General features: G+C 40.6%; 3 protein-coding genes across 9 annotated transcripts; 1 reads left to right on the forward strand and 2 right to left on the reverse strand.

Annotated features, from left to right (window-relative positions):
• The first annotated feature begins 6,294 nt into the window (after positions 1 to 6,294).
• Positions 6,295 to 8,498, forward strand: TMEM252 (transmembrane protein 252). The gene is made up of 2 exons (XM_005440808.4): positions 6,295 to 6,948; positions 8,040 to 8,498. The coding sequence occupies exons 1-2, from the start codon at positions 6,593 to 6,595 to the stop codon at positions 8,392 to 8,394; spliced, it is 711 nt and encodes a 236-aa protein (XP_005440865.4). The 5' UTR covers positions 6,295 to 6,592; the 3' UTR covers positions 8,395 to 8,498.
• Positions 8,499 to 12,900: 4,402 nt separating this feature from the next.
• PGM5 (phosphoglucomutase 5) lies at positions 12,901 to 91,162 on the reverse strand. Its single transcript, XM_055699694.1, has 11 exons — positions 90,724 to 91,162; positions 83,176 to 83,338; positions 80,503 to 80,649; positions 78,007 to 78,132; positions 75,312 to 75,502; positions 74,266 to 74,420; positions 43,037 to 43,152; positions 34,386 to 34,521; positions 33,227 to 33,410; positions 26,156 to 26,290; positions 12,901 to 14,481 (listed from the first exon to the last, which is right to left on the reverse strand). The coding sequence occupies exons 1-11, from the start codon at positions 90,982 to 90,984 to the stop codon at positions 14,392 to 14,394; spliced, it is 1,704 nt and encodes a 567-aa protein (XP_055555669.1). The 5' UTR covers positions 90,985 to 91,162; the 3' UTR covers positions 12,901 to 14,391.
• A 23,680-nt stretch (positions 91,163 to 114,842) lies between these two features.
• ZNG1A (Zn regulated GTPase metalloprotein activator 1A) lies at positions 114,843 to 143,880 on the reverse strand. 7 transcript variants are annotated; one of them, XM_055698948.1, is made up of 16 exons: positions 143,782 to 143,880; positions 143,488 to 143,644; positions 142,256 to 142,342; positions 141,292 to 141,388; positions 139,997 to 140,088; positions 136,778 to 136,837; positions 135,710 to 135,747; positions 132,379 to 132,425; positions 131,486 to 131,572; positions 130,620 to 130,664; positions 126,475 to 126,531; positions 123,726 to 123,777; positions 118,176 to 118,244; positions 118,023 to 118,088; positions 116,052 to 116,181; positions 114,843 to 115,373 (listed from the first exon to the last, which is right to left on the reverse strand). In XM_055698948.1, exons 2-16 carry the CDS (start codon positions 143,597 to 143,599, stop codon positions 115,300 to 115,302), a joined length of 1,113 nt encoding a protein of 370 aa, XP_055554923.1. In that variant the 5' UTR covers positions 143,600 to 143,644; positions 143,782 to 143,880; the 3' UTR covers positions 114,843 to 115,299. The 7 variants fall into 7 exon arrangements, 6 of the variants coding, with proteins under 6 accessions (XP_055554923.1, XP_055554928.1, XP_055554929.1 ...); XR_008730215.1 differs by lacking the exon at positions 143,782 to 143,880 and having other exon boundaries at positions 116,052 to 116,162; positions 143,488 to 143,763; XM_055698953.1 differs by lacking the exon at positions 143,488 to 143,644 and having other exon boundaries at positions 141,292 to 141,441; positions 143,782 to 143,878.
• Between the last annotated feature and the right edge of the window lie 299 nt (positions 143,881 to 144,179).

The following is a 144,179-nucleotide window of genomic DNA, read 5'->3' on the forward strand; positions in this document are numbered from 1 at the left end:
CTCACTGCCAATAGAACAGTCTAGCTGCACAGTGTTAGGGGAGTTGAAAAAGGCCAAGAACAACATTACAGAATATCTTAGGTGACAGAAAATAAGAAAAATAATGGAGCCCTGAAAATCAAACAGCATTATGGGGCTATTTCAGCTTCTCATCTCCTCTTGTTTTCCTTTATATACCTGCTATGAGAGAAGCAGTTATCTGAAGCGCTGTTCTCAAGGGTAAGATACCCATAGTCTGTTGTCAGACTTAACTAACCCCTTACAGAAAACACAAAACTTCTGTGACTTGCAAAACCGGGAAGACCTGCAAATGTGAAACAACTGGCAGATATACAGCTTCCCATAAAAGCAGCTCCTTTACCTCTTCTTCTCCCACAGCACCACACAGGACTAATGCCTCATTCCCCAGTCAGCTCTCCATCCACAGCTTTCATGCAGTGTTGAGCAGCCCTCTGTTCACTCCACACCCTGCAGTCGCACTGTAAGCCTGCTCCCTCCCAAGAGGTGCACGTTCTGTCTTCACCATGCTGTGGAGCCAGTGGCTGCCACTGACAGCTCTTACTTGCTCCTCCAGTTTTTTTAGAGTTACTAAAGAGCCCTCTGGGATAGAAAATGAATTTATTTTTCCAAAGATGAAGTTTATCGTGCAAGCCAGGTCTTCCCCCCATTGTGAGGGGTAGCCTAGTCACTGGCTTTTGATTCTTCTGAGCGATATAAAGATTATTTAATCTTTGTAAATTATTCATTAAAGATTTTTCAGAATCTCTCTTTTTATGTTTTTTCCTAGTATAGAAAGCAAATGTGTCTGAATCCTTCCTTTTTTTCTCATAGCCAGAATATAATTTCCTGTCCAGCTTTTCCTGTAGCAATTAACTCAGCCTGCAACACCACAGATGTGATGCTGATATGTTACAGCTATAAAATTAAAAACACAGTTCAATGAGTACAGATTGATAAACAGAAAATGGGAAGTAAAAGGTGTTTTCATCGACATAATAACTTCAGTAAATAGTGTGGTAGCAGAAGGACAAGTACTACAGAAGGAGTGAATAACAATAATTACCTGGATAGTAGTCATGAATAACTCAATATTTCTATTTATGTCTGTGGGTAGCCTGTAAGACATGAAAGATGAAAAAAGCAGAAATAAAAAAAAATATTTTGTAAGGTAGACTGTGTTTAACTGATAGGGAGAAAGTACAAATTACACAGGAAACAAGTTGTTGTAGATTGAGTTGGATCTGTTAGCCTATGGAGAAAACAAATTGCAGGAAGAGCATTTATGAATATTTGGAACAACAAAGCACAAAGCAAAGGCAATTTGGGAGACAGTTCTGCAGTAGCAGGGAGATGAACTGGTCGACTTCATATTAGGCAAGACAGATGTGAATTATATACCTGTTTAAAGAGTTCATTTTACTGTGCTTCTGTCACGTGCTTACACCTTTGTAGTTACTTTTCTGGAAGAGCAGCTGTTGCTGGTGAGCAGGCACCCAGCTTCGCTGACTTGGCAGTGGCTCTGAGGGGTTCTGCTGGGCCCCCCCTGTTTCTTGTGCCCCCAGCCTCCACTCCCATCCTCCCTGCACAAACTCCTAGCCTCCACACATGGCTTTACCCCTCCTGGTCACTGCTTTTTTCTGTCACAGCTGGGACACTTCCTTTAAAAACTTGAATTTTGTGAAACCATTGGCTAAGGCAACAGTCTTCTATGATCCCCCAGTCCCTGACAAACCTGCTTCTGCACATGTGCTAAATGCTTTCTCATCATAGTGGGAATTTGCTCCACTTTATGCCTTCTCCAGTGGAGCAGTTCTTTTAAGGGAAGGCATCTGTTTGCTGTAGACATCCAATGCTTTTGCAGCTGAATTTTTGGTGTATTTTGCAGCTTGAACCATACTAAGCAGTATAGGGAGGTGTGAGCTGCACGTTGTAATACCCATCGGCCCCAGGTTAAGCAGCTGGGGAGAAACCTGTGAGCAGTATTCAGAACCCAGCATAGCTTTGTGGTAGCCTTACATCTAGGAAACTTGCTTGCTAAGAGATGTATGGCCTCCCACTGCCTCTTCTGGGAGCTCAAGGACACACTTTGGGGCCACCCTGGGTCCCAGTCAGAGGTGCTGATCTCCTGGACTGCACAGAGCATGCAGATGCTTAATGTCAGCTTCCTATGCTCGCTGCCCCAGGGTTATGGATGGAAACACCTAGTGCCTAGACATGTAAAACCTTTGTTGAATCTATCCTGACACCTGTCTGACACTGATCTTCTTCAGTGTTGCCTTATCTTGGCGAGACAGAGGGAATAAGTGAGATGATAGACCTCAGAGAGCAGCAGTTATTATTAGGATAAGGGCTAATGGTTTTAAACTAGAAGGCAGATTTAGATTAGATACTAGGGATAAATTCTTTACTGTGAGAGTGGCGAGTCACTGGAACAGGCTGCCCAGGGAAGCTGTGGATGCCCCATCCCTGGAAGTGCTCAAGGCCAGGCTGGATGGGGCTTTGAGAAACCTGGGCTAGTGGAAGGTGTCCCTGCACTTGGCAGGGGGAGCTGGGACTAGATGATCATTAAGGTATCTTCCAACCCAAACCATTTTATGATTCTGTGATTCTATGATCTACGTATGCCTATTTCCCTTCTGTGTAAATGCCTGTATGTATGCATATGTAATGTATAGATACAAATTTATCATACATACCTCTGTATATCCATCCTGGCTCATCCTCAAGGGCTACTGGAACACATCCTCCAGAAAATGTGCACACTTACACCGTGGAGGGTTATCCCTATGGTAGGCATCCCTATGAAAGCAGCCCAAAACCTGCCTGCAGTGTAGACACATGAACGGAGAGCACATGGCAAATGAACTTGTCACACTTACAGCCATGCTTCAAAGCAGTACTGCCGTCACATGGAGCTGAGTCTTTACTGTGGGATGGCAAGAGCAGAATTCATCTTCTCTGTAGGGAGCCTTCATTATAAAAAAACCTAAAACCGATTAAACGTACCGATACACAACATTCACTCCCATTTTTCTAAGAAGGAAACATAGTACAGGAGAGCTCACTGTGAACAAGATGGACTGTAAACTTGCATGCCACAAAGATAAAAATTTTATAGCTCATTACAAAATATGCATGTACAAGATTCAGAGTACATGAATGTACATCATGTACAGAGGAGTTTTTTCTTATAATAAGGACCAGAAAATTAACTTGGCATTCAGTTAAGATGCATTCTATAGTCCAAATTTCAAGATAATCTTTTTTTATTATTATTCCATAAGAAATAGTACAGACCACACTAGCACACAATGCTGAATTCCTTAGACAAATAAACAGGTTCAGTTCCTCTGTGTATCTATACTCTGCTAAAATGCTGAACGATGCAGCAGTCTTACCTGCAGCATTAACTCAACATGAAGTTTCACTGGGTTATCCGCCCTCAACCTCCTCTGTGAAGGGTGCAGTAAAATTGGTCACACTGAGAAATAACACCCTGCTCTGCACCCACGCCAGACTCCTGTGCAGCAGCTGGGCTGCTGGGGAAGCACCCTGTGCCGTCAGTGCTGCAGCCGCCTGAGCCTCTCTGCAAACGGCTTCACTGCAGGGTGGAGGATAGTCAAATTGCCCTTTCCCAGGCAAAAAGTGTGGTAGTCCAGGAATGTGTTAAACTTACCTGATACGCAGCCTGGGGTGAATGCTGAAGCCTTTCTTCCATGGTGACAGAGGCCAGATACAGCCTGGAAGTGCACAGTCACTGTAGGCATCAATCAAAGTATTGCTTTGTCAACAGGAGAAGATGCAGGGCTCAGGATCCAGTGACAAGCTTTTCAGCTGTAGCTCTGTGTGAGGGGAAGTCAGCACAGTGCTTTGCATGGCTGATGCAGGTTTTTACATGCAGATGACACCCCTGTTGAGCAGGCCAGCAGATACATAGCAGGAGGAGAGGTCCTGACCAGTGCTGTTACACAGTCCTAGACCTGTGATGGCTAGATGGGAAAAGTACATTCCTGGAGTGAAAACGGGAACTTGCCTTGGCCTTCCAGGGACATGGAGGAGTGGAACATGCAGCACTGAGAATCAGGTTGCTATGACTATCCAAAATGCGCTATCCAGGACTGGAACCTTGTAGCAGTCCCACTGAACAAGCCAGGGGCTCCCAAGGGGAACGCTGCTGAGCAATTTTGTTTCTCTTAATTCATGAGCAGGAAAGACAATGTATTTCCCAAAAGTATTAGCACATTTTCTGTGAGCAGGTAGCCCAAACCATAGAGGTAAGCGTGTAACTATCAGCTGCTTCCCCAGCTACAATATACAAAAATTTATTGAGGAGAGATTTGCCATTGTACAGGCTGTGAGGGTTGAAGTGTTCGAGACATCTAAGTGGAACATGCGTGACAGTTTTGTGCATCCAATGCACCTGGAGATTTGGTATATTTAAGTATGTCTGTGAATTGCTATTGTGTATAATGACCCTGAGACAGCAGTCTGTGATGTCCTCATGCCAGAGAATCACAAGAGTATTGACAGCCTAGTAAGTTACTGGTAAGATGATTTCCTTCTTGTAATCAAACAGGGCAAATACAGCACAGGAAACTACATGTGAACGTGAGTTTCAAATACTGAGATCAGAATAAATAAATAGGTGACTTTTGATAAATGAAAAGGTGGATTGCAGGAAATATGACCTGAAGGAATTGCAAGAAGGAATTGCAGAGTGGCAAGCACTTGACTTTTATCACCTAGTTTATTGTATCAGCCACAGATCAGCCGTCGCTCACTCCCACTCTTACCTCCACATGAAGTGGTGCCAGGCTTTCTCGGTGCTGCCTAGGTGGCTGTGACCGAGGGCTAAGAGAACAGTACTATTTCAACTTTGGCAGGGTTTTTCTCTGAAATGAAGACTACCCCAAATCACTTCTTACCTGAATGCCTTCCTTAGGAAGGGCAGCAGCTGGTCTTGCTGTATTTTCACTTTTGCTATGAAAAAAAATTGGCCCACCTTAGAAAAATTATATCTAATGATTATATTGTTTTACAAGACACACAGCTCACACAGGTACAGCCCAGGACAGGGTAAGACAGGAGACCCAGTACTTTCAGGAATCCTGTCCAGTCAGACATCAGAACTGTCTCCTCTAAGCTGAAGATACAAGGCTCAAGTGCTCTATTGAAAATGCCTGCAAAGAGCTTCCCCCTCCAGCCCAGCAGAGAAGGCTTACTGCAGGAAGAGCTAGAACCATCCTCGTCCCATCACATGTGATTCCCTTTCTCAGGATTTGCATAAATGACCTAAGCATCTAGACTGAAGCAGTATATTAGAAGGTTTTATCGCACTGACTGCAGAAGTCCTACAGCTCCCCCAGACTGTGTGTAGTGAAATAGAGTCCACAGTAGGTAGGAAGAAAACTTCTGATAAGACATGGCAGAAAATTCTCATAATCATTTGTTATGTGTGGTTACCCATACGTAACCAACCTCATTAAATATCACCCAATTTTTTGCATACCTGCAATAAAGTCATTATTACATCAAAGATTTGAGCCTGAGCCTATTTTTTTAACAGTCTCCTGTTCTGATTTGCTCACTGTGCAACAGAAATTTTACACCAAACTTAGGCAAGGGCTAATTAATTACTCCATTACTGAAAATATTAAGAGGTATAATCAGTAATGTTCCAAATAAGGTAGCATTTATAGACAAGTTCTGATTATGAAGTTTGCTACATTCTATAGAAAACTAGTGGGTATACTCTTCAAGAGAAGATCCATAGGCTAATTCTAAAGATTATTTTTTGTATCAAAGGTAGCAATATTTAGGCCTAAAATCTATTGGCAGCAAGCATCTCTGAATTTCAGATGTCTTAAGTATATTTGGAAAACTGAGTATAGGTGAGTATAGGTGAGTATAGGCTCAAGGTGCTAGCCTTGAGCACTGACCCTTTTGAAAATCACTCAATAAAAATTGCTGGAAGAGAGAAGAGAGTATCACTAAAGGAGTCGGAGTACAACTGAACCTGCAAACAAAGTAAGAGATTTCTTGTATGCCTATGTCCTTTTCGACATTCTGCAATCTTGAGTTCTTTCATTTTATATACTAAATTCATTGATTGCACACATAGCAAGCTAGAAGTCTATCCTTTTTCAAAGGATGATTAAAAATATCAAGGCAGTTTAATAATGTGTCAGAAACAGGAGACCAAAATCCAATAATAAATGAAAATTCATGATTAAGAAAGAAGTACATTTTCCCTTCAAATTTTTAATAGGGAGTTATGAATAGTGGTTTTGTTATTTGTTTTTTTTTTAAAGACAAACAAATACAGGTCTCATTCATAAACTAGTACTGTGTAAACCATTGCAAATTGTAACATGCAGCAAATGCAGCAGTTCAGTATGTACTCCAGAGATTACGGTGGCAAAGGAATGACGCAGGAAGTCTCTGCTTCCTTCCTTAAAGTAAGTTTAAGATTACAAATTAATCTCAAAAGAGATTATGAGTATCTCAAAGAGTTAATGAGTATCTTAAAACTGCCTGCTTCTCTTAATTGTCCAAAGGCCAATTGATCCTCAAGTGTATAAAGTACCAATGCATGAAGATGAGCAGCAGAGCTGAGAGAGCCAGCAAACAAACAGCAGACAGGAACCAAGTGCTGTGTCTGCTTGGAAAGATGCCGAAAATTGGTTTTACCTTCATTCGGCTTTTTATGCTCTTACTTGGTTTCTCCAATATTTGTCTGGGAGTCCTTTGCATTTCCACGAGTTCCTATACATGCAGATGTGGAAATAGCGAGCTGGTGTTCTATTGCCTGTTAACTTTGGGTTTCTTTCTCATTTTGACTGGCATTTTCTGGAGCACTTTCCATGAAGCCTTGAAATTCAGATGCCTCAGCAGTATCTTTATTCGAAACCCCAGCCATGGAGAGCTACATGTCAGCACTATAGACAGGTATGTGTTGCAGACTGCTGCTGACGAACTGGGAGGGAGGGATGCTGTTTTGTAAATATGCTGTGAGAAGAAAGTAATACAAGGTCTTTAGAAAATAAAAAAATACGTAGCCGTTCTATTATATTTCTATGGAGAGAACTGTAATCTGAAATTTGATTTTCTAAAGCAAGCAGCAATGTCCGAACAGCAATTTGTGCAAACAGTACATAAGGCAAGGTATAGTACAGGAAATGTAGCATGTTGCACAGAGCGGTCCAAAGTCATGCATGGAGGCAGCAGGTACAGCAACACCGACTTCAAGGAGCTCCTGCAGGAGCATCATTAGTTCCATCCCAAAAGACAATTCCAGATGTGCTGCTGTGGGATAGATGCCCATATTATTAACAATGAGGTATGTAAGGAGCTTCAGCTAGCTATATGGTTCCTGCTAAAGTTTTCTTGTGTAATCGTACCTTCTATGTCTGAGCAAACTCTGACACTTTGAGAGAAAGAGTTTCTTAAACTGATTGGCACTAGGCCTGACAAAAGTCTTTAACAGGGTCACTGGATATGAATTACTTTTCCCAGACTGTTGTGGAAACCACACCAGAAACACTGATACTGGGTGCTCTAAAGATACTGTAACAATAACACTTAGCAAATTTTGGTTAGATGAGCAGAAACATGCAAAATGTATTTCAAAACTGTGGAAAACAATGATTATTGTAATAACAAACAACTCACTAATTTAACCTACTTTGAACAGTGATGTCTTTCTTCTTCCAAATCAAACTTCTCTTGGGCTCTTGTTGAAATACTCACAAGCACAAGTGTTTGTATGCCATGGGTGGAACCTCTCATGGGGAAAACTCACCTTTTTAGAATGCAGTGTTTTAATAAAACATTTTGTAGAAAGACACAGGTAATCATCCCAGATATGCTAGCTGTTTCATACTAATATATTCCATTGATCTAAACCTAGTTAAGTTTCCATTTGCAGTTTAGGCCTGATCTAGACTTTGGAAACGTAACAGACAAAGCACCTAACCAAGCTCTCTTGAGATAAATCACATTTCACCAGGATGTGTTTCTTTTTGGTTTGCTTTTTTCAGGTCTGACTTCTATCCCCCCTCCTATGAAGACAGCACAGATCCTGAAAAACAGACCTCCTCACTGCCAGTTGCCTCCACACTAAAACAGCAAGAAGTCATCAACATCCCTCCACCTCCGTATAGTGAAAGCAGTGCTGAGTTCATCAGTGAAACTGACCAGGAACAGGCACCACCATACGAATCATCTGCGCAGCAGCTACTGCAGCAGCAAACAGGTGACCAAGACGCAGACCCCAGAGAGGAGTCTAATTCTCAGCCATCCACACAAGAAAACAGTTACCAACAGGATACAGACTGCCAAGGAACCCCAGAAAGAGCAATATCTGTCAGAACATCTGAGACAGGCAGTGGGTAAGCCCCTGCATCTGTAAAGTGGGGAAAGCTGGAAGAAGATGTATGTCAGTGATCCCTAATAGTACACCACTTAGGCTGAAATTGCCCAGGAAAAGCATTGACCATTTGTTTGAAGGGGAGATATAGATATGTATGTATGTATGTATGTACGTACGTATGTATGTATATACATATATACATATATACATATATACATTTATACATATATAAGGTGCTCAGTATTTCAAAGCAGAAGGAATCTCCATAGAGACAGAAAGGACCAGGCTGTATCTTGCAAAACTCAACATCACTGGCAACAGGAGTTTCTTACGCTGCAAGGTAAATGAAGCATCATGCTGTTATCAATCTTAAATGTCTTGGCCTCATAAGGAGTTTCGGCTGAGAGCCCTCATTTGTGGCTTTGTAACGTAACATTAGCTAACTTGGGAAACCTATTAACTCAGCTTTAGTTTGGAATTTGTAAATTATTTGTTGTAAATGCTTATTTTTGTATCATATGCCTTTCAAGTTACTTGTTTTATTTTGGGGTACTAATAGCTGGTATTTTACTATTGAATTCATTAATAAATTTTGTATTTAAAACAAATGCCTTGTACTTGCTTATATGATACGTGGCCTCCATGATTCAGGATAAGCACACAATACAAGACACTGAATACACTTCCTGGCTGCTAAACAGATGACCCTGGCTGTGCTCACAGCTCCTTGGAGGGAACTAGCAACTGCAGGAGGAAAAACCTTCTCTGACTCCTCTGAGCTGTCTCTATAAGCATTTCCTTCCACTGCAGCTTACCTGAGACTACAGGAACTAAAAAAAAAAGGGTCCCAGGCCCTCAAGACCACAGGAAAAGTCTGGTGCAAGGAAAACTTACCCTGGGTGGAGCAGGATCAGGTTAGGGAGCACTTAAAGGGCATGGGATGACTCGGGGTACCTGCATGGTGCTGAGGAAGCTGGGTCGTGCCATTGCAAGGACACCCTCCATTACCTTTAAAAGATTGTGGTGTCTGGGAGAGGTTCCTGAGGACTGGAAGAGAGCAATTATCACTCCTGTCTTTTAAGAGGAGGATCTGGGGAGTTACAGGCTGGTCAGCCTCACCTCAGTCCCTGGGGAGGTGATGGGGCAACCAGTCCTGGAAACCTTTGTGAAACCCATGCTCAATAAGGTGACTGGGAGTAGTCAGCATGGATTTATGCAGGGCAAATGATGCTTAACCAACCTGATGACCTTCTACAATGAGATGACTGCCTTGGCGGATGAGGGGAGAGAAGCGGATGTTGCTTGCCTCGACATTAGTAAGGCTTTTGACACCACCTCCAAAACATCATCATAGACAAACTGACAAAATATGGTTTAACTAAGTGGACAGTAAGGTGGATTGAAAAGTGGATGAACAGCCAGGCCCAGGGAGTTGTGATCACTGTCACAAAGTCCAGCCGGAGACCCAGCAGTGTCACCCAGGGTCAATATTGGATCCAATATTGTTTACCATCCTTTTTAATTATCTGGACAACAGATGATAGATGACAGAACACTGGAACAAGCAGCTGACACAACAGAAGGTTTTACTGCCATTTCAGAGAGACCTGGATGGGCTGGAGAGATGGGCCAACAAGAACCTTACAGAGCTCAGCAAAAGGAAATGCAAAGTTCTGCCCCTGGGGAGCCAGTGGGCTGGAAAGCAGCTCCACAGAGAAAGACCTGGGGGTCACATACTGGAAAACAAGTTGCCAGCAACTCACCTTCATGCCATTGGCCACCCTGGGTTGCATTAGGAAAAGCATCACCAGCAGGTGGAGGGAGGTGAACTTTCTCCTCTGCTCAGTGCTGCTGAGATGCATCTGGACTGCTGGGTCCAGGTCTGGGCTCCCCAGTACAAAAGGGATGTGGACATACTGGACTACCTTCAGCAAAGGGCCACAAAGATCAAGGGACTGGAGCATTTGTCATACAATAAGAGGCTGAGAGAACTGGGAGTGTTTAGCCTGGAGAAGAGAAGGCTCAGGAAGGATCTTACTGATTTCTGCAAGTACCTGATGGGAGAGAGAGGTGGAAGAGGATGAAGAAGAGGGTGGAGCCAGGCTTCTCTCAGTGGTACCCAGTGAAAGGACAAGAGGTGATGGGCACAAACTGAAACACATGAAATTCCACTTGAACACTCAAGAAAGTTGGGTGGGTTTTTTTTTTGCTGTGGGAGTAGTCAAACTATTGAACAGTTTGCCCAGACAGATTGTAAAGTCTCCAGTCTTGGAGATAATCAAAACTTGACTGAACATGGTCCTGGGCAATCTCCTTCTACCTGACCCTGCTCTGAGCTGGTAGATTGACTAGATGATTCTAGTCCTGTTTGACTAGATGGTCCCTTGTAATCTCAAGGATTCTGTGATCCCGTGGTTCAGGTGAGTACTGCTGCCTTCCAAATGGTCTCTTTGAACACAATGTGCTTCTCATCCTGCCACTAACTTTTACAGAAGGGCACTTGTCCCAACGGAAAATGTAATTTAGCTGTGCTGGCAGGTGAATTTGCTGGTATTTTATGGCATAGCTCAAACGACATGATGCTGAAGAGCAGATGCTAGAAGCCTGTATGGTAAAAAGCCACAACCATGCTCCCCAGTGAGACTACACCAAACAATTTGTTGCTTCTAGTCACATTGGCACTATATCCTACTACCATTTTCAGTAATTCAGCCTGAACTACTGTGGTTTTGTAAACTGTTAAAGTTATGTCAGTCACCAATCAATACTGCTCCAAATTTGCCTTTATTTCCCCCTAGTGTAGACTACTATTTATCTTAGATCATAAGACCAGTTACTACAATACACTGTCATTAAACAGGTAAGATTATAGACAGTTTTCTTTCATGTTGGACATTATTAAATCATTGTTAGACTATGCTCCCTTCCCATCTTTACTTCCTTTTTCTCTCTTCCCCTCTCTCAAATCCGTTGTTACGCTATTAATATTCTTTTACCACACCTCTCTCTTTCCAGCTGAACCCAGCAACTTGTCCTCTCCTAATCCTCTCTGCCACCTGCGACCTCTTTCTCTGTTCCTGGGACCCACTCAAGCCCTGTCTTGGCCAGCCCTCTACTGACGTACCCTGAAATTGTTCTCTCTCTCACTGGTCTCCCCAAATCCCTCTTGCTCCTTTTCCTCCAGCGTGCTGGCACTATATCTCATATATGCTGGGTACAGAAAAATCTGAGGTCTTAGGAAACAAAATTACTGTCCAAGTAAATGTCAGCGCAATCACAGCTGAATAACACAGGAATCTTGCAGTTTCCAGACTTGATGAAACTCCTAATCCAGCAATAGCCACAGAATGGTCTGGGTCTCTGTCATAGTGCCTAGACACTGTAATAAGACAAACAATTTTAACAGTAGTTTTCCCTCTGCTAGATGCATGGTCCATTTTTAGGAGCCTTACATCTTTGTGTAAGTTCATGTATGTTGCTCTTTTCCAAGCATTCATCTCTCATGTTAGTAAGTACAAGACTTCAGGAAATGCAGCCCACTTTATGAGATTATGGCTGCAGTTTTTCTCCAGCACATCATATATATAGATACACACTGTACTTCAGCCTTAGAAAGTTTTCTTCAACTCCTTGCAGAGAAAAGCAATTAACTGGTGGAAAATACCAGTTGTTATATTTTATTAGTATCACCAGTTGCCATAAGAAAGAGATGGCACGTGGAATTTGGGTTAGGCTAGTTATGGAAATGTGCTGTTTGATAGCTATTAAAAACCATACAAACAGCCCTTTTCTCCATTTCAGTACAGAGACATGACTATTGTTGCTGAAGCCCAGGACAAAGTCAGTACTGAGATTTTAAAACGTATCCTTTCTTCATGAAGACTGTCTTCATGAAAGCAGACTGCCATCTACTGCAGCTAGTGCTCTAGTGACTTTCTGATAAAAGCACAAGTATGCTTCTTCACAGTCCCAATGTGTTACGCATGAGTCTTCCCACTACATCTTGAAAGACATGTAGCTTCAGCACATCTTACTTGTCAAAAGTGCGAGTCCCAGTCCCAGAAGCTTGGCTAAAGGGATACTTGATAGAATAACTAGCTAGTTCACCATGTGATCAAAAATCCTTTCATTGTCAGAGAATGTGTAAGAGATTTTAGAGGTGTGTGGACTGCCTTTCAGAAAGTTTTGCATGCAGCCCAGCAATTTGAACCAAGTGTCATAATCCTGAGAGTGTCTGTGCTTGACTATGTGTGATCCACTAGTTAGGAGCTTACTATCCTGCACCTAGAGGAGTTTGATATATAAGAAAAATGAAAGAATAGATAAACAAGGTCTCTGTAAAAATTAATATCATTACATTTAAAAGTAGATGTGAGGATACTGTGTTTATCTTCAAAAAAATCCTTATAAAAAGAATAAAGTCTTAAAATCTTTCTTTTTTTTTGGTTTATCAGAATACTTAATGGTAAGGTAGAACACTATGTGAGAACATTAATACCTTATTTGTTTAGAGACAATTAACTAGATAATGTAATTGTATTAAAGGCAGTTTTATTAGGATGCTTGGAAGTGCAGTGTGTCTTGTCCACAATTACGTATTAAGACAGAAATACAGCATTACTCTTTATTGTGTACTAAGTGCCATAGCAATTCTTTGACAGAAGTGTTGAAAGAAATCAAAACAATTTCCTCTGCTGCAATATTATATAAATTGCACTAAAATTTGACAACCACAATGAATTGAAACACACTGCAAAGAGGCAAGTTGCACAAAGCCACCCTGATGAACAATACAAGTGACCACACTGTTCCCAAGGAAGCAAAACTTTCAAACAAGTCACATGCATAAAGTGTTTGTGTTCTTCAGAGAACAGTATTGTAGCTAGAACTGCAGTATCATTTCATAAGCAGAAAAACGCTGCCCATATCCCCAATATCCTTCTCAGATCTATGCCAGGACGTATCTTCCCCCAGATTTTTATTCCATGATCCACTGATACAAAGAATCTAACAGAAACTGTGTCCAGCTGGTGAATCAGACAAGTATTTCTATTTAATTCATTAGCATTTGTCTTCATTTCCTCTTCACTACATGCTTCACTTACCATAAGTAAGCAGAGCAGAAGTACTCCAAAGACTAAAAAAACTTCCCTAATAACTCCTCCACGAAAAATTGCTGAACTTGCAGTGATTACCTTTCAAACACAGTAAGCACCAATATCATCTCCTGACATGAGGAATATTGCAAAAGATAGCCAGGTTACACACCCGACATATCACTGGAAGGACACAATCAGCTTCTACAGCACACATACCTCCCTTTGGAGGAAAAAAAAGAATCAAAAAATCAGAAAAATCTAAAGGCACAAGTCACATTGATATGCTTTAAAAGCAGGGGTAAAAAAAATATGGGATAACCCCTTCTTTGGAAGCATGTGCAAGTATGTATACAGCACTGCTGCCAGCATGCATGTATGAGCAACAGGAGACAGGAGAGGAGGAGCGGTGTCAGAAGAGGCAATACACTCTTTGCAAAGCTTAGTGTAAGCATACAGCCCTTATGCCTCAGACATGCTCTGTATACCTCCTTGTAAACCAACAAGAAGATGACAGGATCCCAAACAATATCCACCAAGCATGTCTTTGCTTTGCAACTCCTCCCCACCTCTCCCTAACCGAAATTTTCCCAACTTTTATCACAGCATTCAAAAACAAGCAGTTTTCCATTTCTGTCACATTGCTGACAACACTTGAAGTTTAAGGCCTCTTTCTTTGGTTATATTGTTATCTGAAATTAAGATATTGCAGGTAAAACAAAGAAGTCAATACACTACTGTATTTGGAGATCAATGCAAATGAATATGCTCAATATTATACTGAATTTTTCTTCCTACCCTACCTCTATTCCCAAGAAAACTTTTAAAATCATACAAGGCACAAATGGCTAACAAATTTCAGCAAGGTCCTGTCTCTTCCTTGCTGTTCCTCTTTTGGCCCTGGTTTAACAATCTTCCGTGGCTTCAGGTGATGACAGTGGGTCCCTTTCGCCCTGTCCTCTCGTGAATCTGAGATATTTTCAGTGCAATTGCTATAAGAGGACTCAGCACAGCCTAAAGAGGAAGAAATACATTGAATTACATAAAATATAAATATCAACAAACCCATTTATAAATCCCCCTTTTAACTGTAGCATTATATAATAATAGTAAATAATTTAATAATAAACACTGACACAACTACAGTATCTATATCGTCATACTTGACAAAATGAAGTACCACGCTAACCATATGTTTTGTGAAGCACTACAATAAGTGTACCTAGGCTACACAGAAAAGAGAAACCAGTAAAAATACTATACTGATCATGTCTCTCTATGTAACAGGAATTGCAGAGCTTTGGCAAAATTTGCTGTCCAAAACAACCTAGAAATCACAGAAGTAAAATTATTTATATTCTGATGAGTGGAAGCTATGTAGATGAGATTTTTCTTCCTATATGTACTTAATCTGTGAAGTTTAGGGTCAGAACGTAATCCAACAATTACCTTAACAGAAATCACAGAAGTGTGTTTTTAATACCACCTGCAATTGTATTAAATAGCATAAATTCCAACAGAAGCAGCCTGAACTCTCAAGTTCCAGGCTACAGACCTTATTAAATGTCTGCATGTATGGGACTGCCCAGATGGGTGAATGCAGGTAACAACAATAACAGTACCTCATGAAACCCAAGTAAAACACAATTTTTCACATGGCAACTGAATCTTTTCTCAGTTGATTAAATGATACGTAAAGATAAACCAGCAGACCAGAGTTTTGTGCAAAAACCTTCTTTTCAGAGAATCATATATTTGAATACCAGACTAGTAAGGTAATTTTTTGATGCTCAAAGATTTCCCGCTGCTGCCCCTTTCAAATAGACTACATTCTGGCTTTAAACCTGTCAGGTTTAAAAATCAAATCAAACACAACAGTAATTCTGAAGAACTTAAATTTACAGTTATCTTTTGTATATTCTTAATATAATAAATACTTTGAATCCGTTTCAGCCACCTAACAGTTTCTGACAGTATGAGGCGTTTGCTTTATTTATACAAATGGTCAGACGTTTAAATCAAGGGTGAGGAGACAACCTTACTGTGCAAGCAGCCATGGAATAACACCATGACTGCCACTGGTGTCAAGTGAGTTTACGATCAAACTTAGTTATGTATGGGTGTGAGCAGTCTGACATGTTATTGTTCAAAAAGTTCCATTTTTGTAGATATCTACCTACTGAATAATCACTGAAGCAGAATAAAAGCCCACTAAAGTCAAACATGCTTAGATAAAAGATTAATATGCAAAGTACAAATTCGTAATTGTGGGCAAATTCTGCAAAAAAAAAAATTAAAATGTGCCAATTTGTAAGATCTTTCATATATCATTCCCTCCCTCCAGCAACATGGATTAAGGAGAACTGAAGTAAGACCAAAGCACATGAAGTCCCTCTGGGCACTCCCTTAAGAAACCTCTTCCTTATTTAATTTAAAAAGCACAAGAAAATTTAAAGAGCAACTCTGCTAACCAGCTTTACTTGACCCTGCTTTCTTAAGCACCAAATGCACTCTGAAGAAAAAAACTCAAACCAAACAAACTTGACACAATGCTTTGAACAACGCACAAAATCAAATGAGTTTATATGACACCCATTTACATAAACAATTTAGCTGCTGCTGTTTTGCCAGGTCACTCCAATTACTACTAAATATCCTGCTTGCTACAATCATGCTTCTCAACTGAGAAAGTCCTGGTTTAGTTCTGTCCTCTCACATTTCAATTTAATGACAGTTTCTTTATCCTACAGATGTAAAAAAGCCAAAAGTGCATTCTCTTCAGAATGGCAAGAGCCGGGCAGAACAGCAAGGAACTGGAGCTGTATATGCCTTTTAAAAGCTCCTTTATCTCTGTAATAAATAGTTTACATTTCAGTTGCAAAAGAGAAATCCCAGCCAGCAATCATCTACAGTTAATATGATTCTACAAAGACTTCTATATCTTAAAGAGATCTTGATTTTAAAATATTTTTCAAATGTTTCTTTCTACTTAAGAAATTACTATTGGTATGTTGACTCGAAATGGCAATTACAATCACACTGTACGTTAGCATATTTAGCTCTTGGAAACAGTTTGGGAGATATGGTATGTTATCCTTTAGACAAAATTTAAGAACTGAAAATTAAAAGAACTTACTTAAATCAGAGTTTTGCTTTAGTTAACAACAGATAGAAGTGATATCTCTAAAGAAATAACTGGTAGGAATGATTATTCATACTAGCAAATACATCAAAGAAGCAGATATCTAACATAAAGCAAACAAAGAGCAAAAGCCCTTTGCTTGGGAATAATCTGTACCAAAGCTGTCAGAGGTGTATCATTCCTGCTTGGCTCATATAGCTTTTTTTTTTTCTCTCTGTATCTTGCAAGAAAATTCTGTATAACTGTCTTTCCTCTAGTCAAGTTCTCAGACAAGATTTGCCCTGTGATGCATCGATTTTACCAAAGGCTCAAGCAGGGCTGAAATGTACCTGCTTGCAGGTTAAAGGCTCAGCATGTGTCTGGAGTTTGGCTTTAGAAAATACTTTTCTAAATAATTTTCTCAAATCAGGTGGACAAATGCCATCTATATGTCAAGAAACACTTTGTGAAAACCTACTATGTGTAGCACTTGCAGTAAGACTTGCCAACTTCCATAAAAAATCAATGCAGTTCTGATGCAAAATGATCTGTCCAGTCTTTGCCTGGAAAGTTCGTGAATCTTTTCTCTTCAGTCTCTCCTCCAGCCTGCACTGAATTTCAGTCTTTTTAGGAAAACTAAATGTAGGTGAGTTTTACACAGTCTAGGCACAGACATTTTCCATAGGTCTCAAATTCACCTTTCCCAGTTCAATGTAAGCCTCAAAACCAAGTTGCTCCATCAGTCTCATAAGTAATAAGAATTCTGCAGAATTTATCTGGGAAAAATAGAACAAAAGAAGGCTAACAGAATGGTAATGCCCTCAAATAGGATCCAAACATTTTACTGAACACCAGCTAACTACAGCTCTCTTCTGCACTTCTCGAGTTTTGCTCTGTCTTCTCTTACTGTACTGATCTGCATTTTGCATTCAGCATCATGCCCACCCAGTGTTATTTTGAGGTCTCTCAGCTTTACTTATACCCAAGTGAATGTACAGGGTGGAAGACTAGGAACATGGTCAATTATTTGTATATATGTCACTATTTGTAAAACATTAAAGGCTAAACCATTTGCTCTCTGTATTCTGGGATCACCAGGACAGCTAATGGAAGGCCATTCAAATTGATCAGTCTTAAGAGAATGTCCTACTGGCGATAAAGATCCAGCATCAATCGGCTAAACCTTGTGTGACTGTTACGCAGGCATTTAGTCACCTGAATTACTAATAATCAAAATGGCACTTTGGACAGTAATTATTTCAGAACAAATGTTCAGACCTTGCAACAGATTTCTAAGCAGAGCTGGCATAATACTACCTGTTCCAGAAGAATTAATTTCCATAGAACAATTGTTAATGCCTCAGAATTAAAGAGAGATAAACAAGTGGGTTAGTACAGCATGAAGTTCTCAAAGAAAGGCTATAGTTTAACTTCTGGAGCTTTGTAAAGACAGAAGATGTGCCAAGTGTTTTCCATCTCTCTCTAAAAACTGCTGTCCATTCTACTTCATCAGCTGCTTGCCTGTCAGCAACAATTAAAGTAGTTTTCCCATTCGTAAAGGCAGCCTTGAAAAAAGCATGCTTGCAGAATGCTTCAAAGTCACCAAAAGCTGTAATTGCTAGGTGTTGTTGGTATTATTTTATAAATTACGATAAACCTTGATGTTTCAGGCCTGGGCTAGAAATCTTTTTCTCTCCTAAAACTTAAATTCCTTTCCATTCCTTCTCTTTTTATCATTTAAACATTACACAGAAGTTTGTTTAGAGAGGTCAGGGTAACTGAGACAGCTCTATGCCCTGGAACAAGGACACAGAGGAATCAAGAAATAACTCCTTCCTTTCTTACCTCTTCCTGCTCCCCTGTCATTTCCCCTTGCTTCGTGTGACTGCTCAAAGCTGCTGATAGCCCTCTGTAACCTGGGCAACAGAATCACTATCACATGAACTAAGGGAAAGAAGAAAGGCAGAAGAGAGGGGCAGATCCCCAAAACATTTTTTGATGGCCTTACCTATGAGAAGGAGCTTTTCCTTTGGCTGTAACGTACTTTCAAAGTCAAAAAAATACACTTACAAAGCAACACTAAAGTGATGGAAGAGATACAAAGCATGGACTGAAACAACTAGACGGTGATCTCGGCATTAAGATCACATAGTCTGGCACCACAGTTGTACCTTCTGCAGGGCTTCTGCCATAAGGGTTCAACACACAGCTCAGCTCAGTGTGCCTGCTTGGGTCTTGCATTCCAAAAAACCAGAAGTCTTTGGACAGGTTTATGCTACAGCTACCCATCCCAGAAGATCTAAACAATGTGGATAGCCTGGCTCTTCGTGGAACAAACTGGACTGGCTCTGTAACATACACAGCACTGGTAATGATAATTTTATTACCATGAAGCAGCACACTCGCTGTAGGAAAAAGGGAACTAATCTCTCTACTCTTGTGCATGGTCTGCCTGCTAACTCAAATAAAAATACAATAAAGGTCAGGAGGCCAGCTGTTCTGCCCCTAGCAATAGAGGAGGGCAGGCAGGAGGGGTGAAAAAGACAGGAGGAAAATGTAAACTGAGTGGTGCCCGGAAACATCTACATTTGCAACAGAATAGTTATTTTCTAGTACATCCAAAGAGCTTTGAGGGAAGATCAGGTTTAATGAAATAATTTCCTGGATTCATGAAATATTTTATAATTACTGTCACATGAAGTAGTTTTCCTATATTCCTTTCCAGTTCCAGCTGATTTAAAATTTGTCATTGTATGGCTTTGGGCAGAATCAGAAGCTAAATTACCTGAACAGTACAAACATGCTGCGCTACCTAAAAGTGTGAACAAACAGATGGAAATCTCTATATCCCATGTCCCCTCAAAGCAAGTATTATTACTTTTAATAGTAAAGGCAAAACCTCATATGATTTCTCTGGACATACTGTATGATTTAATAGTCAACCAGAGCCATGCTAGAAGATGCAATGCTTCAAAAGTAAAGAGAGGCAATCATTTTACAGCAAACTGCACTTGTGCTTAGGGTTGTAGGAGCGTCTTGACAGGACCATATACAGAAACCTTTAATTTTATACCTCATAAGTCACATTGGACACAAGGATTTCTGGGTTACTGATTTCAGCTCCCTGCTTTTGGATATAGTCACACTATAAACTAACGCTTTATTTAATCACTACATATATACAATCATACATACTCATTATCCTTTCATATGCCAACCAAGGTCCACCTGAGAATCAGGTTTTTCTTCCATTATTTGCCATTCAAAAATTGTTTCAGAAATTGAGTCTTTGAAGATCAAGACACAGTTTATTCCAATGATTCTTCTTTTATTTGCCTTGCCTTTCTGGACAAAAACACAAAGAAACAACTCCTGCCCCAAAATCTTTGCTTGGCTGCTGCTAGTCTAATTATTCTGTAGCTAACTAGCACTTAGCTCATTAGTCTTTTGCAAAAATAATTCACTGCATCCCGTTTTAAGAGTACCTGATATAGACTGCATAGGTCTATGACAACACCTATTTATTGCTGTTGCAATTCACTTAATGAATAATAACATACTGCAAACACAGCTAGTTAGCCCATATTCAGAACAATCCAGATTACTCACTACATTATTCCCAGGGCACTTATCCTGCAACAGCAGCACAACCATGCTGTTGAAGGACATGTTGGATTTACAAGTTAAGCAATTCAAAGCAATTCTGCATAATGGGTCACTTCTTTCTTGGTACTTATATATGAAACTTCCTGTTTGAATCTTATCCAATTTTGATAATGTATCCAGGTGGCTAGACAAAGGACAAGAAGATATTAGCCATGTGCTGAGATCTGCAAATAACAAATAATGAGCTGATCTATAAAATTTGGCTATAAATGAGCCTAAAGATCAATAAATTCTTATTTTAATATTTCATGCCCATTCAATGTATCTCTAGATTTTCCATTTGTGTTACAATTAGCACAGCTATTAACTCTGTTAATTTTAGAAAAATATACATGCCAATGCATAAAGGTCCAAGATTACAGATAGAAGTCTGTGGTTTGTAATAATGAACTGCACTTCCTGAAAGTGTGAGTTGGATGCCTACTGGACTGGTTAAAACCAAAGAGATTGTCTTTTTAAGGAAATCTTCCCTGTTATCTGGAAAGCGATTTTCTCAGGTATAAAGAGTGATGAGGGACATCACTAGTGCCAAGGAGCATCACCAGAGTGGTCTTCCACTCTAAGGAAAATATTCCAGTTTCAGAAAAGCATTTGGCATTGTTTTCAAGGCTTTGTTTTAGAATTAGATTGCATCACCACTATAAATCATGTAATTTTAAAATGCTTACATGGAATTGGTTGTAATATACTCTGCACACAGCATGATAGCCATTTCTCTTTATTGCTCCTGATTTTCACTCCTGTTGATACTGGCTTATAGGAAGAATTCAACTAGTAATGGAAAAAGTAGCCATTCTTTATCTCCCAGCTGACCATGAAGCTGCTTCTGCCAATTTCCTTCAACGGATCATTCAACAGCTAGAAGTCACTGCCATTCACATTTATCTATGACCTCAGACTTCTAATTATTGGCATATTTTACTACTTTCCCTTGGACTCATGTTGATCAGGCAGTTGCTATGCTTAATTTATTCTAGGTGGAAAGTATTACCAATTAACTGTATGAAAGACACTACTAAAACAAGATTTGTGTGACCCTTATGTTCATTAACAGCTACTGTTTGGCCAACATATACATTGGAAAAAAAGATGCTTATAATCCTTGCTTCTGTTTGGTTACAAGAATGCTCTTATGGAAGCTCTAATGATTCTGAAGGAAAACATACACTTAAAGGCCATAAGGCCTGAAAATCAGCTCTTCCTGTAAGACTCATGAAGCGTTACACAGTACTGAAGCACAACAAAGCATGAGGAGACCTTCACTTGAGCATCACTCACTTTGATGGCTCACTCTGGCCAAAGTTAAGAGGCACAGCTTTGAGCAGCCCCCATAGTCCTTCAAAGTATGTCAGGCTTTCTGTTGGGTATCAAACCAAAGTAGCTAGCACTCTCACTGTAGTTGAACCTGGATGATACTGAGCATCGTTACAGATCTTTGTCCAAATTTTGCTCTGGACAAAGGTTCATCGTAGAACAGCCCAGGCTGGAAGGGTCCTTGAAAGATCATCTGGTCCAGCCTTTTGTGGGAAAGGTACTATGGTCATCCACAGAAGTACAGCACCTCTAAGGCAAACAATTAATTCTGTCCACCTCAAGTGAACAGTTGTTTTTAAAAGAAATGTACTTGCATATATTACTTTTACAATACCTCCCAATCAATATTTCACTCCAGAAGTGCCATAATGTCATGTTGGTGTTTCAGGACAATATGCAAGTCTCAGCATGCATATTGGAAGGTGTGGTTTAGATTTCTGTGTATCTGTTCAAGATTCACCAACAGCAGTTACACTGCCAAAGGGAACAGAAGCAAACTAGAAAAACTTGAAAACTGCTGAAAAGCTGTGTGAATAATTTTGGAAGAGGCTTTGTCTGAAAGGAAAGGGGGAAAAAAAGGATGCTGTTATGAGACAAAATCAAGCTACTTACCACAATGATTCCACAAAATCAGACTGTAACTTCCAATATAGATGAGTTGTCTATCAAGACAGAGAGATTTATTTCTTGCAAAAAAAGGGCAAAAAGATGTCTCAAGGTATTTTTACCTTTTGTTTCAGGTATTCACTGGAATTACCCTAGTGAATGGTGATACATGGAAAAAAACACAGAGCAATGCAAAGCATTCCTCTTCCACTTATTTATGTAAAAAATGAAAAGAAGGTATTGGAAGGAGGTGGTCTAGTAAGGAGAAGCAGCCAAGTATTTACTTAAGCAGCCAATCATCAATTAATTCTATGTCTTGGTTTATAATATAAGAAGTATGCAAGAGAGTTTCTCCTGAACAGCTGTTCCAGGCAGAGTGCAATGATACAGAAGCTACATGTAGTCATCTACCCAATTATGAAGATCACCTACACTTAAAGAAAAATAAGCATTTATCCCAAATGTAACAATTTTCTTAAATACTACATATAAGGTATATACTTTACATACTTTACATCAGTGCTCTTTGAGTAACGTGAATATGTTGTTTATGGCCCCATTACTGAAAGTGAATAGGAAACAAAGTACTTAAAATTTCAAATCTCTTAGAGCTCTTCCTGATGTACATGTATCAGTATGAATCTCAAAGCAAACTAAACAACAAAGAAATTACAGTATAAGGAAAACTATGCTGCCTCTCCCCAGCAATGTTGAAAAGGAGTTTGCTATTCACTGTCTTCCACATATTCCATTGAAGATTATCAAAGGACCTCCTGAGAAATTTTCAGTTAATTTTTTACTAACATGAGGATCTTCTGAAATCAAATTTATGTACTGCCTTGAAATCCACCATTTGCTTACGGGATACAATCTATGACCTTGCAGGTCCTAATGCCCTCACATTGTTGGCAAGGTATCCAGCCAGGGCAAGGAAAGAGGAGCAGTGGGAACTGTGCAATACTATAAAATGAGAAACCAGAAAAAGAATTTATTGCGTTAATTGTGATGAAACTGCTGTTTGTCCTAGATTTGGTGCACATGGCAAGAGATGAGGAGAGTGTATGTATTTCCTGAGCCAGCCTGGATGTTAAAATGTCTGTCTGCACCGCATGAATGCAGGAAAGTCCCTGCAATGAGTTTCAAGGCAATGACGTTTCTACCCCTGGGATTATCTGTTCACTAGGGAATATCCTTCATAAACAGCCAAAAGTGTAACAATCTGACAGGCTCTGGTACACATACAGGAAAAAAACTTTCAGCCTATTTCTGTCTCTAAGAATAACAGACCCTTTTGGTATCTAGAATAAAAGACCAGACTCTGAAAGCCTTGAGAGCAGTGACAAGCCCTACTGCCCTGCCCAGTCTCCCCCGAGGACTCTCCCCTGCACCCTGCCCATGGGCTCACGGCTGTTTCAGCCTGCCCAGGGGTGTCAGCCCCTGCCTGAGCTGTGCCACAGGAGTGCTTGTCTCCAGACTCTGGCTCTGCTGCCTGGGCAGACCTCAGACCTGTGCTATAGGTAGCTCTTCTCCCTGACATAACCCTCGGATGTACGTTGTAGCTTGTGTCCAGTCCTGACTTTGACCCTGCTGTCTCCTGGCCGGACTCACACAGTAGCCTTTTCTCCAGCCCTGTCTCTGATCCCATCTCCTGCTCCAGACGGACCCTGAACCTGACTCATCAATTGCCTTGTCTGGGATGGTCGACAGAGCTTGTTACCAGAGCCCTGCTCTGCTCTGCCTGCTCCACTTGCCAGCTGTGGGACTGTCCCCTGGACAATGATGGCACCGCCTGTGCCATAGCTGCTCTGGGTGCCTGGCTCCTACCACCTTGAGCAGCAGTCCCTTTCTGGCTGCTCCCTGGACGCAATGTGAGTTGCTGGTGAGGTCACTAGACCTTGCAGTGGACTTTATTGGGTCTCTCAAGCAAACCCAGGCAGAACAGAGATTCAATGTAACAGCAGGGCAGCACATTTCTCATTTTCTAAGGATAACCTCTGCTCCCTCAACCTAGTGTCTTTACAAGTTGAAGATTTACTGAGAACATTTGCTGTTTTCCACTCATTTACAAAGAAAAAAAAAAAAGTTGTTAAAAAAAGAAGAGCATTGATTGCAGGTTACATTAGGAGACACACAAACTTAAACTCTGCCAGCATGTCGCTTCTTTCATATTGCATACCTTGTAACAACTAGAACAATCTGTTGATGCAAAAAACATTCCATCTTAAAAGGCACATCAGAAGTTTAGCTAGACGAATGCTGCAAGTACATGCTCCATTGTTTTCTAGTATTTTTTGTTGGGATTTGTTAGGCAGGAAATGTGTTCAGGTAACACTTTTTGTGTCACATATCACAAGGTTACTCCAAGTCCACTGCAAATGTCTAAAACGAATGTCTTAGTCTGTTTCTTCCCATGAGTTATTTTCATTTCATCTATGCCTTACCTACATAGCACAAAGAACCATATTTACAATGGTCAGCTTAATGCAGCTGATAAACAATTTGCGCTGTGGCAAAATTTCACATAGGTGCATTGGCCTTGGCTGGCCACCAGGTGCCCACCAAGCCGCTCTGTCACTCCCCCTCCATTCTTCACTGACCTTAGTGTCTCCGTAGTTGTTGCTCCCACATGTTCTCACTCTTCCCTCCCTGCTACTGTTGCACAACGGTTTTTACCCTTCTTAAATATGTTATCCAAGAGGGGTTACCAACATCGCTGATTGGCCCAGCTTTGGCCAGTGGTGGGTCCACCTAGCAGCCATCTGGAACTGGTTCTGTTTGACATGGAGACAGCTTCTGGTGCTTTTCACAGAAGCCACCCTTGCAGCCCTCCCCCACTATCAAAACTTTGCTACATAAACCCAATACAGTAGCAAGTGCGAATGTCCTCGGCCAAAATATATTTATAACCCTGCTCACTGGCTAAACCTAGGTGCACAGAAAAACAAAAGAACTGCTGAAAAATGGTCCTTTACTCTGTTGGAGGCTTAAAATGGTAAGTATTCTGTCAGAGGAGTTACTGAGGATGCAAACTGCTCTTTAAGAAGCAGATAAAATAAATAGATAGTATCTGCAACATTTCTGGAAAAAACTGCAGCACTTTTCATGACTGATAGACAATTGTTTAATAGCATAAGAAGAAACTCACTAAATTTATGGTGAAAATCCAGTGAAAAAACAATGTCTAACATTTGCCTAGGGTTCAAATCCATTTGACAGCTTTTATGTTTTGGGAAATTTGCATTTGCATTACAGTCAGGAATACATAACTAAATGGGACTTCAAACTACAGGTTTTTGATTTACTACCAACCAAATGTTTATCCTCTCTTCCATGAAACATCTTTAGTTCTCTTGTTGCATTAAGGTGTTTTACTGGGAAAAATCTGGAAATCAAAATGTGATTTGTATAACAAAAAGGTTTAGGCATCTGCTGGACTATACTGCAACCTGCTCTCAACCTTCACTCTTCTTAGGAAAGTTGTGATATCAGATAATTCTCAGACAGCTGCACGTCTTTCCCTTACAAGGAATCCCTGCACTGTTTAGACTCTGGCATAACTGTTACTGTAAGGAATCTCTGGGATGTTGTAACTAAGTGGTCCCCAGATAACCTGCTTGAAAAATTATTATATTTTTTAAAAATATTGTTCTATAATTCAGATTACAACACTTGCAAAAAAATGAGAGAAAAACTAAAACTAGCTCAGCTTCACTTAATAGACTAAGAGTCATTGCCCAGCATTTATCACCAGGTATCTCAGCCCCTGACATTCCTGTTTTGTTAGATATTACACAAACATACTAAAATTGTTGGTCCTGCCTCAAAATGTTTACAGTCACATGATCAGGAAAATCATCCACTAACAGTAAACAGGGGTCAAATTGCTGAGTGTTCCTTCTGATTAAAGATGAAAACCTGTAGCCATTGTTATTACAACGAAATTGCATTACTCATCAACTTATTACAATATTATTGCATTACCTGTGGTTCCTTATTGTGTTGGCTAGGATCCTTTTCATAACTCTCTGCATAGATACGGAGAGTAGCTCTCACATGGCTAGAAGCACTCATTCTGAAGATCAGCCTGGAAGCATCTGAAAAAACAATCCGCAGCCCCTATGGGAGAAGAAGGAGCAGCATATAAGTAACGCGGCAGTACCTTTGCAAATCACAGTTCACTGCTTTAAAATGAAAAGTGAAAGGAATGGTAATTTGGATGCAATTCCTTACTTTGGACAAATGATTTATTACTCTTTTTTTTTCTCCTTCTAAAGACTAGAAATGATCTTGTGTATTCCTTCCCACTTCTCATAGCAAGGACCCTCTTACTGCTGTTTTTACTTTCTTTAGCTGATTTGTTCTTGCTCTGTGTGGCAGAGCACAAAATCAATGGCCTGAGAAATAGTTACAAGATCAACAAGGATCAGTGGCCTAATAAACAGCTACAGGATCCCAGGACCAAAACCCAGTTGTCAGTAGTGAATACAAAAGACGGCATCAGTTGCTACCCCTCACATACCATGCATCAATATCAGAGTACAAGAATTTCAATGAAAGTCTGTAGTACAACTTGGGAAACTTAATTTAAGATGTTAATTAATTTCAACTACTCTAATTAATGCATATTAACTGTGTATTGAACAAAAAGGATTTGTTATTAATTAACTGTGAATTTGCTCTTTACTTCCATCTTCACCTCTTTTTTTTCTTTCCTCCTCCTCCGTTTTGTGTTGCATACATGAATACAGGTTTCCACAGAACACAGACCATATACTTGGATCCACAGTCAACAGACTTTCCATACAGGAAGGCTATTAATGTTAAAGGACTAAATTGCACAGTTAAATAGTTGTGGTGTTTCAATAATCTACCAATTCTGCACTAACACACAGTCTAATTACCTTTCTGTAAATGGTGCCCTTACGCTAAGCAAGGCTCCGTGCCGGGTCCTGCACCTGGGTCACACCAGCCCCACACAGCGCTACAGGCTGGGGCAGAGCGGCTGGAAAGGGCCTGGTGGGAAAGGGCCTGGGGGTGCTGGTCGGCAGCCGGCTGGGCATGAGCCAGCAGTGTGCCCAGGTGGCCAAGGAGGCCAGCAGCACCCTGGCTGGTGTCCCCAGCAGTGTGGCCAGCAGGGCAAGGGAAGGGACTGTCCCCCTGCACTGGGCACTGGTGAGGCTGCACCTCGAACCCTGTGTTCAGGTTTGGGCCCCTCACTGCAGGAGGGACGTAGAGGGGCTGCAGCGTGTCCAGGGAAGGGCCACGGGGCTGGGGAAGGGTCTGGAGCACAAGTCCTATGGGGAGCAGTTGGGGGAACTGGGGCTGTTTAGCCTGGAGAAAAGGAGGCTCAGGGAAGACCTCATCACTCTCTACAACTACCTGACAGCAGGTTGTAGACAGGTGGAGGTAAGTCTCTTCATCTCACTTCTGCCAGGATGCTGTTGGCCTCCCTGGCCACACTGCTGGAAAGAAAGGGGTAAATCTTTCTCCCTCTTGTCCTTGAAAGCAACAGGACAAGAGGAAACAACCTCAAATTATACCAGGAGAGGTTTAGATTGAATATTAGAAAATATTGAAGTGTAGTCAAGCACTGGAACAGGCTGCCCAGGGAGGTGGTGGAATCACCATCCCTGGAGGTATTTAAAAAATGTGTAGATGTGGTGCATGGTTTAGTGGTAGACTTGGCAGTCCTGGGTTAATGGTTGGACTTGATCATCTCAAAGGTCTTTTCCAACCTAAATGATTCTATGATTCTATGATTTTAAGTGCCACCTCCGCTATGCAGTCACTGAACCTTATTTGCCCGTTTTAGTTCTGCTGTTGTCAAATGCCTAGTGCATAAACTGAGATCCTCGTTACTTTTAATGGGCAGTAAACCATTAAAAAATGGGAGAAGGGAATTAAGAGAGAAGCATTTTATTCTTCCAGTTTCTTCAGCAGCTTGAGAAGACACTGACCTTAGCAACACAGTGCTCCTATATTCTAAACTATAAGTAGAAACTTTTGTTTCCGTAGGTATATGCCAAAACATCTTCAACACCACATAAAGCATTGTTTCATTGATAATCACAGAATCTTAGAATGGGTTGGTTGGATGGGACCCTTACAAACCTAGTCCAACCCCCCTGCAATGGATTAGGTTGCTCAAAGCCCAGTCCAACCTGACCTTGAATGTTTCCAGGGATGGGGCATCTACCACCACTCTGAGCAACCTGTTGTGTTTCACTGTCCTCGTCGTAAAAAAATTTCCTTCTTATATCTAGTCTGAATCTACCCTCCTTTAGTTTAAAACCATTACCCCTTGCCCTATCACCATAGGCCTTACTAAAAAGTTTGTCCTCATCTTACTTACAAGCCCCCTTTAAGTACTAAAAGGCTGCAATAATGTCTTCCTGGAGCCTTGTCTTCTCCAGGCTGAACAACCCCAGCTCCCTCAGCCTGTCCTCATAGGAGAGCTGTCCCATCTCTCTGATCATTTTTGTGGGCCTCCTCTGGATCTGCTCCAACAGGTCCACTTATTTCCTGTGAAATGCTCATTAACACTAGAAAATATACAACAGGAAAACGGATAAAGGGTTGGATTAGATGGCTTAAGAGATATTTTCCATCTCTTAACTGGTGACACCCTAAAACTCTTTTCAGGTACTAGTATGGTATTATATATTAATTTTAACATGTTTCGGCAACATAAGTTTATCTAGAAGCCTCAAAATGTACGGCATAAGTGACAAACATAGAAAAGCTTACATTTGGAAGATTGAGCCTTAGAGCTTGTTTTTGTAATATTTGCTATTAAGCCAACTTCGCAATGAGATGGTTCAAGTGATGCTAATGGGAGTTTTGCCATTGATTTCAAAAGAATCAAGATTTCACCTTGGACACCTAGAATTATATAGAAAGTTTTTTATGATCCGATCCTGTGCACAAGGGGCTGTATCTTGCTGAATGCTCATTACACTTAACTTTATGGCAGTGAAAAGAAAGAAGATAAAAGGAAGTTTCACAGTTCTGGGTACCGTTTGTTTTGAATGGTTGTCAAACCCAGGACCAGCAGCACAAAGTACAGAACATTAACATCAATCAGCTTTAGGAGAGAAAGAAGGGAGTCTGACATATCTGCACAAAATTAAAGTGTGAACATAACAGCATGTGAGTCTTCCTCTCCAAAGACTGAACAAGCATTTTACATACTCCTAGCAACTCCCACAATGACATGACTAGCAAGATGACTTGAATACTTTTCCATATACTCCCTGTTTACCTGGCAACAATAACACTAACATATTGTTACTTGGTTTAGCACATCTGAAGTCTCACCACTCATTAAATTACAGTCTTCAGAATAAAAAGGATTTATAAACACTCCCCATAACTCTTCCCATAATTCCATGACACAAAAATGCTCCACCAAACTACAGCACCTGTGGCCAGTCTGATGTTACAGTTAATAGCACTTGGGTTGTTTATGCAATATAAATAGACACAAGACCAGCATTCAGACAGTTGACTGTACTATTTCTGACATTATTTTATTCATTTTGCATTTCTTAGGGACACAGGACTGACAGTATTGATCTTTACACATGCATCATGACAGCTAATATTTGTCTGTAAGACTAGGACTCCTGCCATACTGCAGAAGATACTCTGTACAAGGGAATTAGAGACACAATGGCTGTACTCCTTAAAAAACCCCCAGTTATTTAAGCACTAGCAAAGTTTTTCACTCAGGAAGGCCACAGAAATCAATGAGAGCTATTAAATTTTTACATTCCTCACTGTTTTCTGGAAATTATACCTAAAAGCTGTGAATTACAAACATTTGGTAAAACCAAAAAGAAAATCAGCCAAAAGCACTGTTACCAAATAAATATAAAAAAGTATTGCCTGGAGAATAACCTGTCACTCTGGATCTTGTGTAAAGACAAAACTAAACAGGGTTTCCCAGCCTGTTACAGAATATCCAGTCTACTACATGAAAATTTTCCTTTTTGACATTTCTGAGCTTTTGTGGTCAGCAAGGTCAAAGCAAGCTGGTGAAATTGCAAGCAGCCTACTCACTGTTTGTCATTATGGTATTTTTTCACCTCACATAAATTTCATTAATTTAAAGCTAGATATTTGCCATTTTTTATATAGAAGGTGTCAGCTCAATGAGACATGAAATTTTAAATGCAGAAGTTACAAACCAATGCAAGAGGAAAAGAAAGAAGAGTAACACACTGAAAAGCCCACAGGACAGAGTAACTTCCAGTTTTAATAAAATAGGGCACACTATTTGTCACCAAGAATGTTTTCTTCTGGGGACAGATAGTTTTTCCCTGGGAGGAAGTCGATGAAAAGGTTCAGTACAGCTCTGAACATCTGCAGATATTTAGTTTAGGCAAATTGGGCCTGCTAATGGATATTAATGAGCTGTGTGGAAGCTCCGAAACAAAATTATGTTCCATGGTTAATCCAGTGGCTTTGAAGCTGATGTGATGAAGATGGAGCTTCACAGGGATTTCTCTGTCTTACATGACAATCAAGTTAAACACCCTGATGTACTAGTATCTATGAAGCACTCAGACACTAAACCTACTACATACTGTACTATGTAGTTTGATTTCCAGTAGTCTGGGATTTTTTCCAGTTACCAATTTAATAATTAAGCAAATAATAATACATTAGCATAGATCAAGTTAGTATGAACAAGACTAAGCAGCAAACTTAAAGCAAAATATCTTAGGATTTGGAAAAACATTATTAAAATATAATGGCAGGGAGTACACCAGTAAAAAATCTACCCTAGCAGCAATACGTAAGACACAGAGATACCTACATAAATTAGGAGCATGCAAAACGGCTATACTTTTAATTCAAAATACTGTGATTATAACAATTTTTATTTGCTCCTCTGTGGACCCTTCAGTGTCCTCTACAAGCCACATTCAATACTCTGACAGGAAAATACTTATTGAAATGTCATTCTGAATAGAGAAGAATTTTTGCCTTATCTCTGGAGAGTTAACTGAAATAGCTTTTTTCCAACCTTTCCAATGCCTGATTCCTGACTCTTGCTCAAACTGAAACACAAAACCCGCAAGACTACATGCAGAGACATTTACACCCCCAAATCTAACAAAGGAGTGAGAAAATACTAATGAACTTCTAATGACAAAGCCCCAGAGTTTTATTATGTGAATCTTAGAATATACGAACGCTTCATTAAAGAGCTCAAAGTTAACCATTATAGTAAGAAACTTGTAATTCTCATCCTTCTAATTCAGATTTCACACAAAAATGCAACTGGTATCATTTCTGCTTGGAGGATCCTCAGGAACAGCACTATTACATGCTCATGTGTGCAAAGGCTAGCACAGTAAGACTTTAAAAATTAAAACAGTCTTCAGGAACAGCAGAACATTTAATTTTATGCCTTATTATTGCACTGTGATAAACAATATTCATGGGTTTCAACAGTCAGTATGAATCAGAAGCTAGAGTCTGAGTGTATTGTTTGCTGCCTATTTTGTTGTTGTGCTGAACCTGCTGTTTATTAACACCAATTAATTATCATGTAGCCAGCCTCTCATTCATGAGACATAGTGCAGTTACACTGAATATAAATCTCTTTCCCCTGCCTACTGGGGAACAAAATTTTTAACAAGTTCCTGAAAACACAGCTGCATGAAGCTCATGACAGTCAGAAAGGGGCATCTGCATTTACATGAAGAGCCAGCTACCCGAGGAAAATGGTAGCAGTGAACTGTTGTTTCATTGTACATGCAGAATCCCACCAAGGCTGCAGACACATGAAGCCAGGAATGTGTCCTTGCCAAAAGACAAACTGCTTGAACTGTGCTCTCAATAAATACGTGTTTCTCCTATGTAAAGACATGCTTTCTGGTTTTTGGGCTCATTTCTGGAGTCCATTTGAAAACAGGCCAAGTCATGTTTCTCTGTTTGTGTAACATGGTGATATGATTAGCAATTATATTCCAATTTAGGACAATGGCTTTGGCTGAAAAATGAGGGAAAGAAAAGTGCACTGAAAATTCACAAGCTGTTTTTTAAAAGTACAAGGGGCACAAGTCTGCCACGCCTGTAATTTTCCAGTGGATTTGAATATGACAATATCCTCCAATCTTGTTTCATCAGTAATACGCACAGACAGTAGCTCAGTGGCAGGTGGTCTGCTTATGTTTTCTGGATGCAATGATGAATGGAAACTATAAAGACTCTGAGTAGAATGGCACGACAATAGTTTTAACGGCTTGTAATATCATTTACTAGGGTCTGATCAGGTCAAGTAATTTACAAACCAGAGAAAGTAAGACAATAAAAATAAACAGCATTAAATCAGAAAACATTTTAATATGAGTCATAGCTCATATTTAAGATGTTTGAATATACATTTACACCTGGCAAAGTACATGGTTAGTTTTGAGCACACAACGACATTCTAAACACTGAAGGCTCAGTTTGAACTGCAGTTCTTGATAGTAAAGAATCTCATTATGGATACAGCCCAGAAGGAACAGAGAACCAGTTATTTGGTCTAGAGAAGTCAAACGTGCCCCCATATGGTACAATCCACTGAAGTCTTCTGCATGCTATTGGCTACAACAGATACTGTGCTTTAATTTTGCAGATCCTGTGGATCATAAAAAGCAATAAAATTTAGCTTTTTTTGTCATGTATAGCAAGTGGAGATTTCAGACAGAAAACAGAAAAAGCAAGATTATCTTTCTACGTAACACTTTGCATTGTTCAGGAAAGGGAACCCTTCCTATATGTGCATTGCTGGCAACAGGGACTCCTGCATATGCCCCTCCTACATTCTGTTACACTAGTGCCTCCAGTTTTGCACAGTAAGTGCAAGCGAAACCAGAGGTGGATTATCTTACCCAGAAAAGCTAATCTTAAGTAGGAAATGTGGTATCTATCAGAGCAAAGAAAACACCATCCTATAAATAAATGGAGAGGTTTGCCAGCCAAACGTTAGAAACAACACTGTTAGAGACATTATGACAGCCACAAAACTTCGTTACTCCATCACTACAACCATACCTGTCTTTTGGTCACAGTGCCATCCACAGGATCTATGTACTCAAAGCTGTCTGTTCTTTCCACACTGTAGATATTGTTACCCACAGCAAACTGCTGATGACTGAATGATTTGTCAGTGGTCAAAGCTTCCAGGTCTCTCATTATGAAGTATGCTGTTCTGGGTTCCAGTGCTTCATAATCAAACCTTGCAAATATATAAAAAAAGTAGAACCAAGAAGTAAGTCCCTTGCAGCTGAGGAAACATTTCTGCTTTCAGAGAACTCAATATACTCACAGTCAGCAATTTACTGCTCACTTCAAAAATCAGAGGTGGTCCACTGAAGTACTGATTGAGAATTAAACCAGCACATGCATGCAATGTGCAATGAGACAATTATGTGTGGGCATCACAGCTCTACATTGGCCACCTGACTTTGAGTCAACAGAAATCATTTAGAAAATGCACAGTTTCTGAAGTAGCATAGAAAATGCCATTGATGCACAGCTAGCTTTCCAGGACTAAGGACAGAATCTGTGCAGTGCTCAACAGTCATGTGAAAATGAGAAAACTTCGCTACAAGTTTTGAGGAACTGGTGTGTGAAAAGGACCTTATGGATATGTAAACTCTTATGTGTTAAGTCTATTCTGAGAGAAAGAGAGGGGCAGAAGCTAAGATGTAAATGACAGAATTCATCCTTTTGAGACCTTAATAAAGATAAGTAGATGTTTGGAACTTTGGAGTTCTCCTGATTTAACAGTAGGCATAGTTCAAGTTCTCATTAAAACTGTCACATGGAAGCATGTACAGAAACAAATGCAGGAGTAAATCTTGCTGGGATTTTAATTTTTTTTCAACACCATGTAACATGCCATGCCTACAGATTCCACAAGTAAGTAATTCAAATCCTTCTGCCATTCAATATCAGAAAATTTAATTACTGAGATACTGTAAGTGACATACATACTTTGCTCCTTCAGTAAGTAAATAACTTCTGCTGCCACTTACTCATCATAAAAAACCTCCCCACAGAACAGTGGTAATTTGTGGCAGATTTTCATTCTGCGGACACAGTAAATGCACACCTAAATGCAGCTGAGCACAGCTAAACAAGCCATGGTTGCAGCAGAATTGTCCTATCAACTGCAGAAGTTCCTGCGCCTTTTCCTCATTTTTCTCACCTGCAGTAGTAGTGCCGGCCAAATTTTGTCCAGTGATCCCTGACAATCTCCTCCACGCTCTGCCTTCTAGCTGCTAGGATTGAAAGCCAGACTAGCACAGCCCACAGTCCATCTTTCTCTCGAAGGTGATCAGACCCTGAAGAGGCATACATAAAGCACATTATTTGGTATCATTGCAAATCAGAAAACAAAGTAAGAAGGCTGGGCATATGTCTTGCTTAACTTTGTATGTCACATAACAGTAATCAACCATACTCTGGTATGTTCCAGAAAGCCAACGAGAACTAATGTTTAAAATGTGATTTACTTATATATGCAAAGTCCATACTTCTAAGCTTACATACAAAGATGTACAAGTACTTGAATAGAAATGGTAGTAGCAGGTAAACATTTTTTAGTCATGATTTCTGCTCACTGACATACAGGGTGTTTTCACACCTCTGGTACTATTTCCCAGAACTGGGCCAGATATGCAAACCCCTGGCCATAAGCCAGAATGTTCTAAGTTATGTGAGTCGAGTTCAACAGCATCTCCTTATCTCTGCTCATCCGCCATGCTGAAGAGAAAGAATTTTCCTATTTAATCAAAAATGAAGATTTCCAGAATGTTCATGACCTCCCATCAGGATAAAAAACAAAAGCCTAAAAAAAATGTTTCTGGGGAAAAAAACCACACAACAGAACCAAGAGAATAGTACTTTTTCCCCTTTCTGTATTTCTCCATACCTCTCAGTGGTAAAGATGTTTGGATGCTCAATTCTAAATCACTTCCTAGGTTTAGAAGAAAGAGATTGATCCAACAATGGAGACTAGGAACAATTTTGGAATACCTCACAGGATTTAGCACATACTCTCAGATACAGGAGGCACAAGTTCACGTCTATTATCTGAAATCAAAAGAGCACAGACTTGATCTTGCACTTCCCATGTCCAAAGTCAAAATGCCAACTTGAAGTAATAGGTTGCTCTGCAACAGACATGTAATGTATCTTAACCAGAAATATTTCTATGAGGCTAACCTCTGCCTGTTAAAACTGGAATGTATCAATCAGCAAAAAGTTTCAATACAATCAGTATTTTCTAACAAAAGACCTTCATGGGAAGATTCTTGGTCATCTCAGCAAGTGCCCCCTCCTTTTGGATAATTTAGAACAAACTTCTGTGGCAATATGTATCTAACCCAGATTACCAAAAAACCACAAGAAAGCATGAATAAGAATTAACACAAAGTTAAGATCGAAGACACCTGACACTCAGTAGATACTGATGACCACTACATAAGCTAAGACACTCAAGAAACTTGAAGAGACATCAATTATGTGGTCATTGCACTGGCATAACAGTACTAGATTTGGTTGAAGTTTGTTATCTGCAACCTTATAATTTTCTGTCTAGTCACACGTTACTGCAACCCTGAGTAGAAAGCAAATGCAGTAATTCAGAAGTTTTGTTTCCTCCATGAATTACCTACTAGTCACGGAGGCAACCAATTTAACTATCTGTGCCTTTAGAAGATACGTAGCAAAATCCTCCAGAGGAATCTAAAGTCTTTGGTTGAAAAGCTGTTCTATGAAATATCCTCCTTCCTCAAACAAAGTAATCCTGTGGCAGCAAGACTGCTTTGCAGTGCTGTAGTTTTACCTAACAGCCTGCAGGGTTCTTCAGAGTCATCTGTCAAAATAGCTGCATTTTGCAACTGGCAGAGGACATGGTTCCCATAACATAAACTGATGCACTGAAGCTGTTAATCCTGTGAAAAACTCTCAACAGAAAATTAAAGGCATATAAGGAAAAAAAATGAAATGGGCAGAGAGCAACCATGATCCCTAGGGTTTCAGTCTTGACATACATCTTCCAGTCACTGCTGCTGCCTTGGACTTGCAGTTCCTCTTCTTGGGAGAGAGCAACAGTCACGGTAGTACCTGCTACTCACAGATTTACTAAGAACCCATCATCCTGAGCCTGCCGCAGCTCTGCCTGCCACTTCTTGTGTCATGTTCAACCCTGGGGGTGTAGACCACCAACACCCTGAATCTAGCAAGTTAACCATCACAGAGTTAATTACACACAAACTGCTACTTCAGCACAATACCTGAGTTGTGTAGGAAAGGTTACTGAACACTTGGGAAGAGGAAAAAAGACTTACACAAAGATTGTTTGTATCTATGAGTTAGGTAATGCAGAGAACAAGGACATTGATACTGTAGATGGATGTAAGAGCTGAGACAGATGGTAACGTTCCTTTGCATTTGCAAAGCAGCTGTCATGATGGTAAGTATACCTCCTTTCCGCCACTTTGTGTCTGCCTTGATCTGCAATCTGCCAGCTCTCTGCAACAAGGGCAGTCCCCTGCTACATCAGCCAGAGATATGGGCTGGTCCTCAAGTTGCTGCTGTAGGAAGAGCAACAGCTCGCTCTGTTCCCTGCTCCGGAGTCCCGGGTGCTGTGAAAGAATGGAGTGCCAGCTAATCAGGAGAAAAAGGGCAGGGTTATTTATAAGCTCTCATAGCTTTGCAAATAGCTTCAGATAAGGAGCTACTGGAAAGGAAAGCAAATGTCCCTCCGCAGGAAGACAGCCCTTCGGACAATCGGGTGTTCATCTTTTCTGCTCCCTCGAAGCGACAACACCCTAGATCAGTTGAAGGATGCCCTCCACAGAAACACCAACAATATGCCCTATGGATAATAAAGCCAGCTTACTTGTAGGCAAAGCAGATGGCACAGTCAAGATTATTGTTACTGTAGCCAATAGTCTGTTCCTAGATAATGGTGCAGGTTTCTGACATTGCCACCAAAAGAGAGCTCTAGAGACGTGCCTGGGGACCTGGGGACAGGGGTGGGCTGAGGCCAGGCCCGGGTGTGGGACCACGGGCAGGCCTGGTGCAGGGGGCCCACGGGCAGGCAGGGCAGTGCTGTGAGGAGCTGGGCAGTGGCCCTGCTGCAGCATCACTGGGGCAGGGGCTGGTGGCCCCAGGCACTGACACGGGGTCCTGGACAGTAGGCAGGGTGGGGCAGGGCCCTGGTAAGAGCAAGATCACCCCACCATGGCTGTTCCTTCCCTTCTTAACCTGCCTGCCTCTGCCATTCATCCTTAGCACTGAAAAACTCAATTGCACCTAAAAAGTCATCTCTGTTGCTGATATTACCAGCAACTTAAAAGGCTAAGTGTCTCAACAGACACCAGCAAGAACTGGACACATGGTATTGAGCTAAACACCTCAGCAATTTGTCCCAATGTAAATGATCATTTACTCTCGTTGTGTAACACTCCACCAACTGCAGGCTAACAAATGGCGCAGGGGAAGGCACAGCATCTGTTCAGCAAAATGGTCTATACGTCATGACAACTGTGAAATGGTCTGAAATGAACACCAAGGAAGAGATGTATTTCAATTTAACAAACACTTCAAGTATGTTTTATTGAACCAAAATGGTCCAGTGAAACATGGACAGACGAATTTCTGGAAAGCGTTTCGCTGTGCTCTGAGCCTTGAGTTCATAAATCTATATGAAGAGGGATGAGTGCATACATGTTTCATTCTTATGATCCATTTAGCAGCATTGGCATGTGTCTGCTGTGTCCTTGTGTGTCCTTCAGGACATACAGATTGTTGCTTTTCCAGGAGAACGCACTGGAGGAAAGTAATCCAGAGGCAAAAGTCTGGGTGGAAAAGATGGAAAAAACCCAACTGTTCAAGAATCGAAAGTCACCAATTAAAAACTCTAGGCTGGTGTGAGTACAGGGACAATAATCCCCTGTGCCCAAGAAGTGTCCCTGTTCATTATTCTTAGCAGGCGGAGAACTGACAACTGGGATTTCTCAGAACTTGTTTATTCCCCCTCTTTTATTTCACCAGCACATCCATCAACCAGGTTACTATATGCACATATGTTGTCCTATTTATTTCCCTTCTTTCTTTTAGCAAATCAAAATCTATTGCTACAGCTCTGTTAGCCAACTCTGGTTTTCACCTACTGTACCACTGTCTGTAGGTGTCTTTGCTCTCTCTCACGTATTCCTACCGCTCAGCTCACACAGCAGAAACTCCAGGGAGGGAGCTCGTTCTGCTGCCTCAGTTCATTCTCCTTTGCTTTACAGATCCAGTATCTGCTGCTGTGCACCTGCAGAGGCAGAGCTGCCCTATGCAAAGGAATCAAGTAAAAGGTGCCTTGCAACTACAGATTCCTGAGACTGCAATACTAGTAGTCTCCTGACTTCCCAAAGGCTCTCAGCAACCTCAGCATAATACTCAGCAATACTTTTAATTGAAACATTCAAGGCTTTAATCAATTCCAGGCTCTGTTTAAGGAGCTGAAGCAGAAAGAGACAACAGAACCGAGAAGTCAACAAGTATTTTTCTGATTATCCCATTGTATTTAATTTGCCATTGGTAAGGGAAATTGTAATAACTGCAACTACTTTGCCAACTTATTTTTAAGTTAATTTGTCACATATTTCTCCATGTAACAGTAGCAAAAGTTATTTTTTACTACTGCAACAGTCAATTGCTAAGGCTAGACTCAGAAAAAACAATCTGGGGAAAACTCTGAAAGCATTTTCCTATTCATAAAGAAATGCTCTGCTTAAACAGGCGTAAAGTGAAGTCTTGAGAGGCAGTAGCCTGAGAAACCAAATATGATCATGCAACAACGTTCATATTAATGATTTTTCTGATACTGGAAAGCTGTTGGACATACAGGCTGTCTTTTACATGTCTAACTTATTCTGTATCGGAGATCTCCATTTCTGATAGAGAAGTAAGAAGACATGTTCATGAAGAAAATGCAACTGCTTTTCCCTAAATTAGTCACCTCTGTCTAGCATACCACATTCTGTAAATGTGATTTTACAGTAAAAATCTGACTGACACAACTATTACAAACTCATGGTAAACCATTTTGTTTGTACACACTTCGAGTCTTACAAATTTATCATCCAGCAATCTGAAACTTGACAATATTTTAGGCAAATGGATATTTAGGGGCATTCTGATCTGTTCCTTTATTCAAGTTAATGAGATTATTTTAGATTTATGTTACTGTAACAGACACCAGCAAACAGCTCTTTTAAGGCTTTCATTCATTTCAGCAGCAGCACGTTTTTATATTCTCCGCTAGTTCTTCTTCCACATAATCTTGCAGGAGAAGGCAGCTGATGTTAATACCATGTGGAAATTCAGACACGAAGCATGCAAATTTATGAAAGATGTAGCAATTACTGAAGTGGCTTAAACTGCAAAGAGATAAATCAGCCATAGAGCTCCCCGAATCCTGATTAATAGTTTGCTGATGAAATTTAGAAACTAATTGCTGATGATGATGCCCTTCTCTGAACTGTGTCCTGGGCATTAGTCATAGAACCAGAAAGCTATTAACCTCATCTGACAAGCTCTCCACACTACTACATAAATGGAAGAAGTTTTTAAAGCACTGGTTGAGCTCCAAGATCAGCTGCCAGAAAACAAGGCTGGGAAACACAGCCGTATGGGATGTTTTCAAAGTCTTTTTTCCTTTTATAGCAGAAAATTTGCTTTTATTTACTTCCCAGAGCAAAATCCCTTATGTTGTAAAACCAGGGCTCTGTATTATTTGGAAATTCCAGCTAGGCTGGATTACCTGTGTACACAAGCAATTGGTCTCCAGTGCTATTCGGTTAGTTTGACGATCTGTAAAACTTTCTCTTGCACAGAACAACAAATTTCCCACTCAGATCAGCTACAGAGTACATTTATTTAAATATTCCATGCTGAAAGCTAAAGAACTGCCAAGTTTCAGTTCCCTAAATAGATATGATTGAGGGGAAAGATGTAAAATTGATTCAAATGCCCAATACTGGCAGAAACTTTTGAGGGTCACGCGGCTAAGGACATTATTAAAAGATTCGCAATAAGGTAAATATTTATTGCTAAAAACAGCCTGCATCGCTGAAGTATTGGTCATCTACAGACCAGACTGCATTTTACAAATAAACCTCACAGCATATGAGATATTTTCAGACAGCTGTATTTAATTTAAAGATTACAAGAAAGCTAAGGCAGGTAGAAAAGCAAAATTTAGGCATCATAGTCATTGCATAGTTGCCCTGTAGGCACTGTCACAATTCATTTACACAGCAGCTACACATGCACTGAGGAATTTAAACCCAGTGCTCCAACTGTCTGGATGCCCATGGGATTGAGCCTTGAGGGTTCAGATTAGCCTTCAGATGGCATTGGCTTAAATGGGAGGTCAGAAGTGCTGCAAGTACAACAAAGTTCATCTGTCCAGAACGTACCGGGATGCACAAAGTGAATATGCTGTAGTGTAGCTCTCCATGCTGGCCAACAATGTTACTGAAGCATGTTTAGAATTCATAAGAGACAGAATTTATCAGGAATCTGAAGAATTAATGACAGGATATGAGAACCAGATTAAGACAGGAACAGAGAGAGTGCTAGGAATGCAGAGACTAGTCTGAGGTCAGGAGCTGCAAAATCTGAAGAGAGGCTATAGAACAAAATGCAATTGTTTTAGGACCCCACAGAAGGATACAAGCAAAGGAAAAAAGTCAAGTGTAAGAACAGAGAGAAGTTAGAGGAATTATCTTGCCTACCTAGAAGAACAAACTCCAGAGGCCCTTCCTTGACCTCTGTGAGACACCTGTCCCTCTTTCCCAACTTAAAAAAGCATCTGATACTCAGGGTAATAAAGTCACGCCAACACAGATCACAATGCCCTCCATGTTTCAGTAGATCAAGCTCTGAAATCACTTCTCTTGTTTCCTATATAACTGATGTGCAGGGCTGAAGTCCACCAACGCTTGGGATGGCCTGCTTAGCAGGACCTGAACGTGCCTTTTCAATATGCCAGGGAAATTTGACATTTGGCTTTTTTTATAACTGCACCATAAAATTTTAATGACAAGTCTCCTCAAAGGAGACAGGCCTTCTACTAAGCAACCAAAGATTCTTCCCTCTCCCCAAGACAGAAAGCATCTGAAAGAGTTGCACTCAACATTACCAGATGACAAGGGTCTAGGAGCCTTACCTCCCATGCAGAAACAGGCCTGAGGCAGGGGTTTGTCATGGCATATAGAATCCACCCCTGCTTGCTCTACGTACTTCTACGGATAAAACTGCACCAGCAGCAGATGCTGCACACTGGGAGCGAAGGCACCCACGCGTACCTCAGCCTACGGGAACTCACCACCAAACCCTTACTAGCTCCTTCCAGTCAAAACCCACACTTCCCTTTCTTCAGCTTGATGATGAAGGCAGCAGGTTTTTTCTAAATAATCTGGGTGCTCATGAGGTCATACTGATTCCTCAAGACCCGCCCAAGTTTCCTGGAAATATCTGATTTAGGATGAGCAGGAGGAACTTCAGTATTTAGAGGGAAGGGATACAGAATCGGCCTGGTGAAAAAGCATCAAAAAGCAGTGAGAACTGAAAACTCCCCAGCCCAGACCTCTCATGAGCAAATGGAGAGGCAGTCTAACCACACACCACTACAAACGGCAGTACATTATGAAAAGTACGAGACTGTCCTGCCCCTCTCCAAGTCAGAATTCACTCAATGACCTTGCAAAACACCTTTTGAAAAATATCTATTGAAAACATACATTCAAGACAATGCAAATCTGTGCCAGTCACAGCAATTAAGCCAAGACATCCAGGCTGATCATCATGGGACACTGGTTTCCATTCACAGCAGAAAGAAAATAAATGTCCACTATTAATTTAAATTCTTTTACTTTTTACAGATAGGCACCTAAAGAAATCTAACACATTTTTGGTTCTTCCATCAGAGTCCACCCAGATATATAATATATAACCACCCAGCAAAACATAGAATAAATTAGCCATGCAAATGGTTAAGTTATTCTATGTGTGCTCATTCAAAAACACTTCTAACATAACCCTACTAAAAGTAAAAAGAAGAAAGAATTTCTTTGCCAGAATCCAGGAAAAGAAAAAAAGAAACACTGTGAAATTTTTTCAGTTTTTCTCATAAACCAAAACCGTGTTTGTGCAGATCTACAGACTACATATTTTAATTGTTTGCTCTAATGCTTCCTGTCAGTACTGAATTCATGAGGGCTCAAATTTGTCTTTCGTTCTGCATTCTATGGTTTGACTGGTTCTTGGGACAGATAAGGGAGAAATACTTAGGGAAACCACAGATGCTAACGTGTAACTGATATTCTTCTAATGATGATTTTATCTGAGTTTTGAGTAATTGTGATGTTCCAAAAAGGGACACCCGCAACAGGTTTGATTAACCAAACCATTAGACTTACCAATCCTCATATTTTGTACAACAGATCACATTAAGAAAAAATGTGGGGTTTCCACATTAGGAAAAGAGTATTACGGTGGAAACAGTGCATTACTTTCAAGTCAGAGAAGAGTGCCAGGCACCTCCAAAAGCTGTCTGGGCAGTGCTAAGATTGCCTATGGCTTCTCAATGTTCATCTTCCAAATTTTTCATGCCTCAAGGTACCGGTCACTACAGCTGCAAGAAGATGCTCAAGATGTGAACAACTGACAGTTCTCTGTTCCAGCACAAGACAAGTTAATTTGCTGATTCTTTTGGCTTTGACTTAAGGCACCCAGGAAAACTATAAGTTTGCATTAAAAGTCTGTGGAAATTTTTCATTATGTGTTACTTACCAGTGCCAAAGCTTTCCTCTCCGCAAAGTGAGCAACGTCCGGAGTCCATGAGATTGGAAAAATATCTCCATCCTGTTGGTGTCTCATACACAGGAACCTTCATTATTTTTGCCACTCTGGAAAATACACAATAAAATACCACATTATTAAAAAAGGGCTTTTTTTACATATGGCCTGAGACCATCTGAGGAATAGTCTAGGTCTTGCTACGTCTTCTGACAGCTGGGCTATAAATGAAAACAAAAACCAAAACCCAACCACCAACAGATCAACAGCACCATTCAGAACTCATCCTTGTCTCAGAACCTGACTTCAACAGGAACCCAGCTATGTTTATACACTAAGTATAGTATTTTGGAAACTGTAGGAGCTCAGCTCAATAGGTTTTACCAGTAGCTTTCGCTTCTTAACAAGCAAGAAACATATATCTATAGATACACAGTTTTGTTATTCTAGTATTTTAGTGAAAGTTCATCATGCTGAACTATGTTCCTTTACAAAACACAGGCAGCCAAAACCAATTATGCTGGAAAGACACCTTTACTTCTGTTCATGTGTTCAAAGCCAAGACAATACAGTAATGTTTCCATGATGCGGCACCTCATCTAAAAAAGCTTTCCCAGTCTCAGCCTGAGTCTTAACTTACTTTCGCTGTCTCCTCTGATGCACCTCCCACTAGCTGGCTGACCTGCCACTTTTTTCAAGAATCAAAATAAACAACCATAGAACCTGGGTACGTTTTCCCTTCCCCAGGTTGTTAACTGGTTATTGCTTTTATAAACTATAATGAAAAAAATCCTTTATTGGACTAAAAAACAGGAAAGAAGAAAAAAGCAAATCCTCTAAGGCATGTACTACCTAGCTAGGATTTACGTAGAATGAGTATTACCATTCCTCTTGTTTCTAATTATATTTGCTTGTTTTCATTTTGTGCCTAGGATTTTCAGAGCCAATTGGTTTTTAATATGAAAAATAAGACTTGAGATACAGTCAAGCAATCTGACTGACTAAAAAGGACCTACGATGTCCCTAGAATTGCTGCAACTATTGCAGCTAACAAACATTTTCTAAATTCCACACCCACAGAAGAATACTTGACATGAGACAATTTCCATAATTTTAACTGCAGTCAAGCCCAGGCAAAACAGATTGGTCAAAGTGGGATTCAATGTGCTTAACACAATCCCCACCTAGAAGTTATGTGTCAAGATGAAAGCAGTCACCTCCATGATCAACAGAGACACACCTGTTTTCAGATGGTCTGTCACTCTGTTTTAAAGCAGGTGCATAAGGTAGATGGGATGAACAGTCCACATATGCAAACACTGATCATTTCAAAACCTGGTACAGAAATTTACCTAAATTACAGTTCAGCCATTAAATTCTCCCTGAAATCTTTAAATTGTTCATCAGTGTGGTCATAAGTCTCCAAATTCATTTTTTTAAATGTAATAAATATCCACTGCTATCTAAGCCTCTTCTTATTCAGCCTAGGTGTTAATTTTTGTACTTATAGATTACATGTAATAAGAGTGGGTTTTAAATGAGATACAACTAAGAATTGCTGATACTTATTTGAAAAGAGGTTAAAAGATACCTGGGGAAAAAAAATAATCAAAATGTTTAATCCTAAGCTTGATTTTCAGGTCCCTAGTTTAGCAGTAGACCCAAATGTACACCTCCTTGTGTTTATACAGCACTAGCTGTATTATTTGCCTTCAGAAATGCTGTTGCATAAAGGAGGTTACACAGTGCTGAACAGGTTTCTGGCTGGCTCTGCAAAAAGCAAGAACATAAAAGGATTTAATCTCTGTGTGACAGAAACTACAGGCTGGGAACAGGATCGTACTGCCAAAAAGTAGAAAACAATCAAGCAGAAAACAATGGTCCACATGCTGGAAGAGCAAAACCAATTGTCCTGAGGTAGCCTAACAATACAGCAGGAATATGTCTGCTTGCAGAAATGTTCCCATATCCTGGTACTGTTTTTGGAGAAGGAAATCCTTTCCCTTTCACTTTTTTGTATTCCTCTAGTCTGGGGACAAACAGCCTCAGATGGATATATCTTGACCAGCACCAAAGGCTTCTGAGGGGCTGTAAAGGTTTTCAAAGATTTCTATGCACTAGGCTAGCACTGAAAATTCAGATGTTGATTCTGTTGACATGGGGCTTACTTCAAACTAGGACAAACAAACAAACTAACCAACAAACATAACACACATATAAACATACACAAAGTTGATACTGAAATATGGCAGATTGCCCCTTGTAGTATTCTTTTGTTCTTGACTCTTAAGACCTTAAGAAGAGCAAATAAGTAGAAGTACACTGGAAATTAAGCATATTCCTTTTTTATTGCAATTTTACTGATCAAAAGAACTGCCACTGGAAGTCTCAATAAATGCAGAATGTGCCTTTATGCAACCTATGGATATTTAAGGTGAATAACCCCAGAAAATATGAGAGGGGTTCCTACAGGAAAGTGCAAAAAAATTCTCAAAGCTGCAGGCTAAAAGAAAAAGTGTGCTGCATCAGATCAAACAAATAACAATGCAAACTACAGGAAAATATCCTCAGAGGAAGGAAACTAATATTCTGGAATTGGAAAATTACTAGGTCTTCAAAGCCAGGGAAAACAGATTAAATGAAGGAAGGGGGAGGGATTTTTAATGCTCCTACATCTATATTTTTCTAGAAATGAAATATAACTGGTATGACTTCAGTGCAGAGAAACTAAAAAAAAAAAAAGTATCTTCATTTACCAAAACTGTGTGACAGTAACTACAATCACTTTATGATTACCAAACTGCTTTCTTGTAGACAAAATGACAAAATCTGAGCTTCTAGTCACTGCTAAAAATTAGCCAGGTTTTTTTTTTTTTTTTGAAGTGCCTACTGAGACAAAAGGGTAGCTAATTTGGAAATCAGTTTCTATGTATGACTATGTATGACTGAAGATTTCCAGCACTACCTAATGCAGCATATGACTTCATGACAAGCTTGAAAGATACTATGGAAATACTTTATTCTGCTAGGCAAACAAATGCTTAGGGTAAGGGTTTCTGGAACTTGTAATTCTGCAAGAACAATTGTTTGTGAGTCACGGTCAAGGTTTTTATCAATAACAAATTACAGATCCACTAATAACAGTCTCTGATGTTTTCAGCAATGTACCTTCACAGGACAGTTCAAACAAGTCTAAAGATGTACAGCTTTTTAAGCTTCTTTTCTTTCTTTATGTTTACACTGGAGTCCCTAAATTTGGGCAGTTAGAAATGGAAAGTCAAGTGGTTACCATAATATGAGATCTCTTGGTCAGAGAGGATACTAATTCCCTCAGAAAGTGAGTTTTGGAACTGGTGCTGTAAAGAGTTTGTACCTTGCAGAGGTCTCACTCATCGGAGTAAATTTTGCACATCCTTATATAGATGTATAACGCATCATCATCAAGATACTGATGCAGTAGTGCTCCTGTAAGGGTAATATCTCATCTCCAAGTTCTCTGAGTGAAGGTGTTAGCTGTCAAAAGGCCCAACTTGATGGATGGAATATATTTCCAGAGCAAATATAAATAAAAACAGGAAAAAAATGTGCCATATGAATAGGTTCATTTTCCTAGTCTAGTTAAAGCAAAGACATTCTATTTATGACTAACCACACAGCTGATATACCTGTGTTTATAGGTTCCATGAGCATGAACTATGTGGAAGGAATACAACAAACTGTGGACATTCTGGTTCTTGTCATCTCAGACATTTAATGGGACTGACTTCAAAGAGTAATCTTGCTTGCTTTCATTGTTAAGTGCTCACTACATCAATGAGATCACACAACAAAGTTTCTTCTCTCTGTGTGCTGTGCTAATTAGCTCCTGCTGGACTGGGAAACAGTATTTACACTTAGACCTAAACTGAAGGACAATCACTTCAGTTATTTTGCCCATACCAGAGCTAAGGGTATTTATGTTCCCAGTATGCTGAAATACTAATTAATGAGAAGGAAAAAAAAAACAACCAAAGAAGAGTAAACTGTACTTTTTACAATTACACACATTATTTAAAACCCTATTTTGTGAATTTCAAAAAAGCAGGAGCAGTTGTTTTTAAATGGAGAGATAATGAAGCCAGTTGAAAGAAAAATATAAATTCTTGTAAGGTTGAATTTACCCTCCTACTGTTCAATGTCACTCTTGTTTTTATTTTGAAGAGCTACTCCCACACTACCTATACTGACCACCAACTTTTTATTAAAACGTAAGGAGAACACATACAATGCAACCATGGAAAGTAGTCTGAGTTACTTTACCACTAGGCAACAGAACTACTGGAGAGTTTAGTACCAACACAGAACTGTTAAGCCAGTTCTTAAACTCCAGATAGCCCGAATGATTTTCCTTGGAACTACAGTAAAAATATTATCCTGCTTAAACTGTATAAAAAGATGACTTTCCACCAGAAAAAAACACGTTCTTTTATTTAAAATGGTTAAGGGAATATCCTTGTGATACCTTTCTTTCAGTTTTCAGTGGAAACAACAGACTGTTTTTCACAGATGGGCTGCTAAAGCAAAGTGGTCCTTGAAAGTGTCTCACAGTCACTGTGGTTTTGACTCACTTCAGAGAACTACCCTGACTTCTACTAAAGAAAGTCAGAGGAAAGTTTACTCCAACCTATTCTCTACAATGCCACAAAAAATCCTAATGAATACACATTGTTCAGATAAAACAATTGGCCTGCAGCAACCTAACTTTCTTGTGCCCAGTGAAACTTTTATAACTCCTGAGAACAGATCAGTCAATCAACACTATACTGCCAAAGTCATGTCACCTGTTCACCACAAAGGTAAAGGTCACAGCACTGGGGGCCCTTCTCTGGCAGGTCTCCTAAACTGTTGTAAATGACTAGCTAAAGTTGTACGTTGTAGGTGAAATGCTGGCTAGGGTAAACTGTAGCATCACGTCCATCCTGGAGTCATAACCTGGACGAAGAAAGAGATGTTAATGAAAGAATCACTACAGAAGCAGCTAGTGCATGTCCTTGTCTCTTGTCTTCCACCACCTGTAGGTATCAGCTGCAAATGTGAAAGACGCTCACAGACACCTGGGATGAGCAGGCTTCAAAACAGACTGGCGTTCCATGGACACATACTTTTCAATGCTACTTCTCTTTGTGGAGCCAACACTCAGGTTGACAAGGTGCTGTAATTCAGAGAGCACCGAGTCTGACTCTGCAGAAGGGCAAGCACTCTCATGCCCTAACAATCAGGAACTGAAGGAATTTGTGGGACAGACGCGGGCCATTGATGGGTACTGTGTGGCAGCAGCATTTCACAAGACATCAAACCTCTGTAATGGTATTTTTCTGAATTACTGGCTATAGAAGAAAATGTTTTCACACTACGTCTTCTAAACCTCTACTTAGCCACTGAAGTAGACTGTGTTATCTAATCTCCAGCTAATATAGGCCTCATTTGATTTAAGGCCTGAAGTGTATTTTACTTTAAAGACAACACTACAGCTTTACTGAAACTAAGAAAACCAGTTTTTTGTCCCACTTCTGTAGCCTTTCTTCACACAAAGAATAAAAAATATCTCCAGTAAGGATCTGCATCTGATTTATCAAGAAAATAATTTCTCTAGCTGAAAATAACAGCCTTCACATAGGCTAACTTTAGCAGACAAATGTATTTTATCTGATATTTTACTGCCTGAGATGCTTCAAATTTTTTGTAACACTGGACACTTCTGAGACCAAAACAAGTGACTTACGTTTGTCTAGATCAATTTTTCCATCCCTTTATTAGAGATCCCGCTTTTGCTCTTCTCTAACCATATAGTACATTCTCTGAATTGATGGATTTACTGAAGTGTTCTTGCAACCAGACCTAAAATTTCATGGGTTCATTCTTTTGGAGTACTTTTGGAGATATTAGTTATCTCATTCCCTCTCCAACATTCACATTTCTTTTGCAAAGCATTGTTTTTTAACTTCATTGAAAAATTAGACACAATATTCATTGCCTTTTTAGCCACCATGTCCCTATCCCATTCTCACTGTGTGATGTTTCCACTTGTTCTTTCTGTGATCTCTTCTTGTGGATGCTTTGCTACTTCCTTTCTCAACTTTGGAAGTCTAATTCAGTTCACCTTTGGTCAGTTCCCTCTTCTTTCTTATTATTACTCAAGATGCAGGAGCCATGAACTAAATGTTTTTAACTTTTTTCTTCAGTCTCATCTGTTTCTCCTTTTCAAGCATGCAACTCCCACAGCCTGTGAGAAATTCACAGCAGTAGCAATGACAGCACCCGCACTGGCACCAACTGTAGTGTGAAATGGATGTTCTGCTTCTGGATGTTTTCACTCTCTCTGTACTGCCTTCCCTTAAAAGGCTTCAACAGCATATTGTGCAAGGAGCAGAACTAAAACAAAAATCACCCCCCTTATATGGTCAAGTATTACAGTGTTACTGCTTCCAAGCCTTTAATTTATTAAGCAAAAAGCAGAGGAATGCTAAGCTTTCGCACACAACACAGATAACCAGGACATATCACTAAGATAAGACGTAAACTGCCATAGCTGGCAGAGAGGCTGTCAGGACCTAGAGGGGGGGAGTTAGTAGACAAATTTCTTCCTGCTTTCTAGTACGTTAAATCTCAGAGATAAAGATCATAGTAGCAGAAATTGACAAACAAAAAGCAGCTGAAGACACTTGAGCTGTAAAGGATCTAAAAACATCTGACTTTTTTGGTGTTGCTTCCTCCCCATCCCTGCAAATTTGTAATCCTAAAATGCTTCTGCAGGTGGACTAATGGTACACTGAATTAAGGTCTAGTGTTCAGGGGTAGTTCCTGTCTTGAAAACTGATAACTTCAGGTGGATTTCTTTGGCTGACAATAGTTCTAAGGATGGTTATGGATTGCTAATTGCAGAAATCATCTCCGTGTTAGATTATATTCAGGACAATTTGAGTTCCCTTTCTGGCAATGGAGCCTCCTGGCACTCATGCAACGTAACTGCAGTACCAACTGTTTCGATATCCTCTCGTGCCTCTCAATCTCACATTGGCCTTTCCCTATGCTTGAAATCTTTCAACAGCAAAGCTAAAAATTATAGCAGCAGAAAGGCAAAGTCCTATAAACACAACCCACTTTGCTCATGGCTTATAACACACAGCAACCAGACATACTAGAAACTTGTCTGAGCTACATGGAAGACATTCTTGTTCAGTACAATCACCGCTATAATGCAAGGACATGAACCACGGTGTGGAAGGTCAGCCCCTTGGCTTTAAATATCTAAACCAAACAAATGTAAGGCTTAGGATCTCCCTTTGGGCCCTTCAAGCTCATTGGACTTGTTCTGTCTCCTGCAGGAGCAGACTTGAAAAGGCTTGCATCATCACAAGGACAGTTAGAACACTCATCAGAGAACTCAGGCTCCCAAACATGCACAGAGTGGGTCCCTGCAGTCATTGACACCCCTCCTTGCCACCTATAAGCCATGGTATGAACACACAGCTCAGTCTTTCACACCACCCAGTTTTCCTGCACACAGACTCTGTAATATCTCAGGCAAATGTTACAAGCACCTTGTGCAACATACCAGAAAGACAGCACTCTTAAAATTATTTGAGACACTTTACAAAAAAATGGTAAATGAATTTGTGTCCCAGTCCCAACTTTCTGATTCAGCCCCAGGGGGTAAAAGTAACTTCAAGTGCCTGACTTCACAGCCACCTACAGAGCCAAGGGAGCACTGCAGAACTGAGCACGTTTGCAAGCAGGGCAACAGCTGCAGCACAGCTTTGCTGCAGATCTCTGAGAAGAGGCTGCAAAATGCCTCTGTCTCTTCCCTGCTCTTCAGGGAGTAAGTGGTCAAAGTAAAAATAGCCAGCACAGCTCCTTCCTGAGTCTGCCTTTGCCTTCAAAACTAACATGATAATCCTGTCTGCTATGGGCAGGAGGTGCAAGGATACATTTTACGGACACTGTACTTTAGCCTAGTCTCCCTAATTTGCTCTGAACTGGCACTGATGCAGAATTCACTGGTGAACGGGGACAGTAAACACATCTTAAACAAATACATGAAGCAGATGACATGCAAAACTGGAATTTTTCACCCCGTGTTTGCAGGTGCTGCAAGTAGGTTGTTGTAGTGTTCAAGATAGGAAATCACTGCCAGTATTTATCAATAGCATGTAAGTTACATATGGATTACCACAGTCAGATTGTTACCATCCCCAATTTGTGGGTACTATGAGGTAGGAATCAGAAGAATCTTTTTCTGAAAAGTTAAATCACTTTTAAGAAGTTGCACTGGAGACCTCATACAAAGGCTTAGCTTTGAGTACAGATTTGATAAATTCCTCTCTGAAGTCTTGATGACAACACAGAGTCCTAGCAATGACATTCCGTGGGAGAAGAAAGTTCTCTGAAGAGCTAAGAGCTTAATTCAGTTTAATTGAAGTTTGTGTGTATAGAAACTAAGAACTTTCTTTCTTTTCAAGGAAATACAGCATTACAGAAACCTCACCATGAAAAAATGGACTTTTATCAGCAGCCTCGCCTTCAAACAGCAAACTGGCCAAAACCTACATCTGTTTCTTAGCCAGGCTACCATGGTATGGACAGTCCTGTAAGCATGAAAACACTGTAGCTCAGCCTACAAACACAATTCTTTGCAGTCTCCAAGTAAAAAAAAAACCAACCAAACAAACAACTAAATCTCCTCTGTCAGCTTTTAAAAAAATCTCAGCACTTTGACATATTTTAGCATGGGGTAGATGTTCAGGAAAGAATCAGAAATGGATACAGCTGCTAGATGCTAGACTTTTGCACAACACTAATACTAAGATGAATTTTAAATAAATACTGACTCAGTGGTGTTTGCTATGAATAGAGCTACTAAGAAGCACTTTGTTGAAACTGCTTGTAACATTGGAATTCACCTGTAATAAATACATCAGTAAATCAAGGGGAAAAAAAGATTTCCTGTCTTTTTTAAAAAAGAAAAACTAATTTAATCATGATGAAAAAACCTTTAATTCCAGAAGAAGTATTTGTGCTCTTATTACAGGTAGTGGAACCAGGTCTTATGTGAATTCACATTTAACTGCTAGAAATTATTTTAATTTACTTTTTACTAGGCATTAGTTGAGTGTAAAATTCTGTTTCCAAACTATTAATAATGCTACCCTTTTGAATGCCTCACATGGCCAACACTTCTCTCTTCTTTCTCTCCCATTGAATGATACAAGTCAGAATGAATCCACTGAGTTTAAAACTAACCCAGACTGCCAACCCAAATGCCTGCATCTGGACTGAGTTTGCTAAGAGCAAGAGTTTAGGCTAAGTACAGTATTTATACCAGTGTTCTTTTCTGCTGTGTGTGAGGGAAAACACAGACATGATGGGATGAGAAGAAACAAGGAGACCAGGAACAAGTCTGCCGCATTTCTCAGGTGCAGGTCCACAGAATCTGTACTCCACATTTTTGTGGGAGGAGAGGACTAGTGTGATTTAAATCCTGCTGGACACTCACCAACCTCAGGCAGCTCTGAAGGTGCAATCAACAGTAAAACACGTCATATTGGGCAACTGAGCATGATTCAGGGATCTATAACTTCATGATGAAGAAACTATCTGTTAAGCAGGAAGCAGTCCCCCCAACAGTGTGGCACTCTGCCCCAGTTGGTTGGTGTTTTGCTAGCACAAATACAAAGGCAGTGGGACTCTAGATAGTATCTCTGCCCTGCTCTGTATTATATCATGTAGACATACAGGCTTGTCCAGGTTTCCATGAAAAACACTGCCCTGTGTGAAGCAGGCATGATTCAGGCTTTGCTGAATTACTGCACTGTTACTTTCCTTTGCTGGCACAGTGTTCAGAATGTTCACAAGCTTTACATGATTTCAAACTTCAGTACTGTCTGTGGGCACACAACTCAGTCTTCCAAGTTCCGCCTACCCCTTCCACTTCCATGTCTTCTTATGTCTTTTCAGACCTGCTCCAGCAAGCCGCCCACGCTGAGATTTATGAAGAGAAGCAACCTAGGAGGTTCGTGCTAAGGGAAGCTGACTCAGTCACAGCACAAATTCATGTCTCCTTTACAGGACAACAAGTGTTTTATACAAGGGCTCATCAGTGCCCAAAAGTAATAAGGATAGTACATAATAAAATGGGGTAAAAGATAAAACATTGAAGTAATGGAAAAAATAGTACTTTTGTGGGAAAAAAAACCCACAAAAATTCTATAATCGCCATTCACTTTTTAAAATAAATCTTTACAAAAGGCTTTCATATTTCCATTCAAATCCCTGGGGGTTCTCATGAGTCCAAAAGTTGCGTGCTTAAGTATTTAGCTGAACTGGTGCCAAGAGGCCAAAGTCAACTGTTTTGCTTTATTGAGTATAAGCACCCATTATAAAGCAAGACTATTTACATATACTGTAAGACCTGTTTCCAAGAAATCTGCCAACAAATCCAAGTACCTAACAGACAGAAATACTGCTCTTTATGAAGAAAAAAAAAATTATGCCAAGGTGGATAGGTCTGTGTAAATAAAGATAAGTTGGAAGTTTATTGTTTTAAAGGGAGGGAAGAAGTAATTTCAAAGTGCAAAAATGAATGTGTTCATCCTCTTGCTTCTGATTTCTCCTCATTGTGTGCATCTATATGGAAAAACAGGATGCTGTGGATACTCAGCATAAAGAAGCCCAACAATTTTTTAGTTTAACTAAAGCTAGCTGAGATGTTTGTCTGTACTGAGATTATAAATTGCATGTGTTCCTTCTGCCTAGCCCCTGCAGACCCCTCCTTTGCCTTTAACCAGAAGTACCAACAGGAAAATCCTGTCCTTTGTATTACTTTAACCTTGTACACAAGGCCCATCACACAGCTTAGCTTGACCAGGTTATCAGTCATCACTAACAAGCAAATTGTACCTGAGAAGGACTCCAAAGATCGCAGGAGGAAGGCCAGTTTGTCAGATGCACATGGGGGAAGAAAACCTTCTAGAATAAATAGTTACTGAACGTTAGAAGTTATTATTCTTCTCTGAGCCTCTGTCCGTATGGATTCAACTCATTTATGGTGACTTTCCAGCAGTCTCCCAAGTCACCGGGTGATGTTTAAAAGATCCTAAAGATAGCTGGCTAAATAAGGAGCGTGCAAAACAGCTCTCCTTAAATTTGGACATGAGCAACAGACACAGGAGGAACTCAGTAGACTCCTTGCCCATTTTATCTCAGGTATGGGAATACTCTTAGCATGCCAAAGCATTGCCAAGACTCTCATCCATTCATTAGTAATAAGCTTTTAATATGCTGAATGATCTATTTGAAGAATTTCCAAAAAGATATTGCCCGGCTTTCCACAACTCTTTCCAGTGAAACCAAGAATTGATTTATCTGGTACAAATAACGAAGTGCTCTGAAAACACCTGACATGTGGAGCTTGACTCATCCTGCATTTGATGGTGGCTGTATGGATAGAAAAGGAAGGGTCTGATAGGTTAGTTTAAGCTTCAGTTAAGTAGTACTATGGTAAACTCAGCAGAAGATTCTACCAATACTTCATTCCAGTGAGTTACACGAACCTAAATTCACTCTCTAATCACACTGGCTGAGTGATACTCACCACAAAGACAATTTTTGCAAAGGAGGAAAGTCAGATTTAAAATGGATGAGGAGCATGCAGCTCACAGACTGCTAACAATGCCAGTGAGATCCTAGAATTTGCAAAATCAAGCATGAATCAGGCCTCTCAAGTATTTTTAAATGATGGGAGAAAGCAAAACAAACCACATTTGTACAGAGTTTTTGACAAAAAGCATCTAAGAGTGCTTTACATGTACCTGATGGGGAGCCAATTCATTTGAACAAGAGGAAGTATCTTACAGATCTATCAGCTCACAGAAGTCCTCCTGAGAACAGACAGACTCTATGATCTTAGACCACAACTTCCTGTGTTTCTGAAGAACTATCTAAGCAAGATTCAGGTGACTATGTGAGGTGTAGAATTAGCTCTTGACTCTGGGAGACTCAAGAATCAAGAGCTGGCGTGGACCAGTGTGCACCAACTGATAACCAATGTTGTCTGCCCCACAAAGGAGCTATCCTTGTGATCATATCATGCCTGGTCTTCCCTAAGGAATCAATCTTCACATGGCAAGAAAGATACTAAGAAAAATATGACCTTGGATTATTGCAGAGGTAAAATAATCCAGGAAACTACCTAAGCAGTGAGTGATCAGCCAGTCAGGAGCAGATGCTGAAGAACTTAATCCTCCAGTTTACAAATAGACCTACAACTAAGCTAATTTCCTAACACAATCCAGCAGTAAGTGTATAGAGGCATTTATTGTATCTGTATTATTTCTCTCTGGAATCACAGAAAGATTCTGCAGGCCAGTCAAACCATCTGTAATGCCTGCATATTTATATTAAGGAGGCTGTCTCGCACACTATAGGAGAATGATAGCATGCTGTGAGTCTGGCCATCAGAAGAACAGTAAGAGTTACTGTGGGAAAAGAGATAGGGAGTAGCACCTTTAGCATGCCACCTGGGAGTCCATCCATAGATAGAGTTCTGTCAGTCTTGGGCAGGGGGGAAGCAAATTTTGCCACAGTGTTGAGCTCTGGTGGTAGAAAATAGCCAAAGCATGGGGTTCCTCTCTCACTCTTCCTAGATGGAAAGCACACAGTAAAAGTTAAAAGGAAATGTGAAAAACTTGAACAAAATAGAAACAAGGAGCAAACAACAGTCAAGGCACTGAAAATCCCTTACACAATACGAATTGCAGTGATTATGGATGTCTCTTAGCCTAGGCTACCTACTGGAGTACCAGGAAGATATTGCTAAACTTTGGTAGTTAAGAGATGGAAATAAATACCTTCTAGAGCACACACAGACAGAGCACACATTCCCATGGTGCTGTAGTCCTATATGTACCATACCTAAGATCCATACCACCAAACAAAATAAACAAAAAAGAGCAATTCTTTAAGAAAATTTACAGGCTGTGGCTTAGTCCACACTTAACATTATAACAACCTCATGATGTTGTTTTAGTGGTAATAAATGCTACTTGGACAGCATAATCTTCATGAGTTTCATTAACAACAAAGCCCATACTTCTCATAAACTCAAATAAGTGATATAACTGATATAAGTGATGAAACCATGAAAATTCTCACTGATCTCTCAGCCAAATCAGCTAGGGTAAAAAACTATTTATGCATTATAGCCACAAGATATATATCTGGGAAATTTCTCTTCTTCTCTTTAATATAATAACACACACACCTCGCATATTATATGCAACTTCATGAAAATGTCATCACTGCCTTTGAACTGTACATTTTCAGAAACCCAAGCTTACAAGTTTGAAAACTTCTAACAAAAAGTACTGCAGTAAGTAGCATTGATTTCAATTATTTCTTTTGGCTACAAATGTATCAGAAAGCTTTGCACAAGATGCAGTCTGTGTAACTTGCTGTGGGATTGTTTTCTTCAGTGTGTGGGATGCTAACAGGTATGTATCTTCATCATGTTCCACAGCAAATGCTGGTCTCTTGCTGCTTCAGTCATCAGTTTGAGACTCAAATCCAAATGCCTAACTTCACACCCTCTTTGGAAATGTTTCAAGAGTCAACTCTCAAAGGAAGTATAACCTTCAGGACAGAGTGCCTGTGACTCCCTGCCTTATAAAAACTTCATTGTCCCCTTCACACAAGCTCTAATAGAATTACTAGAAACAGCTGCTGAGATATACAGTATCTAGATACGGCTGTGCTAAAAGTAAGGATAAAGGAAGAGACAAAAGCTGCTTTGCTAAAGACAACTAGCAAACACAAGCATTACTGAGTATACGAGGGAGAGATGTGCTTTGGCAGCAACACACCCCAACAGAATTTTGTTTTTCACATAATAAAACAGCTGGCACAGCTTTAGAGTCCCTGTGAGGTGAAGTTAGAATCATAGAATCGTACAATAACTCAAGTTGGAAGGGAGCCATAAGGATCATTGAGTCCAACTCCCTGCTCCTCATAGGACCCCCTAAAACCAAACCCTATGACTAAGAGTGTCACCCAGATGCTCCTTGCACTCTGACAGGCTTGGTGCTGTGACCACTTCCCTGGGGAGCCTGTTCCAGTGACAAATCACACATATAATCTGAGGTTTGATTGCAGAGTTCATTGTACAAATGAAGAAAAGTCCAACCATCTGGCAAGCATGTGGCCATACTCTCCAGATGTACTGCAGTAGTCGCTAAGGTTATTCATGCCCTTCCTGGCTGCAACATAAGAATCACTTTTCAGTACTATTTCCGCCTTCATATGTCTATAGAGTAAGTTAAATCCTCCTTGTCAAATCAAAGGGTGAAGGAAAAGGATGATGATCAGCTATGATGACTTCTAGCATTTTCAGTGAACTTTTACATGAAAAATGTAAATCCTTTAAAGATTCTGAGCTTATTTTAGCATCCAAATTCTGCACGGCTGAACAGCAGAAAGATTATGTCTTGTTCTAGGAAAGGTACAGTACACTTTTTTTATGACTGCATCTGACTATATTAGATAGCCTATGTCTTGTCTATCCCATTCCCAACAGCGTGGCCTGTGGCTAGTAAAGCTCTGTGAGCAAAGACAGGCTTTTTGGTATCATCATCCAGAAAAACAGCCATCACTGCTACACTGTAGTACACTGTATTAACAGACTGCCCTGTTACGGCCTTCCTGATTAAGGCAGGTAGGAGGATTTTCTTAATGCACGGAAAGAACAGAAACAAAGAAAAAGACTCAGGTTGTTTAAAGCAAGCCTGTCCTGGAAAAGGAAATTCCCCTACCAATATAAGACAAACCTGAGCACAAAGTGACACAAATTAATTTCAGTACTTTGTCCCATTAAGGATTTGGCAAAAACTTCGTATTTAGTGCAACAACAAAATGTCAGGAGGGTCTGTAACGCATGCAAACTATGGGAGTGTGAGAAAAACCAAAGCTTGAACAACCAACAACTAACACTCAAAGCTTCTATACCTCCCCACCCTCGAATAGGGACATCTTCTGTTCTAGCCTTGAACCCTGCACAGTCACTGCTGCACGCAAAACCTGTGTGTTTTCCAGCAATAAATATGGTCTATGAAGGCAAGAGTGAAGTGTTTTCCAAGTTCTCTTACTCTATAGAAACTGTCAGGGAAATTTTATCATACCAGAAAAGATAAGAGATGTATTAATTGGAGAAGAGGGAGAGGTATTCTCTTTACATCCTTCTGCAGATACTTACTGAGGTGAGCCTCAGTAATGTCACCGCTAATGACTGACAAGATCTGTGCTCTTTTACAGGAAACGCAAAAATCCTATGTACTAAGCACAGACAGAAGACCCTCCATTAACTCACAAGTACATGTGGCCCATCATAATCATCAACCTTTTTAGGATTATTACAGTCGTTCCGCTGGTTTAAAAGGCACTGTGCTTTGACATGTCTGTGCTCATGTCATGCTCATGGCAAAGATGAAAAACAGATGTGAAAGTAACCACAACATGTGGTACAAAACTCTAGATCGACAGCGATTCAAATCAGGGTTTCAGTACTCTGAATTGTCTGAATACTACAAAAATAACAGCTTTAGGCACATATCAGAAGTTACCAATCGCTTCCAGAGCCTCTTCTTCACCTTCCAAGTACTGTAATACTACATCCATCCTCTCACAAAGAGGCAATAAGATAGCTCAGAAAATGATCGGGAAAAAACAGTAAAGTTTCTCCAGCTGCATGATTCCTTGGTTTAAAAGAAAATAATTTAAAGCAACATCAAGGCTTTCTATGCATCACCTTCCTGTTAATCATAGTAACTACAAGACTGCACAAGTGCAGGCAGGCTTAACAGTCTTGGTAGCATGAGGAATTCCCAGCAAACGTCTCTTCATAGGGCCACAGCATTATAATAATTCAAATTGGATATGACCATGGGAGGTCCCTACTCCAACCTCCTGACCAAAGCAGGGTCAGCTATGAGATAAACCAAGGTTGCTTATGGCTTTATGCAGTTGGACATTGCACAACTTCCTTGTTTCAAATTACTATCACTGCCTCTTGTCCTCCCACCATGCATAGTCGTGAACTGTCTGACATCATCTGCTTGACAGCCTCCCTGTAGGTACAGGCAGCGCTGTTAGGTCCCACCAAAGCCATCCTTCTCCAGGCTGAACAAACCCAGCTCCCCTGCCTTTTCTTGCAGGGCCTGTGCTTGTGGCTCCATCTGTCTTGGGTGATCCTACACTGAACTAGCTCCAGTTTACTGATGCTTTCCCTCCAGTGGGGATCCCCAAACTAGACACAGTACCTGGAAGTGGTTTCACAAGTGCTGAGCAGAGAATAACCCCTCACTCACTCTCTGGGCCACACTCTTATTCATACAGCCCAGGGTGCTGCTGGCCTTCTCCAACTCCAGGGCACACAAGTGGCCCTTGCCCACCAGAGCTCAGGGCTGCCTCTGCGGAGCTGCTCCTCAGCCTGCATTACTGTAGGGATGTGCCTTTTTAGCGGCAAGATTCATGGTTTGTCCTTGGTGAATTTCATCAAGTCTTTGCCCATCCATTCCTCCCAGCTGTCCAGGTTTCCCTGACTGGCAGCTCTGCCCTCCAGCACACCAACAGGTACCCCTCCAGTTTGGTGTAATCTGCAAACTTGGTTAGAGTGCCCTCTACCCCTTCCTCCAGACCACTTAAAAGATGTTGAACAGGTCCCAGAACAGACCCCTGCAGTACCCCATTCTTTACCAGCTCATTAACTAATGGCCCTTGAGCCTGCCCACCATAACAGATTTTTACCTGTCTAGTTGTCCACCCATCCGAATTATGAGTTGGAAAAATGTGGGACACAGTGTCAAAAGTCTTGTTAAAATGGAAGTAAATTACATCTGCTGCCCTAACCTCATCAACAGATTCAACTGTTTTGGCACCCAGGCAATCAGGTTGGTTATTCATGATTTATTCTAGTAGCTCCCTAATGATGCCATTTAGATTCAGATTTCCTTCCTTACACTAGTTCTGCTTTTTCTCTCTTGCAAACTGTTCTGGGGATTTTAGAGTGCGAGAATTAGTAAGTGCTCTGTGTGGCTGTGACACTTGGCTGGGAAGCGAAAGGATGCAAACAGTTTCACAACTTTATGATAGTGTTTACAGAGAAAATTAAAAAGGAAGAAGAAACTACAATATGCCATAGAAATAGAAATTCCCACAAAAGGAAACAGAAGACAGTGTTTCTTCTCCTCCGTAATTAATCTGACAATTCAAGTCACTATGACTTAAAGTAAGGTCAGTCCTAAGAGGACTCTCAGACTTCTTCAGATAATGTTAAGTAACCTGGTTCAGTCACAGTCTTACAGAGATCTGCAAAACACCCAGAATGTAAAGAACAATTTCTTGTCTACTTAATTTTAAACAATCTAAGTAACATAGCAGAAGATTATATTTTAATACACATAAAAAGTGGAATTTTAAACACACTGTTTTGAAATTCCGTGCCAGAAAACTTCTCTTTGAAAGCAGCAGGAAGCCTTCTCCATGAGGGTCACCCATTTACAAAAAATCCTCTGCTGGGAGAGGTTGGTTGCTCTTGGGTTGATACCAGCTGTGCTGTCCAGCACAGGCAAAACATGTTCAGACATGCTAATACACGTGGGAGCTTTTCTAGATTAAAGCATAAAATAAGGCTGCGTCAGCCTTTGAAGGAAAGGGGGCCTTTATTTTAAACTTTCTTTCAGCAGTCACAAAGTATTCTGTCACTGACTTGCCGTAAACTTCCTCAGATTGTTTTAATTAAAACACTTTTAGACTTTTTTATCAGGACAGTTTAGAAATTCCTGTTGTTTATCCATAGTATACTTTTTGAGATATGACAGATGCAGCACTAAGAAAACTGGACTTTTGTTACCCAACATCTGTCTATTGCACACTGCAAGGCCTGCTCAGAACGTTTTGCAAGAAGTTTATTCTCAGGTAGTTTTTCACATGTGGCATATTAAGCTTAGACAAAAAATCTGATCATGAGAACTGCAAATAAGCAGTTTCCTCATACTTCTTAAGAGTCAAGTCAAGTTTACAGAATATATTCGTGTCCCACCAAGCACCAAATCTTGCTCTCTTTAACCTTGGTGGACAAACTGACCTCATTTACAGCCAAAGCTTAAGCTGGAAAGAGAGAACTGCATCGTTTTCAACTCATCTTTTCCTTTTAAATGAAGATAGCTTTCTATGCAACTTTCTGTACTCAGTCCTGAAAGCTGCACATTGCACAACCAAAGAACCTGCTCGTTTTAGGCTAAGAAGCCATAACCTGCCACTCCACACACAGGCCAGAATGCAGTTAACTACAAATGACAGTAAGAGTTGTACATTGTGTAAGGCTTCTCGGCAGCCTACCATTCTTAACAGAGATCAGTTGCCTTCAGGCTTAGAACTGGCCAGTGAATCCTCTCTGACCCAAAAACTAAGTTGTGTGCCAAGTAACAGGAGCTAAGCAACAGGACTGCCTAGCCTCTCTCGTCATTCATCCGTAGAAGACAGCACAGAGTTTTCTACTGAGATTTCACAGGACACCAACGTGGTTTTTGTCCTTCTCTTCACAAGCAACTGAAACACAGTCAAACAAGATGCAGCATCAACTAATTCTCTCCTGAAAAGTTCAAAAGTACGCCATACATTAAGAGAGGTTCATTCTCATCTTTGGCTGAGAAAGTATCTGAGACTCTGATTGCTGCTGTCCTGAAAAGTGTTAAGAATAAACACCCTGCATACATCCAAAATGTGGCTGGCCATGACCACAGTGAGCCCCATGTTTTCATCTGTGCAGGCTAGGATAATGGTACAGCAGACAGCCAAGAATACAGTGGGCTTGCAACAGTCAAATACACCACACTATATTGAAGCATACCAAACCCAAGCATACCATCAAAGAAAATAAAAAGAACAAGAAGACAGCTCCTTAAAGATTTCCTTGAAAATAGCTGCAATGATAAATCACCTTCACCGCTTAAAAAACACTCAGGGATGAAAGGATAGCAACTAGACTACAAGCACATTGTAGAAATAAAACTAAAAGGCACAGCTAATGAAAGGACATCAATACCTTGTAATTACAGTTGCTTTTTCCCCACAAATCTTTTCAAACATATCTGTGCAAATTAAACATTTAGCTGCATAACATGTCAAAGCTGATACATAACAACTGCCATTCTTTACCAGATATACAAGTATATAGAGGGCATATATGACTATTTTTAGTATTGCAATGGTATTTTAAAGGTCACAAATCTGAATAATTTCCCACCACAATGTTCGACAACTTTGTATTACACTTCAAACGTTAAATTATATTAATGGAAGTTTTATGCAGTTATACTTCTGCAGCATTCCAGAATAGAACTTATCCTTCTGCTTCATCTAATTTAAAAACTGCTTGTATGTGACATGGACTCAGTTTGACAGAGGTGTCTTAAAAAATTCACAGCAAGCCTATTCCAGATAAGAGAAAGTGAGACTGACTTATCCTACCAAAGGAAGATAAAAAGAGTGAGGTCACAACTGACATAACTTGAAAAATCACAGTCACAGAGTGAATGCAGTATCAACCATGTAGAAGGATGTATTTATAACTTGGAGAAGTCTTTATGCTGGAAAAATCCCTAACAACTCAACAATGAAGAACATCCATGTAGAGAAAGATATGCACGGCACCTATCCTGCTTCTGGCACAAACTTCTTCATTAAACAGATGACAAACAATATAGAAGAAAAGCACATAGTTGCAAAGGAAGAATACACTGCTGTCCTGGTTTTGGCTGGGTTAGAACTAATTTTCTTCTTAGTAGCTGGTGCAGTGCTGTGTTCTTTTGATTTAGTATGAGCATAATGATGGTAACACACTGAGGTTTTAGTTGTTGCTGAGCAGTGCTTACCCAAAGTCAGGGATTTTTCGGTTTCCCCAGCTCTGCCAGTGAGCAAGTGCACAAGAAGTCAAGAGGACGCAGAGCCAGGAGAGCTGACCCAAACTAGCCAGAGGGATAGTCCATACCATAGAACGTCACGTCAGTATATAAACAGATGGAAGTTGGATGGGACCCACTGATCATTCCTTGGGGACTGGCTGGGCATCAACCAACGTGTAGTGAGCAATTGCATTGTGCATCACTTGTTTTTCTTGAATTTGACTTCTCTCTCTCTTTTTGTTATCTCCATTTTCATTACTAGCAGTAGTAGTAGTAGTAGTAGTATATTATTTTGCTTTCTTTCAATTATTAACCTGTTCTTATCTCAACCCACCGGTTTTACCTTTTTCCAATTCTCCTTCCCAGCCCACGGGGAGACAGAGGGAGGGAGTGAGCAGCTGTGTGGTACTTCATTGCCAGCTGGGATCAAACCACAACAGCCAGATTTACAAGAACAGACAGACAAAAAAATCCATGCCAGATTTGTAAATGAAGAATTCAAGTAAATAATCACAACGGCACAAGTGGAATGTGGTGTGCTGTTCTCCATGGCCAGAGGTCTATGTTTCTTCAACTGCTACTGCTTGTTAAACAGTGATAAAAAGCCCCATCCATTAATTAATCCAAAAACTTTTTTCAGTGTTTACAGAGTAAAGACTAAGCTTTACAGGAAGAAGCAGCAGAAAAACATGCACTGGACAATACACACCTCAACAAAAACATATAGGAAGGGTCCAGTGCTTCAAGAAGAAAGAAAGGCTTCTTGGGTCTGCACTCGCTGGTTGAGACGTGGGGTTAGATCATTGACTCTCAATAGCACTGTCCTTGCTGGTACCAGGACCTGGGAACCACTAGCAGAGGAACAGTCACCCTTCTTTCTCCACCTTCTCACCAACCTATATCAATTCATGTGCACAGCTTGACTTTGACACCAAGCTTCATTATGCCCTTGTGATTTCCTTCTATTGTAAGGAGTTTCTTGCTGCTAGGGTCGGCCTCCTTCCTGCACCCAGCACAGCTTGTTTAGAACTCATCACATCTCTATCCCTCACTGCCTGAAGACATTTCTTTAAGCAAGTCAGAACACTTACTGTCACTGCAGGCCCCCCTTAAAACCTGCCTCTAACTGACTGAAAGTAAACTGACAATCAGTAGATAGAACCCTGATGTGTCACAGTTGCACTAAAAGATGGGCTAACAGATGTAAATTTGCAGGGTACCGGTGGTAAGGTGCTTAGATTTGCTCAGGGTATGTGTAATCAAAGCACTTAAATGCTGTTGAAATGACCTGGCTGTAGAAGTAAGGTATCAAATAATGCAAATGACAGACTATTCTCTCAACAGCACTCTTTCCCTGTACCAACTTGACTGCTATTTTCCACACTCACACAGCTTCGTCATTCCTACAGAAACTATTTTTACTCACTCTTGTGATTCTCATCTTGTAGACCATTAGCTAACATCTCAGTATTTAACTTCCTTTCCTGTGATGTAGACCTCAGATAAACCAGAATACAAGGATATGAAAAAAAGAACAGTTTGTTGAACAGGGCACATGGCTTTGCATTCCCCACGAGAAAAAGAACACCAACCTCAGGGTACATATTGCCAGGGAATTGAAGTCTGGAGACGTACTGCCACAATCCTGTTGATGTTGGAGCATGTTAAAGCAGATGTTTCCTGTCAAGTGTTACACTCTCCCTACAGTACATACTAGTATATTCCAGCAGTCACATCAAGCAAACACATGTAAATGTTAAACATCTTGAGTGAATTCTCCCGTAGTCCACTGCTCCATTTGTTAATGCTGTATTCCTAAGCAACATTTACAGTCCTCTAGATTATTGCTTCCGTTTAAGTTCAATAATGCACTGTGAAAAGCTGTTAAACAACACATCATCATGCACACAAGTGAAAAAGTATCAGATTTCCTAAATCTTTCCTTTCAAGCAATATGTACAAATTTTTTCATAGCTACGGAAATGCTCTAGTTCAATGACTTAGGCTAAACTGTGGCCATACAATATGGATGCACCGTAAGAAGAAGTGGTTTTCATATGCTCTCCAGCAACGACGTCAGGAGACAGGCCCATGACCTGAGAAGAGAGTAGTCAGGTGGACAGGAATTGATCAAATTCCCTCACATGGCGGCTGTTCTTATTACCAAGGTCCAGAAGCAGGCCAAAAGAGACAGCTGGGTACACTGCAGTAAGAAGATTCATTTTGTGGACACAAATCAAATAACAGCTTTCAGACAATAGTGGGGCTCTGATGACCAAAGAACTGTTATCCCAGAGACACTGTGATGACACCATCAAACACAATGAACTATTTCTAACAGAACTCATCTTTCTCTCATTAAAAAAAAAAATAAATCAGGGGTGTTCCCATATAAAGTCATTTTGACCATCATTATCTGTTTCCCTACCCTGGTAAGATCCACTGGGAAAAGATTTCCAAGTGTTTTAATTTTTTATGGAGTAGTGACTGTATTATTAAATCCCAGTTCGACACGCTTGAAGGCTGCATTTCCTAACTTCTTCAGCAATACTAACAACTGGAATAAAAGTTTTTTTCCTTTACCTAGGCACTATGTTTGCTACCCTACTGCACCTACTATTACAAATATTGCCACGTCCTTTTCAATCATCTTTATTTTAACAGAGTTTCTCTATTTTTTGTGTTAGAACAACAAAATACAGAAAATAAGAAATATCAGCCCCAACAGCACAGTAGAAATCTTTTTTTTTTAATTACTCTGTTTATTAAGTGTGCTTTCCCTCCCTTGTTAATCAAGTCTTGTTCTTATTCTTGTCAATACTGTTACATGATGTAGATAACAGTTGGCGTGAAAGTCCTTTTCCTTTATTTATTTTTTCTAATTCACTAACAAAAAACACTTTTCAATGTATTTTTAAACAATTATTCCCATGGAACTGAATGGTACCGCACATGCATTAAAGGTCAAATTATGAATAAATCAAGCTGTCACACTTAAAAGATTAAATCTAGCGAGGTAAGTGGGACATGTCTAAGACACCCATGGATGCAGTCTGGTGTGAGTAAGAACAAAACTTAACACCTAATTTTTGTATATAAGAAGGTTCGCTGCACATCTGTCACCTCAAATGGAATAAATGCTCATTTGAATGAATGACAGTCTAGATGTGACAGAAATAATTAAGGAGTTTGTTTTAGATGAAGTACTGGCTGTACATGGCAGGGTTTGCCAGCAGAGGCTGCAGGGGTGGCATCTGTGAGAAGAGGCAGGGGCTGCCCCATGCTGGACCAAGGTAGCTCTAGTTAGCTCCAGCAGATCCACCACAAGGCACAGCTGAGCCTAGCAGCCAAGCTGGTGGCCCCTATGGGTAAATATACTTTAAAAAGGCAAAAAGCTGTCCAGCAGTGAGGTCTGAGGAAGAAACAGCCCTGTGAACACCAAGGGCAGAGAAGAGGGATGGGGAAGAAGAGCTGCTCTAGGTGCTGCGGCAGAGATTACCCTGCCGCCCATGGAGAGAACCACAGCGGAGCAGATGGATGTTTCCTGACAGACAGAGAGCGCACACTGCACCAAATTTTCTCCTGAAGGACTGCAGCCCATGAGGACAGCCCATAGTGGAGCAGGGGAACAGTGTGAGGAAGAAGGAGTAGCAGAAGGGAGCTGTTATGGACTGACTTCAAACCGCATCCCCCATTCCCTCTGCACCACTTAGGGTGGAGAAGGTACAACAATGATGAGATTGAGCCTTGGGAGAAAAGACTGCAGGTAAGGTGGTTTAATTTGTAGGTTTTCTGTTTCTCACTATCCAAATCTGTTTTAATTGGAAATAAACTACATTATTTTTTGTCAAGTCTTTTGCCCATGATAGTAATTGGCAAGTGATTCCCCTGTCTTTATCTCAGGGAACCCATGAGCTCTTCCATCCTATTTCCCCTCTCTGTCCTGTTGAGGATGGGGGTAGAGAGAGCAGCTGGCTGGGCATCTGGCAGCCAGCCAGCCAAGGTCAACCCACCATAAATATTTGGATGTATATTTTGATGTCCATTTTAGAAGCTTCTAGCATAGGTATAACTACAAATAGATAACAGATGCAAAGAAAACAAAAGCCAAGCAGTTCTGGAAAGTTATGCAAACAGGATAGATTACAGCTAACATCAGCTGTGACAATGTGACAAGCTGTAACATTTCACTCAAAGCTTTTTACTTATTTCATTAAAATCACTATTTGGGAGTTCATTAGGATTTATTTCATTAAATCCATTTTGACCAATACCCACAAGCTTTCACTGTCATACGTTTCATGCACCTTAACAATTCATCTTTCTGCTATATACTAGCACTATGTAACACAAGAGTCTTCTTCTAAAGACAAGAGTGAGATCAGGAATGAGTGGAAGTCAAGTGAGGAAGACCTGTCTTCAGCAGAGGAACACACCGAGGAACACTTAAACAAACTAGACATAAAACAGTCAATGAGGTCTCAGGTGCTGAGAGACATTTCAAGGACGCTCTCTGTTATCTTCAAAGGGTTGTGGCAATTCAGGGAGCCTTCGAAGGACTGAAAGCAAGCAAGTATCATTCCTATCTTCAAGGGTGGCAAGAAAGAACATCTAGAGAACTACAAACCAGTCAGTCTTACCTTAATCCCTGGGAAGGTTATGGAGCAACTAATCTGGAAATCATTTCCAAACTCATGGAGGACAAGAAGGTCCTCCATGAGTGGCCCGCATGGATTTATGAAGAGGGAATCATGACTGACCAACCTGACAGCCTTCTACAATGAGGTGACTGACTCAGAGAATAAGGAGAGAGCAGTGCATATTGTCTATCTTGACTTTAGCAAGGCTTTCAGCTCTCTCTCCCATTACATTGTCACAGAAAAAATGGTGAATCATAGAACAGGTATGTCAACAGTAGAAGTATTGAAAAGTGTCTGAATTCCAAGGGGCTTAGATGGTTTTGATCAGCAGCACAAAATCCAGCTGGAGACCAGTCACCAGAAGTGCCCTCCATAGGTCAATACCATGGCCAATACTGTTCAACATCTTCATTAATGATCTGAACAATAGGGCAGAGTACACCAATGATACAATACTGGAAGGTGTAATATACCAGAAGAATGTGCTGCCATTGAGACAGACCTCAACAGACTGGAGAAACTGGCAAACAGGAACCTCAGAGAAGTCAATAGAGGGCAATGCCCTGCACATGGGAAGGAATAATCCCTGGCACCAGCACACACTGGAGGCCAAGCAGCTGGATAGCAGCTTTTCAGAAAAGGACCTGGGGTCCTGGTAGACCATAAGCTGACCCATAACCTAGCAATAAGGCCTTGTGGCAAAGGAGGCCAACAGCATCTTGGGTAGCCTTAGAAGAGCACTGTCAGCTGGTGGAGGGAATTGAGCCTTCCTTACTACTCAGCACAGGTAAGACAAACTGGGATCCCAAGTTCAGTTCCGGACCTACTGGAGCAGTTCTGAAAAAGGGCCACAAAGCTGACTAAGGGATTGGACCATCTGTCATACTACAAAAGGCTGAGAGAGATGGAATTGCTAAACCTCTGAGAGACAAGGTTCAAGGGGGGAAACCTGGCAATGTGTGTAAATACCCAGTGGGGGGTGGGGAGAGTAACGAAGACAGAACCAGACTCTTCCAGTGGTGCCCAATAACAGGACAAAACACAAGGAGCACAAACTGAAATTCAGGAAATTTTGTTTCTACTTATGAAAAAACTTTTCTAGTCTGACAGTGGTTAAATACTCACACAGGTTGCCCAGAAAGACTGTGGAGTCTCCATCCTTGGAGATATTCAAAACCCAAGTGGACGTGGCTCTTGGCAACACACTCTAGTTGGCCCTGCTTTGAACTGGGGTGTTGGACTGGATGATGTCTAGGTATCCTTTCCAGCCTCCACTATTCCATGATTATTTCCTTCTTTTCTACCAGAATTAATAGTCATAGCACAGTTTTAAAATTAATTTTTCATGTTTTCTTTCCAGTGTGTGAGCTTGAAGCTGAACTTTATAGGTAGATATACAAAAAGGTTCTGTGACAGTTGTCCCTGGAGCACTTAAGTCCAGTCCATTAGAAAGGAATGCAAGGGATCAAGAAACAAAAAAAGCAATAGATTTAAAGCATACACTAGTAAGCAGTAACCTGAAACCTACTGCAGGACTTAAGCAAGCAGTGTTATCCATTCTTTCCTGAATGTTCTACTCAAGAGCACAAAATATTCTCCTTACTGATTTTATTATATTGGAGGTGAGACATGCAGCAGCAAACACAGAAAGGATGCTGTCCCTCACATTAAGCAACATGCTGCCTCTATCAGACATTACATTGTGGAAGAGAAAATATTTTCCTTCCTATTGCAGAAGTACAGATAAAGGTTTTAGAATTTTAGTACTAAACATTATACTGGTGTGCTAATTCTACATAAAATTGCTGAATCTTTCTTTTTAATTTTTGTCTCATTGCATTGGTAATATTCTTGTCCTTCTGAAAGGCTCTTTTTTATCTTCCCTGCAAGTTGGCTGTCCATGGGAATGGAATCGTGAATGCCTTATGGATATTATTTTACACCCACTGCCCCACTGTAAGATTTCACTGATTCTATTGGAACTATCCCTTATGTTTATAGATACATGAAACTGGAATTCAGGTCAACACAAAATCTATACTCAGAATCAACCTCTCCGTTAGCCACTCCTTCAGTAATATATTTAATTTCAGACAATGACAGTGTAAAATTTTACTGAAAAATACCTCTTGCAGACAATCATCTTTGCTGGAAGTTCAACAGCTCCTTATGGTGGGCTTCACTGAGAATCCTGGAAGACATGATGGCTCAATAATTCATACAATGAACCTCTGAGGAAGGTGTTTATGATATTCCTTACTGTGCTCCACTCCACGTAGCTAGCCAATATACAGCCCCGCCTGGGGTGGATGAGGAGCCAACTGAGAGCTTATGGGTCAGGATTAAAGGGAGCACAGGGACAGCTGATATTATAGTAGAGGTCTGCTATAAGCCACCTGATCAGGAAGACCAAGCAGAAGAGGCCCTCTATAGACAGAGAGGAGCAGCCTCACGTACACAAGCCCTGGTCCTCATGGGGAACTTCAATCACCCCAGTATCTGTTGGAGGTTCACAGCAGGGCATAAGCACTCCAGAAGGTTCCTGGAATGCATTGATAACTTCCTTCTCCAAGTGATAGAGGAGCCAACAAGGAGGGTCTGGTGAGGAATGTGAAGCTCAAAGGCAGCCTTGGCTGCAGAGGGCATGAAATGGTGGAGTTCAAAATCCTTAGGGCACCTAGGAGGGCACACAGCAAGCTCACTACCCTGGCCTTCAGGAGAGCAGACTTTGGCCTCTTCAGGGATCTGCTTGGTAGAGTACCATGGGATAAAGCCCTGGAGGGAAAGGGGGCCCAAAAAAGTTGGTTAATATTCAAGAATCACAGTCTTCAAGCTCAGGAGCAAAGTAACACAACAAAGAAGAAGTCAGGCAAAAACACCAGGAGGCCTGCACAGACGAACAAGGAGCTCCCAGACAAACTCAAACACAGAAAGGAAGCCTACACAGGGTGAAGGACAGGTAGCCTGGGAACAATACAGAGAAATTGTCCAAGCAGCCAGGGATCAGGTTAGGAAAGCTAAAGCCCTGATAGAATTAAATCTGGCCAGGGATGTCAAGGGCAACAAGAAAAGATTCTATAGGTATGTCAGGGATAAAAGGAAGACTAGGGAAAATGTGGGTCCTCTCCAGAATGAGACAGGAGACCTGGTTACCTGGGACGCGGAGAAGGCTGAAGTATTCAAACTTTTTTCCTCAGTCTTCACTAGCAAGTGCTCCAACCACACCTCCGAAGTCACAGAAGGCAAAGGTGGGAACTGGGAGAATGAAGAACTGCCTGCTGTAGGAGAAGGCCAGGTTCAAGATCATCTAAGGAACCTGAAGGTGCACAAGTCCATGGCATCTCATGAGATACATCCATGTGTACTAGGGGCACTGGTGCATGAAGTAGCTAAGCCACTATCCATCACATTCGAGAAGTCATGGCAGTCCGGTGAAGTTACCACTGACTAGAAAAGGGGAAATACAACCCCCATTTTTAAAAAGGGGAAAAAAGGAAGATCCAGGGAACTATAGGCCAGTCAGTCTCTCCTCTATGCCCAGCGAGATCATGGAGCAGATCCTCCTGGAAACTATGCTAAGGCACACTGGTGACAGCCAACTTGGCTTCACTAAGGGCAAATCATGCCTGACAAATCTGGTGGCCTTCTACATGGAGTTACAGCATTGGCGCATGAAGGAAAAGCATCTGTTGTCATCTGCCTGGATGAGTGCAAAGCATTTGATGCTGTCCCACATGATGTCCTTGTCTCTAAATTGGAGAGAGATGGATTTGATGGATGGACCAGTCACTCAGTGGATGAGGAACTGGCTTGATGGTCACACTCGAAGAGTTGCAGTCAATGGTTCAGTGTCCAAGTGGACACCAATAACAACTGACATTCCTCAGGGGTCAGTATTGGAATCAGCTCTGTTTAACATCTTTGTTGGCAATATAGACAGTGGGATTGAGTGCACCCTCAGCAAGCTCGCCACCAACACCAAGTTTTGTGTGCAGTTGACATGCTGGAGGGAAGGGATGTCTTTTAGAGGGACCTTGACAGGCTTGAGAGGTGGACCCATGCAAAGCTCATGAAGTTCAAATAGGCCAAGTACAAGGTCCTGAACATGGTCAGAGCAATCTCAAGCACAACAGCAGCCCTAAGGAGAAGGACTTTGGGGTGTTGGTTGACAATAATCTCAACATGACCTGGCAATGTGCATTTGCAGCTCAGAAAGCCAACTGTATCCTGAGCTGCATCAAAGGAAGCATGACCTGCTGGTCACAGGAAGCGATTCTCCCTCTCTGCTCTTGTGAGACTCCATCTGGAGTGCTGCATTCAGCTGCATTCAGCTCTGTGGCCCCTTAATATAAGAAGGACATGGACCTGTTGGAGCAAGTCTAGAGGAGGACCACACAGATGATCATAGAGCTGGAGCACTTCTCCTATGAAGACAGGCTGAGAGAGCTGGGTTTGTTCAGTCTGGAGAAGAGAAGGCTCCAGGGAGACCTTATAGCAGCCTTCTGGTGCCTAAAGAGGGCCTACAAGAGAGCTGGAGAGGGACTTTTTACAAGGACATGTAGTGACAGGACATGGGGTAATGGCTTTAAACTGAAAAAGTGTAGATTTAGATTAGATACTATGAAGAAATCCTTCACTATGAGGGTGGTGAGACACTGGAAGAGGCTGCCCAGACAAGTTGTGGATGCCTCCTCCCTGGAAGTGTTCAAGGCCAGGTTGGCTGGAGCAGCCTGGTCTAGTGGAAGGTGTCCCAGCCCATGGCAGAGGGGGTTGGAACTAGATGAGCTTTAAGGTCCCTTCCAACCCAAACCATTCCATGAGTCCATGATTAAAAGTGACTTGCTTAAGATTAACTACTGACTGTGATTTCAAGTCTAAGCTGGGCTCTTCAATGAGTGACTTCAGCACTGGCACTCATGCATTAAACAGGTTACACAATTTTGGCCACCAAAGCATGAGAATCTCTACACAACATTAAGGTGTTTTCACAGAAAATCAAAATTCAGGTATTTTGGATTGTCATGTGTGTAAATCAATCACAGAAGAAAAGTGACCAATTTTGAAAACTTGTAATTTTTACATCTTCTTGAAAACAAAGACAGCCACAAAATGAAAGAAAAGAAAATTCAAGTGTCCTGGATAGAGACTGCAAACTTCATAATAAAAAATATTTGTAAGAATGGCTGGGAAAATACTTATATCCTTGCATCACTATCAATTGCTCAGTTTTATTTAATAATCAGACTTAGCTCCACAGAACTAAATAAGGTAGTAATCACCATGAGACAATCTGTGCTCCAGAAGGTCAAGTAAACATTTTCAAGAACGTAATTCAAACAGTCACATTGTTATTGGAGGGGACTTCAGTACATCCATACTTTCTGACATAACTACCTAACTTTAAGAAGACAAACATATTGAAATGTCACTGTTTCTTCAGGCCCTACAGGAATGCAGATATCTTGGGGTTTATATCCAAAATGAACCTCTACTAATTTTATATAGCATTTCAATAGAACAGTAGTTTTCACTTAAACTATGAGATTTTTGGATCACTAAACAGAATAAACAAAATACAGCAAACCCTGACCTAGCAATATTTCCTTAAACTAGACCACCTACCTACAAGTAAGGAATATTTCCCCAAAGACTCTGTCAAGCATTAAAGGAAGCTGCTAGCTCACAATTTAGTAACTTTCAGAAATTTCATGAATAGGGAAGCACCCCAATATCCTTGCTTTTCCAGGAACAACCAACCTTTTCATACAAGCCATGTTTTGCTTTAAATTACCGTATCCTGATTAGACACATTTAATGGGGCAGCAGATCATTCTTGTATTAGTAAAGCTATGCAACCACATCAACACTGAGACACAATTCACTCAGTGAATGCCCTTTCTACACAGAATATATAAGGCAATAATATGGAGTTTAATCCTCTCAGGCTGATATTTACAGAAAACTTAGGCCTGGATGAGACTTACTCAAAATTCAGCTGCTAACACAGGATGCACATTCAGCAAATCTTTTTAAGAGCAGACTGGACTCATCAGAAATAGCTTTAGGTATACTTTTAACCTGCCTTGAAACTGAGAATGGATTTCATGACTGCCTGCAGTCCCTTCTGGGCCATTCTGTATCACAATAGAGGATATATTTAAATGGCGTAAAATAAGAGGTGGGTTTTGTTTGGTTTTTTTTTTTTTTAAATGCTAGTTTATTACTGAATTAGTACTTTATTTGTTTTAAAATGCCATGACTTTCATAAGTCTGCCAGATTAGGCTCTAAACCATAATTTACTAAGACTGGGAAAAAAACTACCAGGCAAGTGCTTGTACTCTCAGAAAGAATCAACCAATTTATTTCTTTTCCAGGATGAATTAAACTATTTTCAGCCAAGTAAAAGTTAGTAAAATTAGTCTAGGTAAGATCAAAATATCATCAAAACTAGTTAAAACAAGAAAGCACATAAAGATTGTGAAAATTAGAGGCTTTTATCAAAAGCCTTCACAATTTTGAAATTTCTATGTAGTACAAAACAGAGAGATAACTAATGTAATGACCAAGGTGATACAAATAAATGTTCCATCTTACTTGTCCAGGGCTGTGCTGGTAGGCATGCTCCTGCCAAATCCTCGGACACCCATCTGACAAAAGTATGGAATGCAAGATAGATTGGCAGCAATTATAGCCAACGAATCCGACGCATTAACAAAGAAACCATTTTGCCCAAGGATCATGTAGCGGTCCTGGAGAACAAAAGTAATTCAAAAAAGCATCTTAAATTCCATGTTTTGGGGAGTGGCAATTTCTTTTATTAGATCCACTGTAGGCAGGGAAAAAAAGAACAGGCTTTGGGCTACTCGTATCTGTCTTTGGGCAGAATAATTTATTGGCATCATCCTGGGAGGTTTATAAACTCACTATTATACCATCACTCCCTCCAGCCTTGCAGATCAAAGCTACAGATCAGTCCCTAGCTTCAGCCTCCCACATGACACTTCAGTAGGTCTGTTCCTGCCAGGGAATGCTTGTGTGGGAGAATTTTTTTCTCAATGACATGCACCATATGGTAAGTAGGAGGGTGTTTTGTGTTTACTGACAACAGAAAACAGCTTCTGTTCTTTACAACCTTTTTATCTTTCTCCCACCCTTTCAGGACAGAAAGTTGTTTCTGTAATACTTCACTGTTTATAATGCTGATATGACATAAAAAAATGAAAACAAAGAATATAACTCAGTGCTTTATTCAGCTAAACCCCCCTTGATTTATTACATTAGCCAAAAAGTACTTAACTCAGTTACTACTTACTGTGACAAGTCCATATTATCTATATGTGCTGTCTCTTCCTAACCAGAGAATAAAAGTGTTATACTAGTACAAGATAAAACATGCCTAATATTTACAGAACTCTCTTTTTGTATTCAAATCCTGCTTGATTTGCAGTCATCTGCAGAGACAAATTACAATGTATGTATCTGATTTACAGGTTGCAAATGCTATCATCTGTACCTGAAAGTAATACTGCTTTCAGCTTCAAGGGCTTACTGAAAAGCAAATAAATTATACTTACATGTCCTGTATCTGACCCCAGACAAAACAACAATGATGAAACCTCCAGACAGATCCAAATACTTACTCCATCAGCATCAAAAGCAGCTCCAAATCCATATTCGCCACCTCTCATAGCCTCCAGCAAGGCAGTTGCGTATGTTAAATTAGGATCAGGAGGCTGTCCACCGAAATCCTCCAGAGGAATACAGTTTATGGCAGAATTTGCAGGAGCTCCCAATTCATCACACAGAATTCTTCTCACATAAGGTCCCATAACTGCAAAAACAGAAATCTGCCATGCAATCACAAAAGCATATGCTTGACATTCTTTTTCACAGCACCACGGAGACCTGATGCAAAACATACTTTCAGCAGTTCTATACGTCTGTCCTAGCAACAAAAAACGAACCATTATTTCACAGAGGAGTATGTGATCATCCCCTCAGTAAATAATCAATTGGCAATTCAGCATTAAAAACATAGTTCCCTGCTAGTGGAAGTGAAAAAGTAATGAATAGTGAAAGATGCAAGCTTTATTTACCCATTATTAAGTAAAGAAATTATCATATACATAGAGAGTATTTTCCTTACTAGAATAAAATAATATGCTATCCTGTGTGCCCTGGAATGCAAAACAACAGTTTAACACATAACAGCACGGAAAGTAAACAGTAGGGGAATACAAATGGGAATAAACTTACCTCATCATTCCAATTCATGTTGAAATTACAACAGGTTTGTCCACCAAAGAATTTCACCACATTTCAGTTACTACCATGTAGATAATAAATAAAAACTTTCTCAAAATCAACTCCAAAAATATTTTTTTTTTTTGTTAAAGGTATGGCCAACTAAGACGCCAGCTCATGCCATTGCATATCACAATCATTATATGCATTCGGCAGCTGAACAGACAGTATCAACTGACAGAGCACTCTGCACCCCTGAGGCAGGTGTAAACAGGTCACCCAGAGGTAAAACATTTATGAGTGATCACTCACACTCTTGTGCTCCCTCTTCCTCCTACCTTACTCCCAAATCTTAACTGGAGCAACTGTAACCAGAGGTAAAACTACGTGAGAAACCTGTGTTCGAGAAAACTTAGATGCTAATTCTGTAAAATATACAGTAGACAATGATTCAGGTTCTTACGAAGAGTAGGCTCCTGACAAATTACTCTTCTCTATGCCAATGTTAAACTATCCATGTCTACAGAGATAAAAGCACATTCCAAAGATTCAGAGCTAAAACAAACTTTGGAAGACAGTTTGTCCATGTACACATGTGGTCCTCTCTAATGTTCACTATATTGTGCCTGGTGACTCACTTTTGGCTAATGCATCTCATCCAGAAAGTCTTTTGATCTGATGCCACCAAGAGGACAACCCCCAGCTTTCTTTGGTAGATTGCTCCAGTGTTTATTTGCTGTTACCCACACATGTGAGCTACATTTCAGTTTGAATTTGTCTGGCCTCAGCTTCTCACTATTGATTTTTTTTTTGTATTTTTGGGAGTAGAAGACTGAGCAATATTTTTCTGCAGAAAAAAACCCTTTCTCTGCTGTATAAACAAATACTCCTGTATACACTTACTGTGTGTGTACTGTGTATTATATATGGCTATTTCTCCACCAAAATACAAAGTCATAAGGCAAATTCTTTATCACCTTGTAAGTAAAAAAACTCAGTCCTTTAAAATCTTTGTGATGTATCAGTTTTTCTAACCCTGAGACAGACTATGCACCTTTTTGACCATGTGTAAAATTTTTAACAATCAGTTATAGACTTGGAGATCAGAGCTCTGCAAACTATTTGAGTCACATTCTCTCCAGTACTGTACATGACTGGAAGCATTGTCTTCCTCATTGCTCCCTCTACACTGTTCAAAGACACCATCTGCCCTTTTGCCACAGCCTGGTAAAACTGAGTGTTCACACTGACTGTATGCCCACTATGATCTTTCGAACCGTGACTGTCACACCGTGCCAGATAAAATGCTTTACAAAACCTCTGTTTGTCTATCCAATTCCCTTTATCAGTCTGGTTTTGTAATCTCATTAAAGAATGAAACCTGCTTTATTTGATGGAATTTTTTTTCCATAAGATAATGTTGAACACCATTACTTACATTCCTATCCTTCAAACCATTACCTGTAGAAACATTTATTTATTTTTTCATCATGTATCCAAGACACACCTCATACTGATCTGTTTCCCCAAGTGACACAGCTTATAATTTTTTAATATCAAGACAAAATTGGTCCCCTTTCTGTCTTTGGGACACTTGCATCTTGCCCCCAGTACACTAAAAAAACCCAGTAAACATTAGTGATGCAGAGGTCAACTCTTTAAGGAATGCTGGGTGCAATTTATTCAGACTTAACTAATTTTATACCATTTAGAATTTACTTAGTGGAGGCTGCCTGGTAACTTCCTTGGTTACTGCTCACTGCAACACACTTCATCACTCTCTCATTGCAAGATTACCTCATCCTGCTTGCTTCCAAATGCAGAAAGAGAACATTTGTTGGACACATACGCCTTCACTTCTTTATCAAGGAAGATAAACCTCTTTGCCTAATAAGGGACCTAACTATTGTTAAGATTGCCTTGGTTACTAGTATAATGTTCAAATTTTTTCTTATTCCCCTTAACCCTACTAAAAAGTCTGACTTTTATATGCTATACTTTTATTGGGAAACTACTGCAGTGCACCATCTTTACTGGGAAGTTATTGCAGCATACCTACAATTCTGTCCTGATAGCAAGTTAAGTTCTTACCTCCATTCATGGCATCAATCCTTATTTTAATCTGGTTGGGTCCAGTCAGCAAATTTCTGATTGCATTGAAGTCAAAGATACTTCGAAGGAGATTGAGGTAGATATCCACAGAATCCACAATTTCCACTAGAAAAATGAGGTAGAAAAAAATCACTTAAGTTCACACATGGGAAAGTATCTTTCAGCACACTTCCACCAGCCATGCACCTCTCCTAAAATCAGAGCAGGCGACCTCTACATAATATGGACTCACACTGAAGCTCACAGAGGCAAAGTCGAAGACTTCTACCATCAAGCTTTAAGCCTTTCAGAGATCACCAGTTTTGCCTGGTCAAGGACTGTAGAGATGATGCAAGTTGACAGTTCCTATTTCACTGAAAACATTCATGAGAGTACACTGTACCAAAGTAAGGTCTTTATCATTCACTAAAACACTGAACAACTTTTCAAGCTATGCAGGTTTATTCTCAGAGGATGGAAGACATCCATGCCAAGTTGAAACCACATGTTCTATTCTTCTATTGAACAGCAGTATCTATCAGGAGAGACACACAGCCTATTCTTCTCAGTTTTGGCACCTGGAGTATGTGTCTCAAGTTTGTTGTCAATCTACTGCTATACTTTTGCATTTTATATCTCACTGATTTGGGAAAGTTAGGCTCAAATACCATCTGTTTTTTGCTAAGGTCTTGCTAATTTGTATTCTAAATTAATAAAAGAAGAAGAGCTACAATTTTTATAGTTCTTTTGGACATAAAACATTAAATTAAAATGAATGAATGGAAATAAGTCTGTCATAATGAAAACAGTTACCAAACAGCTGTCAAAAGCCATGCTTCTCAGTCATCTTGGAATGTATTACGTTTCCTGATTAAATTAAAAAGCAAATGTCTTTTTATCTGGTAATATGAGTATCCTGAAACATTTTAGTTATGTTTAAATTATTACTTAGAATATCAGCCAGTTTTCCTCAAAAACACTGACCTCACCCTACTGCTCCTCTTTACAATAGCATGAAAATGACCCAGACATTTTTTGAGCCTGAAAAAGAACACATTGCAGTAATACACCTGAATGGAGAAACAAAACAAAAAAGGGTTCTCAAGGCTGAAAAACAACCCGTAAAACCTATCTGAAAAGGAGTTAATTCTGTATGTTGAAAGCCTCAAGGATTCACTAAAATTACATGACTGCACATCTTCTATGCCTTGCTCCTAACAATGTTTAAGTAGGCTCTAAGCTTTACACCTACAAATAAATGCCTCAAATTCAGTGGAGCTGCTCACACATGTTAAGATAATGTGCATGTAGGCTTAAAGTCTAAAAATTATTTTAGTTCCTGCCAAACCCAACTGGTTTACGCTCAGTTGCTCCAACACCTCTAGCCTTGATTCACAGGAGTTAGTTCATACAACTAAATACATCAGATAGCATCTTAAAATACTTTAGTTATTTTCATTCTTTCTGCACTTTCATTCTGCATTCAGACCTATGTAAACTATACTTATACATGCACTTGTAAGCCAATTACATTGCTTCAGTAGGGATTCCTGGCAGCTTTACTGTCCCAGGACGATGTATTGTGGGAAGAGATGACTGTGAAATTATTTTTCCTTAGAAAAACAGTCAGTCAAATTGAAATTATTTTAAATTTATTTTTATACTACCTGTAAGGGGAAGAGGGGTGTCTCATTTTCATTTAGAAAAACACAACTTGGAGAGATGTAAAAGCTGAAAAAGCAAAATTTAAAACTGTGGCAATCATATGATTCCAGAGTGGTGCTGCAGCTGAATTTTCTTTGCTTTCTGTTTGCCTAAAAAGCTGAACATGGTCTTTGCAATCAAAAACACTCACAATTTCAGATTTTTTTAAATCAAAAATCTTACTTACCAAAATGTACTTTGTCTCAAAATACAATGATTTGGCGGAAAATATACTGGCTTTAATTATAGGACATCAGGAATGAGGAAAAAGTTCTTGAGGCCACACAGAGTTTTACAGTATTTGAAATATTGTCTGGACCCCTTCCTGGTTTTGATTTCTTCAGTACAAAATGAGTGTGTTAGCTCATTTTAAATCAAGCAGGCACAAAAGTATTCACGTGCTTAGAACTAAACATGTGCCTAAGCGCTCTCTTTACATTTGAAGTCACTGGATGTATAGTGCCTCACACATCCCACAACTTTTCAGTCAGTGTGAGGCAAAGAAATAAACCGAGATTTTCACAAACTCTTTTGTCAATTAGACTTCCATGAGCAAACCATTCCTAATCAAAAAAATGTTTGTGCTTGGTGTTTAACTACCGGCAAGCCTAAGCACATACATTTGGCAAAGGTATTCGGCTAAATGATGAGGACTAATACACTTTGAAGGCTGTAACTCAGCTTCCTCACACACACTGCCTAGTATTTTGAGAACTTGTACTGGGGCATTTTGTGGCAATTTCAATATTTAGAATCAATGGATGCAACATGCATAAAAGCACACATTGATACCTCGGAAAGGTTTGAATTTGTTCTCCAGATCAAATTCTTGTCTTCCTAGGCGTGATAAATCAACTCTGAGATCAGGACAGATTGCATATTCCTCCAAGGTTTTGCTAATTTGATAGATTTTATCTGAAACTATATCTGGAGCAGGTCCTAGAAGAAAAAAGAATGTTGTGGGTCATTTTTTGAAAATTAAGGTTCCCTACTTTAAAAGCAAGTGTTATAATAAACATTTTTCTGAATATATTTGAGTTAAGGAATAAACCCAAACAATGAACTACAGTAAGTAAGATCTGTTCTTTTATTGTAACACAGGTTTCAAACATTTTTTTTTTAATGTAACATGGAAATACAGTGTGTTACTCGCAATGTTTTGATCCACATAGAGTATTTCAATCAATCATTATCCAGGGCAAGGGGAATGTGAGAACCAAAAACCCACAGCCATCTTTCTCTGGATTTATTGCTCAGAGACTGCCATTGTTTACAGGGAATCTCAACATTTAAAGGAAAGTCTGGCCTCTAGCAGCAGCTTCTGGTGTTTCACAGCACCTTCTGCAAATGCACACTTATGAAGGTGAGACGGCTTTGTGTTTCAAATTATTTCAGTAAAAATAATTTTTAAAAGTCTTACCATTTTGATGGTGGTCTCTTTCAGTTTTCCTCGAATGGCTTAATGATATATAGCTTTGTTAGAATGCAAAATACTTTAATTGCTTAACAAGCAATTATGACCTGAAACAGTTATGCCATTCAGAAACAGAAATCACACCTTACTTGTGCATTACTTGTATTGCCAAATACTGAAGATTGGCTCTATTTTTAAAAAAATTAATGTCAATCAAATAAAAGTTGCAAGCTTAATGCAGAAATTACCAGATGAGCTATGACATATGCAGTGCAAAAGCTGAGTCTGAGTTATAACAAAAGTCCTTTCTCACTTATTTGACTCTTCATTGCTTATATTAAAGCCACCCTTCCACTCTGAAAAATTACTCCCTTTCTTCTCTTTCACATGCTCTCTCTCCTAGTCCAAAGTCTCTGGCTTTTCAGTGCTAACTTCCCACTCCTCTAGCAGTGCTGCTATATTCATTGCAGCTCTGCCACGTAAATTAGTGTGTTCTATCTCACACACAGTGGACCAGGTGGTCCAAGGCAATACAATAAGTAACAGTCACTTAACTCTTCATTTGGCTTAGAAAATTACTTCTTACTCATCCAATCCAAACCCATCCAAGAGGTAAGGACAGGTTTCATTAGCTCCAGATGATCCTCGGTAGACGGATGTATTGACTACTGATATTTCCAGCTAAGGAGATCCCGCCATGTTGTCCTGGGTTCTCTCCTACAGCTACAGAAACAAACCGCTTCTGCCTGACCTGGATCTGCAAAACAGGCTGAGCAAGAACGCCCAGCAACAACAGCCTTCCGTAGGCTCTTGTCATGGTGTCTAACCATTCTCCTATTTCAAAAACCTTGCCTAACCCTTAACCCGCATTTTCTCAGCTGCAACTTACACCAACTACTTTTCATTATGTCCCTGCTGATTATCATAAATAATTGATCGTTGTGAACTGTGCTTCAGGAGTGTTTCATATTTAAAGCCTAATAGTCTGAATTTTCTTTAAAAAAGCAAAGCTCAGTAAAAAAATGCCCAAACATTACCCATTTATCAAATAGATTTTAGGTGTATGTGGTGTTCTAAAGTTTATGGAATGCTAATGCATCTAATGGTTTGTCTCTGGCATGTTTGTGCTGTGACCCCGGCTTGCTCACTGTCTTGACCTTACACAGTCCTTTCAACCTCTCTGGGATTCAAGCCTATTCTGTTTATAAAATCACAACGGTTTAACCGTGTATGTTTTTCAATTGGACAAGGGTCAAGGGAGAAGCATCCCCTTCTCAAGTTCTCCCACCTTCAAAACAGGGCAGGAAACATTATTTAAAAGCATTTTCAGTTTTTACAGATGGAAAGCACTCCACATGTGTGAGGTATCCAAGGTGTCAGCGATCGCCACCATCAAGTTTTATTGGTGTACACAGATCTGTAGCATAAAACACACATAATGTATAACATACCTACATGTTTAGCTTGTCCATTTTGGAAAACACGACATTAGCTATATACGCAAATTCCATTATGCAACAGTGGAACTGCAATAGTTAAAATGATACAACTCTCTCCCTGGAAAAGAGCAGTTATTTTCTGGGTAAACATGAGAAGTGCTTTCTTCCATACAAGACAATGAGTTGTACTGCCTACAGCACTGCTAAAGTTACACGGTTTAAAGTAAATGCCAAGACAAGCAGCACAGAAGTATGAGCAAAACAGAGCTTCCTCATAGGAATCTTTATAAATAAAAAGGATCAGAATTGTTACAATGATCTGGCAGACTACATAAAATGCTATAAAAATTGGATGGCAAAATCCCTTTTTTATAGAAATTTTACTGCTACCATAAGGACTTCAGTGAACATTTAATGCTTATTGTACAGACCCATGTAAACAAATACACTCCTATTACAGGGGAGGGGGGGTGGAGAAAGATGCCTACACTCTTCATAGTTTTAAGAGAATAAATAAAACCCACATAATTAAAGTCAGCTAGTTATCCTTGTCATCATACTTTCATCATACCAAGATGCAATGTTGTAATGTGCTATTAGAAAAAAACCTACCTCCATTGGCAACCTCAAACTTGACTCCAAACTCTCCTCCAGGTCCCCCAGGACTGTGGCTAGCTGTTAGAATAATTCCACCAGCTGCTTTGATCTTTCGGATGATACATGAAACAGCAGGTGTGGATAAGATACCATTCTGTCCAATAACCAATCTGCCAATCTAGGTGGAAAAGGAAGTCAAAGCACTCTGAATGGCACTAAACTTTTGAAAAAGTATTAATATATAAACACACATATACGTACAGGTGTATATACATATAGAACAGAAATTGTAAACTCCTAGTACGGAACCTATTCTTTTGTAGAGAAATACACGTACATGAGCTGGCTGCAGAGAAATATACATACTGAGTTGTTTACAAGCTAACCCGGAGTGCTGACAAAAGATACCATATACTGGGACACCTAACCCCAGCAGCCTATGCACTGACAGTAAAGCAAGAGCACAGCTATGGTAGTGACTCGCAAAGCTCCCAAGCATAGCACTGGGCTATGATCCTGCTATCAGACCTTCCCAGGTATCCCCACAAACCAGTAAATCCCCTCAAATATCAAGATAGTTTAGGGCTGGCTGTGTGGATGCAATCTGCAGGGTTGGGGCTTTAACTAGCGTAAAAGAGAACAGCAAGCAAATTGCCTTTCATGGAGCAGCCTTCCAGAGCAATCACAAATATCACTACACCCACAGTAGGACCTGCAGCCTCCATGAGTCACACCTCTGTTACCGAGACCCCCCCTTGGATGTCCTGCCCTATCGAAAGTATTGCTCCTCCTTCAGCCATCAGTGACTCCTTGGCTATTCCAGATGAAGAGCTTGTGTGTTTCCCAGGGCACAGCTGAGCAGGGGAAGTTCCCACCATTCTTAAAGTAAAAAAAGCTTTCAGGTGGTGTTATTAAACACTGACTCAATGTGTTTGGTATTATGTGCAGTTCCACTGCATGGTTCCAATTTCAAAACCATGCCTTCATCCCCTACACAGATACTTCAGTTTCAGCTCAATATAAATAATCTAGGAGCCAACCAGAAATGTATTTACAAAGAAATACAAAAGAGTTCCAGTTCCTGGGAAACAGGCAGATACGAAAAAAGGAGGGGAGAAGGGGAGGCTAGTGTCACAGGCAAGAACAGGCAGCTGCATATAGAGCTTAAAAGAATACTGCAAAAGTTTGAGGGGTTTTAATATCCTTACTTAAAAACCAAACAAACAAACAAAAAAAACCCCAACCACTACTGACTTGTAGTTTGAGAAGGAGGGGAGGTGGGGAGGCAGAGGCAGAATTCTGAATCCTTCCCACTTCCTTCCCACTCCTCATCTAAAAGCAGACTGGGAACTCAGCCTCAGATTTTCTTCTCTGGTTTGAGGGAGATTTGGCAGCTCTGCTGTCTGCGTGGCAAAGCAACAGCACAGGAGGTGTCACTACTTGCCTCCTTTCTATAAAGAGCTTTCTTTCACATACAGATGACCTTCTTCTGGGTCCAGCGCTTGTGTGAGGCCCTTAATGGTTACTCAGAAGTGGAGTTCCAAAAAAATTCAGAAAATCAAAGGATTAAGAGATTATTTATTTGGCCTGGTTTTGTGAACTAATTTAATTTAAAAAAATATAAGATTTCTTCATTGAAATTATCAACTTATAAAGTAAGCACAAGTTACTTTTTTGCTAACCTTCACAAAGCACAAACTATGGTTAGCCACTTCTCTTTCACTAAGAATTACAAGATCTGCTGTCAAATGTAAGAAAATGTGCAGAACAACGCATTCTATTAACTGTTCTATCTCTACCTCAAGACCTGATGATAGGATGTCTGCCTGGTTCTCTTTTCAGTTTTCGCAGATAATTTTGAAGCCTATGGATTGTTGCTAGAAAACAGGAAAACTATCAAAATTACAAGTACAGTTCACAGAAAAATCTTCAAAGTTCATTTGACTTGCTCTTGCTACTATAGGGAAACTCTTTTGTTTCACTGCCTCTTTTTTTCTCCCAGGTTGTAACAGTTCTGAAGGAAATTAAGAAAGAATAATTTAAAAAACAAACAAAAAAATGGTTTCTAGTTTTTCTACTATATTGAAAATATATTCCATGGAAAACAAGTATCCCTTCCAGGAGAAAAAATGCACATTAGCAGAATCCACATTTTCTGTTTCAAGAGATTATTTTAAAGCAGCACTTCCACTGACATGGTCAGTTGGTGAGGGCAGAGTGTGTATACAGTTAACACATATACCACACAGCTGAGCCTCATTTCTGCTCACTTCAGTGGCATTGAACAGTTTTCTTTCCTATTTACGCCACATCTTGCCACTGTTATATTTTGCTCTCATTTAATCACTATTGTCAATTGTACCGAAGCATTAGAAAAACACAGAACATTGGGAAATAGAATTTAACAAACTCTCTTCCAGTCTATACAGCAGTCTACCCACATAAATGTATTATGGGAAAAAAAGCATGATGAAAATAAATACTGAAAATGTTTGGGTTTAATATTGTCTCTCCCTTTTTTAAACTATGAAGCCTGTAGGAGGCTAAAGCAATGACTCAGTCTCAATACAGCTGTTAGAAATGGGTGCCAGCTCTTCAAACAGTAGTGTGTACGGGTAAGCAAAAGGAAGACATCAGGAATTACATTTTGCAAAATGCTTGAAAACAACAGCACTGAATCTGTCTTGAGGTACTCAAGTATAAATGCATTTACACTTGCATACAGGCTTACCATGAGCACATGTTCTCTGTACTTCTGAATCTGAACTAGTGAGGTTTAGATTTTTGCCTTCATGCACACCAAAACTGTTTTTTTATAGTAAGTAGAATACTTTGATTATTCAGGATGCACAAATTACCTGGTACTATCTCATCACCATATTTTCATTCTTTTCCTGTTCAACAGATGTTGTACAAACCAATTTTCCCATTTTCTGGATGCCAAATATTAATATGAACAGGAGTAATCTGCTTTGCCTTTAGCATTTGTCACAAGGCTATTATTTCTATACTGTTCAGAAATACTATTTATTTCTGAACAGTATAGAAACATTAATTTCTATACTACAGAAATACTGCAAAATTTAGTATTCTAAATTAAGGATGTTGAAAGTGAAATCATACGAATGCTACATCTACATTTGATTTGCAGTGACTACTGCAAAGAGCTTCACCTTATGTGAAGGTCTTCAGTGCTTTTACAAAACTCCCTGAGGACAGTGCAGACCTTAGAAGTATACACATATGCTACCCCTGTGTAGCCTCTACACATCCTTTGCTTCCTTCATTTCAGCGGCAAGAAGGCACAGCCTCATCCTCTCTTGGCTCAGAAGCTGTTCATTTTGTCTCTGAACCAAATACTAAACTGACACCTAATTAATTTTAAGTAGTTAACACTTCAGATTTACAGGCTTCTCGTGATCTGGGCTAAAACAGTAACTAAATAACATTCATGTATTGACTCAGAATTAAAGTTCCAGTAATATCCTTCTGAAAATCTTGGACAGTTTCATAGCATGGAAAGATTATCTTTGGAATTCAAAAACTTGCATGGCTACGAGATCACAGACATGTAATGTCTCTTCCAATGCAGTGCCCCCACACCACCTTCTATTTCGTCACTCTGCTTTCAGTAGCAACAGCAGAGACAGACCATTATCCTCTGCAAAGTGTTACAGCTGAAAGAACAGCCACCCTAACAAGTACTTTACAAGAACATTTTTATGCAGTATTACCACTTGCAGCTGTGCTTTTTCAGATGATTCAGTTGATTATCATGGAGTCACTTAATGCTTTTTTTTATTATTTTTCCCAGTAATCTCTCACATGCCTCAGTCAATTAAACGTGAAAGAACACAAAGCAAACAGATTACATAGCCTGTACAGCATGGAGCTGTGCCTTCCTATCTTTTACCATAGTACGCTAAAGATGACTGAGTGCCACACTCAATGTGGAAGCAAATGTATCAAGCACACAGGTCCAGGGAGGGAGGGCAAGATTTGCATGGAAGACCATAGCAAATAAAAACAACATGGTATTATAAAGAAGAAAACTGGCAAACTATCTGCCATCTCAGACTTCTACAACATTACTAGCAATACTCTGTGATCTTTCTAGCATGTTCCTATCAATTTTCGTATTTAAAGCATGATCATCAGCTTCTGATCTGCATTGAGACTCACCAATAGCAGCTTCCCATTTAAACCTATCCTAAACTTTGCATCAAAAAAAGAGACACTACATCCAGTCACCGGGTCTAATGGAATAACTGCATTTAATTTGTAGTGGAACTGTATTACAAATGATGGAGCCTTCTACCTCACTTCTTGCAGACATCAAGGTACAAGGACACTACTACTGACAGGACACAGGTGAAAAGGGAAATAGAGCCTCAGATGCTGTCCTACCACCCCACTTTGCAAAACTGCTTGTCGCAACCTGGAACGGTACAGGACCTCTGTCTGGCTTTCCCCGCCCTCCCCCACCCTCCCACAATATGCAGTCCCTTACCCAAACGTGTTTGCTAGGTGACCCATTGAAGAGTGACCCTGGTTTGTCACCTCCAGCTCTGAGCAGCAGGATTTGGTGGGGCACGTGCTGATGACATTTGCACAACATGGGCCAGCCCACAGCGGCTGCCACCAGTGGAAGCCTACGCAGGCTACAGCTGCGGAGCATGTACCTGCAGCCGCGGGCTGGAGGGCAGGAGCCAGAGGGAACCAAGATGAGAAGAAGTCAGGCCAAGCACTGGCAGCTGACCGGGCAGGGGACCTCATCTCAATCCTTGTACTGGGGCCTATGCCAACTGTGCTAGGCTGTTAACACAAGGGGAATGTGGGGTGAGTCACCAAATTAGAACAAGGGGAACCTAGCAACTCTAAAGGGCAATACATTTACAGTTGATAATAGAAAATCCCTTTTATTTTTGTACTCAGCAGGCACAATTAACCATAACACTTGGTATATGTCTTCCAGGAAGGAGATTCAAGTTCAGTTTATCAGCACTATGTGTCTATCCCTCTCCTGGCACTCTGGGGTGGCTGAAGGTGTGGAATGCAACTTAAAGGCTTCTACACATTTTAACCAAGCCTGCCGACACCAACTCATTTCTTTCCCTGTGATACTGGCTACATGCCTTCTAATGACATTAACCTCACTCAAAGGGAGACATCTTTGACCTCAGGAGTACTCCCTTCCTTTCCCCCTAGGTACGTAGCACAGCACTTAATGCCTTCAGGGAGGTTTAGATATTTTCCCAGCAGATGTATTTTAACAACTGAAGAATAAAATGTACAAACAGTATTCACTAAGTAAATATGAGTCTTATGCATTTGCAGTGGGCTTGGGAAAAATGGGGCTGAGGGTGAGCAGGGTAAGGATGGTAGAGAGGGGATGGAGCATTAGCACATGGAAAATGGGAAGCCTTTTGAGTATCAGTAGCACCCCACCAGCTGGCCTGCTGAATTTGTGAGGACTGTGTCATTAGTAAGAGTATAATGTTTGAATTCAGATATTTGTGGGAATCGTGAGCAGAAAAGCTTGGGGTCTGGCTTCAGAAAACGCCAGGGAGAAACCCGCACTGACTTAAGAAAGGAGAAGCACTATCACAGCAAGGTGCTAGAAACATGTCGAATGGGAATTGCCTGAGGTCAAAAAGCCCTGATCTTCAGGGGGAACAGAGAAAAATCAGGAACCTGACAGAAGCAGCAGGAAGGAGGCAAGCTGACAGAAAAAATTAGTCAGGAAGGAGTCCTGGACACAGCATAACCTGGCTGAGGAAGACCCCGGTCTTCTAAACTCTAAGCGTCTTGTCTTCCTCAGCACCTCAGTCCCTGTGGTGTGCAAGGGCAGGCAAAGGCCTCAGCAGGGCAGCTCTTGCTGTCCAGCTCTCTAGCTGCTGCTGCAGTTTATCCTGCATGGTCGACAGCTATAATTCCAGCAGCGGCACTTTCTCCTCAGTGCTACATGGGGGAAGAGGGAAGGGAGCAGCACTCCCCCGGGTGCTGTTCCATCGTCCCTCCAACACTCCACACTCTAGCTCTGTGCTCGCTCCCTGCATGCCTGCTCCTCGAGGACAAAGCACCACCGTGCTACCCTTGCCAGTGTCCCCACCTTCGACAGTGTCCCCCCGACAGCCCTCCTCACACCCTGGGCTCAGACAGTACACAGCACAGCCCCTATCTCTGAAATCTCAGGTCAGCACTGGGCGTCTGCTGGGTATTGCCAGCGTGGTGAGAACATGCTTTAGAAATAAATTTAAGATACTCGTAACTTATACCAAGCTGACTAATCCATATAGCTTGTATGTGACAATAAACCAGCAGGGAAAATTCAGACACATAGGGAGATTTGTTTCAAAGTTGAAAGATATCCTGGTTATAAAACAGGACAGCATTTAAAGAATGGGGCTTGTGGAAAAAGCTAAGAAAAAGTAAATTCACTACAAAATAAGCCCTATAAAAGTGTATCACTTCTTTTTCCAGATCTGGAGAATCGATTCAGCCTTCATAACAAGAGACAGCAGCAGCAACTCTGCTTTGAAGTAGAAACTTCAAGCCTACACTGGCTGGTATTTCCAGCTTTCTGTGCATACACACCAACACAGAAATGGACACTTATCTATCAGAAGACATCATCAGTTTTCTTCCCGAATTCTTTCCTATCTTCAAAGCAGCGCAAGAAAAGCTGTAACACAGCCGATCACAGAGGTATTTGCCACCGTTGCCTTCTTGCATTTTGTACTTTGTTTGCAAGTGGGCAATAGAGAAGAAGGGTTATTTTCTTAAGATGCAGCCAAAACGCTTAATTCCTCTTGCTCCAGTAATACCATTTTCCTTGAATATTTTAAAAAGATCCTGAGCAGGAGACACATGTCTGATAGCTTCGTTTCCCACCTACTTATTTTAAATCCTGCTACGTCTTCTCCTGCAGAGTCAACGGCGTTGTTCAGCTCCCATTCCTGCCTCAGTCTAAAATAAGGTGTGAAACGCACGGCACCGCCAGCAGCCTCCTGTGCTTATCACGATCACCTCCGCTACCGGCAGACAAAACCCAGCCCCGCCAAAGCCCAGCGGCACAGCCTAAGAGGCGTGCGAGCCGGCACCGGGCTGGCCCGCCACCGGGGCCGCAGACCCTGGACACCGGGGCCGCAGACCCTCGCCATCGGGAGCGCAGACCCCCGGCACACGGCCCCACGGAGCCCGCCTCGCTGTCACTGCACGGGCCGCGCCGCCGGGTCGCGCCACGGAACCGCCCCGTCCCGTCCCGTCCCGTCCCTGCGGGCCCGCTCCGCGCCTCCTCCCGCGGGCAGCGGCCGGTGCGGGCGGCAGCCGGTGCGGGCGGCAGCCGGTGCGGGCGGCAGCCGGTGCGGGCGGCAGCCGGTGCGGGCGGCAGCCGGTGCGGGCGGCAGCCGGTGCGGGCGGCAGCCGGTGCGGGCAAGTCGCGCACCCCGCGGCGAGGGGGGCAAAGCGGGAAGGACGCCCGCCTGAGGCGAGGCGGCCGAGGGCGGTGAGCGGGGAGGCCGCCCCGAGGGGACGGCGGGGGGAGAGAGGGGCCCCGCTTACCCCGTTGGCAGCGGCCATCTGGACGACGATCTCGATGGCCGTCTTGCTGAAGTACCTGCCGTCGCTGCCCACCACCATGGTGCAGCCCTGGCGGTCGCGGAGGTCGACGGAGGAGAGGAGGCTCTGCACGAAGTTGGGCAGGTAGTTGCGCTGGCTCTCGAAAAGCGCCGTGGGCCGCCGCAGCCCCCCGCCGCCCGTCGGCCGCTGGTCTTCGTAGGGCGCCGTCTGCACCGTCAGCACCGGGATGGGGGTCCTCTCCATGGCGGCGCCCCGCTGCCGCCCGCCCGGCTGTGGCTCCGCTGGGGAGCAGCAGCCCCTCTAGCAGGCTGGCCTCGCCGGCGGCGGGGAGCGGGAGGCGTTTCCCTGCGGCGGGCCGCCGCGGGGTCGGGCTCCCTCAGGCCGGCCCCCGGGGCCGGAGGCGGGCTCGCTCAGCCGTCGGCGGCCCGCCGCCGGGAGCCCGGCGCCGCGGGGGAGCCGGGGCGGGCGCGGGGTGCGTGCCGCCCCTTCCCCCGCCCGGCGGGGCCCCCGCCGGCGCCTCGCCGCCCGCAAGGACGCCCGGGGCTTGCCAGGCTGCTGCCATCAGCATGCGGCCGCCCCGGCCAAAAATAACCCTGGAAGGCGAAGCCGAGAGCCGCGGTCTCCTGCCAGGGATGTAACTGGAGGCAGGGGCGAGAGGGCGAGCCAGCGCCACACACTTGCTCGGGAGGATCACGCTCTGTCAGCGCCGGAGCCGTCCCCTTCGAGCCCCGCCGGCCGCCCCCATGCCGGCCGTGGGGACCGAGCCGCCGCGCCTCGGCGGAGCGTACCCGGTCGGACGGCACAGCCCGGCGGCTTCTGCCCTTCGGCGGCGCCCCCCCGGCGGGGCTCGGGCAGCGCCCACCCGCGGTGGGGAACCCGGCCCCAGGCTGGAGTGAGGCCGGGGGGCGGCACTGCCCCCTTCGCCGGCGAAAAAACGGAAGAACGGGCGATTAAAGAGCGAAGGAGTTACTGCACCACTAACCCTCAAGCGAGGGGAATCGATTTTTCTTTTGGTTTTTTTTTTGCCACGGTGCTCGACAGCAGGTTATTTTGTACAATAACCAAGCCCACGGAGCGGTTTTGGTTTTGTTTGTTCCACAGGAGGGGTACGTACTCAAGAAACGGCCTGGTCTGACTGTAGGTTAATGGGCCATGCTTGTTTCTGTCCAGGCTTTCTCCCTGTACTGACAAGCAGCCCTCTGGAGGTGTCTTTCCCTATGAAAACTTGTGTTTCATACAGATGTGGTGAGGCAGAGCTTGTTGACATATGTGTTCATTCTGCCTAAACTAAATGCCGAGGTGGTGGCACTGGCTGTTGCAAAGATGCCTCACGTTGCCCAGTGTAAAGGCTGTGTTTACAGATGCCTATGACTGTCAAACATCAACTGACATTTTCCATCCAAATGCTTGTTTCACACTGGGCCCACACAGCAGTCATTTTCCAGGACAACTCTGTTGGCTGGAGAGTTGGAAAAAACAGTCCTGTAACCTAGATGTCATTCTTGTGCTTAAGGAATCCCTGATGTAGACCTGCACCTCAGCAGACAAAAAGAATTTTGTGAGGCATTCTTCATGTCTCTGCAAAGGAGTCTGTTCCTAAACTGCTGAGAAGCATGATGGAGGGTTCCGACTAAACAAGACAGTGTGTTAGCTGCGTGGCAGAAGGTGGTCAGGCAAGCATGGGGTGAAATGCTTTTGTCTGTTACCAGGAGTCGAGAGTCACCTGATGAATGATAAACAGGGGAACTCTCTGTTTTTAGCCCTGTCTCTGCAGACCCTTTGTGGTTCATAGCAGAGAGCACATGACGGTTTAAGATACAATTGTCTGTTACTCTCCCATCCCTTTGGCAATGACTGCTGCCTTCACCACAGAAGACTATACATACTACGTTAGGCAAGGCCCAACAGTGTGGTTTAAATAAACTAATCCACTGAAGCAGATACAGGAGCTCCATCTGTTGAAGGAACACCTATATACTGGGCGGTCTACTTATGGCAGAGGGACAGCGCAGATACAGGGAAGCAGTAATCTCTTCTTTCTCTTTTGTTAGACCTCCTAGTCTGCAGTCACATTTGTGGCTTCCTGTACTGATTCAGAATGCGTTTTAAATAGCAAAAGGAAAAATACTGCAGTATGGAAATGCCAGTTCTCACATCGCTAATGTAAACAAGGCACAGCTATAGATGAGGTTGTTAAACCTTAAATAATCAGCGGCACTGCCAATAATGAAGTCACAACATACAGTCTCCATTAGTGAAAGCTGAAATGGGATTCGGCAGCTGGTATCTACCACAGCAAGTATCCAACAAGGAAATGGCAACAAAGGTCGAAAGCATCAGAAAGAAGTGATAGTAAGTTCTAAATGGCAAATAAAGGAAAACACATGACCAAAGTAAGGAGAAAAGTAATAGTCTTTGAAATAGAGAATTGACTGTGGTTTTCATACGGACAGGCGAAACATGTTCAGCATTTTGAAGAAAATTTATCAGTTTAAATTAGTTTTAAAAGCTCTGAAAACACTGACATTCCCAGAAAGTACATTTAAGAGGACAGTCAATGACAGTTTTCCAGAAGTGTTTGCCTTCAGCCATATCATTTACACAAACATTGCTGAAGAATAAAAAAATGTGTGTTTTGCTGTCTTTCCAGGCATCATCTTGACAGTGGCTCTACCAGGAGTGTAATGGGTTGTAAAGAGCACTGTAAATTATTTAGTTCAAACTGAGGCTCTGCTTGTGAGAAGTCCAAGCAAAAATTTATGTGACCCATCTTTTGCTGTGATTCCTCTAATACTTTGCAAAACTCAGGTTCCCAAAGTCATGCTATTTCATGAGAAGTGTGAGTTTTGTTTAAAAAATAAGTTTTCCAGCCTTCACTCTAGCAGTGCAAAGCATGAAAAAGTTAACGTAGAGAGCCTGAACATTCTAGTACGAAAGCTGAAGAAAAGGAACAATTTTTTTACTCTTTTTTTAATAAGTGCTTCAAATTTCCAGTACCTGGATTATCATTATGTTGATACATTTATACATGGGGAAGCACTTCAGATTTTCTTTTATAGCAATGCAAGTCCCACAAGCAGTTCAGCTTTCAGCAGATGTCACTAAAAAGTAGAGGTTTCTATAAATGACCAGTACTGCACTGCATTAAGTGATACTGCTATGTATCTCTTGCGAAGGAGTAATTATCAATACGGGATAATATTAAAAGCCCAGAATGCCTTCTTGGAAAACAACAGCTAAATGTATTCTTAGTATTACCATAGTGTGTTGTGAGTTGGTTTTTAAAAGGTTGTTAAAATAAAAAACAACTTAATGGAGTGATAGGGTACATGTTAAGTTTGTTCCATTGCCAAGTAAAACAGTTAGCTTTCTGACTGCCAGTTTTGCAAGCTTGGTTTGACATATGCAATCTTGTTCAAGAACATTTTCAACCCTTACTTTGATTCTTAAAGCTTTTTAATTCCTGAGCCTTAAAATGTTTACCGTAACTCATCTTTCTTGTGCAATTGAGTGAGGCAATGTTAATTACCTTAAGAGCAGTAATTTTTGTGTTTCCTGAGTGTTGGTTTGGGGTTTTTTTTTTTACCAGCATTGTACTGGTGCCTTTCTTTGTCCCTTTAGGTCCAATTTTTTCATTCATTGAGCCAGGCATTGAGTTGTTGTCTGTGTTGACTCAAAGGAAAGAAATCTGTCCCAGAGCAACAGAAGCCTTGTATAGCCACACAATTATTTCTAATACAGTTGACCTAGTGATTAGAATTGTCCCCCCTGCAAGGTGGCACAAACTACTAATGGGTTTTCTTAAAGGCAGATTATGAAAGCCTAACCCAGCTCTGATTTGATGCTAACATACAAGAAATTTCTGTGGATGTGAAGCTTCCTTTCTGTTAAGAAAAAAATCTTCTGTATCAGCTTACAAATGTTGTGGCAGAACTGTACCAGCACCATTAATTAAACAAGTTTTGCTTCTTCAATTGAACTACCAAGCTCACAATTCAGCACTAATATAATACCGAAGTTTTAGACAGAAACACATTTTTACAGTTTTTTCATAGGATATGTGTTTGTGATAGAAAAGTGGATGCTCAAAATTAATTCAGCCATTCCCCATTGCGCCATATTTTTCATTTCAAATTCTCATTCTGTCACTGAAGTGGATTTTCCAGTCACTCTTACAGTGCAGATATCATTTGAAGAATGGCATATAGTAGTGTTAAGATGTCTTAAGACTGTTAATCTGAGTTATTAAAAAAAGCATTTTGCAAGAAAGTTCTAGAAATGAAATGCTTATCAAAACCACTCAAAGAAAATGGTTAATTTCAATTAATATATTGTTTTGCTAATAAAAGCAAAAACAGTTTTAAAACCCAGTACTTCCAATTGAGACATTTATTAGTTGCAAATACTTTGTTTTCTTTGACTTTGTAATTACTGTGTTTCAAAATGTAAGTTACATAGGAGTTAAAAAAAAAAGAAAAGAAAATCGGAAATTTTTTAGGTATTCCGACTGATTTGATCTGTATTCTCAGTTCACAAATGACACCTTTTCTATGCAAGCCTTGTTAGAATGTTTAGAAAAGGCAGAGAAAGTGTATTTTATACTCTTCTAGGGAAATCAGTTCTCTTGTGTCAGAGCTTTATTGAGAAGCAGTATTTATGATCTGGCAGATACTACAACTCAGTGAAGTTGTCTTCTGGAAATTACACTTAATCAGCAGAAAAGGGTATATTTCACTACAGCTGTAAGTCTCTAAATACTGTGAAACAGGGTGATGTTCTAAGGAACATTTTCACACAAACTTACATGCAAATTGATTTACAAAGCCCAAACAAGAAAAATTCCTGCAAAACATAATTCTAATAATTCACAGCGGATTTACTGCTATGTCAGCAACTTGTAATGTTGTGTCAGATCTGACTTACAAAATTGCCTGTTACTATCCATCAAATCAGAACAAACATGGAAGGAAGGAGGGGACTGAGGAAGTGAGGCAGGAAGATCACCAATCAGTAACCTAATAAAGACAGCAACTTTTGTAAAAAGAACAACCCCAAAAATACCCAAAGACTCAGTTGCAGAGAGTTTATCCAAATACTTTTGTGCATAGCAGAGAAAATCAAGATAAATATCCATTTCAAAACTCATAACAATACGCCTACTCAAATTGGATATCTTAGAATCACTAGCAATTTTTCATTTTCCAGTGTTAATGGCAGACCAGTCCCGTCATTCTGGTTTTCAACAAGTAATTCCATACAAATACTCAGGCAAGTGCACTGAATGCTAGGCCAGGAGGTGTTATGCAAGGGTATGAAGAACAGATGCATCATGTGAGGTTCTTGCCCATGTGAGGAAGAAGCAGATTCTGAACACAGACCCAAGCAACTGTATTTCTCCCAGCTGTAGTACTCCCACAGTTAGTTCAGCAGCTCCATTGCTGCTCAAGCCTCCACTGCCAGGGCTGCAATGAGCAGGAGAAACAGCTGACACTTCAATACTCCTGTCACCTTAACAGCACCTTGGAATGTGACTCACCAGCAGGAGAAAGGAAACAAAATGTGATTCCTGGGAGCTGAAGCAAGACCTCTCTCCAGTTCTGCAATGCTTCTGTGTATGTCACCTCACTAGCAAGACCACCGTTCTACTTGCATAGCTTTCTTCAAGCCATCATCTATTATGCACTCCTTGTAGATTGAGGGAAATAATAACAGATGTGTTGAAGTCTTGCTGCACATGCTAGGTTTGCTAAAAGGCTATGTAGACCAAAACAGGCACTGCTGTGTTGGACGTCTGAAGTCAGGATGTAGTGGATATGCTTCTGCAAAAATTACAGCTTCTCATCAGGCAGCCTGTCTGGATTGGCACAGGGGGAACAAGGAATGGAATTATATGCTGCATTGATAAAAGCATTGTAAGTAATATCTATTTCAAGCTTTTCCCGATATTGTTCATTAACCTTTATTTAACAGCTACTAGATTCAATCATTCAAATAAGCTGTAAAATTTATACAATTCTTTGGGTACACACTGGCCACCAATATTAGGAGTTAGGACATCTTCTGGGAAGAAAGTCTGTATTTTTCACTGGAGTTCCATTGGGATTTATATACAGAGATGATATTATTATTTTTTGTTTCTTGTGGGAATTAAAAATAAATTAATACCAGGATCATTCAGGGTAGAATGATGAACCATCAGCGCATGCAGTGTTTGTGGCTGTCATCTAATTAAGTACAGACTGGCCAGTAACATGATTCAAGGGTGGAAGAAACTATGATGGGGATGAGGAAGGGAAAGGCTAGGGACAAGAAAGAGCTACACAGTCCAGTGATCTCCTCTCCCGTGGGAGCAGAAGGCAGCTGGAGAGGACACTCTGCAGTACAACTCCCTCCTGCTACCCCATATATACACTTCAGCGTAGTTAATGCCCAGAACGAATGTAGCAGAGATGCAATCCCAAAAAACCAAAGATGTCTGACATGGATTCCATGTGAGTTCTTCACAAAATCTGGAAATATACATAAGCCATCTAAAATAATAACATTCTCAAATATTAACATTTTGTAATTAACTTATTAAATTCCTGCTCAGGAAGTGACCGATTCTCTGAGTCCAACACAAGCTCTGTGTGGAAGCGCTAAATACAGAAGGACACTTCACACCCTTAGTTTTGTCCACTGTCAAGATGCATACTCTTTCTGACTGCAAATAAGTAAGTTAGTTAATCTTCCTATAAGTAAAATTAAGTGCACAGTCACCACAGTCTTGCTAGACCATGTTACAGACATGGATCTGTTCTGTTTAAGAAGCTGTTAGCACTGCCAAGTAAGCACCATATTGTCAAGGAGACCTGCAAATTTCAGGTCTGATTTTCAGATGTGCAAAAAATAGGTACTACCACTGCATACAATGAGAGTGACACAAGGCTAGGCCCTCCAGGCTGTAATGCTCAGATGACATCATGTCCTATGACCACAAAACATGCCTTACAGATACTGACAACTGAATGGCCTCTTCCACGTGATCACGTACTTGTGCACTGCAGAATCCTGGCAGACAAATTACTTTGTGGTCTAAAGTCCGCTCCTGACAAGCTAGCATGTTCCTTAAGTATGTTCATCCTTTTCAGTGGTAGAATTACTGAGTAAAATCAAAATCTCAGCTGAGGCACAGTGGTTTGATCCTGGGAGCCAGGCAGTGATAATGCAGCAGAGAAACATACATTCTCAAATATATCCTGGCTATCTGTCTACCAGCCTCAGGAATGCTAGGTAGTAAAAGTAACAGGGAAAATACTGTTTTTTCTTGCTGTACTAACACATTGGTGCATGAAGCAGAAATTTATAATACAGATCTACTGTCCATCCATTTAAAACCATATACAAAGTTTGAAAATGCAGAGCAGGAAATGTTCCCCAGACATCCCTTCTGGTAATAAACACATCAGGAAGATACACACTTGACGTAATGATTGTTTGGTACAGGGATTCCTTGTATATACAGGCTTCTACAGTAGTATATCAAGGCAGGAAAAGCAAACAGTCATCACCCCTGCTCTGAGCCACACTGTCTCTGGCAAGGACTTAAGACTAAAACTGCTAAGGAATACAACAAGAAGTGGGAGCAGAAAGAAACATGGAAAAACAGCTCCTTGGAGGGTGTGTGTGTGTGTGTGCGTGTGAGAATTTAATACCCATTTTCTTTTTGAGATTTTGGGGGAATTGTGATATATTTAACTCCCTCAGCTCACCAACAAAGTTCACTGGCCTTTAGAAAACACCTTGAGACCTAGAGATTAAAAAGCCCTATTTTAAGAAAGTGTCCCAGACAGAATTCCAGCAATTCCTTAATAAGTGTCTATATCATGGTTTTGATCGCTTTGCATAGCTGCTTTAAGGTCTCCTTTGTTTGGTTTTGCACCCACTGAAAACAACTTAACTTCACTCTTCACTGCCTGCTGCTTCTGGCCTTGTCGTGTGGGGAATGCTATTGGACAAAGCACTTGGGATTTTTCTCCTTTTAAGAGTTCCCCTCTCTCTCATGTCACGGGTCAAGTAATTTTTCAGTACACATACTCTAAATTCTAGCTGACAAACTCATTTTGCCAGGAAACTTATCTTCTGTCTAGAGCTGACGAGAAGAAGATGTTGTGGTTTAATCCCAGCTGGCAGCTGAGCACCATGCAGCCGCTTGCTCACTCCCCCTGCCCCGGTGGGATGGGAAGGAGAACCGTGGAAAGGTGGAACCGCTGGGTTAAGAACAGTTTAATAATGGAAAGAAAGTAAAATATAATAACAATAACAGCAACAGCAACAATAACAACAATAATAATAGTAGCAGTAGTAGTAGTAGTAGTAGTAATAATAATACTACTAATAATAAAAATAATAAAAGGGAGACAGAAAAAAGAGAGAAAGTGAAATGGAACCCAAGGCAGACAAGTGATGCACAATACAACTGCTCACCACCTGCTGACCGGTGGCCAGCCAGTCCCTGAGCAGCGATTGGCAGCCCCTGGCCAACTCCCCCAGTTTATATACTGAGCATGACGTTCCATGGTATGGAATATCCCTTTGGCTAGTTCAGGTCAGCTCTCCTGGCCATGCTCCCTCCCAGCTTCTTGTGCACCTGCTCCCTGGCAGAGCTGGGGAAACTGCAAAGTCCCTGACTTCGGGTAAGCACTGCTCAGCAACAACTAAGGCATCAGTGTGTTATCAACATTATTGTCATACTAAATCCAAACCACAGCACTGCACCAGCTACTAAGAAGAAAATTAACTCTTCCTCAGCTGAAACAAGGACAGAAGAAAAATTTCTTACAGCAATATACTGTGTCTGCTAAACAACCTCTCCATATTCAAGTGGCTCTGATTGTTTCTTTTGCCCCCAGTGAGGTTAGATAGACATAAAAGCAGTACTTTACACTCATAAAAATAATCCAGAAAAAAACCCTGGCTTTAAGATCCAGAAAAAAAAAAAAAAGTCAGACAAAATGAGTCGAAGGTACAATTGCAAGATACCTCAAGACATCTGCATCCGAGTCCCGACTTGCGGCTGAGAATCCACCCCGCTGCAGGTGCCACCAGCCGTGAGGAACGTGGTCGAGCAGCGCCTCCTTCTGTGGGCAGGTCTGGTCTAGCTTGAAGTCTGCTCTTTGAGGGTCTGTCCACAGGAAAGGTCTGATCTATTTTTCCCTTCCATAACCTACCCTATCCTCTGGCTCATCTCTGAGAAGTTAGCCTTGGTTCTCAAACCTGCAAGCCAGGAAAGGTGCTTAATTAGGGATCTCTATTTGGATGTGTGTTGTCAGACACTTGTAGCCAGACAAACCAGCCTTTTGGGTTTGGTGTGTTTTCTTGCCCAGACTTTCATCTGGCCTCAGATAAATCCAGGGTAACTTCAGATTTTTTTATTTAGGTTCTGTTAAAGTGTACATAGAACAAAAATTTTATGCATTCTGGAAAATGTGTGTAGCTGCACTTGGCAGTTACTATAGAAAGTTAGCTAAAATAGGATAACTTACCAATTGCAGGTATTAAGTAGGGCGTTTCCTTAAGATTATCAGAGACACTGAGTTTATGTATGTATTTATACCTGCAGTCCACATCTGGGTTGAGGTCTTTGGAGCCTACTGCTGCAAAAGCAAATCTGTCATGGAACTGACTTGACCGAGTCTCTTATTTAGACCACAATGCTTTTGGAGAAATAACATGCAGCTTTATTTCTTTACTCTAGAATTACAAGTCCTTTTTCCCAGGAGGCTCCCCTTGCACTGACTGGAGAGCTGTTTCTACCTGCCACTTTTACCATGCATGGTTGGTTTGACTTGCTCTTGTTGGCCTTTGTCAGGTTTTACTTTGAATCAGATTATGTCTATGATGTCACTTCCCTTCCGGCCTCTCCGTGGCCCCACAGCTAACCAGCGAACACCCCACCAAAGCCACAGTTTGCTGGGGTTTCTGGGCCTCTATTTTTAGTTTTTCTACAGTGTTGAAGCTGTTCACACTTTAACACAAAATAATTCTTCTGGGATGATCTTGGTCCAAAGTTGACAAGCTTATCTTTCATCCTTCCTAAGATCACATTCAAGTGGAAAGGGCTGGAAGCATACTTGAAAACATACAACAATTTAACATTCTCCTTTATAATAAGCATTGTTATAACACTGATAGTTTAAAAGAGATTCACTTAAACTTTTTTTTTTTTTTTTAATGGAAATGGAAGTGGACTTTGTAGACCCCACAGCACTTCATTTTTTCTTAGTGTTATCTCTCAATCAAGGGTGTATTATGGCATAGCCTCATTTCTTATCCATCCTACCTTTTCCCAGCAGTACAGTGTGCACCCTCTCCAGCATACCACAGCTTGTACAGAATGCAGCACCCTAGGTTTAACATTTGTGATTTTCCTGGTTTTCTGCTGCATTATTGGACAGTCCTGTCCACAGCATGTGCCACCTAACAGCCATCAGTGTAACTGCCTTCAAATGCTGCAAAGCAAGGGTGACTTATTTGACAGTTCTTTAAAGAGTATATACAGATGGCAGCTGTATTGATACCTACAGGGCTAAACTGAGCAATAGGAGCTGTAACTCAGCACAGCATGCACGGTATATTACAGATGTGAATGATACCTCGAGATTTCATGTTTCACTGTCCATCTCATAGCATCAAGAATACCTGTGGGGAAAAAATTCACTATAAAGATAACACTGTCTCCACTGTTGGAAGAAGGTGATTAAAGTTATTCCTCTTCCTATGGTGGTGGGGGAAGAAAGCTAAAACTTATCTTCTCAGACACCTTTGACATCGTCATTCAGTCTTGCAATGATGTCAGCAAAGTCCATTAAAATAATGAAGTCAGAATAGTTTTAGAAGAAAGAAGAAAGCATTTGGCAGGAAAAAAAACTTTACTGTGATTTTTAGAATGAACCATCAGTAAAAGGATACAGGGGTTTTATTCTTCATAAACCCTGTCCTTTACTACTTGGAAAAGAGCAGAAAATTTAAACCAGATACAGAATTTCATAGGAGAAAAACTTCTGCTTCAGAGCTAACAAATGGTTGTTAAAATAAGTATTACCACTAGATGACAGCAAATACTCGTTTTCTGTGACATTTCCTTTGCTAAGAGCAGCTCAACGACCAGCAGCCAGTAGCATACTGCTTTACAGTCCTAACTTTGAAGAGTTGTCCTCTGAGATACGAAGCTTTCTGATGTTCTTGTTTGCAAATCAGAACTCCAGAAACCGTGCCATTTTTTATTTTTCCTCACCTTCCTTCAGTTCCTCTAAGGAAAATGCCTATTCCACAGGGATGCTTTCAGGAACGAGCAGCAGAATTTTTACACAGAAGCAAGTAGAAACACTATGATTAAGAAGTTTTGTTTACTCAGGCTATTATTTATGAGCAACCTGATCTAGCTGAATATGTCTCAGCTCACTACAGGGTGGCTGGACTGGGCCCTTTGAACCCGAACTGTTCTGTGATTCTATGATTATGACTGCGTCCTTCTGGAAAATACATTTTTAATATCATATTGACACAGCCTTTGTTCAGGTAACCCCAAACACATCGATGGCAGCCATATCAGTGTAAGGAAGGCATCAGAGTTTCTCAGAAAAAAGCAACTTTAAATGGTTAATACCAAAGTTCAGATTGTAGAGGAACCGGGACTTCATTGCAGCCAACTAGCCATTCCATTAATAAATTATGGCATTGCCTAATTTATGGCATTCCCTAATGCCAGCATTAGGGAAGGAACTGCCATAAAATATATATAAATATAATATATAAATATAAATATATAGAAACCACGGAAAGGCCTGAGAATAGTCATGTAGGAATTAAGGCTTCTCTCCATAAAAAGGCGGCTGGATCACTAGCCCAACTGAAGTGCATCTACACCAATGCAAGGAGCATGGGCAGCACACAGGAGAAGCTGGGAGCCATTGCACAGCAGGAAAACGATGACCTAGTTGCCGTCATGGAAACAAGGTGGGATGACTTGCACAACTGGAGTGCTGCAGTGGATGGCTATAAACTCTTCAGAAGGGATGGGCAAGGACGGGGAGGCTGTGGGGGAGCCCTGTATGTTAGTGTTGTGGCAGCCGCTTGCTCACTCCCCCTCACCCAGAGAGATGGGGAGGAGAATTGGAAAGGAATGTAAAACTCGAGGGTTAAGGTAAGAACAATTTAATAATTGAAATAAATTTTTTTTTCTAATATAATACATAAATATAAATATATATAAATATTATGTGTATATATGTATATATAAAAGGTATACGTAGAAGAAAAGCTTTTTTAAGAAACAAAAAACTGTAGAAAAAGGGTTTATTGTAAGGTCAGCACAAATCTGGCAACAGGAACAGTCAACCATAAAGATACAACGTGCTCTACTTGCCTTCTGAAAAAAAGGAGGTGTTCCCAGCAGAGGAAGTGTGCCCATAAGGCAGTTTATTAACTAGGAAAGTAAAGTTAATTCTTAGGAAAGCAGAGCAAATTAACCCAAGCAGATTTGCCTCACACTTGGATTTTTGAAAAATAGGTTTTTTTAATAAAACTGAATTCAAAATGTGTATTTTTAAAGTTTTTAATCTCGGATTTCCCCCCTCCCCAAAGCCTGTTCATATACGAGTCTATCCATTCCTCAGCGCTGTCAACTAATCAGTCTGATTAGGATAAATCATCATATTTATCTAAATATGCTAAATACAGCTAAAATAAGGAACTAATGAATATCAACATTCAGATAATTTTAAAAGGTATGTGTAACACATGTGACTTTCCTGGAAAGTATCTTAGGGGAAAATATGGAAATGTCTAAGTGAAATTACGTTTGAAACCCCAAGGACTTCAATCCATAAAACCCAGAAATACTTCAGAATTAGCAACGAATGTGGGCAGTCATTGCTTATAAAATAGGGTGACACAGCAGGTATTTCCAGGGAGGGAGCAAGAGCAGAAGAAAACACTGCAGTCAGAAATAACTGCTGCCTCTGAGCGCTGGCACATTTATAATGTACTGATACTGGCCTTAGCTTACTCCCTAAAAAGCAAGAGAGGAAACTGTGCTAATGAAATTCCTAGAATTGGCTGAAGGTCACTGCCCCAGGAGGGGAAAATCCCTATGCTGGCAACGGGACAACCGCTCTTTTTACTCAGCGCAAAATCCACATCCTGCACAAGATGTTGTGGACATTACTGTAACACATATTGTCCCTCAGGACTGCTGAAGAATTTTTTAGGTATTTAATTGCTGTAAGTCAAAAGGAAAAAATACGAAAACCATGATTTTATGACTCGATTCTCTTGCACTTGAGGGTCCCAAACTGGTTTACAGAACTATTGTACACAACCAGTAATTCGACGATGCCAGGAAGCAATTCCTAACTGATGGGTGGCTCACCTTAGACTAAGGACTTGAAATGCCTCCTGGGAAACACTCAGCCTCGCAGCACACAGCAGCGCAATCCCCTCCTCTACCAAAGGATTTGCCAGGAACAGTTCTCAAAACAAGAAATTCCCTGTCCAAAGCCATGCAGCTGCATTCTGGCCTTCACAGGAAAATATTTGACTGCCACGACATTGCACAGCAGTTGGCGCCTCACCTGAATGATAAGCACTGATTTGTAATGGACAAAGGTTTCTCTGACCCCTCAGCTGATGGTGAGTGAGGCACAGGGACTGTCACTTTCCTCGTCCAGAGAAGAGGGAAGAAGTTGCTTTACTAGAAGAAGTAGCGCAAGTAGAAGCCTTAAGGGCTTAATGAAACTGTTGCACATTTTTATGTTTAGAAATTCTGAGAGTCCTTTTTATGTATGTGCAGAAGATACGCAAGCACTTTCTTTTCCCTGGTGTGTGCCATCCCTTGCATACCCACAAGTCTTACAGCTCGGTTAAAGGTTTGCATACGGAAAAGACTCAGACCCTGGGAGATGGCACAAAGTACAGACAGAAATTTATTAGGGATCAGTCTTACCCAGACCTGAGACCTTGGAGCAAGTGTGAATTACATGTGGGGCATACATCCAGGGTGTAAAATGTGAGACAGGCAAGGGAGATGTGCCCATGGGTGAGTGCTGTGTGCTCGGGAAGGAGAGAAAGAATCTGATGTGAAAGGCAACACAGCGTGTCCAATGCAGTGCGCCCAGGCAGAAGAGAGCAGGTGCTTACAACCAGCATTGCGTCCCAGCGTCACAGCTGATGCCCAGCCGTGTAAGGTTCCCTGTTACCATCTACTCCAACAGGCCTCACGAACATGGCTGCAGGGAGGGCTCCACATCTGCAAATAGACCCCTTGCTCACCTCCACCGCTGCAGGCATCCCAGGCAGCAGGTTGGGACCGGCAGACCCCAAGTGCTACCCTGTGCCAGTGCTGTGCTCCCAGAGCCCGGAGTAAGCACAGAGGTGCTTTGCTTCACCGCTATGTGACATGCCAGGCTCAAGGTAAAGTCTGTGACCACACTAGTGTGGTGCCCACCGCACTCAGCTCTGGTTAACCCACTCTGTGGGAAAAAAAACTCTCCAGGCAGAGCGCCTGACCAACACAGCCATCTTGGGTGGAAAACCCAAGTTATTTAGCGAGGCAGCAATGCAGAGTCTGAGCTTGGCTGAGTGCCAATACAGCCTCCATAGAAACTCAGGAGCAAAGAGGAAAGGAGGAGAGAAGAATCCACCATGTCTCCCTGACACTCCACAGTTAGGGGGTATGACCCACAGCAGCTGAACACCACAGCGGCTGAAGCAGGGGAGATGAAGGCTGAAGCTCCCTTTCAGAAAAAACGGGTTTCAGGAGTAGGTGAAAATCACGTAATTAGCAGTTATTCAGTTGTATGGGCTAAATTAACGTTTTGCAATGGGTGGACACTGCCCTTGTTATTGGGCAAAATGAGTATTCTGGGAATGGGTACTCTGAAAGGACAATCTTGGATAGCTAGCCAGGGTAAATGGGAAATCAGCAGTCCTTCAGATACAGGACAAACAATTCGCCACATGATTAAGCCTACAAATATACTACAGATAGCCCCACCCCTGCCAATAGTTAATATTATCCACTAATATTCATCGGCATAAGCTACTTGCTCCTGCTATAAAACCTGGGACAGAATTAATCAAACAAACTAAGCAACAGGGTATTTTAGAAAAGGAAGAAACATTCACCATATAACAGCCTAGGATGGCCAGTTAAAAAAACCAACTGTTCTTTATAAACATTGATATAAAAATGCCGGCCTTTCCAACATCATGATATAGTCAACATGACAAATTGATGTGCTTTCTGGTGAATGGGTTATATAAACCCATATAAAACTTATATTCTTTGTGATTACAATACAAGAGCAACACAAACCGAAGTTTGCTTTTACCCAGGCTGTAATATAGCACACCTTTAACTGTCTGTCCCAAGGCTTAAACACAGCTCCACCATTACCCTTACCATGTTAGCTAAACAGCTGGAAACCACCACCCTCCCACCTGAAGTAACTGTTTCTCAATATGCAGCTGATATTTTAACCACAGATTCAGATACGGAAATATTTTGCCAAACTGTTTTTAAGTACCCAATGGACAGGAGGGCAGAAAACTGCCAGGAGAGATATTGTTTCAGCAGAAATACAAAATATTCTGTCACTTTCTAATTACACCAAAAAAAACCTCCACAAACAAACAAACAAACAAACAATAAAACTGAAAAAAAAGTGTCGTAGACTTTTCACAGGTCCTACAGGTTTTGGAGTCACACGTGCCAGGTGTCTGTATTCCTGCAAGAACCCTGTGTGATTTGCTGAAGAAAAACACATTGTGGAATTGGAAACGAAAACATTGTGAAGCATCCAGTACTTTAGAAGATTACATTTTTACTTACCAATCTACAGCGCCCATCCTCTCTACCACCCCTTTACACTCCTGAATATCAACCACGATGATGGCAACCAGAAGGGCAAGGTAGAAAGGACTGCCCTACTACTGCTGGCTGTAAATTGTGGCCAGAGTCCCTCTGCAAAAGTGTTGCTGGCATTGTGGGCAGGGCTGTGGCACTGGGACGGTCACTCGAGGAAGAGGAATCAAGCTCTGTGCCCCTACTGCTGACAGTTCCAGCTGGTGAGATGTTTCCCCTGGTGCAGCACAGAAAGCTACTGTGCAGCTGTGCGGGGGAAACACTGAGACAGGATTTTTGATATAGCGCAGTCTGGGAACATATCCGTAAGACATGTACATGCCTACAGGGGAAAACATACACACACACACAAAAAAAATAAACCAAAACGAAAAAAGAGCACCCCAGCCTTGAGGGATGATTATATCAGATGATCTGCAGTTTGGCTGAAATAAATGGTGGTGTGACATATGGGTGGAAGGGGCTACCTGGATGCCAAACTGCTGCTTCTTCCCCACCCCAAGAAAGACCCTGTGTCAATAGGTCACAGTTTCAGAATAAAGTGCAAACCTGCTGTAGCTAGGACGCAGTGCATGGATTTCCCACCTGCGGTGGAAAAGGGACAACAGTGAGAGGGACTCTAATCCCACCTCCCAGTGGGGATCCCAGCATCAGGAGTCTTATGCCAGCTCAAACAGTGGCAAACCCCTGCGAGAAGTCTCATATAGGGGCTTCATATCAATAGCGGTATAAAATCCTCTTAAAGCTGAGGTAAATCCCTGCTGAAGCCCTGGAGCTGAAGTTGTGGTTAAATATGCAGCTTGGAGCCCACCAGCTGGCCCTTGTTTCACAACAGAAAAGTTCAGGACGCTGGTGGCACCAAAGGCAGTAGGTCAGCCATAACTTCAGCTTGCATTACACTCAAGACATCCAAGTGTTATGTCCAAGCTTTAGTCTCTTGCGGGAGAACATGGGAACGTTGGCGGCTGGGGCGTAGCTCTGAAACCGGTCTCTTTGGATTGACCTTGCCTGTAGAGCCACTTAGGTATTGAAAATCATCCACTACCCAACCTTACAGCCAATTAGACTCTGCTCTGCTGCTGGTGTCTGGCAACATGTCTATGGTAACGAGACATGACTACAATTGTTTGCCAGCAGAGTATCCACCTTCAATACTATTTGCTTCAAATGCAATATAGATTTTGGACCTGGCAGCATTTGCCATTGTAATGTGATTTGCAGTTGACCAAACTACCAGAAGAGTTCTTAGTTAACCTGTCACACAACTGAGCAGGAGGTGTCTTATATAATTTGCACCTTTAAGAATGGGAGTGATTTTACAATCAGTAGTGGTTGGAGTAATCTTCAATATCATAGAATCCTGGAATAGTTTGGATGGAAGGGACCTCTAAAGGTCATCCAGTGCAACCCTCCAATATGCTATACATATATGCTGTATAACGCTAAATGACTGTCTCAAACTAAGTAACAACATAACATCTGTCTGAAATTGGAAAATGCTTATGGGAAAGAGAAATAAAAACTATATACAGTAGTATTACCCTGATTCAGTTAGTGAGGCAGAAACCACCCTTACTCAGTGTCATCAATATGATGGCTGCTCACTAGAAGCTACCCAGAGTACTGCAATGGATGTTATACTGATGTTAAAAATCATTGTATTGTTACATGTAGTAAGTTTGTTATTGATTTGTTATCTTAAAACTCCAATAGTACATATGAACAAACATTAATTCAAGTTAAATCATGCACCAAACTATTGTAAATTGCCATGTCTCCATCATACACTTGCTTACTCTCCTGAGTGATGAGTGATGAATTAATGAATGAAGCTCACAGTGCAAAAATGGTTATCAATGGTTAAATGTTGGTCTGAGCCAAGGGACTGATCAAGGAATCGGTGAGCTCCTGCAAAAGCAGAAGGGCCAGGTAAGGGAGGCAAGCAGAGCTGGGCAGGGGCTCTGTGCCCATGGAGCCTGGGGAAGAGTGGGTGAGTGACTGGCTGTAGCTGTTGCAAAGGAAGCTGAACTTAGCGCTACCCACAGAACCCGGAGCATGGTCTTGGGTCTTGGTAAACAGCTGGATGGAGACTACTGGACTGGACAAATAGTTTGCCTTATTCTTAAATCTACATCTTCTATAAAGTATGGCATCAAAGTACATGGAAAGTCTCACCTACCAAGGAGGTATGTTTCATCCACCAACAAGCATCAGCACTGGCCGTCCCTTAACCTGCCAGGCAATTCATTGAAAGTGGGCTTCCAAGGCAGCGCAAAGCAGCAGTCCTCCAGGGACTGCCACGAGTGTTGTTTGGTGGCTACCCCAGTAAACAGAACAGTCTTTCACTCTGACAAACCCCATACTACAGATACTTCTAAAGCATGAACAGGGATTTAAAAGATTTTGAATTTTGCAGTGCTTATCCTGAACTGGCTACTGTAAGTAATGGGGTGTGTGTATGTGTATGATAAAATCAGTCATGCATTTTACATTTTAAAAAATCATCTTGCTGCAACAGAACAGATGACCATAGACACAATGCAGAATACTGCTGTCGGATGCTCCATGAACATGCCAACATTTCTCTTTCAGATTTTTTTTATTTGTAGTAAAAAATACAGAATCAGCACTTGTCATGGTTTAACCACATCAGGCAACTAAGTATAAGTAAGCTCACTCATACCTTACCTTCCCTCCTTGGTGGGATCAGAGAATCAGAGAAAAAGGTGAAACCCATGGGTTGAGATAAGAACAGTTTAATACTTGAAATAAAGTAAAATATTGTAGTAGTAGTAGTAGTAGCAGTAGTAGTAGTAGTAGTAATAATAAAAAGGAGACACAGAAAGAGAGAAATGAAATGCAACACAGACAAGTGATGCACAATACAACTGCTCACCACCCACTGACCGATGCCCAGCCAGTCTCTGAGCAGCGATCAGCCCCTCCTGGCCAACTCCCCCAGTTTATATACTGAGCTTGACGTTCCATGGTATGGACTATCCCTTTGGCTAGTTCGGGGCAGCTCTCCTGGCCATGCTCCCTCCTAGCTTCTTGTGCACCTGCTCCCTGGCAGAGCTGGGGAAACTGAAACAGAACAATTTCTTAAAAAAAAAAAAAAGATTAGTCAGGATGAGTTTGGTACAATGCTCTGGGTGATGCTCTGTTTGTGTTGAGAAAGGAATGTACTCTGAATAATTAGAAAAGATAAGGTGGGCACCTGAAGGAGATAAGGAGACCTTCAAGTCAGGAAATCATTGAACAAAGAAAATTGAAAGGTCTACTCCACCTAGATCCCACCTATTGTGAATGGAATCATTAGGTGTCAAAATCAAATGAGCATGTATGTTAAGATGTTGTGTAACCTCTCATGAAAACTGTATAAAATACCTAACTTTTCACTGAAAACTTTGGAGCTAGTTTGTCCAGTGCAAATCGGCTAGCTCCTCAAGGTTGCATGAAATAAACACCTTTGCTGCTTAAAGACAAAATTTGTCTCTGAGCAGTTACTCTGTGCCGTTTTGGCATCAAAACCGCAAAGTCCCTGACTTAGGGTACGCACTGCTTAGGAACAACTAAGACATCAGTGTGTTATCAACATTATTGTCATACTAAATCCAAAAAACACAGCACTGCACCAGCTACTAGAAAAAAAAATAACTCTATCCCGGCTGAAACGAGGATAGCACTGTGAATTCTTTTTTAAGAATACTGACTTGATTGGCAAAAAGCTTTACAGGAAAAAAAGAAGTCATAGGTTCTTAGATCAACAAAATGCAGTTATATGATATCTGATCTGACGTTCATGCACGTTACATTAAAACAACCTGTTGTATTTTATCTTGTGGCTCCAGGAATATGATTCCAAGGAATATGAACCACAAAGTATATTCTACAAGTATATCCTACTTTGGTTTGAGGACCTCAGGTAACTGAGACTCCAGGGTGCTTCAAATAGTAAATAGTATCTGAAAGAAAATGTCAGCTTTCCACTGCTCTGAGTATGTTTAGACTCAGCTGTAATCTTCAGCTCTGGTGTGACCCCTCCTGACAGACTAAAATCACTTTAATCCGCAAAAAGTCTTTCACACTTGTGATTTAAAACAGCTAATGGTTGTGCTGGTTTTGGCTGGGGCTGCTACTTCATGGTATCTGGTACGGGGCTATGTTTTGGATTTGTGATGAAAACAGTGTTTAATAACACAGGGGTGTTTTCCCTACTGCTGAGCAGGGCTGACACAGAGCCAAGGGCTCTTCTGCCTCCCACCCACCAGCGAGTGGTCTGGGGGTGCACGAGGAGCTGACTCACCAAAGGCATATCCTATACCATATGATGTATGGTAGCCATACTGTATTATATGGTATCCCCCAGCATATAAAGCTGGGGAAGACGGAAGCGGGGGGGGGGACACACATTCAGAGTGATGGCATTTTTCTTCCCAAGTAACCGTCACATGTGACAGAGCCCTGCTGTCCTGGGGATGGCTGAGCACCTGCCTGCCGGTGGGAACTGGTGAATGAATTCCTTGTGTTGCTTTGCTGGTGTGCACGGCTTTTGCTTTACTTATTAAACCATGTTTATCTCAACCCACAAGTTTTCTGTTTTACTCTCCTGATTCTCCCCCCCACCCCACTGCGGGGGTAGTGAGCGAGCGGCTGTGTGGGGCTGAGCCGCAGGCTGGGGTTGAACCACAACGGTGCAGACAAAAAAACAAAAACAAAGGTAACCACATAGCATTAGAAGTGAAAAGCGAACTAAATACAGAAAGCACAAACCTTCAGGTGATTCTGATAGCTAAAGATTACTTCTAGAGCTGTGAATTCATCTTAGTTCCTAGCACAAAATCCAGAGACAAGCAAACTTCACTTTCTCAAGGGGCAAAAGCTCTCATTCCTTCAGTGAGTAAGTTTTTCCAAAGCATATTTTAGCCCCAACAAACAGAAATAATTTTAATCGACTTTCACATACTCACTTTGAGAAGTCTGTTTACTTTTACGTGCTCTCTTCTGAGGAAAAGAAGGTCCAGATGACAAGTTGGTTTTAAAAAATGGCACCTGCTAACAGTGCCACCAAGAAAACTGTGCAGTTACAGTGAATTAAGCTATTGTAATGTAGACCATGCCTTTCAGCTAGCGCAGTTGAAAACATGATCTTTTCCAGCCATGTATTACTGTTTATCAGCTGAGGTTAATGCTTTCATCAGTCAATGCAAACATGATCTTCAGTGCAGTGTTAGACCAGCCTGATGTTCAGAACAACCTGACCTAACTGGTTTGACCTGGCACTGAAATGGTGTAGGCAGGGCTGGCTGGAGTTCTCCTGCAAGGACAATGCACATCTCCAGGAGAGGAGGAGCACTAGCTATTCACATCACGACAGCTTTTTTTTTTTTTTTTAAATCCCCAAACTGACTGTGTCAGTGCATCCTAAGAAAATGTGCTGAGAGAAGAGGGGGAGGAAGGATCAGCTGGGAGACCCGCTGGTGCAGGAGGCCAGCCATTCCAGGCACAGGCTGCTCTGCTCTGTCCTGCTGCTGCTCACGGGGTTTGGCTCTACACCAGCCAGGCTACTTCACACTGTTGCAACGTTAGAAAGGCATTACACTGTCATACATTGGTAGCAGCCAATTGTAGTGCTAGGGTTTTTTTTAAAAAACAACTTTCCGCGTAAGGAAAGATTCAATGCCGTGATCCTGAGCAACCTGTCAGGAGTTAAAACAAACTTCTGCACTGGACAAAACACAGGGAACTGTAGTATTTCCTGTTGCATTTAACTGAAAATGAAATCATAAAAATATCAATGTCTTGATAATTTTAAGAGTATAAAAATTATTAGCTGCTCATTCCTATTAGAGAGACGTTTCAAACAAGAACAGTGCAGAGGAAGTAATAAAAAGACCAATTAACAAAGTAACTGTGCTTGTAGATGAACAGGCTAGAATTATGAAACAGATACAACAGATTAAAATCCTGTTAAGAGAGCAATGTGAAACTAATGGGTATTTCAGACTGTGTGAGTAAGGACAGCAAGACCACTGGGACTCGCCATTAAGCTTGCAGACTGGAAGCAGTGCAATAACACTACACTTAGACGCATATTTGTAAGTAAATACCAACGGCAAGTGTTTTACTCATCTCCCAACAAGCAACGCATGTCCTACACTGCTTAATGCTTGATCTGTTTCAGCTGTTCTCCCAAAATTTCCATGGATGTCTGCAGATGCAGGACTGAGACCAAGTTGCATTGGGGCCGCAGTGCCTCAAGCAGGCTGCCTCTGAGAAGCTGCTCGCCCCAACCAGACACGGACTTCCCCTTTGCTCCGCTGGCATGCGCCGGTGGTTGGAAGGACAGGGCCATACATAAGGCATGCAGTATGGCACCGCTGCTGCCCACAACAGGCCAGGAGCTTTGTAGTGAGCGTGCAGAGCTCCAAGGCTAAGGTTCGTCACACCTGGTCTGGCTGACCTTTTCTTGACCTGCCCACAGCTTTGTGTTGCTTGGTTTACCTGTGACAACAGTTCCTCTAACTGACCGGGTGTCTATTGCTAATTTGTTTACTTTTTTATCTTTCTGTTACAACCATCATTTTTTCTAGCTAGCAGTAACAAACTGCCAGTCTGTATAGAATGAGGTATTTATGGCTGTAATGCAATGATGCAGCATAGAGAAACATATGCCTGATACACTATCAGTGGCCTTGAGAAGCAGAGACAAGGATGTGGTGTAGAGGAGTACAGACACACGGTGCTAAGAGACGAGGCACAGGCTTAACACTGCTATGAACACTTCACACAGCGCCACTGCTATGAACAATTCACCTATGGTCAGTTAAAATGATGCAGACCTGGACATGGACAAAATGAGTTATCATTTGGGCACTTCATAATCTAAAGATAACAGACTTCTTCAACTGCATGAGGCATTTATAAGATGGAAGGCATTTGATGGAAGTGTAAGCAGCAACACATGCAAATATACTAGCCACAATTTTACACTTATGTAACAATCCGTAACACTGATGGCAATCATTTGACTGCAGGATTATGTAATTTATGCAATCACAAAACACGTATCAATGCGAGAATACGTATTAGTTCTCAAAGTGAAGTTTCAAAATTAAGAGATGCATTACTAAAGGAAACTGTCATAATTATAATGCTCAACAATATACCCATCTCACCGCTCAAATGCCACCAATGCTCCACTGAACAGAAAGGGACATTGGAAGCTGGTTGTTCTTTCTTCTCACCTTGCTTTAGTTTACAGAAAATACTTCTGGAAACTTCTTCAAGCCATCTAAAGGAATGTGAGGAATGTGTCATATCTGCTAATGTATCCACCAGGAGACTGAAAAGCTCCATCTCACTGGACACATGACTTCAGATATTAATCTGAAGCTCCTGGCAGTGAAAGATTAACCATGTTTCTTTTCTCAGCTCTTCAGAAACAAAGTCCGAATTCATTTATTAGTAGAAGCAAAAAGACATTAGTAAAGACTGCTGATAAGGGAATGGCCTCCTTTCTTCTGTTTCTTTAGTTTGATTCACCTTTTATCCTAAAGCAAATGTTAGGTATGTGACAAGTAGTACCTCTAGTACTGAAAACAAGTTTCTACTTATCCAGACACACCAGCAAGCACCCACCTAGCACTGTAGCTAAGAGTCCATTCTTCAGAGTATCTGCTGCATGTCCTAGAATTATGTTTTGAAACATTTTTAATTCCACCTTACCTTCCTGCATTCACTCACTGTGCAATCACCCAACTGTAATCAGCACAAAGCTAAAAGGTGAACAATGACTGACTACGGGAGAAGGTACAGGGAAAGAAGCTCACCTCTGAACTGTAAAACTAATGAACACAGAGATAAAAGCTTCAAAGTAAGTTTTTGAAACAGCACCCAAAAGTGTCAGACAACCTTACAAGAAATCACACAGGACAGCCCAGACAATGCTTTGAAATTGTGCTTCCCTGTCCCCCAAATCCTGAAATGGCAAGGTCATGGTCTGGAAATCTGCAAGTTCAGCTACATCTTTCAACGCTTGGGCTATGTGACTGAACACTGCATTTGTGTACTGTCTGCATAATAGCTACATTTCATGTGGTCTCGAGACTGTTATCTATTTATTTTTAGTTTAATTTATACAGCAGTTTAGTGGTACCTGGGATGAACGTATACATTCAAAAAATCACAAGGCAAGTTGAAAGAGAAGGAAGACAGTTTAATAGTACATACTAAATACTGCAATACGTCTCTGGCAATAATCACTGTTGCTTCACTTCCAGTAGTAAAAGAGAGTTATCTGGAAAAAGCCCAAGACTTCAAACAGGTTTACCATATTGCTACTGTAACATTTAATGTATGCCATAAACAACAGCCTTTTTGCCCATCTGCATTTCTGCATAGGTACATGATGGTACTGACGCAACTTAAGCCAAATCCAAAACGGTAGAATTCTTCATGTGTGATTCTAGAACATGAAACTTTATCTTTCAGCAGTAGGTCAGCTTGGATTCTTAGGAGGACTTCAGGGTTTAACTGTTGTGTAAACCTCCAGAGGAAAAAGGAACTACTATACTTCATGTCATTCAGTCTTTTCTGTCATAAAAAGCTTGCAGAGTTAAGCACAGACTTTTCAACTTTTTTGTCATTTGATGTCAACTGTTTCCTTGTTTCTCAGCCACAGTGGCTATGAATACTTCTTTGATGATCTCCTTATCCAAGTTCCTGCCTGTAAAGAGAAATAAATTTGCTAGCTATATTTTACTGTGTATTACCAAAAAATGCAAGCAAGTGGCGATTTACCATTCTTCTCTACAAAGAAAATGCTTGTGATACCAGTAAGTGTGAACAGCAGTTATTGCAATTAAGCTGCAGGCAACAAGGTAACTTTAGATTTCACAGGCAACAACAGACTTCAAGTTGCACAAGGGAAAGGAAGAAAAATGGGGGTTTTTTGGTCGTAAAAACATTTTGCAAAGCAGAGAGTAACAAGTTTGAAACAGAAATTCATAACCTCAGCATTACAAACTCTTCAGAAACAAAACAAATTTTATACATTTTAATGGCAATAATCACCTTCCTTGCAGTTACTGAATATTTGATCAAACATTCAAATAATTTCCATCAGCATATTTATAATTATGGACTTTATGAATAATTAGTTGTCTGGGTTTTTTTTTTACTTTTATGTCACTAAAAGGGATAATGCAGATTCCACTCAGCTGGAATATAAAACTGCAGAAGGTCTTGATGGATAAACCTTTAACTGAACGTTACACTGAACATGCTCACTGGTCTTATTCCGGCCTATTTGGGCCAGTTGCTTTTCACTGGGTAAGTCACAGCACGGCCTGCAGAAAGATCCACTTCTTAAAGTCAAACAAGGAAATAGGTAATTTCCTCTTACCTATTAGGACCAGTCTATTTGTTCTCTCTTCATCTTCTTTCCAGGCTACTGTGGTCTCCTCGAGATCATAGAGCTCGTGGACACCTTGGACTATCACTTGATGAGATTTGCCTTGAATAGATACCAGTCCCTTATCAGAAAAATAACTGTTAGGATATATAAACAAACCTTTAAAAATTAAGTATGTAAAAAGAGGAAAAAAACCTCTTCGAAACTAGGCCAAACAGGGAAAAATGTTTCTGGCAACTATGGACCAACTAGTCAAAACAACCATGCAGTATTACCACTTTATTCATAACATCCATTCTCACCTATCTTTATTCTGTTAAAGACTAGCAATTACACTTTGCCGTACTCTGCTTGCTGTTTTTCATTTGGTCAGTATCTAGCATGTTCGAGCAAAAATAAAATGTCATCAGCTATTATGTCACTTTGAATATATATATATATATGGTTCATGACGTATGAGTCCACGAAAGATCAATTGCCAGCAACGATAATGTAAAATGAGCAAAAAAGTTTTATTTCATACTATTCTGATTAGGCACTCATGCTCAGTATATTCACTGTTCTGAAACAGAATCTGTGAATACTGGAGAACAAACAAACATTTCTGAAGTAAAATGACTAGCAAGAGAATTAAAAGTGATCACTGTTAAAGTAAGCCCATTAAACCACATACCAAAAGTCGTATTAAAAATGTTTTTATTACTTTGTGTAAAACTTTATAAAATATTCTAGTGCAACACATTCTGTAAAAAGTTGTCTTATACTTCCCTAAAGGGGAAAAAAAAAGTGTTTAAGAAAAACCCTTACAAATATTTAATGAAAAAAGGTCTGCATTTGACATGTTAGCTGGAATTCTCTGACTATTACTACCAAAAGTATTATGACTGCAGGTAGGATATATAAAATAAATATAAAAGCAACAAACTTTGGAATCCATTCTATAATTACCTGGGGTTCATTTGCTTTGGTGTATTTGTCTGTGACTGAGGGCCAGCTCACAGCTTATAGCAAACCTCAGATCTCCTAAAGAATTACTTTGATTCCAATGCTCAATACAACAAAGATGCACTTGTACATAGCAGCACTGTTTTCAGACAGCTTACGACGTATCAGTGACTATTTTCTTCTATTTGTCAGGAAGGGGAAGACAAGGATATTCTCATTTTGTTGCTGAAAGAGCAAGAATACAACCTTTCTTTCGATGAATTAAAGTAATGATGTCACTATCCATGATGCACAAGCGTTTTCAGAAAACGAACCGCAGCATATTTTGTATTTCTTACAGCCTACCAAATGACAGACTTGGTTCTCATTTTTTAACAATTAACTCTGCGGCTTGGTATAAGGAAAATCAAAATATATCCTAAACTATCACCTATACCCTTCTCAAAACCATGCAACTGAAAAACATAGGAAGTGCCCATGAAGATTAATACTTATGGGATGCATCTTTAAATTAGTTTAACAATATTGTCAAGTGTAGACCACAACCAGTACTGCACTGCTGTTACGTGAACCTCAACTTCTGCGTATTATGCCAACAATTACAATTACTGATAGCAGTCTATAGTATCCAGCCTATAGTGCTCAATCCCTAGACAAGGAGACATCTATGTGAGATGGATGGAATCTTTCAAAGCAATGTAGGTGAAAAAGTAATTTAACTATGCCCTTACGATTAATTCTGCCACTGATGTTTGTGACTGTACATCTTCCTCGTCTAATCAAAACAAGTAGGATCAATGTCTGCTTCTCTGTCAGCTACCTCCTTTTGAGTTGTTCCACCAACCAGCAGGTAACTGCCCCTACACAGAACAGTAACAAACTGCTCCTCTCCATTTTGTCTGCTCTGCTAGTGATCCAGTAGTGCCCTTGATAGATCTGTAGCTGACAGAACACGAGTTTTTTTACGCGTAAAAAAGGAAAAGCACAAAACAAAGAAGTTGGTCATTTCTGACTAACCTTCAGTCTTATGATGTCCGCGGTACGCCCAGTTTTATCTTTCACATTCTTCTCCCACAGAAGAGTCTATGAACAGGAAAAATGTTTTCATAAACAGAATGGCATGGGATGATTTTCTAATGATTTTTCAGTTGACAGTGCTGTATTACTTACCTGAATGAAGAGATTCAAGTTTTCTTCTTTTATATTTCCTGGAACTTCAAATGTTACTGTAATTATACCCTGCAAATGGAAAGACACACTTACTATTACCAAAATTAATAAATATTTCATTATATTCATTTCAAAAAGCATTCTTTATAACTTGACCTCATAAAAAAGCAAGTATATATCCACATCAAAACCTGAAAAAAAAAATAATCTCCATTTCTGTTCTGCTCTTGATTTGCCACATTATGGTATACTTTTTGGTTCTGTTTGGGTGTGCACTTAAGGGGCATATGCAGTACTTTGAATAGTTGGGATCAGCTTCTACCATGTATTTCTTTGCTGTAGCTGATGTTTGTTCTCAAAGAAAGCCTAAGAATTTTAATTCTTACATGCTAGTAAGCTCAATCTTTCAAATCTGTTTAAGAATGCAATTTTCTCGGCTTACTGATCTTTGTCACAATTTCTAATCTTCAACACAATTCTATTAGACAAAAATTAATCAAGATATTTTTCACCTATCTGTACTTGCCTGTTATGAAAAATTTCCAAAAATAAAGATGTCTGAATATGTTTTATTCCAAAGCAACCACCAGCTTACTGCTTAGAACCAATTATTATAAAAAATGAAGATGCAAATAAATGTGTAGTTTAAAACCAGTAATTTATTTTAAAATAAAGGAAATAATGTGTCTTAAACCTATTTTTGTCACCATAATGTCTCAGTGGCACAGAAGAACATACAGGGAATTACTTTTCATACAACCTAAATTCTTTCAAATGATTACTGCTTTCAGATGACTAGTCTAACTTAAAAAAAAAAAAAGCAACAAGCTTCAAATCTAAACATTTAGCTAATTACCAAGTAAACTCACCAAAACACCCAAAAGCTAATACTTTGAGCAGCTTCAAAACAAGACAGAAAAAGTTCAGTGCTTCATGCATAGTGCAGTATTGCTTCTGTTGATCCCCACAAAGATAATAAGCACCCTTTACCATCCAACCAGGGCTTGCACCCTACTGCAAGAGGTGTTCTGCTCTCATTTATCATTATCATCTGTCTGAACAACGATCTTAAAAATATGGGTGCTGAACTAAACAGTGATAGTAACAATGAATTCTCACTGTTTCCTACTGGTCGAATGGCTCCACACTACAAAACCAACAATAATTTTCTTAATAATACAAGCATGCTATAACTCTCATAACATTCAGAAGGCTTCTACTTTATTTTTTCTACTTTAGAAATCCACTGAGACTTTTATTACTGTAACTGAACATATTTAATATGAACACAAATGTTAAACAAAAACCTATGATCTTAAGATTCTGATTGCAATTATAGTTAAGCATGCAAATGAGTCTTTAGTTCCAAAAGGAGATTATAACTGCCTTTTGCTGTTTTCAAGACTAGCAACTTCACAGTCAAGATCTGCAGTTCAAAAAGAAAAATACAGGCATTGTATGCGTGATATTTTAACTTGAAAATTAAATTTAATCATGCAACTTTATAAAAGGAAAGCACGCTTTTATAAGCTATTGTATAATACATATTACATAAAATATATTTAATAAACAATACAAATTTTATGCACATAGATTTATTTAAAAATATTTATATAACAAGTAATACATCTTTCATACATGTAAATTTATTTTTGCACCCCTGAGGGGACTGTTTGAACCACACCCAGTTGGGAATACCCCAAAGAGAACTGTGACCCAAAATTTATCCACAGAGCAGAGTATCTGTATATGGACAGGGGCCTGTGGGTAACACACAGAACAGTGACAATATCACTAACAAGCAAAAAGTAGCAGAAAGCTACCACACAAAACTACAGGCCCCCGTAAAAAAAATCTCAGTGTCTTTGTTCTAAGCCCCCTTTAAGTATTGCAAGGCCATGTCTCCCTGGAGCCTTCTCCAGGCTGAACAACCCCAACTCTCTCAGCCTGTCCTCACAGGAGAGGTGTTCCAACCCCGACTGTTGTTTGCCCTCCATGTCTGTGTCTCTCTTGCACTGGGGGCCCCAGCGCTGGGTGCAGAACTCCAGGCGGGGTCTCATGAGAGCCAAGTGCATTACTGCAATGACTTGGGGAATCCTGAAGGAGCTGTGGTTCCAGTACTAGAAATCTGTGATCGCATATTCTGGTTTGAGTGATGTACTTACTACACATGTGGGGATGTGTGAAGACATGTATAAACTGTTGGAAAAAGCAGGGACATGTGAAAGCCTGACTGGGACAGGAAGATGACTGGGAAGACACAGGACGATTCCAGCTTCAAGCCCATGTGCCCATGGCAGGGGGTCTTAACAGATCCTTGGGCAGCATCCATGAAAATTAGCCCAAGAGTTGCAAAAGGGATACAACTACCACCTGTAAAACACTGGGAAGTGCGCTGCTCTGCTGTGGGGTTATGCCAGAGCTTATCATATAACTCAAATGGAGCCTCAGAAAGATCGAGACCACTTAGAATCTATCACCATCAGACTGACTGTCACTGTTAAGACTAGTGGACTGCTACAAGATACAACAGCAAATGCGCAGCAAAAATGACAAAACTTGTATCAGAACTGAGCAGCTGGTAACACTGAGGTGGCCAAAGGGAAAGCTGTGCGATAAGCCACCCAATCTACTATTGAAAAGTAAGAGAGTTTAAAATTACAAGAGTCCTGCTGTTAAGCAGCCCAAGTTACAGTGCAGCAAAAATGGAAGACCGCTCCCCAAAGTGCAACCACTCTAATTACTTCAAGTAAAAAGTTGCAAAGCAATGCATGACACCTGCAGCTGCTGCCCACAGAAGTCACATCTGCAGTGCCTGTGGTGCTGGAAAGCTATAGGAAGGCACCTGCATAAGTAGGAAACTCTGGGATTTACTGATGGAGCAGTATGCTGAGCTCAGTCCTTCCAATCCCACAAACAAGACTCCCATGGAGGGACTGGGAAAAAGTGAAAACCAACTATGGTCACTTTTAACTCCTGCTATGTTTACAGGCAAGGAATAAGGGACTCCAAAAAGGCTGATGCCACAGACCAAAAGCTCTGACAGCTTGGCACAGTCACTACTGCCACTCTGGTATTGCCCAATAACCTGGTGGGACATCCTAATGACTAAGGGGTGACCTAGAGTATCACACCTGAACATGCCCAAGGCAAGTGTGTGATCAGCCTCACAGCAAAGCCTGACAAAACTGGAGTTGTGAAAGAGTCATCAGGGGATGAGAAAATCTTGATGCTCCCTCCCCACAAACTGGGACTTGGAAAGGGAAAAAGAAGTCCTTCAAAGATCTACACCTGGGAGCAAAGGAATAACAAGCTGAGGAGAAAGGTCAGAGCTCAGTTAATATGGTTAAAGGATGTGCAGCAAGCTCTGTGAAATTCAAGTCATCTGATGCGTCACCTTACTTCCCAAATGGGGAAACACCCATGTTGTATCAAGTCAACACCAGCCACCACAAGTTTCAGTTCTGGATGGAAGTACAGCTGTTGAACTCAGAAACCAAGTGGCTATCAATAGTGCTGTTACTCTGTGGTTTTACTGTTTTGTTTGCTTGAACATTTGCTTCTGTACTAAGGCATGGTGAGTAGACTAAACAGCCAGGTGCCTTGGTTTGGTGTTTTGCAGGAACAAGGCCTGAATTTTGCAGGAAGCAATGCTATCCTTACTAATCTACACAAAAGGGTGGAGTCTACAATGGAAATACGTAAATTCAAACCTTTATGATACTAACCTCCATCATCCACTTGGCAGGAGATGGAGTTTAAATACAACAATTTTTAACATACATATTCTGACTGCGACAATATTAACCCCTACAGTCTAACTCTCAGTGGCAAGGAGTAGAATATGTACAATGCGTACATTCAGTTTCTGATGCTATTAAGGGTGGATGCTATAACCAATATATGTTCACACAGCTCTTTAAGTACGTGTAAGCTTACGAGGCTTATGTAGCAGGGGGCTGCAGTACTGATGGTGTGGAAGGAGGCCATCAGCTGCCTTGTGTGTGTGTCTCAACCTGTTCCAGCCACCTCTGAAACTATAAATAGAAGTGTAAATAAATAAAAAAAAAATATCCCACACATCTTCAGGCAGAGAAACACAGGGCACCCTGTTAGAGACATACCTCCAGCCACTTGGGACTAAAGACTCTTTGGAAGATGCATGCCGTAATGCCAAAGGGGGTGCACACACCCCTGAGAGACTACAGCTTGTTGTTTACCCACAGAGCAGGGGCACTCCACAGGTACTAAGGGCCCTGCATGAACCACAGGGAAGGAACAGAGCAGTAAAGGGACAGAAAATCATTACACAACTACCCCCAACTTCCTATGTCACCTGTAGCATTTCTGGGAGACCTTGGATGGACCAAGTGTCACCCACTGAAAAAAATAGGGGAAGTTGGAGGAGAGAGAAGAAGAGGTGTTCGTTTAAGTGTTTCTGTAATCATTTCGTATTTCTTTTTTGCAGAACTCAAATCAGTATTTCTATGTTTTGTTGCCTGGCAATAAATTCAGAAATTCCCTGACTTCAGACTGTTCTGCTTTTGAGAAGGGTGTAAGCAGAAAAACATACTGCGATCATAACATTTGCAGAACAAACAAACAAGAAAAAAGGAAAATTAAAAGGAAGCCTTTCTAGTAAAACCTGTATATCATGGATTAGACAGGTGCTTACAAGTAGCAACTGGCATAGAACCGTTTATATTCTGCAAGGATGATGGACCAGATCTTTTTTCCTTAAATTAATCTTTGAAATTAGATATGCTGATTAAAAAAAACCTGTATATAGTCAAATAAAAGCAACAAAGGCAGAAATGCTATTTGCAGTTGCACACAGGGAGAGAAAAGATTCTTCCCTGACATAAACACACATCAGGTTTAGTATCAGGATGAGGGGGAATATATTTTAGAGTTTAATTTGACATACTAAAAATCAACATCAACAGAACCAGTTCTTTGGGTTTTTTTAGCATACACGTGCTTACAGGACCAATACTTAGTTTATAGGGCAGAATCTACCTCACTCTTAAAAGTTAAATTGGTTTCACAAGAAACAGTAACAACGGGAAGCACCCACAGAACAGAAAACCACATGTTTAACTACTCGGTGAAGTTTTATTACAGCTTTAAAGAATGCGAAGTCATGAATAATATCTCCCTGGTATCTACATAGACAACATTTGGACAGAGAATCTACAAGATAAAAGACTGGCTACAGATTTAGGACTTGATTCTGCAAATACTAAAAAGAGTACTGCTATTTGTCTGTTTCAGTAACAACTCTCCATATGAATCAATGAATGATGGGACTTTCTGGAACAATGGAAGCCTATACACTTTTTTTGAAAGCAAGACTTAATATATCCATTTAGAACCTACGTACAACAAAGCACATTCCTGTAAGTATTCTACATAATCTTCCAAAGATCTTAAAACACACTACTCCCTAACTGAAACCTTCTGAAAAACGTGATTAGCATGCAATGCCTGCAATTACCCTGAACAACCTTGTTGTTACAAAAATACTGAAGCAGTATTTTCAGTAATTACCTTATCTAGATGTTCATGTGTTGTCTTTACATGCTCAAGCTTCTTCTGCAAACTGAAAATGAGTAAAGTTAAATGCCGCATTTCAGTAGGACAGACAAAATGTTATTTTGAAATTTAAATAAACTCTTCAGTAATGCAGAGCAAAACTAAAATATCGAAGATAGGCTATATATTCAGAATAAGCTTCAATTGTTAATTCAGATTTAATCTCAAAATAAGATGCTTAATTAAATTGTTTGGTCTAGTTTATGGTTGTTAGAATATTAGTTTTCTTAATATAAACACAATAAGATTATAGTAATGATTTGCAGTATCTGTGGGTTTTTAAATATTTATACTTCAAGAAGTACAAGATCCTTGATATTCCTTTGTGTAGGAGCAAAAGGCAAGCTACATCATTAAAGCAAGAAGAGAAAAATCACTAGAATTTGACAATTTATTAGACATTGATTTTTTGAAAACAAGAACGGTTTGAAAAGCAAGAATAAAAAAAATGTACAAAGCTCTTGCTTGTGAGAATGAAATCTGTAACACTAAGTGAAACGCTGTATACCAACTTCTATTTCAACTGTTGTACCGAGTACAGTGTGCCTGCTAATTTAAAACTGGTCCTCTCTACTTCATAAGGGAACTTGGGGACTTGTTCCATGAACTAAGATTCAGCATCTTACTCTACCATTTTGCATGACAACGTAAAATTTTACTGCAACTTTAGATTACACACCTATGTCTGTCTTTAGTCAAGACAGTGCAGGATTTCTTCAAATACTTTTTCTGTACCACAGAACATTTTGTGCATGTTGGACATTAGCAAGAGAAAAGAATACCACAGCAAAAGTCACTATGATGACAGCTCTCTACTACTTCAGAGAAGACTGCCCATAAAAATTTCTCATACTTTCATGACTGTAAATTTTAAGAAGCCTTTAACAGTAGGGAAAATATATTGACTGTTACCGAAGTAACATTTCACACTCCTACTTCTTGCATCTTCTTTGCTTTGTTGTAGTCTTCTCATACTGCATGCCACAGAATCCAAACGCTTGATGTGTTTCCTGTCACTTTCAGGCCATGTATAGACTACAAAGTTCTACCAGTACAGTCACACCGATCGGATACTTCATCTGCCTGCTATGCTGGCAGAACTCCTTACTGTAGCATGCAAAGAACAATTTTATTAGTGTACTGGTGTGTATCTGTGCTCAAAAGTTGCTGTATGTAAAGAGTTTTTCTGCTGCAGATGATAGGAAGCCATCGCTAGTATTTTATGTGGGGATTTCTGTATCTATGTACAGGTACCAGGGTAAGCAATTTCACTGTACAGAGCTCAAATAAAAACAAGAGAAATGGAACTTAATTTAAGCAGTCTACAACCTTGGTGCTTTTAGAATTTGCCTTTAAATGCTGCAGTTTAGTGTTTCCTCTGTTTTAATACCAAATACTGAGAACCTCTAAAGGAACTATGGGTGAGATAAGAGATATGACTAGACTGAGGAAAGCAAGAAAGACTTTTTTTTTTTCGTCAGCTCCTTAAGGATTCCTCAGGTGTATGGAGCACAGCACTTCCTAGTAAACCTTACAGAATGCCACCTAATAGTACGGTTAATCATATCTAACTGTGAATTGCCATTACCAAGAACAATCCTTTTCTGGTTTCACATCTTCTTACTGCTTTCTTGTTTGGCTCCGGGATAAGGCAGTTTAGTTAGCTGATCCATCGTAAGAACTCAGGACATGGGTTTATGATCTAATAGTTAGCTATCGCCCACAAAGGATACACTGGCCTTCCTCCTCCCTTAACCTTCTTTTGGATGCCCATTCTGATACGGCCCTGATGCTGCCACTGGTACAGACCCAACTGGTACAGTGAAGGAGCACAAAAGAAACAAACACCACTTTTCATAGATCAGAAAAAAGGGCAGCAGAGAGTCGGGAAAGGCAGGCTATCCTTTTGATAATACTGCATCAGTTGACTGGGAAATCTCATGAGCACACCTCATCTACTAGAGGTTACTAGCTTCATCTTCAGCAGTTTCTTCCTTGCGTGAATAAGGAAGTGTCTACTTTTCTTTAACTGAACCGTGTGCATCCAGGAAGAAAAGTGAAACTCATACTGCCCCCAGTTGCCTACTCCCTCCTCTTTACAACTGCCCTAGCACTCCTTGCTCTCTTTGCTAAACAACTTCAGCACACGAAGTGTGTGAACAGAAAATACTCCTCCTCACCTCCAATTTTACTTTTCCACTTATCTAGCATACTGAAGCACACATCGGGCATCAAAAAAAACAAAGGACATGAAACACAGTAACCAGAATTTGTAATGGGTTTTGTTTGTTGTGGAACCTCAGTCTCCCATTGTTTTCTGTGAAAACTAAGAAGGCCTTCTCGTTCACCATGATGTGAAATGAGAAAAATGTTGAAATCCTTTAAAAAAACAGAAAAGAGTGTACAAATTTACTCTACTACTAGTATTAAAGCAAAATTTGTATTTTGGTAAAGAAAGGCATGCAAACTCTGGCTCATTTAACTTTACAAGGTCAAAAACCTTCTGTTGCACGCGTTTCAAGTGGAAAAAAACCCTCCGTTTCAGATTACCATTTATAAAGCAAGAATTTTAAACAAGTGACTAAACTAGAATTTATACCAGAAACTCATGCAAATTTGAACCAGTATGTGCATGTGTCTATTCCATCCATGCACTTATACAATGGATATTATTCTAATAAGAGACAGTGAGATTTCACCATACCTTGTTCCAGATAAACTGTCAAAAGCATGCAGGTCCAATACATTAGAGAGATCAACTCTAAACAGGGGGGAGAAAGAAATCTTTGTATTTTTGCTATATTTAAATATATTGTGAATACTTATTTTTAAAATAATATTTTAAAATAATTGAAACTTGTGTTTGTTTTCCTGTCTATCATACTAACGCAATCAATCCTTAGCCTTATTTTTGGATGTTGGTAGTTGGTATTGTCCCCTACAAGGAAATGCAGCGTTTATTTACACAGTAATAAGCACAGAAACAAAATTTTTAACAATACAGTAAAATACAAGGTATTTCCAAGAAAGATGATAAAAACCCTCACACCGAATGCCTGAGTAGTAACTGATTTTCCCTAAATGGGAAAAGGAACCCTGAAGTTCTTCCCAGCAATTATCCTGCATCCTTAATATAGGGCCTCTCAACACACACACACACACACAGCAGAATATATACAGCTTATACTGACACACTGTTAGAAAACAAAACTGAAATACGCAATAAGGCAAGTGCTACTATGAAGAATTTCAGCTCTAACATCTGAAACAGGCAAATTAAAAACATAATATGGAACAGAAAGCCCTGATAATATTTACTTGTAAGAACAGCTACCTATAAACTTGTCTAGGAAACCTTTTTTATAAAAGCAATATAGACTATAGGTTTCACTAATAACAACAACTGATAGCTTTCTAATTATTAATAGCAATTATTAATATGTGGGTAAATACAAAGAACATACGAGACACCAAAAAACCCCAACAAACAGGAAGACAGACCTCTGCACTGTAGCCAGTATTATTAAACTTTTACACCCAACAGCAGCTTTACAAAGCAGTTTCTAATATGGAAGGTATTGATGTAAAACATCAATAATAATAAATTATATTTATATATATAAACATAATATAAATTTATATAAAAATATAGAATAAAAAACATAAATAATCCCCTCTAGAGTTCATTACCACATCAGTGCTGTTATTTTTCAGAACACTGCTGAGAACAAACCATATAGAAACACTCAAGAAAGTGCTATATTGGTCCCTTTTAAATGTGGGCTTTTGAAGGACAAAATTCCCTAATTAAAGGAGGTATGTTCTCAATTAACATGTTAATAAATTAATTTTGTGCCTATTTCTCTTTTGGAATGTTTGATCATGGGAAAGACAGTATGTGTTGCTCTCTAACGAGTATTTATTATAACACAAGAGTTGTCATTAAGGACTGGACCTAAGGTCCACTTAATCTTAATATCCAAAATCTAATGCTGGCTGGCATCAGACACCAGACAATGACACAGATGTGGATAATACACTTCACATATTGGATATCTTCCAATGGACATGAACAATTAGAACAATTGGATGTTCTAATGGACATGAACAGATGCTGATTTAAGACACAAAACATTAAGTTTAATATCCTCTTCAAATCTGCTAGCCATGCTGGATACCATGATAACCTTTACAGAAACCTTAGGGCTTTGTTTTTCCATCTTACAAAAATCTTGGCCTCAAACTTGAATTCATTTCCTAGGGCAATCAGACACACATATGCAATTTATGAGCAATTTACCTTTATCAATAATGTCTGCCTCTTTTCCCTCTTCAAAGCATTTCATCCACCATTTCTGTACTCTGCCTTGCAAGTAAAAAAACAAGGAACTCCTGACCTGCTTTCTCAGGAGCACTGTTTGTTCTCAGCAAAATCATGTCGCCACTTCTTTGATTTCGGCTGGAGCAATCTGTTATAAATCTTTTTCTTGTGTTTTCCTAAGCCCTGATCATCCTTCATGATTTCCTTCCCTATTCTGTGGCACAAGTGAAGTTCATATATATATATATATACACACATATATATATGCACATACACACGCATATATATAACATAAATCCCAGAATAGTAAAAATTTGTTTTCAAGAGTTTACTAAACAGGAAGAAAGGGAAACGCTACAATTGTATCTCTGCAACTCCATCCGTCTGCATTATTTGTTGTTCTTTTGGCATTCAATCACTCATGCTGCACTTCAAGTACATACACTACATGAAGAAACATCACACTTCAAAGATGTCATGAAAACTGTAAACAGAGGCCTCAAAAATAAGATAGCCAAATTTGGATATTGTAACATTAGCTATGAGCAAATACCCAAGATATAACATCAGAATAAAATCCTGATTAAATTTTACCTGGAATCATCAAAGCGTTCTCACCTCCATTTACAGATGGAGAAAAATTTATCCAAAAATACAAGTAAATTTATCCTAATACAACCCAACTTTAAGAAATACTAACTTAATAATATTGAATTTAAAAAAAAGGACAAATCAACAAAAGCCTAAATTTTGCAGCAGAATCTAGAGTGACTATTTACATATTAAAACTGAATGCACCAAAAAGCTGGTAAACATTAAAAACCTGATTATAATTGCTCACAAGTTTACCCATACCTGGTCTTTCAAATGTAAGTTCCTAAATTACAATAACTCCATTGAAGAAAAAAACTTTTTATGTAAGAGACACATGCTGACCTAAAAGGAATGATTTACTGAGGATCACCAGAAAAAACAATAAATTAATGAATGTATGAATATGAAACACCTCTCAGTAACAGAATTTATGATCTCCTCCAGAATACTGTTTATTCTTGTTCTAATCATTCTTCAGCAGAATTTGCAACTTGACAAGCAAGGAGCATGAAGTTGTCAAAGCTACTTAAACATTTCACCTTGCTCCCTGAACAAAGTAATGAAAACAGCATGAGAACAATCCTTATAAACATAACAGGATAGCCACTAAAGAGAATGCCTTTCATAGTACAACTGCTTAACAGCAGAGCTTAAAACTTCAGCGATCAGACTGCAGACAGAATTTCAAGTAAGCTAAAGCCAATAGAAATCTTAACAAGTTAACATTTCTGGAAATGTAAACTGAGCTGATCTTTAGATAGAAGTCAGACAAGCACCTATCCTCAAAACCCTGGGTTACCAAACGAAAATATGTATTCTACAGCCACTTGCTGGTCTTATCTGATGAGCAAAAAACAGCAAATACTCTTCTCTATGCTTTCCAACTATATTTGAGAATAACTTTAAAAAGTCAAGTATACTTTGTTAAGATTACATCTACTATTTTCCCTTCAGAAGTTACTTAAACCAGGAATCTGTATTATAGGAACATTTATCACAATATTGCCAAATAATTGATGTAATAGTACACACACTGTTCCTAGTCGTCTGAAAGACGCTGCTCTCCTAATGTCCCTGGGAATACTACATCCGTTTAATCCCTTTTAAAAGAAGAAATGCAAATCAAATTTCAACGAAAAATGGTAAAAACAACGTAAAAAAGCAAACAAAAAAAATTACTGTTCCTTCTCATAAACTTCCTTGCACTCCTTTCAAAGTAATGTTGTAGTAACAGCTTATTTGCATCAGCCATTGTAGAGTAAGAAAAATCTTTAAGCTGACTCAACAGAAAGAAAACATAGTGCACGCAACTCATTAGTTACTCATTAGATCTGGTTAATAGGTTATGAAAAACTGTGAATTCCTACCTAAAATACTCCCTTAAAAATCTGGTACACTTTTTGAATATGCTGAAGCCAATTAAGCTGCACCTGTATTAGCATTTTTCAGGAACCTTCCAAGTGCTATTACTCCCTAAATGGTGACATAACTATTTATAATAATTTTAATAATTAAAAGCCACATTTGTATTAAGCTTAGAACAAGATGCAGGTTTTTGGGGGAAAAAAAAAGGAAAGAATGCCAAAGCTTTTGTAAAATCTACTTCTCATGTAAATAAATATTTACAGGTATATTGCAAAGTCCAATAAAACCCATTAGCGATAAGCTCTGTAAACTACATCTTAATGGTGATTTTTTTAAAAAAATTATACACTAGTGTAGGATGTGAACAGTAACAGAAAAAAACCAAGAAAAATACATTTTACTCCTCTAAAAAAATGCCTTTACTTAGATGCTCATGCATGAAATAAATATTTGCATTAACTATTCCTCATTCAATAGTTTTCCTTTAAGCAACCTGATCTACTAGCATACTTAAAATCTGTTACAAAAGAAGCAGGATCTAGTACCTAGTAATAGTGGCCATTTAATACCTTGATCTTTGTGTCTCTAGAATTTTAACAAGTCCATTTATTGACCTAAAATAAAATAGAAAAATAGAAGTTAGATGAAAAAGCAAATGTAATATATTGCCTGAACAAGTTAACAGTATGAAAGCAGTATGAGAAATAGCACTACAACAATAACCCCAATTCTGTTATCAACTTCTCAAACAAATCAACACACATCCCAACAGACTTCAGTTTTGTGACTTTTTCATCTCCTAAGTAAGGGCTGGGGAACTTTACAGGTTCCAACAAGATACTCCCAGTGAGAAGTGCGTTTTTCTATCCACAACCCTTCGTGATACACTTCTGGGTCTAAGTGTTTTTACTTTTAGAATTCAAACCACTAATAAAGCTGTAAAATACTTCAAAAATTTCATGTTTCATTTTGATTATCATGGTATCAACAGAAAAAGATGGGGCATGTCTTTAATCGCTGACTTGAATCAGACAATTGGCTCTGCACCCATGACAATTTTTTGGGACCTCTTCCATATATCTTTGCATTTACTAGTGAACTCTGGCAGATTATTGTATTTTTTTGCCGGATGCTAATTCTGAAAAATGGGAACATCTGCCCAGAAATCTACGAGCATGGACACTTAAGACAAAGGCCTGTCCTTACTAAGTAACATCAAATCTTACACCTAGATAGGCAAACTGCTAAGAATGTGTAAGCACATAAAAGCATTGAAATGCCTTTAGAAAGAGCCAGTGTCTTCTCCCTTCTGAGCTAACGATTTGTGTCAATGTAATCATGAGATCTAATTTCTGTATTAACAAGAAGAAAGTAACTACATTTAAATAAATATATTTGAACCAATACAGTGTTAGTTATGCCAAACATTTCATACCTGACAGATGTTCTGACTTTATTCAATTCTTCCCCTGAAACCAAATCTGTTTTATTGATGATTATAAGATCAGCCAATGCAACCTGCCTATGCATTAAGGACCAAAAAAAAAAAAAAGACAACATGAACAAACAAATACCTTTTCTGTAAGGCCAAAACACTACCTCTTCCACAGCACCAAAACAATAGTATAAGCATTGTTAGTAAAGAAAGGCAAGCATTAATGGAACCAGAATACCACAAGTATGTCTATATGTCTAAAGTACTACCAGCTTCTCCTTGAGGTTCTCTTCTGTGCCACAAGAGAAGCCTACCAAACTATAGTACTGCTAGGTTTTGAGTTTGGTTTGTTTTTTTTAAAAAAAGTCACTTAATGCAAAGTGCTTGGTGATTTATGAACTTCACAAGCCCCTACTTCTCCTGCACGCAGTCTTCAAAGTCATACTTGAAGTCTTTTTGCTTTATGAAGACTACCATTGTTACAATTACCCTATATCATTATGGATCCACATCTAGCAAAAAATATTCCTCTACCTCCAGTTCTACTTCAAGCAGCTGATCGATCCTAGCATGAAATTCTTTCTACCTCTTAACACTGATGGTTCCCCTTCACTTAGGTAAAATCCCATCCGACTTAAAATATGTATTAGAAGAGTCAGATCTTGGCAGAAAGGCCAAACAGAGCATGAAGTCACTTTTCTATTTTCTAACTCATTACATCAATCTACCTTGGTCTAAAAGCAAAGCAGAAAAAAGGCTCATAAAAGAAAAAGAAGTCATTTCTAATGACCTTCTATACAGCGCAGTTTCCAAATATATATATATTTATATATTTATTTTATTTTTTATGTATATATATATATTAAAAATAATAATAATTTATACATCCATACCGAGATGCTTCATTGACAAGGCCTTCTGGTTTTTCTTGTGTCAAGTGCTAGACAAAAATTAAAACAATTGGATTACCATATTCAAATGACAGACAGATTCATTTGCAATTAAAGGAAGTCAAACCCAATTCAGGTGAAGTATGTTTTTCACCAAGGTATTGTGAAAGATGGCATCTAAAATTTTTCTGCAAAATTACGGTGAAAAAGTAAATTTATACATTCACCATTACAGAAGCTTATAATTTTTATAAAAGCTCTTCCCTTTTAATGAATTTCATTATTAGAATGCTAAAGAGTTAGAAAACTTTTATATTTTAATCACTTTTCAGATTTACAAAGAAGTAAAAAAGTGACCATGATATAAAGTAATCATAGAAAAACATAACTGAAAAAATGAAAGTACAGTAATTTTACTAAGAAGTGTGATTTCAGCTGTTAAAGACAGATTAGGCTTGCAGTACAAGATTCATACATGTAATTGCATATTGCTTTTCTCTGAAAGATTTGACCAATTCTACTTCTACAGTAAAAACTGTAAAAATTGCTAACTTCTTCTGGGTTTGTACAAATAAACCATTACTCCTTGGCAAGTCTGCCCAACATCAGTGTTTGTGGCCTCTTCAGGCTTCAGTGGGAAGAAGAGTCAGTCAACACTGACAAAAGCAGAAGCTTCTGGTCACGCTGCAAGAGTTGAGTCATCTGCAACTTTGCGCTCCACCTGCCTGCCCAAGCTAACGTCCTCACAGAAAAACTAGTGAAAGAGAAAAAAATGCCTGCATCTGAAGCAGCAGCGTGGAGTTTAGCAACATAAAGTCTTACTTATGACTTTAGTCAGACAAAGTAACTGAGGCAGCAAAGGTTCAGTTACAAGTTATTTTCTGCCCATTCTCCTATGGAGGCAGCAATCACCAGGACAGAAGCATCACAGACACCTGGAGGAAGTAAACCTTTAAAATGATGCTGTAATACTAGTAAGAGCTCACCACTTATGCTTTACATCTCTGGGAAGATCAGAGAGTCCTGTGCATTCCTTCTAAATGCTCTAAATGTACCAGGAATATTATTTTAAAATTTGATTTTAAAGACACAGGAATACTAAACGGGAAATTAGTAAATTAAAAAACCCTAGAAAACTATTTTTTCTTCAAGTAGAATTACCAGGCTTCTAACATTATTTGACCTGAAAAACAAAAATATATTGCATAATGTCAGTCTGTCCCCTTAAAAAAAAGAAAAGGGGGGGCGGGGGGGAAGAGGAAAACCCAAAATTATTTCCTGATTGTGCACAACCTAAGCGGGGTAAAACAACATGATGACTTGGAGGGAACCTCTTCATTGACCCTTCCTTTGTAAACCTGTGTGTATTGATTCTATTGAATTAAATGTTGTCAGATTTGTTGCCCTGAAAAGAACAATGTCAGTAGTCCATCTGCCAAGTCCTGAAAATAGCGAACTGTCACTTCAAGCTAACCAACTATTTGCCCTTGATTAACAAAAAAAATGAGTATTTCGCATTGCTGGGTGACAAATCCGTTAGAGTTACAACTCATGATATCAACTACCACTTCAGTTTCAATTTGCCTGACTGGTCACAGAGTACTGTTTTTCAGCTTGTGATGGGTTGGTTCTTTGAAGAAGAACTGCTGTCTATTACCTCAATGTCATTACCTGTATGGCTTTCAAAATTCTTTGAATCACAAGCAGCTGTTGAGGTCAAGCTTTGCAACCAGAGGAATTGCACAAGTTAGCAAGTCCTCTATATAAAGCAAAAATAGTTTAGTTGCACATAAATGAGGAAGATTGACGTTTCTATTATTCTAAGTGGGTGTCAGTGTTGTACAGGCTTACTGATTAAATAATGTAAGAGTTTTCAGTAAGCTGTCATAACAGATAGAAAAGCTGAATGTTTCAAAATGTTTTTGTGTTGTTTCTGACATACTACATGAAAGTTTAAATATTAAAAATATATTTTTTAAACAACAATGTAGTGCTGCTGTGTGCAACACTACTGGATTAAATCCAATAAATCAGTGCTGCATGAAGCAACAGATAAACAGAAAAATATTTTTGCAAATAATAAAACGCATCTGAATTAGTATGAGGGCACTCAGCTGAAAAGGGGGCTGACTTAAGACATGCTGTGGTTCCTTGTAATAGCTGTGCTGATTTAAAGTCAGCTCCTGCTTAAGAGGGCAAATGGGCTCTCAGTCCCTTCCCCTGGTTCTCCTACCAACTCCTCTGGAAAACGCCTTGCAAAACACGATGGCCTAACTCTCCAAACTGGCTTGCTATGAGAATGGATCAGTTCTGTCCTGGAGCAACACAAACTGATGGGAGGACAGGACTGTCCCCTTCCAGTAAATCAGCTATTAGTACAGCTCAACTGAAATGAGAAACCCAAACAGTCCAAAATCTTATAAAGAAGCAGTCACTTCCTTATTTTTTAACCACTATTCCCCAGTTCTCTCAGCTTTTTGCAGCCATTGTAAAATACAGAGCTATTAAAAACACTTCCATAGCATGATGGGATATTCATACCATCCCTTCTTAAGATCACTTTTATTTTGAATCCTGCAAAATCAGTATCTAACCAAAGTAGTCACTTCCTAAATTACTAAATTGCAAATAATTATACTTATGACTAGCTATTACAAAAAAAGTTCAACTATTTGGTTCAGTTGCAATTTCTGCTGTTACCAAAACTCATTGTTCTATAGGTCTGTTATTACATTACGCTTCATATAGATTATCATGCTCTTAATATACCTGCTCTTTTTGTCTGCTTCCATATTATGAAGTAATCTCTTAATCTGAAATGCTGCTTGGCTCTCTCATCATTCCTCACCACACCTGCCATCACATTAGCACCCTTCCCAATTTGAGCCCTAACTCACTTGTTATCACACTGCTATCAGAGGTCTGTTTTTACTCCTCCCAAGTAACATGGACCAATGACACTCTGCAAGACAAATTTCTCCACTGTTTTTACAGTAATCTAAATGGATCTGGAATCTAAATCTATCTGGAATACAGCCAAGATTCCTGAGCGAAATGATAGAGTCTATTTCAAAACTAGGAGTCAAGTATCTAGCAACCTGACAACTCAGCAGACATACAGCTGTGTTGGTAAGAATCTCAACTGCTACGGACATCAGTACTTCCCTGTTCCCGTTCAAAATACAGTATTCATGTACCACAGCAACTGAAATACATCCTCATCTGCTGTAAGAATTAAAGCTATTATAAAAATGTAATTAATCCACATGAACATTATTGCAACAGCTGTTCTAATGCTGCAGTTTTAAACCAAGTAACAAATCCAGTAACCTACCTGCAAGCCATGCTTTGCATCAACAACAGATACAATACCTAGAAGATAATAAAATAGTATAGAAATCTGCTGAAAGCAACAATTTAACAACTTGTTACTTTTATACTTGTACAGAAGTTTACAATATCATCACATTTACAACTGATTATAATACTTCAAATGTGTCTGAATGTTAGGCTTATCACCTAATTATTTTGTTACCCCTATCCATGGTAAAAAAATGTCTACCAAACCCGATGAGAGAAATTCTCACAAGGTAGATGCCTCTCCTCCTTCTTCCAGTACAGCAAATGGCAGAGGTATGCTTTTACAGGTTACTGAAACAAATTAGGGGGGCTGAGGTATGCAGTTATTCTGATTGCAAGTGACCAGGAATCTGCAAATCTCTGCCAGAAACTTATGAAGCTATTTCCTATTCAACGGAATGTATCCTTGTTAAGATGAGTATTTCATAGACTGACCAAAGTATTAGGACTTTATTAAAAAAAAAAAATAATCAACATTCAACGTGCTCTTTAACTACATACACATAGTGATGTTTTGTATCACAGTAAATGCCGATTTTTCTTGGAACACAGCAAATACTAGAGCTAACATGAGTACAGTAGGCAAAGAAGGCAAAAAAACAAAAAACAAAAGGCAGAGGAGTCCAGACGTTGACAAATTATGAGTTCAGGAATAATGACACCATTTAAGAAACACTACAGGGGAGGCGACACGACGGACACACGACGACCTGTACTATTACTCCTAAATAATCTTTTGTAACATCTAATTAATGAGGTTTTTCTCCCCCTTACACCACAATCAAGATCTCTCCATATCTGATCCCTTAGCAAAGCATTACACAACTTTTGTTGGATTCAGCAAACTGAAACAGCTCACCAAATATATCAACAAGCATCAGAATAAGCACATGGATCTCCCATCAGCAAATGTGGGGATGTGAAAACCAAGATCATGCATTTCAAACATCTTTTGAAACCTTGCCTTAAATGATAACAATATGTTACACTAAATCCAGATACAGAATGCCAACACATTAGAAAACAAGCTTGCACTTCTTACCATCAAGATAGATGTCACTTCCCAGCTCAGAATCAACCCAGAACATGGAGGCCACAGCTCCTAAGGAGTGCAGTACCTTTAGTTGCAAAACTGATAGTTTCCAGTAATTATCTAGTAAATTATTTCCAGTAGATTATTCCCAGTAAACTATCAATATTCAGACATTTCATAGAAGTCTATTTTTAGTGCTGTACTTGAAACTCCTCTCTTCCAAACTCAGAAAGCATCACAGATGTCAAATACCCAACCACATAGTTGACTTAACAACAGCTATCAAAGCATTATACTTGTGTGCACGTCCACAGCTATAACTACAAAAAGCTTTAAAATCCTCACAATTCCAGATGCATGTTAAGATGTCTAAATTACCTTTACTCAGTAATATCAACTATCTGTCATTAGTATAGTCCAAGGCTCCCTCATTTCTAAAAAATTCTGTACTCTTTACAGCCACTGTTTCCAGGTCAGGACACAGAGATTAAAAAAGAAGCAGATAAAAGAAGGAGATAAAATAGTTAAAGAAAAATGGAATTGGGACATTTGAGAGAAAGCAGGTCCCTAGGAGGGACCTTTTCTTCACTGGCTTCTATAAACTCTCATATGCAGTTTCTTACATCATAAAGCAAGAGAATGAAGAAAGTCAAAAGTAACTGGATCTAGAAGAGAATGTTTCCCTTAATTATCTCAGGTGTGGTACAGGAAAGCTTCTGGGTTTAGATAATTTTAAGATATATTGAGTTAAGAAGTATCTAAAGCAGCTTCAATTTGTAGATACAGTACTGGAAAGAAAGTTTACAAGGGTAAACCATGCCTGATCAATCTGGGAAGGCCATACCCAGCTTCTTGTGGAAAAAAAATTATTGTATTTGTGGACATGTGGAGAGCACTGTATACTGTTTACATCACCTCTAGTATTTTTTCTCCAACACTGGCTACAAAGATATTCTAGCAACCAAGCTCGGACATTACCAGTCTGAATGAAAAGACAACTTGGTAAAACTGGTTGCACAGTCAAGCTCTAAAGGGTGCAGTTAATGGGTCATACCCTGTCTGGAAGCCAGCAGTATGTACAGGACTACAGTGGTTTACTCTGGGACCTGTCGTGTTCAATGTCTCCACCAGGAAACCAGGAGGGGATGGAAGACATGACTGTCAAGTTTGCAGAGAACATCAGAAAGGAACAGTTAATATATCTAAGGGCAGAGCTATCTTTCAGAGGGATCTGGACAGATGAGGAATGGCCAAGCAGAACCTAATGAAATTCAGCAGGGAAGAATGCTGAGTAATACACTTAAGAACAAAGAGCCTCTGGCAATGACACTGGCTGGGGAGCAGGTCTACAGAGATGGCCCTGGGGGTCTGGTAGGCAGCAAGCTGAGGGAGGTTATTTTCCTCTATTTAGCACCTTCAAGCCCACACCTGGCTAGCACTTCCAGCATGGGGATCCTCCATACGGGAAAGACATCAGCACAGGACAACAAGACAGTTGAGTCTGAAGCACAGGCCCTATAATGAGAAATGTGGGAGAACTGCATTTGTTCAGCTTGGAGAAGGGACAGTTTCTGTGGAACCTAACAACAGCCTCTCTGCTACCTACAGGTGAGTCACTGAGAAGATGGAGCCAGGCTGTGGCAGAAGGATGGGAGACAACTATAGTATGATGAAGTAAGAAAGGTTCAGACCACATGTATCAGAAAAATTACTTATCACCATGAAAAGGTAAGCACAGAACAGGTTACCTGGACAGGTGTGTCATGTTTATCCTAAGAGGATGGAGATATATAACTGGATATCCCAAAGACCCTGGTCCTATGTTATAGCTGACCCTGCTTTGGGCAGGAGTTTGGACTAAAGACCTCTTAACATCCCTTCCAAACTGAATTATTCTATGTTTATATGATTCTAGTATTTTTTAAATGCTAGGTCTCCTTATCCACTGAATTTCCATCCAGATTAGGTGCTTCTGAAATAATGAAACATGTAGTACTCTCTCTTCTTTGTGTAGTCATTTGTATTTCCTCAGGATGTAAAATGGGACATACTAAACTGATGAGTCGAGCAAAAAAAAAATCAGCAAGTATTTGGACAACTGAGACCACATTCTATCAGGGACTTGGAATCTGTGACCTGACACCTGTGTACTACACATAGCCTAGGAGCATGCTACTACCATCTTCTGCTAGAACAGCCCTGTAAAACAGATTCTAGCAACTGCAGGATGTGCTGTATAAAAAAAATAAATCAGTAACTAAACTCACTTTTAACCCCTAAAACTGTCCACCTGAAGTGACAAGATGCAGTCCTCCAAACATCACTCTGTATCAAAACCAAATACTACCAAAAAAAAAAAAAAAATGTCAGTTGTTACATCCTACATGAGTAAGCACTGTGAACAAGGACCACAACATCTAATGGTTTTCTGGTATCTATTGATTTTTTTTCCAAAAAGCTTAATAGTTTTCCAATTTGACTCACACAGAATTTGTGTGTAACAGAGGCCAAATCAATGTCCTATGAAAACTTAGCTTTGAGCTGGAAACCATCAGTCTCCTAAATGGGAAACTACTAAAGCTTCTGGTAAGAATTTCCTTTACTTTCAATCAACAACACATTTTTCATTGACATGGTTCAAAGAAAAATGTTTTAGATAGCTATTACCAAAATGAGCTCAAGTTTAAACATCTTTTTATAAAAAATATCACTGAAGAGCACAGAAGGATTTTGTGAGATCTATCACTGTTCCGTGCTTACCAGAAGAATGTATTAGTCTTTCTCACAGTATATTTCATGACCTCAGAAAATATAAGGTCTACCACAACCCATGTAACAATACACCAGATGCTAATAATTTATACTTTGGAAGGAGCCAAGTAGAACCGCAAAAGCCTACTGAAAACTCCTAATTTCAGATTATGCTTCTCTTCTCCAAGCCAAGCGTCTTCTCTTGACAGGAATGTATTTTAACTGGATTTCTGTTAAGCTTTAGAATCCATCTAGAGCAAGTTCAAAAAAGAAAAATACCCAATCAAACCATCCCACCCACAACCCTGCTTCTGCACCTTACCCAATTCAGTTTTAGTCTATAGAGTGATCAAAGCAGGTGCATGACAACTCACCACTTTATATTATGGTTTGCACCATGAACTGACTGGTGAGCAAATAAGCACTTCATAAAAACAGAGTAATTAACATGGTTATGAAAAGCATGATGTGAACTACCTGGATCTGCCAAACCAGTTGTTTCTAACAATATGTAGTCAAATTTTCCTCTCTTCTGCATCAGGTTCTCAATAGCCTTCACACCATTGTCCCTGTAAGAAGAAACAAACCTGAGAACAGGGAAAACTAGCTAAAATATGCATTTTCTGACGCAGAACACAATATCATTACCATCAAAGCCCAAGTCTGGACTCACAGTCTACAAAGAAAATTCAGTCATCAAGCTGCTCCTCTAATATTAAGCAAATTGTAGTCTTCTGTTTCATTTTAGTCTGAAAATAGTATTCACCTACTCCTGACAGGGATGGTAAAGGTGATTTAAATTAAGATTTGTTTTCTAACAATAAAAACCCTGTAAAGGACAGTAGGGCTGTGTAAATATGTAACTATTTAGTTTGGCAGTTCAGATTACAAAAAGAAAGGAGGAGTGTGGAGGGGTGTGGGAGAACTGGACTGTGTTCTCCTGCCTTTCCACCTCACCTACAGCAAAATTACAAGTCATTTACTGAAAAGTGAGCTGATGAAGTCGGACTGAAGCAGAAATGTATGACATATTATAAGAAACCAATGTATACAAAACATAGCAGCTACGTCAGCATTCCTTACATCCCAGTTCAACATAATGCAACAGGGTCTTATGTTTTCCACTTACTATCCAAATTTAAGGCATAGGACCTGTTCTTCCAAATTTTCAGGACAAACAAGCCATCATCTTCACTACAAAACTAGCACAAATAATCCACCATTCAAACAAACAGAATAAAAACATGTCAAAGAACAAAATACATTCCTGCTTTTTAATGCAATCATCAGCTTACAATTTTGAATACTGTGTTTCACTGCGTCACCAAAAGGTTGTTCCTCCACCCTTTCTGAGGTATACAATATTCAATATCAACCAACATATAGAAAAAGAAACACAGACTAAGTATTTAATGTGGAAATTAGGAAACCTGAGTCCTAGTTCCAGCCTCCCTGAAACTTTAGCTCTCTCTATAAAAGCATGTAATACTAACAGAAGGAGGAGAGCTACCTACCCTACAATACCCTGATGGTGTATAAATTGGTATTTAGATTATTTTTATGAAAGGCACCAAGTCCAATTCCTGCAAAGCAGCAAAAGGAAATAAACTTCTACTTCCAAAATTTCAATTCTTGTTTTATCTGACAAAAAAAAAAAAAGTCTCAATCAATAATACTACCATTCAGTTTTAGGAATCAAACCCTGGATGTCATCTGTCCTCTATTTCCCCAAAACCCACTGTAAGAACCTATTCAGTAGTCTCCTTCCTTACTTTACTGAACAGCACAGGCAGCCATTTCTGAGCTCCAGCCATTCTTCATAGAGTTCTCCCCCTTGACTGATTGCCAGGGATTTCTCCAAGGCACTTCCTGGAAATATAAGTAGTACTGTAATTTTAATCTATGAATTCGTACGACAATGCCTGCAAAAGAGATATGAAAATTCAAGTTGGTCTCAGAAGAAAAAAAAATATCCAGGAGTAAAAATGTTTCTGACGTTCTTCAGAAATTAGTATTTTCGATTTTATGAGAAATTTAAAAGCCGAAGTCAAGTTGGTCCAACAAAGACCAAAAACCAGACAACAGAAGTACTGCATAAGTGCCACTACTTTTCTAAAGGAAAGGGAAGGCAGCCTCTACCTCTATATCAAATAAAGGCTCTGTCTATACATTTTATTTCAGGCTCCATGACCAGAAAAACGGTCATCTTTGCTGATGAAAATAAGCAAAATACCACCACCACCACAGTGCAAACTATAAACAACACTGACTATGGTACAGATACGACGTTATAGCCATAAAGTTAAAAATCCTGAGAAAGAAAGCAAAGAGTTCAAAGAACTACAGACACCAAGCAGACATCTCCCCACTTTCTCAGTCTAGGATAATTTGTGATCTGTAAGTGGCTGAGAGGAAAGGAAAGAAAAGAAAAGATTATCTACCAACACATTATTTTAATTTCCACTTGCTTGAAACTGAGTAGGACAACTGGAGGTACAGCACTTCCAACAGGGCGATACGTTCATTGACTCTGAGGGACCGAATTTATGTACAAAACAGATTAATGCATAGCATTATTTTATGAACACCAGCCAAAAGACTTTCTGCCCCTCTGAAGACTGAGGTACATCCATGATTTCAGTAATTGATTTAAAACTACTATGTTTTTGATTTCCAGCAATTTTATATATTTGTCATTGTACAGCTAAAAAAAAAAGTTTATGCGGGTTTACATACCTTCTCCAAACTCATTCAGAATAACTGCTATTCTTTTATCATGCTGTTCTGTCAGTATGTAATTTAAAAGAGTTGTTTTCCCAGCTCCTAGAACACAGACGACATTTCTATTAAATAAAAAGCTTGAATTTTCAAATAAAAAGGAAATACTGTCGCACACATGCATGCTTTGAACAAATCTGATCTCTTTTGAAATACAAGTTTTCATTCCTGTATCCTGGTGTTCTACTGTAACACCGTAAAAATTAATTTGTAGAGACACTTGACCCCAAGGAACTATCAGCACTTTAAGTCTCAGCTTTACAAGACCCTAGTTTTCCATCCACTAAGTGTCGGTGCTTGATAAACTTTCAAGTCCCCTACTAGCTGGGCAGTCTTTTCCTAGAAAACGCATTTTTTTTTCTCTTAATAAAAGGCGCACTTATTCTTCTCCCTCCCACTGTTTTTTCTGACCAGCCCTTTTGTCATCAATAATCACTGATGTACTATTAACTGCCATTAGACAAGGCACTGTTAAGCAAGGCATTTGAAAAACCTCTAATACCACATTACTAACATGCACAAAATCACAGCCAAGTGAAGTCGGTACGCAACCTTCCTTCCCTGCCTTCAGGGTTTTCTGAGAGTACAATGCACTACAACTGCTACAACTTGGCAATGCAAAACGTAACCTCCTCTTCACCATACCTAACTATACCTGAAGCTCCCAATAACTGCGCAGGTTTAAGAGAGGAAGCTAAGAGCTAAGCCTCACATTCTTAAGATTGCAACTCAGTCTGCACTTAATCGAGACAAATACATTGCACTATTCTGACGTGAAAAGGCAAAAAGTGTTTTGTCAAACGTGACTGGAACAAACCGGACCCTGTGAACAGGCTGATAAAACCAGCAACAGGAGCTTGTGCAGCTGTTCAAAGCTGGTCTGCAAACCTAACCGGAACCGTCCTTACCAGGCGCGGCGTGAGGTCCCTGCGCGGAGAACGCGGTGCAGCGCTGAACGAGCGGCGCTCCCGCCCGCCCTGCCGCCAGGGCCTCGCGCAGCCACCCGGCTGCGGGCACGGCGGCTGCCGCCCGCCCTGCCGGGGCACCTCCCCGCCCGCCCTGCCGCCCAGGGCTGCCCCGCTGCCCAGCTCTCACTCGGGGGCCTCCCGACGCCCACGAACCGAAGCCCGCAGGCCCGCCGCACAGCACCGGCAGCCGCCGGCGGGGAAGCGGGGCGGGCCGCTCCTCACCCAAGTATCCCGTGATGATCGTCACGGGGATCTTCTCGCTGGGGCCGGACTCGGTCTCCTCCGCGCTGCCGGCGTCTATCGGGACCAGGTCGGGGCAGTCTTCGTCCTCCATGAGGGAGCGGGCCCCTGCCGCTCCGCGCAGCCTAGCCAGCCCCGGCTGGGGAGGAGGGAGAGGCGCAGGGCGGGCTATACGGCGATGCCACCCGGGGCAAGGCGCCGCTCGCCCCTCAGCCGCGTTCCCCCCGCCACAGCCACCGTCCCCTTCCCACAGCCCCGCCGCGACCCGCCACTCACCTGCGCCCACCCGACGCCGCCTGGCGCCACGCAGCCCACGTCACGGACCGGCGTCGCCCCCTCGGCGCGTGCGCCCCGGCCCTCAGGGCGGCCTCGGGCCGCGCGCTGCCGCGCAGGCGCAGCAGGAGGAAAGGAGGGGCGGGGCGGGGCGGGAGGGCGGGGCGGGGCGGGAGGGCGGGGCGGGGCGGGAGGGCGGGGCGGGGCGGGAGGGCGGGGCGGGGCGGGAGGGCGGGGCGGGGCGGGAGGGCGGGGCGGGGCGGGAGGGCGGGGCGGGGCGGGAGGGCGGGGCGGGGCGGGAGGGCGGGGCGGGCTGGGCGCTGAGTCGGTTAGCGGCCGGCGGCGGGGCAGGCTGAGGGGGGCTGGGGCAGGCTGAGGGGGGCGGTGGCGGGGTGCCGCCC

The sequence above is a fragment of the Falco cherrug genome, chromosome Z (assembly GCF_023634085.1).
Source record: "Falco cherrug isolate bFalChe1 chromosome Z, bFalChe1.pri, whole genome shotgun sequence".
NCBI classification, from domain to species: domain Eukaryota; kingdom Metazoa; phylum Chordata; class Aves; order Falconiformes; family Falconidae; genus Falco; species Falco cherrug.

What these genes read in the sequence shown, in the direction of transcription:
- PGM5 (XM_055699694.1), bottom strand. Translation starts at nt 90,984, where the DNA reads ATGGAGAGGACCCCCATCCCGGTGCTGACGGTGCAGACGGCGCCCTAC. An exon ending in CAAATTCAAACCTTTCCGAG is followed by an intron (nt 78,133 to 80,502) that starts GTATCAATGTGT and finishes TCATTTTTCTAG; the next exon opens with TGGAAATTGTGGATTCTGTG. An exon ending in AACACAATAAGGAACCACAG is followed by an intron (nt 14,482 to 26,155) that starts GTAATGCAATAA and finishes CTTCCTCTTTAG; the next exon opens with GCTGTGCTGAGTCCTCTTAT.
- TMEM252 (XM_005440808.4), top strand. Translation starts at nt 6,593, where the DNA reads ATGAAGATGAGCAGCAGAGCTGAGAGAGCCAGCAAACAAACAGCAGAC. An exon ending in CATGTCAGCACTATAGACAG is followed by an intron (nt 6,949 to 8,039) that starts GTATGTGTTGCA and finishes TGCTTTTTTCAG; the next exon opens with GTCTGACTTCTATCCCCCCT.
- ZNG1A (XM_055698948.1), bottom strand. Translation starts at nt 143,599, where the DNA reads ATGGAGGACGAAGACTGCCCCGACCTGGTCCCGATAGACGCCGGCAGC. An exon ending in GATCATCACGGGATACTTGG is followed by an intron (nt 142,343 to 143,487) that starts GTGAGGAGCGGC and finishes TCTGTGTTCTAG; the next exon opens with GAGCTGGGAAAACAACTCTT. An exon ending in TGCCTGTGCTGTTCAGTAAA is followed by an intron (nt 140,089 to 141,291) that starts GTAAGGAAGGAG and finishes TTCTTCTTACAG; the next exon opens with GGACAATGGTGTGAAGGCTA.